Below are 143,657 nucleotides of genomic sequence, written 5' to 3'. Positions count from 1 at the left end.
TTTTTGTTCAATTTATATTGTTTTCCATATTATATACAGATATTATTGAAGATTTACTCTTTCTTTTCTTATGATATAAATTAAGACTTAATAAGTGTCAAATTTGCTTAAACATACTAACTTTGTTTGTAAATTTTATATTAATAATATATTATCGAGTTGCTCACGAGCTTATCGAGTCGAGTTTAAGCTTGCTCAACTCGTGCTCGTTAACATCTCGAGTCGAGCTAACTCGAGTCGAGTTTTGACCATACCGAGCGTTGACCGAGTCGAGTACGAGTAACTCACGGCTCAACTCAATTAGCACCCCTAAGTGAAACGTTTATCACTTCATCTCCTTTCAAAAAAAATGAAATGTTTATCTTGTAATGGGGCCGCCTATGCGCGCATAAGGGCTTGCTCTTGTAGTCTTGTGTAAAGTTATATTGGCCTGTATAAATGCCTGTTCACTTCAGCTTATTTTTAGTTCAATTCAGTTTAGTTTAGTTATTTTTAATTTTCTTCTCTCATAAAATATTCATTTCAGCTCTATTCAGTTTAGTTTAGTTTAGTTCCAATCAGTTCAGTTCAATTTAATTCAGCTCAGTTTAGTAAATGTGAATAGAGCCTAAGTGTTTATACCGGGCGATTGTTAGTTTAGAATTCTAAATTGATGTTCGTGATTCAATCAACAATACTTCGTATAATATTTCTAGTGTGGTGTTCTTCATATGATTTATTATTATTATTATTATTATTATTATTATTATTATTATTATTATTATTATTATTATTATTATTATTATTATTTTTTTATGTTTTATTTTTTTGTGAGCTTAGGTCATATAGAGTAATAATATGTGAAATATTGGACCTAAATACTTAACGATGTAAGTTCTTTAATGTATTGACCATCTAATACCTATATCTAATATTAAAGCAACAACCAGTTAGTCAAATTTTTCTTATTAAATTTCTTCATTTTCCTTATAATTAATACCAATTTTTTTAAATTTTTTTTTCATATTATAGATTTCCCTTAAATTTAGGAATTTTCATTAGTATTCAAAAATCCATCAAATATTACCCTAACCTATTCAAGGCTTTAAAAATGAACTATTTAAAAAAAAAAAAAAAATCATTCATCCGATGGGTTTTCAGAATCACTGAACAATAAACACATCCTTCGCATCAAATAGCATGATGAAAAATACTAACTACAAGGTCTATAACTAATGATTCGAGTGTCCCTTTCCACACACACACACACACAAAAAAAAAAAAAAAAAAAAAAAAAAAAAAAAAAAAAAAAACCTAATGATTTGAGTTTGCATTTTTTTTGACGGGGAGTTTGCATATGTTAAAGAGAAATACTTCCTCCGTTTTTGTTTTTATAAGCGAGAGGCCTGGAGTTACTATTTTCGTCTGTTTTTTTTATTATTTATTATTTTTATAAGTTAGAGTTTTTTTTTTTTTTTTTTTTTTTTTTTTTTTTTTTTTTTAACACAAGAGTTTCATTTTTAGAATTCCTTTACAATTTAATAATATATCTTTACCCACTTATATCCTTACTTTTTCTTATTTTATCATTTCTCACTCCTCCAATGTTTTCCACTCCCTCTCTCACCACCTTACTATTTAATAAAATACTCCCTCCATTTTTAAATACTTGCTCCACTTTTCTTTTCTGGCCGTTTTTAAATACTTGCTCCATTTCTTTTTTTAGAAAGATTTTACAATATTTAATTTATTTCTCACGCTTAGTGGACCCAACATAATGCTCTCACTCCTCCTATTCTTCCACTACTTTTGCTTTTTATAATTTTTTATTTTCTCAACTACCCCACTACCTCCATTTTATTACTTTCTCCAATTTCTCCTAAAACTCTGCGCATGAAAAAATGGAGCAAGTATGTAAAAACGGAGGGAGTAATAATCTTATCTACCCCACTAACATTTTACTGTATTTTATTTAGCCTCCTAAAATTCCGTGCAATATCATCTCTAGTTTATACTCCGTAAATAAAACGAAGGGAGTATAACAAAAATAAATTACAAAAATCTTGCTCAGTGTTTTTTTTTTTTTTTTTTGGGGGGGGGGGGGAGGGGGAAGACCAATGTTTTTTTTATTTGGTGTAGGGTAATACTAAGTAGAACTATTATTAAGCACAAAAATTAAATATTTAAAAAATAGAAAAAAAAAAAAAAGATGTTGGACAAGAGAATTGAACCCATAACCGTTGGTAGAAAAATTAGTGTTCCAACCGCTTTGGTGTTGGTAAGTTAAAATATCTTTATACGCTTCATATTCTACTTCCTCCGTTCTTTTTTACTTGACCCACTTTGACTTTTACACTATTTACTAACCCACCTTTGACCGTCTTTTGTGAATTATAAGTAAAGAAAAACATATTCATGTAGGATCTTGTTAGAATCGTCTAAATAAGTAATATCACAATATATAACTTTTATAATTTTTACTTATAGAGTATTAAAATTATTGATGGTTAAACTTGTGACAAGCGTGATAAAAGAAACAGGTCAAGTAAAAAAAAAACAGAGGAAATATATAACTAAAAAAAAAACCTGATTTTTTTTTTGTTTTTTGTTTGTTTGTTTTTTTTTTTTACTATACGCCTTATCATTATACACTTTGCGGGTGGTAGGGCACTAGGACTCCCGTCTATAAATAGAATCCTTTTCTTGATCATCAAACACATACACAAAATAACATAAAACAAGCAACTCAAGTAAATTAAAAATAAGAGAAAATTGTGAAAATGACCTTTTAAGTGATCGACTTTTTGAAAAAGGACCTTTTAAGTGAAAACTTGTGAAAAAAGACCTTTTAAGTTGCATTTTGTTTGTATGGGGTACTTGGGTGACCTTACATGGTTGTCAATGTTGGTGCTCCGGCGTTGACTATCACGTGTTAGTCACGTGACTTTTTTAAAAAAAAACAAAAAAAAACCCCAAATTTCCCTCCTTTCCCGACCTAACTCTTTCATTGGTTAGGTCGGGAAAGGAGGGAAATTTGGGGTTTTTTTTAAAAAAAAAAAAACAAAGCCACGTGACTAACACGTGATAGTCAACGCCGGAGCTCCGACATTGACCACCACGTAAGGTCCCAAGCTCGCCCAAGTACCCCATATAAACAAAATGCAACTTAAAAAATTCTTTTTCACAAGTTTTGGCCATGTTTGGTAATTGGCTTTTTAATGGCTTTTTGGTTAGCTTTTGGCTTTTGGCTTTTTAAAGTGGTCAAACAGCCAAAAAATGTGTTTGGTAATTGGCTTTTTAGTCAGCAAAAAAGCCGACTTTTAAGCCAAAATGAAAAAGCTGCTTTGAGTAGCTTTTGTATTGGCTTTTGGCTTGTTGGCCCACAAATTATCTAATAAACAGCCAACAACCACCAATTAATTTACCAAACACTTTTGTAAACAACCAACTTAAACAGCCAATTTCAAAAGCCATTATAAACAGCCAAACATTCCAGCTGGTCAAACAAGCCAAGTGAACCAGCCAACAGCCAACCGCCAACAGCCATTTGCCAAACAAGACCTTTAACTTAAAAGATCTTTTTTTAAAAAAGTCGACCACTGAAAAATTAAAATGTCCTTTTTCACAATTTTCTCTTAAAAATAATGGAGATGAAGAGGGTTGTGAGTATGGTGGTTTTGGTAGCCATTTTAATGGTTGCTACGAAACCACAACTCATCACGGGTGTTCGCCAATTCCCTGATCCTCTCGCAAGCATCTTGGTTCAAGAGTTTACTCATAATAATCCTCATTTAACTTGTAGAAATAAGGACGAATTTTGCTTCCCGTACTCTGAGTACAGCTGTTGTGATCCCTATCACTGCTATCCTGCTAGTTTTGTGCCTCCTATATTCCAATGTAAACAACGCCGTCATCTCGAGTAAACTCGATCTTATCAGTGATACCACGTATGTCTATGTCCTCGATCGATATACATATACATATATATGTATACATGTATCCATGAAATAAATGAAAGCAATCATCTCTAATCTTTACATTGTTTGTCGTAGCTAGGGAGATTGCGAGTAGTATTACTATCACCAAAGTGTGCGTTTCTCTGTACCATTGTATATGTGTAATGTGTTGTTGTACCACTGCTAAAATATAGAGAGAGTATGATAAATTGAATAAACTCAAATGCTTGCCTTACAATAATGATGGCTATGGTCAATAAATAATACATCATTCCTAAGCCTGATAGAATTAGGAAATAATCAAAGATATCAAAAAGATATTATGCTAGGCATACAATATATACTAAGCATAAAATATGAAAACTAAATATATCCTAATAATTTTCCAAAATATATCCTCCAATACCCTCCCTCAAGTTGGAGCATGGGGATTGTAAATGCCCAACTTGGAAAGAAGATGATCAAACTGAGACTTCCCAAGCGTCTTAGTGAAAATATCTGCAAGTTGCTCCTTAGTGGAAACATAGGAAGGAGCAATTAAGCCCTCTGTAATAGCATTACAAACAATGTGACAATCAATCTCAATGTGTTTTGTACATTCATGAAAAACTGGATTTCGAGCTATATGTAAAGCAGATTGATTATCACAAAACAACTTGATCGCCTTAGGGTGTTGGACACCCAAACTCAAAAGCAATGCCTTCAACCATTTTAACTCATGTGTGGTTGAAGCCATGCACCGATACTCAGCCTCAGAAGAAGAGAAAGATACCGTGGGTTGCTTCTTGGTTTTCCACGAAATAGGAGATTTACCAAGAAAAACGAGCCAACCACTCAATGAACGACGAGTAAGAGGACACGCCGCTCAATCTGAATCACACCAACCCTGTAAAGTCAGGTCACTATCTGCACTCAACAAAATACCCTGTCCTAGAGTACCCTTTAAATAACGAACCATCCTGAGAGCTGCTTCCCAATGCTCAATCCGAGGTTCGTGCATAAACTAAGAAAGAATATGAACCGAATATGCCACCGAGAGATAAATCAACCGCCCTACTAGTCTACGATAAGACTCAGGATCCTCAAGTAACTCACCACTAGCAAGACTAAGCTTGTGGTTTTGCTCAATCGGAAAACCACTTGGTTTCGCACCCAATAGCCCCGCTTCAGAAACAATATTCAAGGTGTACTTTCGTTGACACAAAAACAAACCTGATTTACTACGAGCAACTTCAATCCAAAAAATATTTCGATAGTAAAGGAGTTATAGCTTTTGGCTACCTAAGTTACTAATAACATCCAACAACCAGTTTTTCCAAACATGTTTTTACACTAATAAAAAGTTAAACAGCCAACAAAAAAACCAATTAAAACAGTCAGTCAAACCAGCCAATTAAAACAATCGACAACCAACAACTAGCAGCCAATTGGCAAACAAGGTCATAATATTTTAACGTAGCTTTTTGTCAAAAAAAAAGTGTAACACTTATTAAAACACGGACGGATTTGGTAAGTGTAACACTTATTAAACACACAGAGGGAGTATCAAATTAAACACAAAATTAGAAGTAGCAAGATTACTACGAGTATAAGAAAATTACAATAAAAACCTATGTAAGGGCATGTTGTGATTTACTTAACCGAGCTAAAACAAGCTAAAGTGAATTGAATTGTTTACTAGAGAAAGATATTAGAAAGTAAACTGAATTGAAAATTTGAAATTGAAAGGAAGAGAACAAATCTTAAATGCCAAAAAAGATCGGAGGAGACAAGGGCAAATGTGATCATGTTTCACGAGTGGGTATGCTACAGTGCTTGTCATTGACGAGTGGATGTCGGTATGTCAGCTTTTTAAATCTCTACAGGCTTTAACCATACTTTCCTACTTGTATGAGTTGTATCCATCATGCAAGTCTTCTAGAGGAAACTTTATGAATTATGGCTTGTTTAATTTACCTTATTTATGTTTAATCTGATATATGTAGTAATCTAATTTGATCTGAGTAAAATTTGATCTTATGTGTACGATAATGTATAAAGAAGAAATATATCAAGAAGAATTTTATTAAATTTATATTAATGTATATTTTATAAGTATGTAATTTTTTATAATATAAAATGGAGGTTATAATATTTTTCACTACGTAATTAAAGATATTTAGCAATAAAAACGTATATAAAACGATGATCTGATTTGAACTTTTTTTTTTAATCTGATTTAAACTTATATGTTCTGATGTGATCTAATCTTACTAAACAAAATAAGTAAAAATAAGTTAAACTAAACAAAATCTTTCTCTATTTGTATTTAAATAAGTGAAATATTTTTCTTGTGTATGTATATCAATGCAAAATTTTAACTGATAATATCTTTAAATTTTTTTTTAGGAAAAATGATAATATCTTTAATTATTACTCGAAGTAATAATAAAAAATTATAATAGTTACATACTAATAGTATATTCATCAAGTTGATTTCAATGAGTATACACAAGGCTATATTTACTCTTATTAATAAATCACATTCATTAGTTTAAGTGAATTAGATAAATATTGTAGGAAATCAAATCATTTCACTTTTTTAAATACGGAGAAAGTATTTAATTATTTTTACTTGCACTTTTTGTGATTTGTTATACATAACAATGAATGCATATAGAATGCGAAATCTTATCTGAATCGTCTCAATTTTTGTATAAATCATATTATCTAATTGTACAGTATATTTTACTTATACAAAAATTGAAGATAATAATGCCTAAATTAATGCATCAGCATACAAGTACCTCATAATAATAATAAAACAGGTCAAGTAAAAAAAATATAAAAAGTATATATATGGATCGGAGTTTTGACAAGTATGGAGTAAAAAAGAAAGGAAAAAGTATACTCCCTCCATTTTATAATAATCACAATACTATGACTAGCACACATGCATGTCAATGCACAATTTTGATCATTGATAATTATAATTATACAAAATATATTACTACGTATTAAGAAATAAAAAAGTTTAATATAATGAAAATATACATAAAAATTAACCCAAAAATATTTTACATCCTAACATATGTTATTTTATATATTAGTAAAAAATATAGTTAAAATAAGGTTATAAATAGTGCAAAAGTCAAACTGTTAAAATTATTACAAAACGAAGAGAATATGTAAGAAATTACTGCGTCTTTCAAAAACATAATAAAACAAAAACAAGTTACTACGGGCCTGTTCTCTTCCGTTGAAATTCAGCTCAGTTCAGTTCAGCTCTTAATTTACGTCTAATGATATTGCTAATGATATAAAGCCAAATTTCATTCTTTTAAGCTCTTATTACGACGACGACGACGACGACGACGACAACAACAACAACAACAACAACAACAACAACAATAATAATAATAATAATCAATAAATAATAATAATAATAACAATAATAATAATTGAAATAATAATAATAATAATAATAATAATAATAATAATCAATAAATAATAATAATAATCATCAATAAATAATAATAATAACAATAATAATAATAATACTAATAATAATAATCAATAAATAATAATAATAATAATAATCATCAATAATTAATAATAATATTAATAATAATAATAATATTAATAATATGTACATTTGTATATATACATATGTATAGTAATAAATAATCAATAAATAATCAAAGATCATTAATCCGTAGTTAAAAATCACTAATTAATAAGTTCAGTTCAGCTCAGCTCACTTTAGTTCAGTTCAATTCAGTTCAGCTGAGTTCAGTCAATCGGAACAGGCCCTACATACAATCTACGATGTACTCCCTCCATCCATTATTTTTTGCCTTAATTGCATTTTTAGTCCGTCTCTTAATTTTACCTCATTTTATTTTTAATCATCATATACTTTCCCCGCTTTTTTTTATTTTTTTTATTTTTTACTTTTATTTTTATTTTTTTTATTATTATTTTATTTTATTTTTATAGTTATAATGATTTTTTTAAATATAAATGTCACGATAGTTGCAACATACTATAAAAAAAAGGTTTTAATGTGAAAATTGTATTATTATAGTTATTTAAACCATATGGCCCACTTGATTATGCTCCTTACAACTTATTAACCCCATTTTAGTATATTATATCATGTGAGATCCACTTTTCTTAAATACCATAATAAAGTGTGTTGCAACTATAAAGAAACGGAGGAAGTATATGAGACTACGCTTTTACTCTCGTAACCACTCCATTAATCCTACTAGTTTTCTATCTCATAATTTTTTCCAACCATTTTTTTTAATAAAGTAACATTTCTTTATGAGTAAAAAACAGTAGACGGTTTTTACTTTTTAGTGTTCAAGCCATAATAGTTGGGACCTATTCTCTTCAGCTTAATTTTACTCCAGTTCATCTCCAATATGATCTGATCAGTTCATTTCCTAATTTCCTTCTCTCATGAACAGTTCAATACAACTCAATTCAGTTTGATTTAGTTAAGTTCAATTCAATTTAGGTAAGTTGTTTTCAGTAAATCGGAATAGACTCTTATTACTCTCATCATCTTATCTAACACATACACATGAGTATGTGACATGGTGACATGCCAACCACCACATATATCTATAAATAGAATCCCTTTCTTGATCATCATCAAACACACCATAACATAAAACGAAAAATGGAGATGAAAAGGGTTGTGAGTATGGTGGTTTTGGTAGCCATTTTAATGGTTGCTACGAAACCTGAGCCCATCTCGGGTGCTGGCGAATTCCCTCATTTCCCTGATCCTGTTCTTGCAAGCATCTTGCTTCAAGAGCTTACTACTCAAAATGCCAATAATTATAAGCTCAATTAACTTGTAGAAATAAACTAGCTTATGGCCCTGTGCAATGCACGGATTTACCAAAATTTATAAATATTTTTATTTCAACAACTTTTTTATAATTTTTTTTTTATAATAAGTATGAAAAAATTCGATATTCTTCTAATAATATTAAAAATTATAAAAAAAAATTAAAAATTATGCATATCTTTTTAAATAATATTATTTTGCTTAAATTTTTTATAAGTTGTTACAGAAATGTTTTATTGAATTTGGGACGGAAAGATTGCGTTTAAGTAGGAAAGAAAATATTATAGTGTATTAAAATTGCCTAAGATAATTTGACAAAAAAAAAAGAAAAAAAAAGTGGAGGGAAATTATTAAACCAGATTTTGCCACGTGTCATTTTTTATTCGCCTTTAGTATATAGTTATTGATTGATTCCAATCTTGCATCCCGTACACTGAGAACGGCTGTTGTGCTCCCTATCACTGCACTCCGGATGGGTTTTTTACATTCATTTGTATACCTATACCTATATGATCAGTTCGTCCTCGATCGTATACGAAAAAAGAAAGCAGTCGATCATCTATTCATCTCTAATGTAGCGGCTATGGAGACTGCGAGTAGTACGATTGTCCATGTTGTAACGTACCACCTTTATTATGCTGTATGAGTTTATCTCTAATAATTGTCCACTTTATTTACGTTGTATGAGTGTTGCATGAGTTTTATCTGTATTAGTTTTTCATGTCTTATTAATATAATTATGTTGAGTGTTTGAGGATCATGGACTTGAGGGCCGGTTTGTACCTCCATCTCCATCAGGAGTGACTTGGGTTCAACACTTATACAACCTACACTTCTTATAACCTGTTTTTAAATTCAGTATTTATCAGTCTGTTGTTATAACCTGTAATTAATCAACCCGCAAAAAACATGAAAGTGTTTTCACCAATACGGTTATAACCTATTGATATTATGAGAAGATGTTAGATGACAAATCTTGAAAGTTTTTTTGAGAAACACAAATCTTGAAAGTTAAAAAGCAATTATATATGCCAAAAACTTGCTAAATAATTCGGAATAAGCATGTATCATCTACAACAGCAGCTTAATAAAATTCAATTGGAAGCATGAAATTGTCTAGATGGACCAATATATTTTATTGGGCTAGTCTACAGGCCCACTGATACAGCCCATCTTCATACACTTAGTGCAATTAGTATTATGTGCATCATGGTGCAACTAGAAATAGGTGCACCACGACTATACTTTTGAACATTTAGTAAAAAAAATTGAACATTTTACAAAAAATGAACATTTAGTAAAAAGAATATGAACACGTCACAAAATTTGAACATAAACATGCAATTTTATGTTCATATTTTATGAGGAAATGTTCATTTTGTATACATTAAATGTTCAGTTTATATTACAAAACTATTGAATTATTACGAGTTATTTCAAAATTTGTCTGACTCGTAATAATTCAAAATTTGCGATTGTTCAGATTTTTTTACTAAATGTTCAAAAAAATTTATTGTTCAATTTTTTTACTAAAAGTTCAAAATTATAGGCGTGGTGTATTGCGATTGTTCAAATTTTTTTTACTAAATGTTCAAAATTGTGATGTTCAGATTTTTTAACTAAATGTTCAAAATACTTGATTTTTCAGATTTCTTTTACTAAATGTTCAAAAGTATAGGCATGATGCATTGCAATTGTTCAGATTTTTTAACTAAATGTTCAAAATTTGCGATGTTCAAATGTTTTTACTACATGTTCAAAATTTGCAATTGTTCAGATTTTTTTACTGATTATTCAAAAGTATAGGCGTGGTGCACCTAGAAATAGGTGCACCATGGTGCATCTTAAAATTTGCGCACTTTGTGACTTAAATCACTCTGAAGTCTCAACTTTCAATAGGCCCAAAAAAAAAAAAGAAAATTAAAGAGGTGACTAAGTTAAAAAAATTCACTATAACAAGTACGATCTTGCTAACGAGCGCCCCGGAGAGTTAGCTAAGGATAAATTTGTTGAAATGGTATTAAGTTAGGAATTCACGACAAAATCACGTGTCGTTCGGTGTAATTAATGTTAATTTTACTCTAATATTTGCATTTTAATTCTCTTATCTAACGTCCCGGGAGCGCCCATTAGCTTTTGCCTAATAAGTAAGTGAATATAAAAGTATAAACTTGAGGCATAGTCCCTAGAAATCATGAGATAAGAGCTAGTTATTACACCGCCTAGCAAGAGTAATAACTTCAGATCCCCTAAATTTCATCATTATTCAAAGATGATGATTTCTAGTTTCCTGCATTTTCTGGAGAAACAACTGAAGTATATCTACTTGCAACCCTTAACACTTCTACCATGCATTCTGTTCTTGTTATTCCTATACAAATGGCTTAAGTTTACAACTGTTTCTAGGAAAAACCTGCCACCTACTCCACCAAAGCTACCAATTCTAGGCAATATACATCAGCTTGGCACACAACCTCACCGTTCTCTCCGATCAATGTCCGAGAAATATGGGGACATCATGATGATTCAACTCGGAAGTATGCCAACCATTGTTGTTTCCTCAACAAGAGCAGCTCGCGAGATCATGGTAAACCATGATATTGTTTTTGCTAACAGACCAATGTCTAAGAAAGGAGAGCGGCTTTTGTATAATTACAAGGACATTGTTGGATCACCTTATGGAGAATATTGGAGGCAGATGAAGAGTATATGTGTGGTTCATCTATTAAGCAACAAAATGGTTCGGTCTTTTAGCATTGTCAGAGAAGAAGAAACAGCTCTTCTGATGGAAAAAATCAGACAAGCAGAGTCATCACCGGTGAATCTGAGTGAGATGTTTGTAGAGTTCACGAATGATTTGATATGCAGGGTTGCATTTGGAAGGAAGTACATTGGAACAGAAGGCGGTATCAACTTTAAGAAGGTTATGAAAGAGTTTAGCAGGTTGCTAGCTGAATTCAATGTTGAGGACTATATTCCTTGGCTTGCTTGGATTGATAAACTTAATGGATGGAATGCAAAAGTTGACAGGGTTGCCAAAGAGTTGGATCGATTCCTCGAAAAGGTGGTTAAAGAGCACCAGGATCGTTTGAATGATTGCAGAAAAACTGAAAAGGGTGACAGTACTGATGAAAAAGTAAAGGATTTTGTGGATGTTCTGCTTGATGTTCAGAAGGATCAAACAGGTCACTTTCCTATAGACCGAGACAGTATAAAAGCTCTCATTTTGGTAAGCGATTTTTTAAATTAATTTGCAAAATACTAAGTTGCTAATATTCTTTTTCATTTCAGAAAACTTCATTAGCTTTTTTCTGTAACATCTATACAAAACAGAACAGTAGAAACTGTACACTAATTGTACAAATATAGGCCAATTTTAGAGTATAGATTGAAATACGAATACATGATTGTCTTTTAGTACCCTTATATTGCACCTTAACGACGGTGTGATTTAAATTCATGTAATTGTTTAACACAGGATATGTTTATTGCTGGAACTGATACAACTTCCACCTTATTAGAATGGGCGATGACAGAACTATCGAGGCATCCAAAAATTCTTAAAAAACTTCAAGAAGAGGTGAAAGAAATTACCGGAGATGGTGTAGATGTAAAAGAAGACGACTTAGAGCATATGAAGTACCTGAAAGCAGTAGTCAAGGAGACTTTAAGGCTACATCTCTCAGTACCTTTGTTAATACCTCGACAATCAACCCAAGATATCGAAATATGTGGCTATAACATTCCTGCAAGAACAGGAGTTATTATAAACGGTTGGACAATCCACAGAGATCCTGCTTCTTGGGATGAACCCGAAAAGTTCAATCCAGAAAGGTTCTTGAATTCCACGACAGACTTCAGAGGACATGACCTGCAGTTCATTCCATTCGGAGCTGGTAGAAGGATGTGCCCCGGAATATCATTTGCTATAGCAAGCAGTCAGCTATTGTTAGGAAATCTGATGCTTAAGTTCGACTGGAAGTTACCTGGTGAAGCAGATGGTGAGAGCTTGGACATGAGTGAGAGCTTTGGGATCACAATGTGCAGGAATACTCCGCTTTTTGTTGTAGCAAAAGCTTGTACACCAGCTGCAGGAAGCTGAAGGCTCTGAGTTTTTGGCACAAATAGAAGGGTTATGAAAAAAAGCATGAATTTATGCAAAATAGAAATCCATCAATTACTATGTGTTTTATGTAATCAAAAGCTTTTAATCCCAAAAGGGTGGAGATGACTGAATGAATGAATAATTTATCTCCTATGTTCGTCGACAAATTAGGATCATTTTCATCCATTCATTGCAATATGCTCTTGCCAACCCATATTCTTTATATCATAACTTTCTATAGCCTAATAATAAGCTAAGCTAAGGTATTGTTCTTATTGAATTAATATCCAATAAAAATCATATTTTTGAGTAATAATCAGTCTAATTCATCATCAAACAACAAATTCAATATCTTCGTAGTAAAAATCAGTAATTACATAAAAAAATTTACAGTATACTTAACCTTAAGAGTAAGTTGTAATAAAAAATTTCAATTTCAGTCCATATATTGAGTTTTAGTTTATAAAAACTAATTATAAGTCAAAATAAATCTAGTTCACTAGAAATCAAGTAATTATAGGACTTAGCTTCTAAATGTTTGAATGTTCCTTTACTTTGGCACTCTTTTAGTACTAAAAGGACAACTTTAAAAAGCAAATTTATTTCTTTCTTTACGTGAGGCAGAGTTAGTAGTTTCTTACAAGTTATTCTTAAGTATAACTCTATACTCAATAAGTACTACATATGTAAGAAAGAGATGAAAAAAATGGCCAAATGGGTTGGAATGAAGAGTTTTTTCTCATGTAAATGACAATTAGCATTATTTTGATGATATGGTACGAGGTCAATTGTTTAGTTGAACCATAAATGCATATGATACGATTGCACGAGGCAGTCGAATGCATCGATGCATGGGATTGGCTACAAAAGGGGATTGCCATCTCCTCCTTTTATCATCAATCAAAAAACCAAATCAAAATTACACACACATACACTGATACACATACATTACACACATAGGTATATCACACATATGGCAGAGATGAAAATGATTGGTTTTCTTATGCTTATAATAAGCGTTGTACTGATGGTAAGCAGTAGCGCAGTTGCAGGTGAAATCGACGATGAGCAGCCACTTATTTCAAACATCATGTTAGCCCAAGCACCAGCCCCGAGCAGTTGCACACCGATGGGCCGAGCTTGTATCCGTCCTAATCAGTGTTGCCCGGGCAGTGTTTGCAACATGGTCAGATACAAATGTGTAAAGTGCCTGGCTGCTGGTGATCATTGCGATGCTACTTCACGTTGTTGCCCTGGATCATTCTGCACTTTTCCCATCGGGGGTAGATGCAAAAAATATATATCATAAATGAAGCTTAAGGAAGCCACAATAATACTGCATGCATTGCATAATTTTATCACTCTGTAATTAATTAAATAAATAATGTGCCAATTGTTTAGATAATAAAATAGCCGCTATGATAGTGTATAATAAAGCTGGTTATTAAAAAGACGAGCATATACTACTGATACCATCTACTGTATTGTGTTATGTTGCTATTGGAGTTGCAATGCAAACTATTTCTAAATAAAACAATGTTATGTTAAAGCATGCATATATGATACTCCATAGAGTATGCCTGTCTCTGATACCATGTTAAATAACCAACTCAAACAAAAGCTAATTGAGACCCAAGACAAAATAAAAATGTGAAGTTTCCAGCGATCCAGTGTTGTTCTTCGGCACCACGTACTTAATTAGTACATTGTACTACATAAATATGTCACGTGCACGTTTATCTTGGTTATTAACTTGTATTTGCTCACAGGAAACTATAATTAAAACCACCATCACCAAATACTTGTAACACAGATGACAATTTTATTTTATTTTTTTTAAAAAATGTTATTTTGTACTAATCATGGTCCCAAATTGCTAACATATGTGGTTCCTATTCACTAATCATACGGAGTAAATTGACATGTGCTGATATTTATTTGGTAAATCAAATAAATAAAGGTCAAGAAATTCTAAAAAAACATCCCTTCATTTCCTTAGCACAAACATTCAGTAAAATAAGTAATCAATCTGCACACAAAAGGATGCTGCCCAGTATAGAACAATTCTTCACAATTCTTCCACTCATCTTGTTCTTATACTTCCTATACAAATGGCTTCACACAAAATCTTCTCTCGGAAAAAGCCTACCTCCTTCTCCGCCAAGGATTCCGATTATAGGCAACCTTCATCAGCTAGGAAATTACCCCTACCGCTCTCTTAAACCACTATCTGAAAGATATGGGGAGCTCATGGTTGTTTATATGGGGAAAGCTCCAGTCCTTATTGTCTCCTCTGCCAAAGCAGCTCGCGAGATCATGAAAACCCAAGATTCAACATTTTGCAATAGGCCAATATCTAAGTTCCGTAACAAGCTTCTCTACAATGGCAAGGACGTGGCAGCAGCTCAGTATGGTGAGAATTGGAGGCTGATGAAGAGTATATGTGTGCTTCAGCTATTAAGTAACACAAGGGTGCGATCTTTTCGAAGAGTTAGGGAGGAAGAGATGGCACTTCTAATGGAAAAGATTGAGAAATCATCATCTTCAGTAGTGAATTTGAGTGAGATGTTTATGACTTTAACAAATGATGTGGTATGCAGGGTAGCCTTTGGAAGGAAATACAGTAAAGATATTAACTTCATGAAACTCTTAAGGGAGTATCTAGAATTGCTGGGTAGTTTTAGAGTTGGAGATTTTATTCCGTGTTTGGCTTGGACTAATTGGCTTAGTGGGTCGGATGCAAAGGTGGACAGAGTTGTTAAAGAGTTTGATAACTTTCTTGAGCAGGTTGTTAAAGAGCACCAGGATCGTCAAGGAGACAGCAGAAAGGGTGAAGATAGCCAAAATGATGAAATGGCTAAGGACTTTGTAGATGTTTTACTTGATGTTCAGAAAGAAAACACAGCTGGGTTTGCCATTGACAGAGATAGCATCAAAGGTGTTATACTGGTAACAACTAATTTTTCGTTTAAATTTATCCATTTTACTAATTTATCTTTTAGGCTTAAATTCTTTCATCTTCCTGTTCTAATTTCTCTGAATCGAGTCCCTAAAAACACATGCCAGTGATTTGTGTTCATTATATTGAAATGGATTTGATATTGAATCTCATACTAGAGAAGTACAGACTCTAAAACCCATACTAGTCTAAAGTTGTTTGGTTTTATTGTTAGCATGGATTATATACTGCACTAATAGAATGGATTGTGAATTAGGGGGAGAGGTGGGCATGATTCAATAGGTATGGGGTAAAGTTAAAATCCTTGGGGTATGAGATTCCATTATTAAAAAACTCAACCAAACAAAAAAATAGATGGAATGGAGTTCTCCAACCCATTCCAAATGATCCAACCAAACGACTGTGAAATTCCTTTTCTTCAAGTATCTAGGTTTGACTATAATAATTAGTCTAAGTCCAGTTTTCACATATAAGAACAACAGTATCACATCCTGCCAATAGATATTAAGAGGATATTTGTGGCATTAATGCATTATCCCATCTAAACTTCCTTTGAAGACTGAACTTTTGATGAGGTTGCTGTTAACTAGACCTGATCAAATACCAAATAAGCCTCAAAAAGACCAAATTATTTGACTTTTTGCTGGTATAACCCCCCCTCCCTTCTCCCAACAATACCCTTTAAGGATGAAAAGTGCAATCTATATACACACATTGACACATACATGTTTATAACACCTTTTAAGCCAAAATTATACGGAACAAACATAAAATTTCATCATATGGCACAATAAACCAGTTATTAGTATTCTGTGAATTCGGTTAATGTGGAGTTATTGTCTGACTGATACAGGATATATTTTCTGGTGGAACTGATACAACAGCCACAGTCCTAGAATGGGCAATGACAGAGTTACTAAGGCATCCCTTAGAAATAAGTAAACTGCAAAGAGAAGTCAGAGGAATTACCGGAGAAAAAGCATATGTTAATGAAGATGATTTGGGGCAGATGAAATACTTAAAAGCAGTGATCAAGGAGACCCTTCGACTACATCCTCCGATTCCTTTCCTGTCAAAAAGAAGATCAATACACGACACAAAGATTAACGGGTATGATATTCCAGCAGGTATCACAGTCTTGACCAATGCTTGGGTAATCCACAGAGATCCCGCTTCTTGGGATGAACCTGAAAGGTTCAATCCAGAGAGGTTCTTAGATTCCACAACAGATTTTAAAGGGCAAGACTTCGACTTGATTCCATTTGGATCAGGAAGAAGGATTTGCCCAGGAATTACGTTTTCCATTGCTAATAATGAACTTGTATTAGCAAACCTCATGCATAAATTCAACTGGATTCTACCTGGTGGAGCAGATGGTGAAACTTTAGACATGAGTGAATGCATAGGCCTAACCGCCCATCAGAAGATTCCTCTACTTGCTACTGCAACACCTGTGATTGAAGGTAACTGAAGGTCTTATTGGTGCTTTACTTATAGAAATAAAACAACTATAAATAGCAGCCAGAAGATGCTTCATGGCTCATCAGTACTAATAACCTTGACTAAGACGAGCATGTACTACCTGTCTACTACTCTACTGGTACTATCTACTGTATGGACTATGCAATTTTTATTGTTATTAGAGTTGCAATGCAAATACTTTGTAAATAAACAATATATAGAAGGTATAAAAGTGTCTCAAATATACACGAAGGGAATGACTCTATAGAAGAAGACTTGGAGCATGTGAAATACCTGAAACTCTGAAAGCAGTGGTCATGGAGACTTTACAGCTACATCTTCCAGTTCCTTTGTCAATACATCGACAATTAACCCAAGCTACCAAAGTACTTGAATACAACATTCCTGCAAGGACAGGAGTTATTATAAACGGTTGGGCAATCCACAGAGATCCTGCTTCTTGGGATGAACCTGACAAGTTCAATCCAGAAAGTTTCTTGAATTCCCAAACAGACATCATGGCAAGCAGTCAGCTTTTAATAGCAAATCTGTTAAGATATGAGACATCGGAAAATATTGTGTGATATATTTTCCGTAGATATCATTAAAGGAATAATATATTTAGGTTTATTTTATGTTAAGATATGATTTAGTGAATATATCATTAGGATATATGGTATATCTTATGGGAAGATTGTTTCCTATCTTATGAGCATAGATTTTGTATAAATACTCAACCTATGATCAATAATAATCAAGCAATACAAAAAGCTATTCTATTCTCTCATAAATAATTTGTCATGGTATCAAGAGCAGGTTAAATCTTGGGACCGTTCATAAAAAATTTCCCCCCTACCGGTAGGTTAGAAATTAAACCCACCGGTGGGATGATCCTTTAGCAAAAATTACCAAATTTTTTTTTTAGTTTATTCCGTTGTGCAAGTTAGTGTTGGTGCAGAGTTTGAGTTGATGACTTGATGTATACATTACATCATGCGTGGCTTTTCTAAGCATTGAGATCAAAATAAAGTTGTTGGTGTGTCTTTGACTCTCACAAGTTTTCGGCTCTCTTGTGTCGTGAGACAAGATATATTTGGTTCTCCTTGTGCCGTGAGACAAGGTTTGTGAGTTGATTCGAGCATGATTTTGCTCCTTTGGATATGAGTGTGGTTTACTCTGAAAAACCAGTAAAAGATTTGAGTGTGGTTTACTCTGAAAGACCAAAAGATTTGAGTGTGGTTTACTCGAAAAGACCAAAAGATTTGAGTGTGGTTTACTCTAAAAAAACCAATATTTGATTGGAGCTCAGTTTTGCTCTAGAAAAACCAAAAATTGTTATATTTACAGGTTCGAAAAGAATGACGTTCCTCTTTGATTGATGACAGATGAGTTCGAAAAGATGAACGTTCTCATCATTGAAGTTTTTTTTTTTTTTTTTGTGAAGGCGACATCACAAGAGTGTGCATCTCGGCTTCTAACAAATTGAAGAATTTCCAATCGCAACGTTCGTATTACTGCCGTTACGATTGCGGGAGGGTGTTAAGATATGAGATATCGGAAAATATTGTGTGATATATTTTCCGTAGATATCATTAAAGGAATAATATATTTAGGTTTATTTTATGTTAAGATATGATTTAGTGAATATATCATTAGGATATATGGTATATCTTATGGGAAGATTGTTTCCTATCTTATGAGCATAGGTTTTGTATAAATACTCAACCTATTGATCAATAATAATCAAGCAATACAAATAGCTATTCTATTCTCTCATAAATAATTAGCCATATGGTTTTGAGGTGGAACCTCCTTGGTCTTGTAAAAGTGGTGGACTTGCACTCTCCCGTGACGGGTGCGGCCCAGACCCGTATTTAACAAAATCTCATGGGTGAGTTTAATTAGGTGTTGCCTGGTGAAGCAAAAGGTGAGAACTTGGACATGAGTGAGAGCTTTGGGATCACTTTGTGCAGGAATACTACAGCTGTATCAAAAGCTTGTATACCAGCTGCAGGAAACTGAAGGCTCTGCACGACTGCACCCCTGTATTTGATACACTGAGTTATTGGCAGCAAATAGATGGGTCACGAACAGCATATCTGTATTTATGCAAATCATTGCTACATGTTTTATGTAATCAGATTCTGATTTCCTTATATCTTTCTGCTTTTCCTAGTTCCTTTACTTTTTCGTTAATTGACTTTGAGTCATATATTCATGTACTAGAGTACTAAAGTGATAAAATGAACTTGGTACCTGACCATGAATTTGTTTTTTGCTAGATTATCCTTGAAATGTGTGCGTGTGTGTGTTTTTTTCCTCAAGCAAAGTATTTCACAGGTTTCAGGAATCCAGGATTAGTCTCAATAAATAAAAATAGAAATTTAAGATTCAATATGATAAGGTTCTGCCACAAAAATATTATCACGATGATGATAAAATCCAGTCATATAGTTTTGTACATTAAGGCCATTATACAAGATATGCTTAAAGAATGAAGCCATACAAGACAAAATATAAATGTAAATTTCCAGTGTTATCCTTCAGGCATACTTATTTAGTATTCTTCGTTTAAACATAAATCTATTTTCAAATAGTTTACTTCATATAGTCAAGACAAAACTATGATTAAAGAAAGCATCTATCCCTTTCTTCTAAAAAGTTATAAAACCATAACCACTGCCACCAACCACCAGTAACACAAATCTATCTTTAAATATTAAAAGACAATATTTTTTTTATAAAATCTACCTTCCTATTTTCAGTCTCCACCAAATAATTGCTAACATGGTCCAAAGTTCACTATCTAATAAATTAACATATCATGATGATATTAAATATTGGTAAGTCAAATAAAAACAGTTCAAGAAATTCTAACAAAGAATTTCCCTTCATTTCCTAAGCACAAACATTCAGTAAAATCAGTGTGCAAAGTTGCAAACAGAAGGATGCTGCCCAGCATAGAACAGTCCTTTACAGTTCTTCCACTCATCCTGTTCTTATTCTTCCTATACAAGTGGCTTCACAAAAAATCTTCTCCCGGAAAAAGCCTACCTCCTTCTCCGCCAAGGCTTCCGATTTTAGGCAACATTCATCAGCTAGGAGCTTTCCCCTACCGCTCTCTCCAATCACTATCGGAAAGATATGGGGAGCTCATGGTAATCAATCTGGGGAAAGCTCCAGTACTTATTGTCTCCTCTGCCAAAGCAGCTCGCGAGATCATGAAAACCCAAGATTCAACATTTTGCAATAGGCCAACATCAAAGGTTGCCAACAGGCTTCTCTATAATGGTAAGGATGTGGCAGCAGCTCAGTATGGAGAGTATTGGAGGCAGATGAAGAGTATATGTGTGCTTCAGCTTTTAAGTAACACAAGGGTGCGATCTTTTCAAAGTATTAGGGAAGAAGAGATGGCACTTCTCATGGAAAAAATTGAGAACTCATCATCTTCAGTTGTGAATTTGAGTGAGATGTTTATGACTATAACAAATGATGTGATATGCAGGGTGGCCTTTGGAAGGAAATATACTGGTAATAAAGGACAAGATATTGACTTCAAGAAGCTCTTGAGGGAGTTTCTAGATTTGCTAGGCTGATTTAGAGTTGGAGATTTTATTCCGTGTTTGGCTTGGACTAATTGGCTTGGTGGGTCGGATGCAATGGTGGAAAGAGTTTCTAAAGAGTTTGATAACTTTCTTGAGCAGGTTGTTAAAGAGCACCAGGATCGTCAAGGAGACAGCAGAAAGGGTGAAGATAGCCAAAATGATGAAATGGCTAAGGACTTTGTAGATGTTTTACTATATGTTCAGAAAGAAAAGACAGCTGGGTTCACCATTGACAGAGATAGCATCAAAGCTCTCATACTGGTAATTACTAATTTGTTGAAAAAATTATCCATTTCACTAAATTCATCTTTTAGGCTTAAATTCTGTTATCTTCCTGTTTTATTTTCCCTGAATCGAGTCCTTAAATAGCAATTCTACACCCTTAAATTCAACGTCAACTACCCTGCCATAGAGAAGGCAGGACTTTAGTCCCAGAAATCCAGGATCCAGATTGATTGAGTGGGCACACGATATGCCAGTGAATTGTGCTGCTTATCAGACTATCAGTAAATTCCTTTTCTACCAAAGAACCAAGGTTTTAGCCATCATTAAGTCCAAGTTCAGTTTTCACATATGAGAGCAATAATAGTATCACATCCTGCCAAAAGAAATTAAGAGTATATTGGTGGCAATATCCCATCTAAACTTCTTTTGAAGACTGAGCTTTAGACAAGGTTGCTACTAAGGACCAAATAAGCCTCAAACAGACACATAATTGACCTTTCGCTGGTAAACACATACAGGAAAAACAATATAATCCCCCTCCCTTCCCTTAACCCCCACCAAAATAAAAGAATAAGAAGAATAAATTATCCTAGAAGGATGACAAGAGCAATATACGCACTTACATACATGTCTATAACACCTTTTTAGCCTAAATTACACAGAAAAAACATAATATTTCATCATATGGCACAATACACCAGTTATGAGTATTCTGTGAATTCTTTTAATGTGAAGTTATTGTCTGATACAGGATATGTTTTCTGGTGGAACTGATACAACACACACAGTCCTAGAATGGGCAATAGCAGAGTTATTAAGGCATCCCTTAGTAATGAGTAAACTGCAAAGAGAAGTCAGAGGAATTACCGGAGAAAAATCATATGTTAATGAAGATGATTTGGATCAGATGAAATACTTAAAAGCAGTGATCAAGGAGACCCTTCGTCTACATCCTCCGATTCCTTTGCTGGCTCCAAGAAAATCAATGCACGACACCAAGATTAACGGGTATGATATTCCAGCAGGTATCACAGTTATAACTAATGCATGGGCTATCCACAGAGATCCTGCTTCTTGGGATGAACCTGAAAGGTTCAATCCAGAGAGGTTCATAAATTCTACAACAGATTTTAAAGGGCAAGACTTCGAATTGATTCCATTTGGATCAGGAAGAAGGATCTGCCCAGGAATTACATTTTCCATGGCTAATAATGAACTTGTATTAGCAAACCTCATGTATAAGTTCAACTGGATGCTACCCGGAGGAGCAGATGGTGAGACTTTAGATATGAGTGAATGCATTGGCCTAACCGCCCATAGGAAGCTCCCTCTATTTGCTACTGCAATACCTGTGATTGAAGGTAACTGAAGGTCTTATTGGTGCTTTACTTACTGAATAAAACAACAATAACCAGTAACTAGAAGATGCTTTATGGCTCATGCACTTCTAACATGATCTTATAAGTTATGCTGTTATTTCATATTTTGCCCTTGTCTTTTCATTACAATGTAATACGAATCAGATAATCCAGAAATATGGTAACTTTAACTAAATTGTCAGGTTTTCACAAGTCAGAGCACTAATGCACATCAAATTCATTTCACTCACTAGCTCACAACAATCAGTGATCAACTATATTCCGAGAAGCTGGTCCCTTAAATTTTATGAAGTAGTTGTCATAGTCATTGAGTCATGTCACATTATATTTTGTATGTTATTTCTAGTTTTTTACAAAATAGAACCATAAACTAATTTTTTTTAACCCAAGCGATAATTTGGACCAGTATTACTCATAAATTTCATGATTGAATCTCTTAGTTATGTTTTTCTTTATTGTTCTATTTTGTAAAAATAACATATGAAATATAACACTCCAAATGACATAATCCTATAGCATAAAAAAAAAAAAAAAACTTATTGTATACTACGTACTCCTTCCGCCCTTTTATTAAAAATATTTTTAATATTTATTACTCACATAATAAAGAGAAAGAGGCTTCCAATTTAGGGACAAAGGGAATTTAATTAGGCTGAGATTATTCAAAGTAGTGGCAATGTGGCATGACATTTCACTTGGATGCAACCCGTTGGACCAAAATCATTTAGTGGGCTAGTCGCTAGGCCCAATGTTACAGCTTATTACTTCATATCCAATTGGTAAAAGGCAACACTTAATTGACCCCCTTCACAGCTGATTTATCCTCTCTATTCCATTTCTCCATTCTTATAAAGTTTTACAGCTACAGTCTAACGGATAAGAGGACTTTAGTTCTAACTTATTATTATGTTTGTCCTTTAGCTTTTTTGAACATTGGATCTCGAGGACTAGAGGTGTCACATTTAGGTAATGTGGTTGGGTTCATTTAGGTCTAGTGTGTATCAAATTTGAGTCATACTAAATTATTATGTCTATAAGAATCGAAATCTAAAACAGATTTAGTCGGTTTTTGATCTCTCTAATTGGATTGGTGAGTATAGTACACTAGTGACCAGCTAAAAAAATGGATGGAGGTGAGTACCATTTCTATTCCCCCCCCCCCCCCCCCCCCAAAAAAAAAATAAAAATAAATAATAAATAAATAAATAAAAAGGATGGTTATGGGCCTGTGGCTAACTAACTAAACAGATATATAAATTAAATTGAACTAAATTGTGTCCTGGACTGTAGTCCCTACTCCCCACAAATCATGAATCATGGGGTTATCTCTTGGTTACCTCTATAGGCATCATATCCACACAATTCTACAGTAAAATTTACAGATGAATTCCAGAATTCTGCAGTTGCTGCAAAATCAACTAAAGTACATCTACTTACAACCTTTAACACTTGTATCGTTCATCCTCTTCCTGTTATTCCTCTACAAATGGCTTCAATTAACAACTATTTCCAGGAAAAACCTGCCTCCATCTCCACCAAAGCTACCAATTCTAGGCAATATACATCAGCTAGGTACTCAACCTCACCGTTCTCTCCGATCGATGTCCGAGAAATATGGAGACCTCATGATGATTCAACTAGGCAGTGTTCCTACCATCGTCATCTCCTCAGCAAGAGCAGCCCGCGAGATCATGGTAACCCATGATATTGTTTTTGCTAACAGACCAATGTCTAAGAAAGGAGAAAGGCTCCTATATAACTACAAGGATCTTGTAGGAGCACCTTATGGAGAATATTGGAGGCAGATGAAGAGTATATGTGTGCTCCATCTCTTGAGTAACAGAAGGGTTCGGTCATTTCGCAGTATCAGAGAAGAAGAAACAGCTCTACTGATTGAGAAAATAAGAAAAGCAGGATCATCACCTGTGAATTTGAGCGAGATGTTTATTGAATTCACGAACGATACGATATGCAGGGTTGCCTTTGGAAGGAAGTACATTGGAACAGAAGATGGTATCAACTTTAATAAGGTCATGAAAGAGTTTAACAGGTTGCTAGCTGAATTTAATGTTGGAGATATGATTCCCTGGCTTGCTTGGATTGATAAACTTAATGGATGGGATGCAAAAGTTGATAAAATTGCCAAAGAATTTGATCGATTTCTTGAAAAAGTAGTTCAAGAACACCAGAATCGTTTAGATGATTGCAGGAAAAATGAAGAGGGTGACAGTGATGAAAAAGTGAAGGACATTGTCGATGTTTTGCTTGATGTTCAGAAGGATCAAACACCTCACTTTCCCATAGACCGAGATAGTATAAAAGCTCTCATATTGGTAAGTGTTTACTCAATTGTTCGAAAATTATTAACTGCTAAAATTCATTTTCATTATTTCTTATGCATTTTTCTGTAACGTCTATATAAAACAGAACTGTAGAAATTGTAATGTACATGTTATAGGTATGTCACTACTTCAACTCACTAGTATAGTCACTCCAACAGCAAAATTTGCCTAATGTAACATACTCCGTTCTCAGCATCATTGAATTCCTTAGCTATTTTTAGGGAGCCAAGTATTAGATAAGCATAGTGTGGTCTGTTGAACCTATTCATATATTCTATTCATAAATCTTCGATATCTTGCAACTAAGGAATATCTTTTGAATTGTGCCTATCACTCACTCTTGGTTGAGGCTTGACAAGATTGGGTTTAAGGTGTAGACATAACAGCAAAAGACACCTAATAGTCACCTATGAGTCTATGACAAAAGCTAAACCTACAGGACAAACAGAATCAGATTACAAGTAACAAGTTGGACTCTACCAACAGTCAAGTGAATATTCTATTTGTTTTAATTATTCTAAACCAAGATTGTGACTGTTGAAGTGTACACTGACTGTGAAGATAGTGCATAACTCAATAATAATATAGGACAATTGTAGAGAATAGAGTGATAAACAAACAAAGATTATCTTTATTACCCTTTTATTCTTTCTTTAGTACTTTACCACGTTACCTAACTGTATAAAGTAATTGTCTAACAGGATATGTTTTCCGCTGGAACTGATACAACTTCCACCCTATTAGAATGGACAATGACAGAACTATTGAGGCATCCTAGAATTATGATAAAACTGCAAGAAGAGGTGAAGGCAATTACCGGAGAAATAGTAGATGTAAAAGAAGACGACTTGGAGCATATGAAGTACCTGAAAGCAGTGGTCAAGGAGACTTTAAGGCTACATCTTCCAGTTCCTTTGTTAATACCCCGACAATCAACCCAAGATACCAAAATATTTGGCTACAACATTCCTGCAAGGACAGGAGTTATAATAAACGGTTGGGCAATCCACAGAGACCCTGCTTCTTGGGATGAGCCTGAGAAGTTCAATCCAGAAAGGTTCTTGAATTCCTCAATGGATTTCAGAGGCCATGACCTCCAGTTCATTCCATTCGGAGCTGGCAGAAGGATGTGCCCTGGAATATCATTTGCCATGGCAAGCAGTCAGCTTTTATTGGCAAATCTCATGCGTAAGTTTGATTGGATGTTGCCTGGTGAAGCAGATGTTGAAACCTTGGACATGACTGAGAGCTTTGGGATCAATATGCACAAAAATACTTCACTTCTTGCAGTAGCAAAATCTTATATTGCATCTGCAGGAAACTGAAGGCTCCGCACCCTTGCATATGATTACCCTGAGTTGTTGGCAGCAAATAGATGGGCAATAAACAATAAAAACTTGTATATAATCAAGGAAGAGATCTTACGATTCCGGCATGTTCTATGTTGTCAGATTTTCATACTCCTAATCCTTGCTCTTGCTTTTCCTTGTCGCTCTGATTCCCTATTTTAAAATAATAATCCATGTTTGACTTCGCTAACTAAATCCCATAAAATGACATTAATTCATCAAACACGTGTATAAAATACTAATATGAAATTAGTGCCTTACAACGAATGTATGCTATGTATCCTTGCAAGATTACCCTAGATTTTTTTTCCCCCCAGGTAAAGCATTTTGTAACTTTCATCAGGAATTCAGATCAGTAAAATTAAGCTAAAAAAAATATGATTAAATTTGGTAAGAATTGACTGCAAGAATTAGTATCCAACTATCCGTGGTGTCAAATGTTTTTTATTGTCAGGATGATGCAAACCAAATAAGTATGTTCCAATTTATGATTAATTATGGAACTAATTTTCAGCTTCAAGCTTTGCAAAAGCAGAGCATAATGATAACAAGAAGTGCTTAAAGATTGAGAGCATTAGAGTTCCAAAATTCTCCTTCTTTGATCGACGTCAATCCTAAATGGCATTTATTTTATACTTAATGTTTTTCCATATAGTACTGTTTCATATAACTGCTCTATAAAGTCAGAACTTCAGATTATTTTCAGAACTAATTAAAAAAAATTCACTTTTTTTATGCTTAAGCAAAAACATAACCACGGCTATGTTATAGACCCACATGTGCAATCAGCCCAGTCAGCTAGGATGGCCCAAACACCAATTCGGGTCTATCAAAGGAGGCCCAAGCTGAGTGGACTTCACTTCAATTCCAACGGTAAAGAAAGGGGAGCAAATAAAGTCAACAACAAAGCTGAAACAGGAAGGAGACATGAAGAACAGAGCATTTGGGTGGCAAAGCCGAATCGGGAAATAAGACAAGGAGCTCTAGCTATGGAAGAGGGACACTTTTGTGTTATGTCTATTTTGCTTTCTACTAGATGAAAATCTTAATTAATATTAGGGCTTGTAATTGAGAGAAGAGCTGGAGTATTTAAACTAGTTTGTAATAGAGTAGCAACCATCCAGAAAATTGTGAGAAAACACTTGAGAGTAGTAGCCTCAAGCTACCAATGAGATTTATGGCCTCAAGCCATTGACTATCTTTTGTAACAGCTAATTCCTCAAATTAATCAATCAAGAATATAAGCCTTCCTCTAAATTGTGTCACTGAGATTACATATAATTGTGTGCGAAAAATAAGTCCTTGACAGGCTACTAACTCCTAGTAACTAAATTCTTTCTCTAAATAGTAAAAGATTAGCATTGAATTGTACACCCTCCTATCTCCGGTCAATAATCTTTACCCACACATTCGTACAAAAGATTAGTAAACAAATTGCTGCCATAGTCCCATAAGCACTCAAAAATTTGTGCACAGTGACGTTAATTAACATATTAAGCAGACTTTTATTTGGTCAGTCAAATGAATACACTTACAAGAATATTCTAACAAAGAACATATCTTCATTTCCTAAGCACACATTCAGAACGAAAGTAATCACAGTCTGCACACAGAAGGATGCAGCCCAGCATAGAACAGTTGAAGATAATCTTGCTGCAGTCCTTCACATTTTCTCCACTTATTTTGTTCTTATTCTTCCTAAAATGGCTTCACTCAAAATCTTCTCCTGGAAAAAGCCTTCCACCTTCTCCGCCAAGGCTTCCGATTTTAGGCAACCTTCATCAGCTAGGAGCTTACCCCTACCGCTCTCTCCAATCACTGTCTGAAAGATATGGGGAGCTCATGCTAATTAATCTAGGGAAGGCACCAGTCCTTATCATCTCCTCTGCCAAAGCAGCTCGCGAGATTATGAAAATCCAAGATTCAACATTTTGCACTAGGCCACCTTTAAAAACAATTAACAAGCTTCTCTACAATGGTAAGGACGTGGCAGCAGCTCAGTATGGTGAGTATTGGAGGCAGATGAAGAGTATATGTGTGCTTCAGCTCTTAAGTAACACAAGGGTGCGGTCTTTTCAAAGTGTTAGGGAAGAGGAGGTTACTCTTCTAATGGAAAAGATTGAGAACTCGTCATCTTCAGTTGTGAATTTGAGCGAGATGTTTATGACTTTAACAAATGATGTGATATGCAGGGTGGCCTTTGGAAGGAAATACAGTGGTAATGAAGGACATGGTATTAACTTTAAGAGGCTCTTGAAGGAGTTTCTAGAGTTGCTAGGCCGTTTTAGGGTTGGGGATTTTATTCCGTGTTTGGCTTGGACTAATTGGCTTGATGGGTCAGATGCAAAGGTGGACAAAGTTTTTAAAGAATTCGACAACTTTCTTGAGCAGGTTGTTAAAGAGCACCAGGATGGTCAAGATGACAGCAGAAAGGGTGAAGAGAGCAAAAATGATGAAATCGCTAAGAACTTTGTAGATGTTTTACTTGAAGTTCAGAAAGAAAAGACAGCTGGGTTCGCCATTGACAGAGACAGCATCAAAGCTCTTATACTGGTAACAATCTCGTTTTAATCAATCCATTTTGCTATTTTCATCTTTAAGGCTTAAACTCTTTCATCTTCTTGTTCTGTTTTCCTTGTATCATGTCCCTAACTCGAAAATTCTACTCCCTTTATTCTTCACCAAGGCAGGATATATAGCAATGTTCTAGTTCCAGGATCCCTAAATACCAAGTAGGCACATGATATGCTAGTAGTTTGTAGTGAATCAATCCGTAGTTTCCTTTTCTAGTTTTCTACAAGTACTAAGATTTTATAACAGTCAACATTGCTCCTAGTTCAGTTTTCACAAATAAGAATAACCATAATGCTTCCAATGGAAATTGATAGGATATTGGTAGCAATATCCTGTCAAAGGTGTTTTTTTTAAAGGCTGAGCTTATGAGGTACACAAAATCTACAAGGTAGCAATTAACAACTACACATGACTAAAAACGAAACCAATTCTTTGACCTTTTGCCAGTATACACATACAGGCAGAACTAAATTATTTTGTAACCCCCCCCCCCCCCCAAAAAAAAAAAAAAAAAAAAAAAACTTCTGCCAATATAAAAATCTGAAAGAACAATACTAACTACCATTACAGTATGATGCAGTGTCCTTGATGGATAACAAGTGCTCAAAATACATACATACATGATACATGTTTATAACACCTTTTAAATCAAATTTGATTATAGATGTAGACAATATGCATTGAGTGTTGAGCTTAATACACAAGAACATCCATAATATTTCAGATTTTGGCACAATATTTCAATTATGAGTCTTTTGTGAATTCAGTTAATGTGAATATTGACTGATGCAGGATATATTTTCTGGTGGGACTGATACAACATACACAGTCCTAGAATGGGCAATGACAGAGCTATTAAGGCATCCCTTAAAAATGAGTAAACTACAAAGAGAAGTCAGAGAAATTACCGGAGAGAAATTATATGTGAATGAAGATGACTTGGAGCAGATGAAGTACTTGAAAGCAGTGATCAAGGAGACCCTTCGGCTACATCCTCCAATTCCCTTGCTGGTTCCAAGACAATCAATACAAGACACCAAGATTAACGGTTATGATATTCCAGCAGGTACCATAGTTATAACCAATGCTTGGGCAATCCACAGAGATCCCGCTTCTTGGGATGAACCTGAAAAGTTCAATCCTGAGCGGTTCATAAATTCTCCTACAGACTTCAAAGGGCAGGACTTCGAATTGATTCCATTCGGATCAGGAAGAAGGATCTGCCCAGGAATTACATTTGCTATTGCTAATAATGAGCTTGTATTAGCAAACCTCATGCACAAGTTCGACTGGATGCTGCCTGGTGGAGCAGACGGTGAGACTTTAGATATGACTGAATGCATTGGCCTAACCGCCCATCGGGAAATTCCTCTACTTGCAACAGCAACACCCGCGATTGCAGGCAACTGAAGGTCTTATTGATGCTTTACTTGAAAAAATAAAACAGCAATAACTAGCAACTCCAAAATACTTCATGGGTTATGCACTACTATCATTATCCTATGCTTTATTTTTGCACCTCTTTCGTCTTCTTTTCATTGCAATGAATAATACAAATAAAAAAACCCATCAATATATTAAGTAATAAGTTCAGCTATGTTGTCACAATTTCACAAACCAAAGTCATAGCACAATGCACATAAAATTCATTGACACTCACTGGCTCACATAAGTCAGTGTGATCAACAACGTTTCGAGAAACCGATCCGATAAGAGGTAATCAGATAATACAAATGTGAGTATGTACAAATATATATCTGCCTTCATTTAGTGCATCTAGTTACTCACACAGAATACGTAAGAACTAAATTCAATTAGAAGAGTATTCCTTCAGAAACCAAACGAACTTCACTGAGGCATTTTATCAAACAGTTGGTATGCACAAAAACTGAAAAACAAACCTCGTAATACCATGAATCTTCCAGGGTGCGCGCAATTGAGCACAAAGAAGATAGAGAATGCACAGAATTGTAGGTAAGCAAACTTCATCCAACTAACCCCCATTGACAGCAAATTGTCATGAAATCACCACGTAAGTATTATGCAAAATTCAGTTCAATTTTGCTGTTTGAATCTTTCTAGACCAACTACACCATTTTTCATCACTTACCTATTTTTCATGTTGTAAACAATGGTTATTTTCTTTAGTGCAATTTTATTTATTTATTTTTTTTACCTACTACTACTTTTCAAATTTTCATATCCTAATACAAAGTCTCGTTTCTTTTTGGGTAAATCAAAATACACATATTTTGATTTACCCAAAAAGAAACGAGACTTTGTATTAGGATATGAAAATTTGAAAAGTAGTAATAGGTAAAAAAAATAATAAAATAAAAAAATAATACTGCTCTTTTTAAGTTTAGTGAGTATAGAGTTTGGCTTGAAGATACTCTTGCTGAGATACAGGGTGCTATTTGTAATGATACTGATCTTTTGATAGTTTAATAATATTGCTAAGCTGATGTTTTGTAAAAAAAAAATCAAAATATAATGTCTTTTTTCTACATGTATTTTTTTTTAACATTATTACCAGGGGCGAAGCCAAGGGGGGTTGGCGGGGGCCTTGGCCTCCCACTTGGCTCAAAATATTAATTAAATTTGCTTTTAATTGTCATTAATTTTGGTGTGGAGGAGCTAGTTTTTTCCATGTGATAGTATGCAAGATGTCAAGGGATCAAGTCTTGTAGCTAACACAATTTGTGTTTTTTTTTTTTTTGTAAAGTAAATGTAATCAATTCAATAGTTGCAAAATTATACAAAGTAGGTATAATTTTGGCCCCCTTAGTCAGAAATTCTGGCTCCGCCACTGATTATTACCTTCTTTTTTATGAGTTATCATTTTTTTTCCTTTACTCTTATTTGTACTTTTAACAATAAACTAGTTTGAGGCCCGGGCGATGCCCCGGGTCATTTTTTTTAATAAAAAACTATAGTAAATTGTTTTAAAAAATAAATTTAATAAATTAAAGGGAAATCTATTGATGGTTTTATAATTTTATAAAAAATTATTTTTATTATAAATTTTATTGAACATTAACAAAACTCATTATGAAATATGCAGTAACCTAACTTTTATACTTCATATTAGTTTGTTTTATCTGGTAAATGAATTTTTATCTACCATTATAAATTTCTTCAAAGTATAGATGAGCAAACGAAAGAATGATGATTAAAAAATTAGGATTTATGAACATTAATTTTTTGTGAGTAAAAATTGATGATTAGTTTTAAAAATTGTGTGCGAGGGGCTGGGTGCGAGTGCTGGTGCCATTGTTCGTGATTCAGGAGGTGCTCCTTTGCTTGCTGCTGCCTGGAAAACGGAGGAGAGGTTGGTGCCCTGCATTGCTGAAGCCAAAGCAATTTTATTGGGGCTTCGGGCTATTATAGAGGCTGGGTATTCTCGGGTCGAGGTGGAGGGTGATTGTTTAGCTAGCTGCTATCAACACAATTGTAACTCGTGAAAGAGGGAGAAGTTGTCTCCATATGATTTTAGATGATATTCATCATGTGTGCTCGTTCTTAAGTAGTGTGTCTTGGAAGTTCGTTCGTAGGGAAGGTAATAAAGTCGCTCATGGTTTAGCTCATTGCTTGCCTTGGGAGGTCGGTAGTAGAGTTTGGATGACGGATTTCCCGTCTTGTATTGTTTCTCTTTTGAACAATGATCTCCCTATGAATGAAAGCTAGTCGCTCCTTTGGAGCTTCTTCTCAAAAAAAAAAAAAAAAAAAAAATATATATGACATGAATCACATGACCCCACATCATTTATCAATTCATGACGACACGTGGCAAATATGATGACACGTGGCATGATTACAATTCTTGCCTTGAGTTTTAATATATATATATAGATTCCCGTAAAAAAAAACATCAAATTTCCAACCTATTCTCTCTATCTCTTCGGTTATTCCCAATTACTTATTTTTTCTATCTCTCTTTAACCCCACAAGCACATATGTACATTAAATTATTAATTTTAGAATTTACAACATTCTTAATTTCCGCATAAAAACCAAAAAGATTTTATATTAGGGAACGGAGGGAGTAATAAATTTGGGATCACTAGTAAATTAATTTTGTATTTTACTCCCCCGTTCCCAACACTTCGACCCCCTTTTGTCCTAATTTTAATCCTAAAATGATCAACTCATTTGCATTAAAATACCCACCAATTTACAACAACATTTGTGCAAAATTAGTTTCTCCATATAATTTTTTTTAATGTATTTTTTAATATTTTATCACTCTATTTTTTAACAAACCCGTATAAATTTATCTTTCCAATATATTTTTATTTCTTTTCATTTAACTTTCTTAATAACCGCGAAATCAAGTTTTAGGGACGGAGGGAATATTACTTTTGGAATAACTCGATTTTCATGTCCCCTTATAAATAAACAAGCCTGAAAACACACAAATAAAAGACGAACAAAGAATAAGAACGCAGCACAGCAGCAGTCCGACGAAGCCCGAGTTTCTGAGCGGTCTGTATACATATTCTATACCACATGCTTTTGAAGTTAGTTGTTGTTTCACAATCTAGGGTTTATCTTTGATCTAATTTTATTTAATTATAATAAGTTTAGGGTTGAAAATTTCAATTATTGATTCTAATTACTACTCCATATAATTATAACCAGTGATGTTGCTAGAAAACAAATTTATGAGCTTAATTTGATAATTGAATCTAATATCCCTAAAATTACGTGATTTTTTTAGCCTTATATGATAATTGAATCAAATTTGGTATTTTTACATGCTATTAAAAATATTAAAACCCTAGATGTTATTCATACAGGTATGGAGGAGATTGAGATAAGTGATTTGGATTATGTAGAGAGGGGCTCCTCTACTTATGAAGCGTGGGGTGATAATGAGCCTAACTCTGGTCTAACAACAACACCATTACTTGAGGTATTCTCCGTTAGCGTCCGGCCATTCGATTCCGAATCCGATTCATTTGGATGTCAAGTCTATGGCACCATTAAGGTCACTAATGGGTTAGGTCATGCTTTTGATGTCTACAACCGCGATCGCGACAACCCCGAGTTAATCGACCTTGATACACACAACTAATTCTTGACCTTAACCGGACCGAAAGATGGGCGTGTCATTCTTAAGAAACAAAACCCAAGACGATGTTGTGATTGCTCAAGGGAAATTGAATTTAGATTACAAGAATAGCTTCTACACAGAACACGGGGCGGAGAATGTTGGTTTTGTGACATTGCATTATGCCACTTTCCCTTATGCTGTGGTAGCTACTGTGGAGGTGGTGTTCTTCAGCAAATATGATGGTTATGATACGATAGACTATAATCGTGATGATTATTATGGTGATTATGCTGTTTATGATACTTCTGCATATAGGAATGGCATGGATGAATCTGCTGATGTTTATGGGACTGTTGCTGCACATACCAGTTTTCCTGGCAGTGGCTCAAATGATGGAGATAATTCGAGTATACTTCTAAATTTGTCGCGTGATCAATGTGTACCGGTCAAGTCTAGGAGTTTTATTGAGCTATCAAGATCCGTGGTGGCTGTGCCAGTTCACTCGAAGAGTTGCCCCCTCAATATTCTTGTAAATTTCGCATACAGCAGTTATGGAAGCAAACTAGCTGAGGGGGTTTTACAATTTTCTGCTCATGAAAGTGGAGTGGATAAGAAGGATGTAGTAGGAGAAAATGGGCGTATACGAGTACGAGTCAATTGGGGTGATGCATATCAGCAACGTTACAGAGGAAGTGATCTGAAACCAATCACTGAGACAGAAGCAGAAGAGCTAATCAAAAAGACAGAAAACAAGGTAATTTTTCTTTTGGAGTGCTGTTGAGTTAATCATCTTTACATGATTTTTTCTGTTAAACTACTAAATCAAGTAGCCATTTTAATTCAAATAGTCGTTTTACCATAAAATATTTCATTTTTGCCTTGATGATCATAATTAACTTGTATTTTTTTTTTGGCCTTGTTTTTTCTGTGGATACCCCAGTTTCTCATGGTGAAAAAAAAAAATAAAATAAAATTTGTTTCTCACATGGCATTTTCGTAATAAACCAACAATTTTATTCAACTGTGGAGCCCACAATAATGAAAAAATTATTGATTTATTTACGAAAATGCCCCATGAGAAACAAATTGCGTTTCTCACCGTGAGAGACAGAATTTCCCGTTTTTTCTAGGAAAATTTGATTATATTAATAGTTATAAAAATAAGAATATTATCATACAAATTTCATTAGATATTTATATTAATGTAATTTTATTTTAAAATCGTATAAAATCAATAACCAAATCATATAGCGATATTATCAGCTCTACATTGATTTGCTTGTCTTATAGTATAATATATTAAGTATAATATATTGATGATTGATTATTATACGTGATGTTTGGTTTATTTTTGTGACATGAGTTTTGATGTCTGTGTATCTCTTACAGTTACCACAAAGTCCAACTAGTTCCTGGCTTGCAAGACCAATTCATATTTTGGAGGTGTTTTCATTTGGTATAGGTAGAAATGATTTGCAGCCTCCCTTTAAAATCTGTGGCACTATCAGACTTCCTTTTTATCCTCTTTTTCACAAAGATGAGAGCTCCCCTCAGATCTGTAATGACAATAAACTTGAGGTCAGATATTGTGATGACCAAGCAATGTGGGCGTTTGATGATTTTGGCTTTTATGTTGACATAAGAGATGTTGAGACTGATTTTCGCGTTAAAGGACAATGTGCATGGCCATCCCGCTATCTTGAGTCATGGTTTGACAAGCGTGTATGCTCCTTTATTCGAGGGGATCATGGATATGTTGCAGTGCATTTCACTGTTATTTACGAGGGATTACAAGCTCAATTCAACATTTTTCTCAAAAGGATTAATATTAATAATGACACTTTGGACTTGTCATCCAGCAAACTATATGGGAGTATTGTGGCTCAGTATAGCAACCATGATTACTCAAACGTTTACGATGAGAAATATTATCAGAGTGTTCTCTTTGAAAGCAACACAGATAATCCAGTCAAACTTAATGAAGATGGATTGTTGCCGCTCTCAAAATCTCTAGTTTGTGTTCCAATAAAGTCTTCCCTAATTATCAAAGCAAACTTAACAGTTGATGGTGTTGGTGTTGATGTTTTGCAGGGCATTGTAGAATTTAATGCTGTTGACGGTCCATCTTCTAAGGGGATTTGTGGACACAAGCACTGTGTTAATATATTGGTGAATTGGCCTCCATTTTTCTAGTAACTAGGTCGGGTTCGGTTAGGTAGAGTTGGTTAGATTTATTTAAATTTGAGTCATGCTTATTTATCTGGTTTGGATCAGACTTTTTTTAGTCAAGTCATCAAATTGGTTTTAGTTATTATTATTTATTTATTTGTTTTAGATTAGGAGAATTCCCTTGCTTATTGAGTATGACATTAAACTATAAAAACATACTGGGTGTTAACGTGTAATTATATTTTAAACAACAAAATTAGTATGACGGTACGAGTACTATGATTCTTACCATTATATGTAAAAATGTATAGACCAAAGTAATAACCATTTGTTTAATTATGTGATAGTCTATGAATAATATGGACAATTTAAAGAGTTACGAGCGTATGCATGATCATTTTTTGTGTATTTGTGTTGTGCACAATATTTTGTGCATGCCACCTTATTAGTTTTGTGATATAACCATCAATATTCAATATACAGTACTTGGACCCTTTTTTTTTTTTTTTTAAACGGGCGAATGTACTAAGGAGTTTAATAAGGGGGAAGTGAAAATTGGTAAAAGCTAAAACTCTATATAAGCTAATTGAAAAAAAGTTCATTTAGTGGAATAAGAAATTAATTGGGGTATAAGTATCATTTCACCATAAGAATTGTATAAGCTAATTGAAAAAAGTTCATTTAGCAGAATAAGCTCTTAAAATAAAATTCACATCAAACACCTTGAATTAACTTACTACATATATAATAGTCAATAAGCTAATATTAGTCAAATAAGCTAATTACCAAACACAACCATAGTCCCAAAGAGCTTAATCACAATCATAATCATGATAAAACAAAACATCAAAACACATTAGTGACGCATTCAAATTTGGAATCTGAAAGAATCAAAAACATTGGCGAAAGAGCGGGTATTAGGTAGTGCCGTAGTGGTAATGTTCATGGATATTGACACAATTATTTGACTTAGGCCCTTTAACTGCTTATGATTTATTAAACGCTAATACAACTACACTTGCAAATCCTTAGCACAACAAAGAGAAAAATATCTACTAATCAAATTCAATCCTATGCAAGCAAGTGGGAGTATATAATTTGATAGAGACACTGAACACTTCATGATCGCTACCAACCCGGTTCGAAAGGCGGTTTTAGATACATTCATATAGAGATAGGGACCCTGCAGTAGTGGCTCTATGATCCAATGGATCTTGTAAGAAAAATCAAAAGAGACTAGCAACTCAAGAAAAATGGTGACAGATAATAATAATTTAACTAAGACCAAATCTGAGTCAGACCATTATCCTAGGATTATCACTCTATTATATTGTGCAAATACGTATCTTCAACGCTAACGAATTAAAAATAACAGGTACGGCAAGGAAATGATATGCAACTTGGTTTTCATTAAGAGTACAGTAGATAATTTATAGCAATTTGAAGGAAAAAAAAACGAGGTCACTACAATATGCTGTACTTTTAATTAAAAAGGCGGTGTGTAATGGCACGATGTCAACGCTAATCACATGTAGACTAGCTCTATAAAACATGGGATACAAAGAAAGAAGAAGCAAGCAAATAAATCTTACCAAAAGTGGAACAAGCAATGTCTACCATTGTTGGAAAGTTTGAGGCACATGTTTCAAACCTGTAGTGAAACTATGCATACCATGATACCAATACCATGCAGGACAGCAAGAATATCAGAGTTTAGCAGAAGTTTCATATTCTTCAGCTAACTAAAGTTCTACAATATCCCTACATTTCATTCTTCATCAACCTCAAAATTAAAGTCTTCTCCTCCCTATGCCTTCATATTGCTTTGGCATAATAAAGCGAGTCTGCGAGTGATAGACAACTCCTACTTCAGTCTTCTAGGTACATTGAAGACGAGATCAATCCGTAACATGTTTTGATTTCCAATGAATGTCAGCATGATAAAGGAACAAATGGGCTTGCTATTTTTTCACCCATTATTAATCCTTCTCTTTTTCACATCTTTATTCTTCCTCTATAAATGGCTCGGTTTCAATGCATCCATGAGAAGAAACTTACCCCCATCTCCCCCAAAGCTGCCAATACTGGGGAACCTTCACCAACTCGGCATGTACCCTCACTGTACACTTCAATCCCTGTCTCGGCAATATGGCGAGCTTATGTTGCTTCACCTTGGAAGCAAGCCAACTCTTGTTGTATCATCTGCAAATGCTGCTCGAGAAATCATAAAAATAAATGACATCAAATTCTCTAACAGACCTCAGTCAATAATCAGCAAAAGGCTAATATATAACAGACAAAATGTGGCTGGAGCTCCTTATGGAGAATACTGGAGACAGATGAAAAGTATATGCGTGCTCCAGCTTTTGAGTAACAAAAGAGTTCGATCCTTCCAGAATGTGAGAGCAGAAGAAGTTGCCCTAACAATAGAAAAGATCAAAAAGTCGACATCAGCTGTGAATTTGAGTGAAATATTTATGACATTTACAAATGACGTGATATGCAGGGTGGCCTTCGGGAGAAAATACAGTGGAGAGGAAGATGGTGCCAAGTTCAAGGAATTGTTGAAAGAGTTTGTGAAGCTTCTAGGTACATTTACGGTGAGTAATTTTATACCCTGGCTGGCTTGGATTGATCAACTGAATGGGTTGCACAGTAAGGTGAACAAACTTGCCATAGAGTTCGATGAGTTTCTTGAGGTAATAGTTGAAGAGCATATGGATCGACAAGACAAGGAAAGAAATGGTGCAGCAAGTGAGAAAGAAAGGGTGAAAGATTTTGTGGACGTTCTACTCCAGGTTCAAATGGACAACACAGCTGGTTTTCCTATCAATAAAGACAGCATCAAAGCTCTCATATTGGTATGTCTTCCTTGTCCCTAACTACTGAATCTGTCTACTGAATACTGATATCCAAATTTGCTTCGGTGAGCTTTCAAACAAATATGAAACATTACCTACTCTTGGATTATAGCAACATATCAAATAGCACAACACAATACTTGCATTAATCTAGAAAACAACCAGACAATTTTGGCCATGCACAAACAAACAAATCCTCAAAATTTACTAATTTCATCATCTGCAATTCAGTAAACTAATTTTAATTAACCATGGAAACTTAAACATATACACAGCTCCCTGGTAATAGAGAATTTCGTTTTAATCTTATCGTCCAGGCAGTTCATAGTAGACTTCGTATAGAATTTCTAGATGGAAAGAGTCAACAAAAATGTTTTCAATCCAAAGGTTACACAGCTTTAATAGCTAAGTCAAACCTCACAATAGCCCTAGTTTCTTACCGTGTCTCATATTATGGTTCAATGATCAAGATTCAGCACATAAAATCATGCAGTCCACCAACTTCCACTTAAATATTTTAAATAAAATTTGAAAGCATCAACACTTCCTACAGCTGGAAGGTTTTGACAAACTGTCATATCAAATCCAGAAGATGCCAAGTTAATTGGCTGTACATAACCATCAATCATATGAATAGACATCTTTGGACTTGAGTACTGCATATTTATTCTACTTAATGCAGGACATGTTTGCTGGTGGAACTGATACAACATATACTGTCTTAGAATGGGCAATGACAGAGCTTCTAAGGCATCCTACAGTAATGAAAAGACTGCAAGAAGAAGTGAGAGATATTACCAGGGAACACGCAGATGTATCTGAAAAAGATCTGGGAAAAATGCAGTACTTGAAAACAGTGATCAAGGAGACACTTCGACTACATCCACCAATTCCATTGCTGGTGCCTCGTGAATCAACTCAAGATGTCAAAATTAATGGCTATGACATTGCTGCTGGGACAAGAGTCATAACCAATGCTTGGGCAATTCATCGCGATCCAGCAACATGGGAAGATCCTGAGGAGTTCCATCCAGAAAGGTTCTTGAATTCTTCAATAGATTTCAAAGGGCAAGACTATGAACTAATTCCATTTGGGTCCGGCAGGAGAGGCTGTCCAGGGATCTTATATGCCATTGCCAACATTGAGCTCATTCTAGCAAGTCTCTTAAGTAAGTTCAACTGGGCTTTGCCTAGGGAAGAAAACATTGAGACTTTGAATATGAGACAACGTACTGGACTCACAATCCACAGGGAAGTTCCTCTTTTTGCTGTTGCAACTTCTCATACTTGGCAATCTGAGAAATTAGGATGATAAATTGGTGGAAAAGCAAATAGATTCATTTGACACGGTATAAATAATAATAGAAGACATCTCACATCAGCACATGTCTTGTTATTATTGTTAAATGAAGTAATAAACTAATAACTATAAAAGAATGAGCTATGCTGCCTATAAGCCTATTAGACACCAGTGTGTGATGGGAAGGCTCACTGAAGTCATTTCTGTGTAAAACTAAAGACTAATATTGAACCTTGTGAAGATGTTAAATTTTCAAAAACAAATTAGAAAAGAAAAAAGGAAAAAAAAAAAAAAAAAGGCTGCTAGCACAAGGGAAAAGCAGTCGACTGTTGACTGATAATGATAAGGGACAGACAATCATTTCCCAGCAAACTCTAGGCTGTGAATTAATTGGTGCTGAATACCATTTACCCCCTTAAGTTCACACAGTCTATACATACCCCCTCTTATCATCGAGTCCTTAGCTGATTATGTTAAGTTAGTTATTAGTCCGTTAGTCATCTCGCCTAGTCTATTTTATTTAACAGCATAACCCCCAAATCCAAAGTTTCTCCAAGCTAATTTACTATTGGATTTCATTTAAGGTGTCTAGCAAGCCATTCTCTGGGATTTCAACCTTTACTAGCCCCTATACTTGCTATTTGGTTAAGGTTAAGTAATTGATAAAGGAGCTTGCTAATGACCATACTTCTTGTCACTAAATGATGTTGAAATGCGTTGTTGAAGACAGAGAAAGTTCCTTGGTTTATAATGCAATATAAAGATTAAATATAAACAAACACATAAGTAGTATTATTCAACAGCGACATTTTGTGAAATGCATGAGATGGAATCAAACATAAAATAAGTTACAGACAGAAAATGACCCTGGTGACACAGAAAGACCAAATTTCACAAGTTAGTAATGAGTGAAATGGATGACAACTACAGATGAATTGGTGATAGAGTGATAGACTAAGTACCTCAACCGAACCACTTCAGGAAATACTTGTCACTCTAAAGTTTTAACAAACAGCATTCAAGTGCTCCGTAATATCTTGCCTTTCTAATAACATCAACGTATAATACTTGATTAATTATTTGCTTATCACTTCAGGATACCACCGGTCACTTTAAACTTACAAGTATATATTGTTCCATAGTACTTGCCATTTTTAACGCAATAATACTCTACATGGTTCCTTCATCGGTTCATCCATGTACATCAACCTCAAATTACAAGTATCTAAGAAGAGATGGAGTTACCCAATCAGATCTTCCATCAATTTCTTTCTCCTATTTTTTTTTTTTTTTTTCTCTATCTCACACCACACCAATAATAAGCCTAGTAAAGGAATAGCCTTTAAATACAGGGCACCACCTTAATGCATTATGCAAACCCTACTGACTGAAAATTCCAACAACAGATATAAATCCACTAATGACGGGAGGTTTAAAATGTACAGTCATAACCCTAAATCCCCCATTAGTCGAGGTTGATTGAAAATAGTGCAAAAGGTCCCTAGTAAACAAACTTCCAAAAGGGGTAACAAGGGATGTTGTAACAGTAATACTAATGATGCACAGCAGCCAGACATTTTCAAAACTCCAAAAGGGAGTTTACTGGACAACAATTGAACAGCCATTAGTATGTAGGTCAGAATAAAATAAGGAACATTTTGCTTTTTGCTGATTAGTATGAATGTATGATCAAGTGTTTCCTGAATATTGTTGCAAATACCCACAAGTTCCCTACTTCCCTGAACAATATACTTATGCTTATGCCTGAAGGAATTGCAAATTGGCAGCCTACATCAGGACGACAACAAAACCAAAACCTTATTCCAAATTGGATAGGATTGGCTAATTTTAACACAAAACAAACTATCTCTTGTCAACCCAATTGAACAACCGTATATTCTCTTCCTCCATTTGCTTCTATCCATTGCTACTTGCACTTGCAAACCCAATTTTTCCACATCATTGTTAACTCCCTCCATCTAAACTATCTAGGGTATCTCTCGGCGTCTTGTGAAAATTCCATCACCGCAACCCTCCACCATACATACATGATGCATTTTCAAGCCAATGCCACACATTCCGATACCAACGTAGTCGATTCACCCTTATCTTATTTCCAATATCCTCAACACCTACTTTCCTCCGAATATATACATTCTTAATTCTATCCCTCAAGGTGTTCCTAGACATTCATCTCAACATTTTGCTACACTCATCTTCTTTAAAGAAAAGTGGAAAACAATGATATTAGAGTAGATAGCCAAAGTGTGTTATCAAACACCCAACATCCAAAAGCCAATAATACATCTAAGCGATCCAATTGACGAGACCCAACAATTCCAAATTTAAAAGACGGAGAAACCCCAGTTGTAATTAGGCATCAAAGATACCAAATTATGACAAAATGCACCAAAATAAACAGAATATCAATAAAATTCAACAGTATACAAAATACCCAATAATCAAAATACAATAAAATGCACAGCAATTGAAATCCCATAACAAAAAATTCAGATTTCATTATATATACTAAGATAAGAACAAACCTTGATATTGAGCAAAAATTGGAGCGAGATGAAGAGATAAGTGGGCGCTCAAGAAAAGAAATGAAGATAACTGCAATTTGATTAACACCCTTCAAATGCAACGTTTTTGGTGAATTGTCTGAATTAGCATCCGTTCAATTTAAAGTTGAAGATTATGAAAAACACCAACCTCCCCTAAAATGCTCTTCATTTCCTTCTCTTCTTGTATGTTTTCCTTTTGTTCTTCACTTTGGGTAATTTTTCTTGGGATTGTTTTTGAGTTTTACGTTTTACAGGTTCTTTGAGCTTTTGCTTTGTAAAAGCTGTTGAGTAGTGGAGTTTTACGCTTTTGGTGCGGTTGTTTTGGTATTTCTGCTCTTAGGCTAATGGTTCACATATATGGAATAATTGAACTAAATTGATTGAAGCTGAATTGAACAAAATTGAATTGAACTGAACTTATTAGAGCTGAACTGAACTTATTAGAGCTAAACTGAACTAAACTTATTAGAGCTGAACTGAATTGAGCTAAAATGAATATTTTATGAGAGGGGGAAATTAAGAACTGGACTGAACTAATTGGAGCTGAGGTCAACTGAAATGAAATGAAATTAAGTAAATGTGAACAGATCTTTAATTTCTTTTTGGGGTTGTAAGGTGGGTTTTTTTCACCTTATTTTCATTTAATAAGTTCAATTACATTCAAATAAGTTGAGTTTAAGAAAAAATAAATTTAGATAAATTCAATTCATGAAAAATAAATTTGGAAAAGGGTGGCCTAAGTGTAAATTACAACTAAAAATAAGTTTTAATAAGTTCAGATAAGTCAAAAATAAATGACAATCAAGTGAATAAAGTATAGAACACAACCTTATTATGGAATTATTTTGTCTTTCATTCTTTTCATCTTTGGGATGATTTTAATGGTGGTAGTATTTCGCCTTCATGCTTGTATAAAGACTTAAACCCAAGCCTTTTTACACAAACTCAATATATTACCCACTATTCAAAGCTAATCTAATGTTATTAATTGCGTTAAAATTGTATTCAACAAATAAAATTACAACTTTATCTACATAAATCATTTTTTTAAAAAAATTAATTTTTGGTTGGGCCGATACCACCCAAGTCCCTTAATAATCCACTCCTATAAGGAAACATGAGGAAATTTGTAAAGGAACGGCCCCACCATCAGATTTTGCCTCATGCACCTCTCTAAACAACAAGATTTTGGGGTTTATATTATTGTCCGCACTTCAATCGTCGTTTTGGAGGTGCGCCGAGCAAAAAAAATAATTACATATGGCGCATTAGCAAGCCTAGTTAGGCGCTGACACACGCCCTTGTCAGAGCTGTGACAAATAATTAAATAGCATTGTTTTTGCAACTGCTAATTTAAAAAAAAAAAAAAAAAAAAAAAAACGCAACGGCTAATTGTTTTAAACCTAATTTTTTTTGTTTTTAATTTTTTTTAGGTCATAATTTTTATTTCTTTATAAATAGACTTCCCTTTTGATATACGTTGGTATACTCCTTAGCCAACAGATGAACTTAATTTGCCAATTCTCATAGCATGTCCTGCTAAATGTGTGTTTTGGGTTGCAAGACTTCACTCTAAATGACTTATGTGTGGCTCACTGGCTCATCCAAAAAAACCATACAACTTTCATGAGCAACAAAACTTGCATGGTGCCTCCATTTTATTCGATCTAGTCTAATCCACCTAATACTATATCCAGTATAAATTGTGTGTTTGTTCGCCATCTCTTTGAACATTTCTGGAGAAAGAAATTTAAGCCATTATATTCCAGCTAGATAACTTCTTGAAGTTGCAATTCACGTCAACTAATGACATTTCTGCCTAAGGATTGAGTTGTAGTTTTTTTTTTTGGAGCAAATAGTTCATGGGAGGAAGATGGCGGAAACTTAAAATAAGTTTTTCAAATTCTACACCATTTTTCACTTTTTCATGGGTTGTTCTTTTGGGCTTGTCTAGAAAGGGTGTCATTTTAAGCTATGGGTTCATTTTGGGTGGTGGGGTGTGACTGGGGTCACAAGTATTATGGACCGAACTTGCAAGTTCATAAATGACTTTATTAGGTTCAATTCATCTACACCATGAACTAAATACGACTCAATCATTCTATAATTAATTCCATTATCTGAACCTACTTTACTCTGATACTTCTTTATCCTTAAATACCATTAGGTGGTCACTCTTCAAGTCCATCTAGGCAAAAGATAGTAAAAAGACTAAAAACTACATTGATTATTATATTTAATTCTTACTTCTTTAACCCTTTCATCAATGAGCTCAATGTAAATCATGTAGTCAATGTCAACATTATCCTAATAATGTGTACAACCACCAACATACTCCCAATTTTCAAAAGTGGGCCACCAATGTATAATTTGTCTAAACAACACATCAATTTCAACAAATAATCAGATTGCATTTATTCAAAGGTAAAAATCGGGTTTCAAAATTTACGAAAAGTAAAATTTAAAGAATGTCTTATGTTGATCGATTGTAGTATTAGTCTTCATCTTCTTCTTGTTTACCCTGGTGCTCTTCAAGTAGTATTACAGAGTATTAATTTTACTAATGGGGAGAGTGTAATGGGTGTAAAATAATAAAGGGGGCTCCTGCTCCTTTATAATTCTAAAATAATCCTAGGTTTGTCATAATCTTCTCAAAATTGAGACAGGGGAGTGAAGTATCGAGTGAGAAATAGGAAATGGGATGGAAGGTATTATGTTGGGCTCACATGACGTCATAAGGTGATTGAGAGCAAATTAGGTGGGAATTTTTGGTGTTTAAGAAAATAGTAGGTGGTAATTTTCAAAAAAAAAAAAAAAATGTTGGTGATAATTGCTAAAATGGAAGAATAGTAGGTGGTAATTGTCAAAAATTTCTTAATTTTATTTTTTTTTTAGTTTTAACTAATTAATTTTCCTCTTCTGATCTCCTCACAAGTTACAACCTCTCATTCTCACACCATTGCTATCGACTCTAATGCACGGAAACGTGAAATTTTATTGATGTATCGTTTTCGAAACGTTTTGAAACGCGTTTGAAAGTTTCCTGGCTTTGCGAAACGTCTCACACCATTTGAAAGTTTGGAAACCTTGGGGAAACTTAATTGGGGTATAAAAAGCGATTCCCCTTTAAAAAAAAGCAATTAATAAACCTTGGTGGTTTGTATTTTTTTTGTTTTAATTTGAGAAAAAAAGGAAATTATCTTACAAATTATCTTTATTTATTTTTATTTTTTCGTTTCCCCGTTTCTCATAATTTAATAATTTTCGTTTCCCCGATTCATGTTTCCTCGTTTCCATTTCCCGTTTCCGTGCAACCTAGGCTATCAACTCCTCCATCATCATCTCACATTCTCACGCATCAACAACAGCAACAATGTCATCACCTAAATAATCAGCCAAATTATCTCATCGAAGAAATTGAGCGGCTATAAGCCTATTATCAAACAATTGATCAAATTCTAGAAATAACAACTAAGTACACCAAATCCAGAAATTTCACATACATGCAAAATATAATCTAGTTCTTGGATTACTTCTGCAACATTCACATCTTAAATAAATAAAATCAATACTCAATTGTTCCAAAACAACAAAATTTAATCAAAACAAAAGAATTAGGGTGGACAACAAATCAAGAAACCAAAACACGAAAAAAAACAAAAAAAATCTCGAAATTCAAATTCAAGAGCCACAGAAAAACGTGAGGGAGTGTGGTGTGCGTTCGACTTGTGAGATGGTGGTTGTGATGGGGTGGAGGATAAGGTGGTTACGTTATGACGGGAGGAGTAACAAGAGGGAGCATTAAGGAGTCTTAACCAATCGAGAAAAAAAAAAACGTGTCAACTTCACCTATTAAATGGGTTACTTTTAGATTATGCAAAGGTGATATTATTTTAAGCGGATAGTTGAAAAGTAGGATTATTAGTTTTGAATTTTTCATATCTTTAATTAATAAGCAATGAGTATAGATTAAAAAAAAATTATATTCAGAAATCGATATATATATTAAGACGAATCTAACATTTATAAAATACCATTCTTCTAAATTTTTTTGACAAGAGCAACTAAAATAAAATTACACCGAGAATGAAACTAAATTTCTTCTACAACTACCTGCTATGAAGTGTGCTTGGGAGATTTGATCCCTCCCGACTTTCCATAAAGTGCACATGTCGAAAGAACCTCCCACTTTGAGAAGTTCTTCTAAAGTCCATAAGAGTCTCACTTCCCTTCTATTAGGCGACCTTAGCATTTGGACAATAGAAAACGAATCTGTATAAATTGTAATGCATTGCAATTGGTAGGCTTTCGTCTTTGCCCAATTGATGGATTTTAAGCAAGCCATCAGTTTCGCATGCAAGGCCGACATAGCCGTGTCGTACTCCCCTCCCGCATCCCAAAAGTTGACCGCATCAAGAGAATAAGCCCATCCAAAACCAGCATGTCCCGTGGTTTTGTTCCATGACCCATCCACCTTAAGTACCACTGCATTATCGCCTTGCATTGGTGTAGTAGGGAGGTCCCCTCTCCTACCAATGTTCACCATACAGTAACCCGGCGGTTGGTCCCCATTACTAGCTAAATGTCAAGAGTGCTCCTTAGGGCGACTATCTGGCTTAAGAAAAGACTATTCATAGTTTGACTTGAGTGTCTGAAGTAGTGATGTATTAATAATTAACATTGGTTAAATTGATATACATGAATATTCCAAAAGTCTATATGTGTACATAAAAGAAAATGAAATGTTATTGAAAAGACACTCTGGTTTTGTGGTTAAAGATCTTACTAGGCATCATTATAATTTTAAACACGCATCATTACTAGGCAGGCATCATTATAATTTTAAACCATACATTATGTTCAAAGATCTTTATTTTTGTAAGATTTGTGACCACCTTGGCCATTATTAAAATCTAATATTGGCCATTATTAAAATCTAACTAGTGTGTGGCCCAGGCGATGCCCCGAGTTAGTTTGTACTTGTTGATTTCGAGTTTAATTCTTGCTATAAACATTTTTTAGTTGTCAAACTCAATCATTACATAATGGAAACAAATTGTATAATAAAACACCAATTAACTTATCTAAGTTAATTATAATTTTGTTGGATAAAAAGACACAATTAATAAATGGCTAAGATGGTAAGACTTACTTCCTCCGTTCTTTTTTACTTGACCCGCTTTGACTTTTACACTATTCACCACCTCTCCTTTGACCGTCTTTTGTGAATGATAAGTAAGGAAAAATATACTCATATGATATCTTTTTTAATTCGTCTCAATAAGTACTATCGTAATATACAACTTTTATAATTTTTACTTATGAAGAATTAAAGTTATTGATCGCTAAAGTTTTGCATTGGCAAGCGTGATAAAATAAACAGGTCAAGTAAAAAAGAACAGAGGAAGTATAACTTAAGACATGTTGGTCTTGAGTTCAAGTCTTGTTAACATGTCGAACTTAAAAAATGAATTTCATTTTCCAAAATAAACTTTTTTTTTTTTTTTTTTTTGAAAATACAACTACTATCCTATCCTTTTCACTTTCCAAAATTAGAGTGCACCCGTGGGGGAAAACAAAAAACCAAATCCCCCCTAATTTAAGCGATTTCGGTCCAACCAACCGCCTAATTCCTGGCTAAAAGCTTACGCTATTATCGGTACAGAGAGAATGGACTTGATCCCTGATTAGGCCTTAAAGCAGTCTGGTGTGGACAAGACTTCGAACCCTGCAGTTTAAAAGCACGTATAAATCAATGTAATTATGGAAGTTATTGAATTTGTTTAGTGGAAGTTATAGAATATGAAGTTATAATGGAAATTCATTGTTTTTAAAAAAAAGATAAAGTTAACAAAAATTGAGGATTAAGATAAAGTTAACAAAAAAAAGATAAAGTGATGTGGTTAAGTGTTGAAAAAACGACTCTTAAATTATGTATAAGATTACCTCTTCTTAACCTTTTTTTTATTATTTTTATTATTATTCAATAAATAAAAACTTCACGACTTTTCTTAAAAAAAAAATAAATAAAAAAATAACCCTTCATGACTTCATCAATTTATTTTTTTTGGTTTCTTACATTGCACACATACGCATTGGGTGTAGTTTTAAGCTTTTAGCTTGTATTATAAAATGTCCAACTGCTAGTAGGGGTGAACATGATCTGGTTTGGTGCGGTTTGAGTCTAAACCAAACCAAACCGCAAAATACGGTTTGGTCAATTTTCCAAACCAAACCAAACCATATTAGTATTGAAACCAAACCAAACCAAACCAAACCGTAATAATGCGGTTTGGTGCGGTTTGGTTTGCGGTTTATGATGAGACGACATTTTTTCCGAAAAAATTGTCAAATATTAATAAATTTATAATAAAGTTTAAATAATTAGCCCAAAGGGATTAAATTTTACTACAAAGATTTAATAAAAATAACAACCAACTAATCAAGTGCTAACACAATAAGAGCAATATGAGTTATATGACCTATTGAATTTTAAGTATTGATATTTGAGAATGAGTATAGAGTATAGTAGTATACTGACCGTATAGTCTTCTAATGATTTTTCATGTTTTTTTTTTTTTTAATTTTTTATAATATATAATAACTATTTTAATTTAATTAAAAACTATATAAATATTAAAATGCGGTTTACTGGTTTACAGTTTGATTTGGTTTATAATTTTCGAAAAACCAAACCAAACCACAAACCATATTTCCTCAAAAATCGAAACCAAACCATATTTTTCCAAACCATAAACCAAACCAAATTGCTAAAATGCGGTTTGGTCTATTTTGGTTACGGTCCAGACCAAACTGTGTACAGCCCTAACTGCTAGTAACAACAAATCAACAATTAAGGACTTGTTTGGCATCAGTTTTGGTTTTCAGTTTCATGTTTTTTTAAAAAACAAAAACCAAAAACCAAAAACTAGAAACAAGAAAAAGGTGTTTTCACTTTTCTGTTGTCAGTTTTCAAATTTATCATAATTTTAATAAGTTAACATAATTTTTGATTCATTATTGGACTCATATCATATACTTTTAGAAAACAAAAAACCAAAAAACAGAAAACCACAGCAATGTCAAAAACGAACCCTAAGTTTATTGTATCACTATACCGACATGTTTTTTTTTAATTTATTTATTATTATTGATAAGAACCACACCACATGTTCCTTTACACAAAGATATTTATTGTGAGATTAGTGATTTTTCCATAATTAAAAACCACAATTGAAAAATTCGCCAAGGTGGATCGGTGGGAATATAAATTCTCTGTCCCACTTTTCATGTCGCATTTATGATCCAACCACCTTGATTAGTTGTCCTAATATTTTCTTTATGTTTTATATACGTACCACCAAAAGTTCTTCAAAACATCAAAAACTATCACCTCTTTTCCTAAACCGATTAAAATGACGTCATGGTTGACCCCACTAACAATTTTCCCTTTCTCCCTTTGATTATTACCTTTGTTAGTTTTTCCCTAGCTATTCTTCCTATCTCTTTGCTAACCCTCGTTACTAATATATCACCCATCCAAATTGAGTGTCAAATGATACATTGGTCACTATTCTCTCTACTCTTCCCAGATCCTTGCAAACACTACTACAAAAAACACCTAATAAGTCGGACTTTTAGAGTCACCTATACATAAGGTGCGACTTATAAACCTATCGAGTCGCCTCATATTTATTAGGCGACTTGTTAAGTTGGGGTTAAAATCAACTAAGCACCTAACGAGTCGCCTAATATATATGAGGTGACTTGATAAGTTAACAAGTCGCCCCATATATGCATGCGACTCTATAATCCGACTTATTTGGTGGTTTAAATTAATTAGATTTTCAAAGTCACATGTACATAAGGTGCGACTCGAAAGCTTGTCGAGTCGCCTTATACATATTAGGCGACTCAATAGGTGAGTTTTCTTATCTATGACTCTCACCTAATGAGTTGCCTGATATTTATAAGGCGACTCTATAGGTTAAAAAGTCGCACCTAATATACAGGTGACTTTAAAAATCTAATTTAAGCCACCTAATAAGTCGGGTTATAGAGTCACATGCATATATGGTGCGACTTGTAAACCTATCAAGTCACCTCATGTATATTAGGCGACTCATTAGGTGCTTTGTTGATTTTAACCCCAACATAACAAGTCGCCTAATAAGTATGAGGCGACTCGATATGTTTACAAGTCACACATTATATATAGGTGACTCTAAAAGTTCGACTTGTTAGGTGCTTTATTATATGACAACTATATAATAAGTCGCCTAATACGTAAGACGCGACTCAATAGGTTAATTCTAAAAATGTATATAAAATAGTTACAATATCATATATATATATATATGAAAAGTAACTTTGGTATAATGGCAAGAACTTCAACCTTCCAGGCAAAGAACCAGAGATCAAGCATGTTGAGTGTCATAAACACTGACATTATATGAGCTAATAAAAATAGTTGAAAAAAAGGTTGATTTTTTACGTGTCGCCTCTTTCAACTCAAGCGACACAATAAATTAACCTATGGAGTCACATCTTTCAACACAAGCGACACAATAGATTACCAAATAGAGTCGCCTAAAAACTAATAGGCGACTTATATAAAAGCTATCAATTCGCCTCAGAGGTGACTTCTAAAGTTGGAAGCTATTGTGTCGGTGGCTGTGGAGTCGCCTTTAAAGCGACTCATTAGGTCATTTACTGGCGACTCGATATGAGTTTTTTGTAGTAGTGAAACAAACCAAAAAAAAATAAAATAAAATAAAAAAAAAAGATAATAAATAAATTGCAACCTTACTTAGCAGTAAATCGCGAAAATAAGAACCAATTTGCAACCCTAGGACAATTCTTCCCCCAAACACATGTCTAATTCTCGCGTAAATTGAGTTTTTTTTTAATATTCATTTTAACTCAATAATTCTACTTTTAGTTATCTTATCCAATACCCCTAATCGTTTACTAGTTTTTGAAACATCAAGTTTTTATCAAATATCACAAAGTATTCTATAATATATATATATATATATATATATATATATATATATATATATATATATATATATATATATAAAATGATGGCTGAAGTTGAGAAAAAAGGAAAAAAAAATTAAATAGCCACTCTACTCGTGGGTCATATTAATAAGTGATAAACGGGTCTAGGTCACACCTGATACAACTGTCCACTTTATACGATCAAGGAGGTTCCACCTCAAAACCATATGACAATGAGGGGGAGTAGAGCCCCTTAGCCTTATAAAGTGGACACAACTTTCTTATTTCTTCAATGTGGGATACACATCCCAATACAAACTTTAACTTATAAACTCAACTAATGTGAGACAACACACCCCTCACATGTGGGTTTTCTGATGGGCTCAACAATAAGCACCTCTAGCTTGTCCTCCTCTATAAAAGGGTCCTCCTCCTCATCCCTTGCTCATCATCAAAAACACATTACATCCAAAAAGTAAAGAAAAGAAAAGAAGAATGGTTTCGAAAAAAGTGATAAGTTTGTTAGTTTTAGTAGCCATTAATTACAATGGTTGCTACAATGCCTGAACCCATCTTGGGTGTCCGTCAAAACCCTAACTCATTAGAAATGATAATCAAAGAAGTTGTTGGCGATAATAATATTAAGAATCCTCTCCATGAGTGCAAGAAGCGAGGGCAAGTTTGTGGTGGTTACTTCGGCCAGTGTTGCAGCGACGCTGGTGGCTGCACCCCGTTGATGGGTCCGACTATCGGAGTGTGTGGTTATGTTGCTCCGGATAGTATTAACAATCCTCTCCATTTCATTCCAATTGGGTATCTTTGTGACAGCTATCTAGGCACTAACTGTTGCGGCCGCAGTGCCTGCTTGTCCCAGCGTGGAGATTCTGGAATATGCATTGCTTATTGATGCATGCTCAACGTAACCATCTATATATCTGTTGTGTGAGACTCGGATAGATGTATATATATTGTTCCGGGTAAGTTCTGATGTCGTTATGTCTTGGGGCCAGTAAAGGTTTACCGTCCAATTCCGTGCCTGCATAGTCAACACAGATTAACTAGCCCGGGGGGTTATCCGGGAATAACCGCTCTGATGCTAAAGTTAGTGACCTGGAGAAGAGGAAATGAAGAGAGAGAAAGTAATTATGTAGAGAGAGAGAGAGAAAAAAGATTGTCCCTCAATATGAGAATAAACTTGGGTATATATAGGGAAGGAACCAAGCAGGTGCCACCTTATGACGTTAGGTGGCAAACTGACTTTAAACGTAGCAGGTGCCAACGTGGCCGGGAGCAGCTCTCCACGTGGCCGAGGGGAGAGCCGTTAAGGATTATTGAGTTCAACAGAATAGGCATGGGCAAGATTTTAACTTTCGGCCTATTTACCTTTCTATCGGCATTATCTCGTACAACTAGCCCCCCAAGTGAGGACATTGGGAACACCGATGTTCTCACTCCTGTATATAAAAAACGAGATGAAGCATATAAATTAAAGAAATCTCCAATTTGCCCCCAAAGTGAGCGAAGTACCGATAGTACTTTGGTCAATTGAAGCAAATGTAACATAAAAAAGATGGAAATTAAAAAATCTCCGATTTGCCCCCAAAGTGAGCGAAGTACCGATAGTACTTTGCTCAATTGAAGCAAATGTAACATAAAAAAGATGGAAATTAAAAAATCTCCGATTTGCCCCCAAAGTGAGCGAAGTGCCGATAGTACTTTGCTCAATTGAAGCAAATGTAACATAAAAAAGATGGAAATTAAAAAATCTCCGATTTGCCCCTAAACTTTGGATGTAATAAAAATATATGATAAAATATTATTATTATAGTGTGTATAAATTTTTATTTACTCACTTAAAAACGTATCACCTCACAAGTGATGGTACAAGTGGAAATTGGAGGGAAATTTCTCAAAGGTTTAGTGGGACACGTGTTGTGAATATAGAGAGGTGAGTGGTGACGCGTCCGAATTAGATCCGTAAGATGTCATGCAACCATGTCACATCAAAGGGCGCATGTTTTCGGGCATATATATATATATGAATAAAAAGAAAACGAACGGTTTCTTTTTTACTTCGCTTTGGTTTTTCAAAAAATTTCAAAAAATTTCAAAAAATTGCAAAGTAGCACAATTTCAGTGTGTATAATCTTTGTTCTTGATTCTCCTCAAAGTGGATTGCTCTCGAATTTGCAGAAGCGCTTAGCAAATTTAACGCGTGAAGGGCTGCAGTAGTTGATATCTCGCGCTTTCTTTAGAGGTAATGAATTTTAACTATTGTCCTGCGTATTTTGTTTTCATTGTTGGAGTGCTTTGTGTGCGTGTATAGCGTTGTTTATTTGTTTTTCTTCTTCTTTTCTTTTTTTCTTTTTTTTTATTTTTTTCTTTTTGTTTTATTTTGGTGTTGTGTGTGTTATAAATAATTATGTTTGAATCTGTAGAGGGCTATATTACGGGCAAAGCCATTGTGGCTGACCCGTTTATGCACTTGTCCTCAGCGCCAGAAAAGCAGGCTGAGAAGTTATCTCGGCGCATTAGTACGTGTTTGTTAGAAGAGTTGATATTATCGAGGTTGAATCCATCAGCGTTGTCAGTCAGAGCAGTTCAGAGTTTGCCATTAACGAGTACGGTACCAATTTCGGCAAAATAAGCATTAACAAACTTGAAATGCCGAGATCTAAGTTCCCCAACATCAGTTCTGATCAAGCCGAGAGCTCCCTTAGACGTCCTGGTAAAGATCCAGTTGAAGATCCGGACACTCAAGAGTCCGATATCCGGGAAGAAGACATTGAGTCTGTTGAACGGAGTCTTGAGTCGGGTAGAGAAGAAGACGAGGAGGAAGTCGATGGAGAAGAAGAGCAAGAGGGTGAAGAAGTAGAAGAAGAAGAGGAAGAGCAGGAACTTAGCCTTAGCAGTGAGGACACTGAAAATCATCAAGGATATTAAAATCGGTGAACAAGTAATTGCTGAAGAGCGTGCTGATGAAGGTTACAATTCTGAAGACGACAATGCTATCTACCGACAACCGCTGCAGCTTTCTGACGCAACCAAGGTTGTGAAGGTCAAAGTCGATTCTGTTTGGCTGAAAACCGCTGTCGAGAAGAACTACTGCAATGTTGGCAGACGATTCTATCGGCTTCCTGATGATTATGCTTTAACCCTTCCTAAATCTGGTGATACTGTTATTGATTGCCCTGAGGGGCATATTGCTGTGTATGCCAAGCATTTTGAGTTTGGTCTTCGTTTTCTACTTCATCCTTTTGTTGAAAAAATATTTAAAGCTTGGAATGTATGTATTGCTCAATTGACACCGACAACAATTCGTAATGTCATATCATTAGTGTGGGTTATGATATATATGGATTTTCCTCTAACTTTGAATCTGATCCGCAAACTCCACTGGCTGAAAAAAGACAGTCAGTCTTTAGGTTGGTGGTCTTTATACACTGTTAACGGCAAGGTCACAGTGTGGCCAAAACTGACTAGCTGCAAAAAGTGGCAGGGACAATTTTATTTTGTGAAAGTTCCTGATACCTTCTCTGTAAGAAGGACTTTTCATCTGCCTCATACTAGATTTGACAGTATTAAAGATAGGAAATTAGGCCCACTTGAGCGAAAAGCTTTTCGGTTTTTTGATTGCTTGTATGTAAATGATGGTAAGAAGGTTAAAGCTGTACCTAGGGAGTGGTTGCCCAACTGTAATTATATCCTGGGCAACGCTCCCCTTTCTCATATCGGTCTCTGCTATACTGATGAATATGGTATGATTTAAGCAGTCATTTCATTTACTTCTACCTTTAACTCTTTATATGTTACTTAGCTTTTTGTTGTTGTTTTTTTTATATATTTTTATATTTTATTTAGGGTGTATCCGTTACCCTGAATTGCTGTGATTTTATTCTTTATGTATATGTATATTTCTTTCAATTATTAGTTGTATATCGGCTGATACAATTATTGCGTTTTCTAGGACCTGATAAGTTGGACAACGAGAAATTGGGACTGTATCCTGACGGCCGCGTCAAACGGCAGTGCCCACCAAACCCCAAAGACAAACTTGATACCCTTCCCAAGTTCGCTACCAGAGCCCAAAAAGGGAGGCAGAGGAGCAGGCAAGACATGACTGCACTATCTAGGCCGAGATCTGCTAGGGCTGATGTTCTCCCTCTTAGAAGGGGCGGGGGTGTTGTTAGGTCGAAGAGAAGTAGTTCTGCCTCTGACCATGATCAATCCAAAAAACAAAAGACCACTCCTGTTACCGGCCGAGAGCAAGATCAGACTAAAGAAGCTGCTGAGCTTGTTAATTTGGATGATGATGACGCTACCATTGTACCCGAGACGGGCCATCACGGTAGCGAGGACCCAGTTCAACAGCCACCTCGAGCTCAAGTTGAAAGGATCATTTCTGTCTTCCAGGAGGTACCATACACCTCTACCGGCCATAAAGGTGCTTTGAATGCTTTCACGCCTGCGTCGGTACCAGATTTTATAGAGGTTCCGCATGTTAGGGTTCCTCAAGAGGTTGCTGACGAGCTCTTGAATTTTCCTATCGGCAACGCTAGTAAGGCTTGGCTGCCTCAACTGAATGTCAACAGAGGGGAGTCTGTGTACACTGATGATCCGTCATCAGGAGGGAGTCTAGGCTGGAGGATGCTAAAAGATCTACCTACTCCAGCCGACAGGACTTCTACCCGATTTACTGCTCCCTGCAGTCAAATGATGAATAGCATACTCAGAGTATGTTTCCGTTTATATATCTGTTTAAAATTTACTATTATTTTTTATTATTGTTATATATATATTTCAACTGTTTCGCAGACTGTCAATTCGGCCGTTGAGGTCGTTCATATGTACAAGCACTATCAGAGGCAAGCAGACAAGGCCGAAATGGTGTTGCAAAAAGCTGATGAGGAGCAGAGGATTCATAAAGCCGAGGTGGATGGCTATAAGAGCAAAATCCAACAAATGGAGAGCAAGGTTGCCGATTACGATGCGTTGTCCCAGCAGTTGGAAGATCAGGCTCAGCTCAAGTCTCGTATCAGTGATCTTGAGCAGAAATTACAGGCCGAGGAGGAATTGATTCAGAAGGCCGAGAATGATCTTGAGTTGGCTCGCTCAGAATTGCCTGCTGTCAAGCGGCGGGCAGTTAATCAATTCCTCAAATCCGACTTTTACTGCCACAAGCTAATTGACCGATATACTGGCGGCTGGGTTGCTGCGCACCGATGCATATGCAAGGCAGATGAGTGGGATGAGGATAGATAGCAGGCCGTGGAAGATGCTTATGGTTCCGACCGACATCTCTCCCTTACCAGCTATGAGGAGTCATACTTTGCCGACCCCCCAGCCTGGATACGATAAAGAATGCTGACCCTCGCGGCCTTCCTGATGAGCAATTTGATGACATGGTTTTTACTACCCCACCTCATGACGGTGGTTTGGAGAAGGAGGCCGAGAAATCATAGGGTCTGAAGTGCTTTTGGCCGTCTTTTGCTGACTTTACTTTTGTTCAGAAAAACAATTTGATCTTGTTTCTGTAATAACTTTACATTATCTTTTCTTCTTATGTTTGATAATGTTAAACAATTTTTTGCTATGGACGAGAACTACTGATTTTGATGTGTAGTTCTTTTTATTGTCGGCAAGTATTTGCTGTATATTAACTATAATTTTTGACAAGTTTTGTTTCGCTTATCTTTTTAAGTCTTTAGCACTGCTTATTGTATGGTTTTTATCACTATTCCTTATGTACCGTATTTCCCCACTTTCGCCGAGTTAACCGTGATGCCATGGTAACTCGGGTGAAATTGATACCGTCACCAGACTTGCCAAATTTATGAGAATTTAACTAAGCCTCCCACCGTGTGAGAGCTTTTCACAATTAGCGACCTTAAATGGGCCGAGTAGCGGAAGTGGATCAGACAATCCGTTCAACTCGCCCAAAGTGCTTTAGTTATCCAACCATTCTGTTACTTGAATGAGTGTAACAGGTAACTAGTCTGCTTACACTTACATATCGAAAGTAGACAGGTGGTTCCATATCGTTCCGCAAAATATCATATATATATATATATATATATATATATATATATATATATATATATATATATATATATATTCGATGGCTGACATCAGTGATGTACCATATTATAGTAGATAATGTTGAAATACTAAAACTTACAATTATTATAACTAAAAGTAGAAGCATTTAAACAAAGTACTTTTTAAGCACAGCCGCATTCCTGTAGGGAATAATTCAAGCCTTTAAAATCCCACTAGCTTGAACCCCACTGTGATCATACACTAAAGTACGGTGGCGTCCAAAAGGGAAGAAGATAGAGCAAAAGAGTCGCCAACAAGTTTTTAAGGAACTTGTAAACCGTTCACGAGGTGAAGGTTACACCCCTTAACGATCTAAGAGATCGTCAACTCCATAAGGTCATGAACCAAATAAGGGTTCGGGGATGATGGTACAAATCCAACCTAAAAGAGATTGAACCTGCCCTAATAATAGGCCTCTACTTTATTCTGCTCGTATTCATGTGCGCTTTCTGACTAACATACAATCAATAGGATTAACCCTAAACCTGTTTAATCTATGTTGGTTGAATTTAATGCACAAATAAACTATTATTGGCGATCACTTGAATTATAATCACAATTAACCTAACAAGATTATTAATTATCTTATTAAGCGTGATTGCAAGTACCAATTCCCTTTAACATGCAATAAAAGGTGATCAATAAAATAATATGCATATCAAGAAACATAATAAATAACATCATTAATAATAATAATATCAATCATAATCATAATCATGTTAAAGCATAACAAGATCCTAGGCATGATACTAACAAGATTAATAACAAACCCTAGCATGTCACTAAGCAATAAAAATCAAATCTTTAGCCCTAACATGATACTAACAATCATAAATATTAGGAAGAGAATAAAAGGCATCATAGCAATCATATTTAATATTAAAATTAACCTAGACATGATACTAGGAATATCATAATAATAATATAAACATGATTTCTACATCATAATATCAATTAATCAATTAAAGTACTTACTTGGATGCCTCGTACCTCTTTCTAATAACAAAATACACACGTTAGTAACTTCAAGGAAAAATAATAATCAAAGCAATTAAATTAAATAATTGAAAGAGAGATTTGGGACCAAACCCTCAGAAATTAAAACCTTTCACGTCTAGGGCGAAGGCAACTTCGAATATGGCTAGGTGTTTCTAGATCTTGTGAATGCGGAATTTTGTATGAAAAAGTAAAGTTTTAAAAAAGAATGAAGAGAATTAATATATTGAAGATTGATGAATGAGATGAATGAATTCAAAGAATTTGATGAATGATTGAGAGTTGATGAAGACTTAAGAATAAAGAGAATTGGTGAACGATAGATGTAGAGGATGAAGATAGTTGGTGAATGAAAACGGAGTTTTGATACGATATTTATAGAGAAAATCATCCAAAAAAGATAATTTATCAAAACAGAGTCTGAAGACCGCAAAACCATCTTGGCGCCAGCCCTGGCTAATTGGCGCCAGGACCAGTGGCTAGCGCCAGGTGCCAATGCTGGCGTCTGGCGCCAATCCCGATTCCAGGCGCCAAGGCCTGGGGTTGGACGCCAAAGTGGTTTTCCACGCGTTTTCGAAAATCGGATAAATTTCCTGTACTGGAAGATAAAATAATATAATTTCAGTCGAAAATGCTATTTGATCTTGATTAAAACTCTGAAGAGTCCTAACTGAATTAGGAATGAAAAGAACCTTCTAGAATGTTCTAGAAGACTAAAACCATTCCTAATTGCATTAGGAATGATAAATTATATTAGGCCCTCCCCTAGATCATTAGGCCGTACTTAAAGCTCAAACCGGGCCCAGTTTAGTAAATTGGCCATAACTTCCTCAATATTCATCGGAATTGGGCTTATAATATATCGTTGGAAAGGTCTTTGCAAGCCCTATCCAACTATACCACCATTGGACCCATATCATGGACCAACCAAACTGGATTGGCTGTTTTCTTAAAATAAAGTTTTCAAAATCAGGGAGAAGAGAAAAGAAATAAAACTTTCCGCAACACTAGACCTTTCCACACTTTCGTTTCATTCGATTATGATTCGACGTGAAAGGCACTCATCACTGGGTTTGGTTTTGGGGAGACACAAATGGGTGTCTACAATTCCATACATTTTTTAATGGTCTTCCTTCGAGTGTCATAAACCGGTAAGAACCTTGTCTCAAAGTTTCGTATACTTGATATGGCCCTTCCCAATTTGCAGTGAGTTTGCCGTCAGCGTTTCCTTTACCGGTTGCCGTTGTCCTTCGCAGCACAAGATCTCCATCTTCTAACGGCCTATAGTTGACACGCTTATTGTACGCCTTACACATTCGGTCTTTGTATGATGCTGACCTGATCTCGGCCATAAGCCTTACCTCCGGTAAAAAATCTAGCTGCTGTCGTAACAACATGTCATTTTTTTCCTCGCAGAAGTGCTGGACTCGAAATGTGGGGAGTCCTACTTCTGCCGGGATAACCGCCTCGGAACCGAATGCAAGGTTATAGGGTGATTCTCCAGTTGTTTCCTTTGTCGTCGTTCTGTTTGCCCATAGCACTTCAGGTACAAGGTCCGCCCACAAGCCTTTGGCGTCCTCTATTTTCTTTTTCAAAGCGTTTAAAATTTGTTTGTTAGCGGCCTCGGCTTGACCGTTAGACTGAGGATGACAAACTGCAGCATAGGCAAATTTTACTTTGTATATGGCTAAAAAAAATTTAACAGGAGCGCAGTCGAACTGCGAACCGTGATAAAAAATCATTGCCCTTGGCAATCCAAACCTAGTAAAGATGTTTTTCCAGATAAACTTCTTCACTTCATTTGCCGTTATTTTTGCCAACGGCTCGGCTTCTATCCACTTTGTGAAGTAGTCTATTCCTACTATCAGAAACTTACGTCTTCCTGTAGCCGAGGTGAATGGGCCGACAATATCCATTCCCCATTGTGCAAATGGAACAGGGTTGAGGATAGGTGTTAAATCATTGGGGGGTTGATTTATTGTCGGGCCATACTTCTGACACTTATCACATTTTTTGGCATAGGCCATTGCGTCTGCATTCATTGTCGGCCAGTAGTACCCCCTCTTCATTGCTTCTAACGACAATGATCGGCCTCCAGAGTGATTTCCGCAATCGCCCTCGTGTATTTCTTCTATTAACCTCTCAGATTCATATGTCGTTAGGCATCTTCGTAAAGGTAGGGAAAAACCTCTTTTGTTTAACATGCCTTGAAACATAACGAACCAGACACTATCTTTTCTGACCTTGTGCGCACCGTTTCTATCCGTCAGAAGTATGTTTAGTAACTTGTAAGCTAAAATGTCATCATACCATTCACGGCTTCTTGTTACACAATTCACCTTTTTGATTACTCCTTTATCTATGCTTTTTTGATGCATGGTTTCTATCATTACCGTGTGCTGTAAGTCGTTAAGGCTTAAACTCGCCAGTTTCGCTAATGCATCTGCCTGGGTATTTTTAGCACAGGATATTAGATTGATTTTGAAGTGATCTAGGGCCGTCACTATACTTTGTAGCTGAGCCAAGTAGGCTATCATCGTTGGTTCTCGGGCTTCATATTCGCCACTAAAATGACTGGCTACTAACTGCGAATCTGTGAATACCTCTATCTTCTTTGCCCCTGCTGCTATACATAGCTGAACCCCCGACAGCGCCGCTTCATATTCGGCTTCATTATTAGAGGCCCTGAACTTGAACCTTATTGCGTATTCAAATACATCCCCAAGTGGAGACGTCATGATGATACCTTCCCCTGATCCATTTGAGGCCGAAGAACCATCAACTGATACTTTCCATGTGCCGACTGCATCTTCTTCTTCGGTGTAGGAAGTTTCAACTATGAAGTCCGATAAGGCTTGGGCCTTGATTGACACTCTGGGTTTATAAATCAGCACATATTTTGACAGCTCAACTGCCCATTTCAGCAGACGACCTGAAGTTTCCATTTTCTGAAGAGAGATTCGTCAAAACTTCGATGGTATGTGCGTCAAAATAGGGTCGCAATTTTCTTGCCGCTATGACCACTGCATACGCAGTCTTTTCGATCAGTGGGTATCTTCATTCTGCGGCATTCAGCACATGGCTAACAAAGCATATAAGCTTCTGTGTTTTCTGTCGTTCCACCAACAATACTGTCGCTACCGTCTTCGGGGAAGCCGAGATGTAAAGCTGTAATGTCTCTCCTGTTTCTGGTCTAGCGATCGTTGGCAGTGATCGCAGATGGTTTTTAACGGCCTCCAGCGCCTTAACTTGCTTTTTCCCCCAGACAAAAGTCTTGTTTTGACGGAGGATAACAAAGAACGGTATGCTTTATCGGCCGACTTGCTAATGAACCTCGTCAACGCTGCCATTCGACCGATTAACTTTTGTATATCCTTAATGCACTTAGGCTGTGGGAGACTGAGGATAGCTTCAATTTTGTCGGGATTTGCATCTATTCCCCTTTCACTGACCATGAACCCTAAGAATTTTCCAGACCTGACGCCAAATACGCACTTTTCGGGGTTTAACTTCATTCGATATCGTCGCAGGGTGTCAAAGGTTTCCCTCAAGTCTGCTATATGCTCCGTAGCTAAACGACTTTTTACGATTGAGTCATCCACGTACACTTCGACATTTCTTCCCTTTTGATTCGCAAAAACCTTGTCCACCAATTTCTGGTAAGTTGCCCCAGCATTTCGCAACCCAAAAGGCATTGCCTTGTAACAAAAAACTCCGGCATCGGTGATGAATGCCGCTTTGTTCTGATCCGACGGGTAGAGACTGACTTGGTGATATCCGGAAAAAGCATCCAAAAAACTCAGTAACGCGTGGCCCGAGGTCGAGTCAACCAGGCGATCGATTCTCGGTAGGGGATAACAGTCCTTTGGGCAAGCTTTATTTAAATCTGTAAAATCTACACACATCCTCCACTTTCCTGACGGCTTCTTCACCATAACGACATTGGCCAACCATTCAGGGTATGTGCACGGTTTTATAAATCCTGCCGCTAGCAGTTTGTTAACTTCGGCCTGTATTGCTTCAATTTTTTCGGTAGAGAAGTTCCTTTTTTTCTGTCTTACTGGCCTAGCTCGCCTATCCACGTTTAGCTTGTGTACCATTATTTCTGGGTTAATACCGGGCATTTCATCGGCTGAGAAAGCAAAAACATCCGCATTCTCCCTTAGGAGTTCCACTAGGTGGCATTGCATCTCGGTATCCATATCAGATCCGATTTTTACTGTGCGGTTTAGCACCCGTGGTTGTATATCTATTTCAACAGTTTCCCCTCCTGGCAATGGTCTAGGGACAGTTATGGACCTTGTATTAAAGTTTGTCATTGCCAGGTCATGGGTCGGCGGGGACCGTTCCCTTTTCTGGTTACCTTGATTTCTCGGAGCCTGTCGGGAAGGCTGCTTTAATGCTGTTACATAGCATTCCCTTGCCATTGTCTGACTTCCTCTAATGTGTTCTATCTTGCCGGCATTAGAGACATATACCATCGTAAGGTGATATGTGGAGACAATGGCTTGTATGTCATGAATTAACGGTCGGCCGGCGATGGCATTGTATGCTGACGGCACATCGACAACTAAGAATTCGGTCATCACATCCCGGGCCGCTGATCCTTCTCCGACTCGGGTTTGTAAAACTATGCTACCCTCAGGTCTAACGGTGGAACCGTTAAAGCCAATAACCGGATATGACACCGGTGTAAGGTATTTCCGACCTATCATCATTGCATCAAATGCCCTTGCGAATAGGATATTCGCTGAGCTACCTCCATCTATAAGCACACGCTTGATGTCACACCCGCTTATCGACAATATCAGCACTAACGGGTCATCGTGAGGAAAGACTACGCCTTTGGCGTCAGCTTCGGAGAAAGACACAGAAGGAATATTATTTGGCCGAGGTCGTTCATCTATTCCTAAAGCATTTACTATGTGCTTATACTCCGACAGACTCTTCTTTGCACCATTTACCGACCCTCCGTGCACCGGTCCTCCAGTAATCACCTCAATGGTGATTTTTCGTCCAGGGGGCGCAGAGCCCTGCCGATAAACACTACTATTGTCTTGCCGGTAGACGTCATCTTGCGCTGATGGGTTTTCCGATTTGCGGTATTCGGGCTGTCTTACCGGTTGATATCCCTGTCGGCTTGTACTTGTTTGCGACCGGTATTGGGATAGATGTCCTTTTCTAATAAGATCCTCGATGTTCTCCTTGAGTTGGATACATTCTTCTGTGTAATGACCGACATCCTTGTGAAACATGCAGTACTTCTTCACATCTCGGCCTTTTGTTATCATTGGTGCTGGCCGACTCCAATCCTCCTTGTGCTGGTTTATAGAATAAATTGATGCTATGGGTGTATTCAGCTGAGTATAATTACTGTACCGTCCTAGACCTCTAGTCGGTCTATTTGTTTTTTGCTGATTTTGCCTGTTGATCCCCCCGTAGCTCTCCGGCAATGATTGAGCATTGTGCCTCCGAGAGGGCTCCGCTAACGCTATTTGACTTCCTGCTCTTAGAAGTTCTTCGCTCTTTATGTAATCATGTGCTTTGTTAAAGGCTGCGCCGAGATTGGGAAAAGATTTCCGTGCCATGTACTTCTTGAAATCGCTGTCAGCCAAACCATTCATCAAGGCCATGACGGCTATTTCCTGCTATAACCGAGGTATGGTGTTGGCTTCATTATTGAAACGTCGAACGAAGTCCCTCAGTGACTCGTCCCTTTTCTGCTTGACGGACATAAGCTCTCCTGAAGTTCTCTGCCTCGCGCTATTGCTTATGTACTGACCCGTGAATAACTTGACTAGAGTATCAAAGCCATCTATGGATCCAGGTTCCAAATTAGTAAACCAATCTGACGCTGCTCCGACCAGTGTTGTAGGAAAGACTTTGCACCATACCGCGTCAGTGTCGGTGTACAACAACATATGGCTTTCAAATGCTGCAATGTACCTTTTTGGATCACCCTTGCCGTCATACATGCATGACGGCATTTTGATCTTTTCCATTTGCTGGTCAAGAACCTCCTGCGTGAAGGGTGACGTCCTCGGTCGGACTATAGTGCGGATTACTCGCCTCGACGGCCCGCTACTAGCCTCCTGCCGATGTGACTCAGATTCACCCCTACTCACGGTGGTCGGTACTACTGTTTCAAGGGGTGGTGGTCGTGGGGTGCATTGCGGGTCAACTTATCGGAACTGATCTTCAAGGTTAATGGCTACGGGCTTTGTCTACCTATCCCGGGGTTTTGCGGCCGCTATCTCGGCCTCTTTTCTCTTCCGTGACATTGCTTGCATAACCCTAGCCGTTATCTCCAGCTCTTCTGGAGTGAATTCTCCTAAGGGATCGGGAGTTGTAGCTTGAATCCTTTCCGGCGTCTGTGGTATGCTCATAGCGTCCTTATGCAATAGGTGGGTCTCATCCTCCACTACTATCTCGGGCATATTGGTGTTTGGGGCACCGCTATCATAATTTCAGTTTTCCCTTTCTGGTATCAACGTAGTTTCATTGTCTCCTTCCATGACTGCTAGAGGTCTTTTTGGACGATAGAAATTATTACTATCCCCTCCTTCTAGCGCCAATTGTTCCGGGTAAGTTCTGATGCCGTTATGTCTTGGGGCCAGTAAAGGTTTACCGTCCAATTCCGTGCCTGCACAGTCAACACAGATTAACTAGCCCGGGGGGTTATCCGGGAATAACCGCTCCGATGCTAAAGTTAGTGACCTGGAGAAGAGGAAATGAAGAGAGAGAAAGTAATTATGTAGAGAGAAAGAGAGAAAAAAGATTGTCCCTCAATATGAGAATAAACTTGGGTATATATAGAGAAGGAACCAAGCAGGTGCCACCTTATGACGTTAGGTGGCAAACCGACTTTAAACGTAGCAGGTGCCAACGTGGCCGGGAGAAACTCTCCACGTGGCCGAGGGGAGAGCCGTTAAGGATTATTGAGTTCAACAGAATAGGCATGGGCAAGATTTTAACTTTCGGCCTATTTATCTTTCTATCGGCATTATCCCGTACATATATATATATATATATATATATATATATATATATATATATATATATATATATATATATATATATATATATATCTATCTATCTCCAAGTCGTTATATATGCATTATCAATACAATGCATGCTACTATATGTGTTTGTAATGCAATATAATATAATGGGAGTTCTGGTTTTATTAGCTTCTTCATTTATCTATGAGAAGCTTTATTATTCCCATATCAATGAATAAAAATCAAGTCTACTCTTTGTTTCTTACGGAGTATTTTAAAAGGCTATTGTCATTTCTTTCTCCCAATCAAATATAACTACTTTCGAAGTCTTGATTAATAAACTAAATTATTATTGCTGTTTCGAGTATTACAAGTGTAATACCCTGTATTTTTATATGTATTTTAATTTAAATAAGTAATATTTTGAAGTATTTAAATAACTTAAAATGAATTATTTATGACATTTTAATTATTTATTTTAATAAGTTTAGAAATAATATTTTATAAAAGGAAACTTTTATAAAAGAGAAATTTTTATAAAAGTCAAGTTTGATTAGGAAAAAGATTAGTAAGGATAGAAATGAAATTCAAGGATAGGAGGATTTCTAGAGAAAAAAAAGTTTATAAATATTCACATGGGCAAATTAAACTTTGCCCAGAGTGAAGAATAAGTTTAATTACGAAAATTGTTATGAGATTGATCGAGTAGTGAATATAGGGTGAAAGCTTATTCAGTTATAAATAAGAGAGCGCAAAAACCGTAAATTAAAGAGACTTTGCCCAGAGTGAAGAATAAGTTTAATTACGAAAATTGTTATGAGATTGATCGAGTAGTGAATATAGGGTGAAAGCTTATTCAGTTATAAATAAGAGAGCGCAAAAACCGTAAATTAAAGAGTAAGATATGACGAGGAAAAGGTATAAATATTGTGGAGTAATAAGAGTAAAGTAGTAAAAGAAGGTGGATAAAATGAAATAAAGTAACAGTGTTAACAAAATTATAGTGTTAGAGCATCACTAATAGTTGTAGTTCGGGATTTGCTTGCAATTTGAAAATTCCCTAATTACTAGTTTGACCATTGGAGTAAAAAAATAAAATTAGTTTGGTCAAGAAAATTAGCTTGCTTGAGAAAAAACTTGTCAAAAAAAAAGGATTAATATTAATAAAAAGATCACAACTTTGGAATAAATTAAATTCCAAGTAGAAAAAAAAAATCCAATTACAGATAAGCTGCCCATGTGCATCATGGCATAGAGCAAAAATTTAAAAAGCTAATTAAGAAATTAAGGCTTATTAAAATTACAAGCTATTAAATAACAATCGAGGAATAAATTATTTACAAAAGATATTAGCTTTAAATCTTATGTATAGCATAACAAGCTAATTTGGTTATCATTGAAATTGCTTGAGAATCATTTGGGGATAAACTATCTACAAAAGGGTTTATCACTTATTCAATTGATGAACTGGGTGTGTGTGTGTTAGGAGAGGGGGGGTGGATTGGAGGGTGAGACAACCATGGATGTTGATTTGAAATGCGGGGTATAAATGCCGCTCTTTTTGGGGAGGTGGCTATTGGCCTAGGGACTCGGGAGAGGTAAGGGAGGTAGTGTTGGGTGCAAGGTGGTGGGGTGGAAGTGGCAATGTAAAAAAGTAATTTTTGCAAAACTGAGCAAAGAATGTATTATTCTTTTTTATTTTATTTTTTTTCTTATATTGCACATGTACGCATTGTATATGTTTTTAACTTTTATTTTTGAAATGTCCAACTGCTAGTAACAACAAATCAACAATAAAATTTATTAAATCATCATTCCGAAGTTTTTTTTTTGTTTGACAAGAACCATGCATACATTATGTTTACTCTGTTATTTACACAAAGATCTTTATTATTGTAAGATTTGTTGTGGTTAAAAGAAAAAACCTTTAAAATAACTAAGCATTTTTTAGTTACATATTTTAAATACATATAACCTATATGAATTGTGAATGAGTAATTGAAAGAAATGAAATTAATTTTATAGTCATATTGTTGTTAAATAAGTTGACAATTAAAATTTTAAAAATTTATAAACATGAATAACTCATTTAAATGCAACTTTATTACAAAGTATCATAAGATGTGTCATTGGTGTGCCACATGATTTGCCAAACTATAGTGACACGTGGCAAGATTGGCAACACATGATAAGATTACAATCCTTGTCATTGGTTTTAATATATATATATACTAGATTAGACCCGTACCGTGCGATGCACAAATTGAAAAAATTATTAGAGTGAAATAAATTGTTTCTATTTATTATTTTCCCGTACATATACTTATAAATTAGATCATAGAAACATATGAAGTATCTTTCATCATAAATTACTTAGTAACAAAATGTAAAAATGAAAGTCAATCTGATCTAATCAAACCATATGCTTACGAATTTATATATCTAAGAGTTCGAGATACAAATTAAAAAAACATGTAACATAAATAAGTTGAAGCGATGTAATAAAAAATTAAATGAATAAATTGAAGCACCTTGAAAATACGTGAAACAATGGTAACATTTAACGACGACATTAGTTCATTTTTGCATAACAAACATCCATATTATTATTACATGACTTCATAGCTAAGTTGCTTGCACAATCCTTAGATTAAACACACATAAATAACAGGAAAACCTTAAAAAAAAAAAATTAAAATTGTCGTATTAACTAAAATATTTCTGCTCAATATCAATTTTATTTATTCCAACCAAAAATTTTTTTGATTTATTTATTGACACAGTCAAAGATTGAAATAAAAATGATTAAAAATAACCAATTCTAAAAAAAAAATGATTTATTTATCGTAAGTGCATTAGGCAGGAAAATTTTTTATGAGAGAGCGACACGTATGTAATTTAAGGAGAGCATGATTTCAACAATTTATGTTTTAGTAATAGTTTATAGATATTGATATTGATATTGATATTGATATTGATTTCACTTTCCAAAATTACCTCTTCTTATTTTATATTATTTTAAAAAAAATTACCATGCATCTTGTTTTTTTTTTTTTTTTTTAACATAATACAAGAAGTACTTTATAAACCTTTTTTTTTTAATTATTCAATAAATAAAAACTCCATGCATGACTTCATCAAATTTTATTTAATAACAATTTTTTTTGTTTCTTATATTGCACATACACATTGCATATATGTTTTTTTTTAGCTTTTACTCGTAGCTTATATTTTTGAACTGCCCAACTCTTAGTACTAACAAATCAACAATAAAGTTTTTTGTATGACCATACCGACATTTTTTTTTATATAAAAAAGAACCATACGACTTGTTTAATTTGCACAAAGATCTTTATTCTGAGATTTGTGACCTTGGCCATTATTAAAAAAACGACAACTGAAAAATTCGCCAAGGTGGATAGGTGTGATCAGGCCCGGCTATTAGCCTGTGCATCCTGGCCTACAGCACAGGGCCCCCCAATGAAATGGGGCCTCAAATATAAGATAATACATACCGATATAAAATGAAAGCTGCAAACAAATAATAGTTGATATGTTCTTGTAATTATACAAGAGAAGAGGTTCGAATCCCATTACCGCCTTATCATTTTTTTTACTACAAACTTTGTCTAAGTTGTTTTATATCTAAAACTCAACTATTCATGTAAAAGTGTCATTTTCTCCATTAATCCAATTTGACAATTAACATGTTGCAATTATCACCTCTAATATGTACCAAATATTATTTTGAATCCGTGAAAACTGCAATTATCCCCTCTAAAAATTCCAATAATCAATTATATTCCTGGATGATTTTCTTTATTTTTTCTTTTAATTAATCGATTCAATTGTATTTGAGAGGCCTAATTTTAAAAATTAGCACAGGGCCTCCTAAATAATTGAGACGGCCCTGGGTGTGATACTTGAATGAGTTAACAACCTCAAGCTTCCACTAATTTATTGGACAACATATTCCTTTTTTTTTAACTGTCTTTTTAACTGTCCAAACTTGATCGTCATATTTCTCAATTTTTAACTAAACAAGCGGTAATATCTCTAATTAATTAATAATGAGTATAGATTATACAAAAAAATTATATTCAGAAATCTATATTTCAAGACGAATATGCCATTTAAGAATTATCCAATTTATGTTAAATTTTACATATAGCCATAAACATTAGTCAAATCGATGTATATAAATAGGAAAATGATATACATAGCCCTAAGGGCTACATATAAGCATTTAATTTCCTCTTGAAAATAAGCATATAAATATTGCAAAAGTCCATATGAGACAAATGAAATATTATTGAAAAGAGACTCTTGTTTTGTGGTCCTTCTGAAGTTGTGGATCACATTTACAACATATGTATTCTAATTTTTTTTATGAAAGAGACTCATCCAGTCATCCCCGCGGTTCATCATCAAAAAGACAAAAAACACATTTTACCAATTTTTTTTTTTAAATATAAAATAAAATAATAATAATAATAATAATAATTTATTTATTTATTTTTTAAAAAAGAGGGTTTCGAAGGTGACAAGTTTGTTAATTTTGGTAGCAATTATGATGGTTGCTACAAAGGCTGAAGCCATGCAAAATCCTCTTCATTGCAGGAACCAAGGGGATGTTTGTGGTAATTCTTTTTTTGGCCCCTGTTGTGCCGGCAGTACCTGCATCTCTCCTGTTGGAATATGCGTTTAATGCAGTAACTTATTTTTGCTTAATTTAAATTTTTTTTGATGAACTATATATATTTATAAGATATCATTACACGGTTGTAGAGTATGTTTTTGTGACTTACCGAATTTAGCAAAAATTAGAAAATGGGATAGAGTTATAGGATATTTATCAAAAGTTATAATTAATAGCCAATTGTAAAATGATGTGAATGCAACAACCATACGTCCATACTAGCCAATAGTTTGAGATGTCCAAATTTGGTATTATTGACAATATTTTCGATTGACATTTTAGATTTTTAGTGTTCCAAAATATCTTTTAATCTTGTACAGAATGAAAAATGAATAAAAAAAAAAATGAAGATAATCAAAATTTTCTAGTATACCTTCAGGTGGACCTTTTCGAACTGAAATTCAGGCATCTGGGCTCTAGTATGTATCTTTGATTGGACTCAAATATCTCATCATCCCAAAGGTCAATTATATGAATGTATAGTCATTTTCAATAAAGTTGTCCATTCATTGTTTGATGGTCATGCTTATTTGTTTGTGCATGTCATTTTATTTAAAATTAATGTAGATGATATTTGTTATATGTCTTCAACATTTTTGGATTATTTGTACATGAATTTGTTTGATCATTGTATTTCAGAATTATTTGTACATGAATTTGTTTGACCGTTGTACGATATTTTGTGCATGCCACCTTATTAATCTCGTGAGTTAACTATACTATATACTTCAGACAAAACTTGTCAAGTTTTGGAACTTTTTTTACACGGGCGAATAATTTTACAATGGATGAAATTTATTGAGGGAAAGTGAAAATTAGTAGAAGTTAAATCACTATATAAACTTCCCTTCAAAATAATAATAATAATAATAATCCTCTCTCTATATATATAAGACAGTTTTGCAATGGCTACAATAAAATTGTAGCCACTACAATAACAAAATCTACACCCTTGATCATCATTATGTAAATTAGAACTGTTGATTTAAGTTGACCATAAAAAATACCAAAAAAAAAATTCTTTAACTGTTTTTTCCTTAATCCTCTACACAATAATCTACTCCATTACCTCAAAAAAAATTAAACTACTCCATAGATAAATTCTATAAAGTACGAAGAACAAAACAATGCACTTAACTTGGTTTAAAAAAAAAAAAAAAAAAAAAAAAAAAAAGAGCACTTAACTGCTTCATATGAAATCCATCAATTAGTACAAGAATTATGGAGAGCAATAATTCAATCATTATGAATTGTATAATTGTGCTACGGAGTATCAAATTAGCCATGTAACTGGAATAAAACTATCCAATGTATAAAATCATATTCCTTTTTCCTGGTTAGTTGGTAGTTTTCCATTGATTGTTTTTTGGTTATACTTTGATCCATCCTCCATACCTATCTAATGGAGATTTATGTTGAAGGTGAATACTTGGAAGAGTTGAAATTGCATCAGTGGCAGCGACAAAGAAGTTGCTTTTTGCAGTTTTTTTTTTTTTTTTTTTTTTTGTTGTAAAAAATAAAGTAGTTTTTATAATTAATTATAATTGGAAAGTCAAATATATGAATGGACAAGATTAATCATTAATATTTAAACGGTTGAGATTGAAAATAGTTACAATGACTACATTTTTAATGTAGCCACTGAAAATAAGTCTTCCCTCTATATAAAGTGTCACCTCTTTTCAACATGGCTCATTTGTAAAGAAGACAATATAATAAGGAATACTAACTACTTGTAAAAATATGTAATTGAAATATCAAGTATTGATTTAATTTACATCAAGCAAGATTAATCTAGTGGAAAGGTTTGCATCTTTCCAAACCTTTTATGTGTCATTTAGGGGTTGGAAATTCTGAGACCCTCAATGTTTTATTTTGTTTTACAACTAACTTTCCTAATTTCTTACCTGTTATAGGTAGAGTGAAAAGAACATATTGTTAATTAAATAATGTTCTTTCATGTTCTTTAATTGTCAGTATAATGTACTTTTATTTGTGACATAATTTTATTCATTGTTTATTTTGAATTGTTTTTTGAATTTTGTCTTTAGGTTACGGTGGTTGAATAAAAATAATGTTCATTACATTATATATATTATCATGCTCTTTATAAATATTACGGAGGTTCTTTAGATTTTACAAAACGAAAATTAAGCTGGATGTTATTTTATAACAGTTATGTTCTTTTCAAAACAGCGAGCTATCACTACTAAAATACGGCAAAATTGCGACCGTCTCTGACGGTCGCGGATTATAGTAAAAACGGTCGTAATTATTAATTGCGACCGTCAACGGTCGTAAGGTGGTGGTCGTTATTCACGTGGTCGCAGAAAACCATTATTGTGACCGTTTGACGGTCGCAGATTTTTTGCGACCATTTTTATTATTTTCAACGACTATTTAGAAAACGGTCGCAAAAATTTAAAACTGCGACTGGTTATGTCAGCGGTAGCAATTTTTGGAATTAGCGACCGCCATAAGCCGTCGCTAAAATTTTTAAAAAAAAAAAAATTGCACTACTGTTTTTCGCATCCAGCCTCACCAACCACCGAAACCACCTTTACCCACCACCACTTCCAACCCAAACCCCACCTTTACCCACCACTTCTGCCCACCCTAACCATGAAAACCCACCGCCGCTCACCTGAAACCACCTAACCCACCGCCGCTCACCTGAAACCACCTAACCCACCACCACCGCCAACCCAAACCACCTTTACCCACCACAACTCCTCACCCTAACCAATAAATCAACTACCGCTTACCTGAAACCATCTCAACCCAACGCCGCTCACCTAAAACCACCTCAACCCAACACCGCTCAGTCGAAACCACCTCAACACCACTCACCCGAAACCACCTCAACCCAACGCCGCCCACAAAAATTATAAAAAATTAAGAAAATTACCCACAAAATTAGAAATAAAATTATACATATTACAGAAATTTACCCAAAAATCAGAAATAAAACAATAATATAGATCTTTCAAAAATTATAAACTAAAATTACAATAAACAACACAAATCAGAAATAAAATAATAATATAGATCTTTCAAAATTAAAAACTAAAATTACAATAAAACAATTATACATAATCAGAAATAAGAAACAATAAATCTAGATCAACAATATAACCTAAATTAATTATCAAATCTAGAAAACCTTAGGCTCATTCTTGTAACGGTGGGGGTCTTGTTACAGTGTGTGGTCGTGACGGTGGCAAGCAGCGTGGAGGAGAGGGAAATCGCCGGCGAAGCTTCCGATTTGAGCCAAATCTTGAATGAGCGGCGATTTTCGGTTTCTTATTCTTCAATTCTCAAGTGCTTTGCTTCATTTTCGGAAGTGAAAGAGGAGAATTAGGAGGTGAGAGTGAAAGAGGAGGGGCGTGAGAAGGATAGAGTGGAGATAAGGAAAATGGAGGATGAAAGAGGAGCTAGGGTCGGCTAAGAAGAGAGATAGAGATAGAGAGAGAGAGAGAGAGAGAGAGAGAGAGCGACTGTTAACCAAAAAAAAATTAGGGTTAGTTTGGGTTGGGAAGCTTAAGCCCCTTATAAACCCTATTTTAAAAATTAATAAATAAACAATTACGACTGCTAAAACGGTCGCAAATTGTTATAATCTGCGACTGCCTTATAAACGATCGCAAATATTATAATGGTCGCAAATTGCGACCGTTTCTATAACGGTCGTAATGTTCGCAATTTGCGACCGTTTTTGGCGGTCGTAATAGAATTGTTTTTATTTAGAATTATTTTTAACATGTATATTATTTTAAAGAAATTTTTAAATACCTTTGCAACTGTTAAATAGCCTAAAAACGGTCGCAAATGTGCGACCGCCTTAAAAACGGTCGCAAATCTGCGACCGCCTTAAAAAATATTATAATTTGCGACCGTTTTAATGACGGTCGTAAAAAAAACGGTCGCAATTTGACCGAATTTTAGTAGTGTATATATTCATTACAAACAATTATATGTTGATTTTGCCTCGAAAAAAATTTAAAAAATATGTATGCACCGCCTCCATGAAGAAAATTTCAAAAGAACATGAGCGATTCATTTATATCTTTTTAAATTTTAGTTTGGCTTCATTTCATAAAATACTTCATCCTCTAGCCATAATTTATTAGAACTTTTTTTTTGAATAATAATAATAAAAAAAATAAAAAATTTAGCAAATGGCAATTAATAAATTATAATACGCCTACCTATTCTAACTTTCTAAGAAAAGTATATTTTCATGTACATACTCATCATAACTATCTTTTTAATTTTAAATTAGCTTCATTTGATAAAATACTTCATTCCCTAGCCATAATATATTAGAACTTAGCAAATACTTCATAATAATTAAAAAAAAAAAATACAAAATATGGCCACTTATTCTAAGTAAATTAAAGTACATTTAAAAAAGATTTATATATTTAGAGAAAAAAAAATCTAATTTAATGGATCCAAGTTCAATTCTTAATAAAAGCCAGGACAAGTGAACGGGAGTAGGAAGGATTCATTTAGATTGATTATCCCTAATAGTTGAGGCCATTGTCTCATGCAAAAGTTGGCTAATTGACCAAATTGGTAAATAAAAAAAGACCCTTAGGGCATGTTCTCATTGATTGAACTCAGCTGAATTGAACTGAACTGAGCTGAGCTGAGCTGAGCTGAACTGAAATGAATATTTTATAAGAGAAGGAAATTAGGAGCTGAACTGAACTGAGCTGAGCTGAGCTAAACTGAACTGAACTAATTTCAACTTATGAGAACAGGCCCTTAGTGACAATTTGGTAAAAAAAAATTAACTCAGGCGACAATTTGGTAAAAAAAAGTTAACCTTAAACGACAATTTGGTAAATAAAATTATCTTAGGCGACATTTAAGCCCAAAAATACAAAAATTTCTTACAAATTACTCGCAAATACTTAAATTAGTTTGTTTTCGTGGTTTTTTTTACCAACCCTTTTTATGGAATATAATAATTTCAAGAAAAAAAACTTATTAAGTATCAATTTTCACACCCTTTATTAATGAAATGTTTTTAAAAAGGGGTTGAAATTAAGTTTGGTATCGGAATTTAGCAAAATAAAAAGGAGACGACACATTAGTTTAAAATTTAAAAAGGAAAAATAAATTAAAAACACGAAAATAAATTAAATTAGGATTTTTAAAGAGTTTGTTGGGAAAAAATAATTTTTTTGGTCTACATGTCGTTGGAGTTTATTATTTTAACCAAATTGTAGTATATGGTAAGCTTTTTTTACCAAATTGTCGCCGGAGTAAGTTTTTTTACCGAATTGTCGCTAGGGGTTTTTATTACTTACCAATTTGGTCAATTGACCTACAAAACTTCAGTAAACAAGCCATAGCAAATCTTCATTCTTCTTAGAAACAACTCAATATTTATAACTTATCATAACTTTAAACGAATATGTAAGAAATGTGTGAGTTTTTTTTTCCCAAAGTATTTGTACTTTGACCGAACTTGATTTAATTTAATAAAGCCCTTGCTATCTTTCCCTAAAAAAAATGTAAGAAATGTTTATATAACTAATTATATGGGCTGATTTGAATGTGTATTCTTTTTATATATGGACTTTTGTTCTCCTTTTTAGCCCATTTGATGTCTTCCACACTATGACCTAAAAAGGAGCAATAACTGGGCTATTGACTTGTTGAGATGGGTTAAAGTTATGTCAAAAAGGTTCCAAGTGGACAAGTTTCCAATATCAAGTTTAATTTGTAATGATAAATAAGAATGAAAGTTTAGGGCACCTTATTACTCTTCCTGTTTCTTTTTTGTGTCTCATTTGTCTTTTTTCACATATTTCAATGCAGTTGACGTAAAGGAGTATGAGAAAAATCAATTTAACAAGATCTCATATGCAATCATCAAGATTCATGGTTTAAATTTGTCTCGTAAAAAAAAAAATATTTCAAAAAAGAACGGAATGACTCCAAGAGTTCAAATGGCCAGGAACGATAACATCTTGAGTGCTTCTCAAACAATATTCAGGGAAAACAAACACTAAAATAAGATTAAGGGTCTGTTCACTTTAGCTTACTTTCAGTTCAGTTAAGTTCAATTCAGCTCCTAATTTCCCTCTCTCATAAAATATTCAGTTTAGTTCAATAAATGTGAACATGCCCGCTCATAAATTGCCAACTTGGTAATCAAAATCCTTATTCGAAAGCCAAACAATACCTTGGGAAAACAGAAATTGTACAAAGTGTGTCATCAAAAATTACATTCAGAATTCTAAATTAGTCTAACCAATAAAACCTTACGGAGAAACCCAAGTTCTAATAAGACATTAACATCCCAAGAATACAACAAAATGCACCAAAATCAACATAATACAACAAAAATGAATCACGATCAATACTTCAATAGCATGCAAAAGCTTACCTAGTTATCAAAATTAACTAAAATCAACAAAATACAAAAAAAAGTCATAAAATCAATAGAAATTGCATAAAATCAGTACACCCAGAAATCAAAATGCCAAGAAAAAAACATTACAGAGTAGAATGCAACAAAATGTTGATTACCTGTGATTCATTGTGTATAACAATTTGACATTTGGCATGTATTTTACAATGATTAGTACATATTTCTATGCCTTCATGGTTTAATGTAACGTTTGATTCAGATTTCAATCTTACTAAAATATTAAATTATATTAAATTGTGTTTTGTACCTCGATTATATGGATGTTATATGTATATATTAATATATACTCCATTTTTTTTTTGAAACAATTAATATATACTCCATGATACACTTACAATATTAATTTTTATTGATTTGTTCCAAAAAAAAAACATAGGGAGTACAAAACACGACATTAGCCAAAACAGTGGAACACAACACGACATTAGCCAGCATTAATTTCTTGTACAATGCCTTCAAGGCTTCAAGGGATAATTTTACATGCTCAATCTAAAATTTTGCTTCACGATTAATTGTTAATTGTTACGTTGTTACATCTTTGATTCCGTATAGAAGATAGACATTAATCTGACATATATAGATAAGATACAAATTCTGATGTTGACAAGCATGTTAAGACATTTGCAAAGGCCAACTTCAGAGTTCAGACCACAAACTGACCATCCCCACACTGAATGAGTAACAACAACGTTTGATATATAGTCTGTCCAATCTTCATGGACTTTGAAAAAATCAACAAAACAATGCGAGCCACGAAAACCTCGCTGCATAAAGATAAGCATATGTCACGCCCTTTAGCAGAATAATCCGTTTATATGTAGCTGAGGCGATTATTTTGAACAGACTTTAAACAACTAACATGTTTGATATTTCCGTAGTAAGATAACAAATTTAAATGAAGTAAATGGCCGTATACTACAAAGATATTTTCATGGACAAGGGCTAAAGGATTTTACTTCTTTTCCAAGAATCACCGTTCATAAAATATAGCTAACCTGTCGCAGTGTCGCGTCTTGCCATTACATGTTTTTGCTGTATGCAAGAGTTTCCAGGCTATATGTTATCGTTCTAGAATTATATTTTTGAGCAAATTAGTGTCAAGATTGAAGCGTTCAACCAGCAAACCCGAAAAAATAATCACAAGATGGAATGCATCCTTTTTAGCTTGGTCTGTGCTTTTGTTTTCATACTTATGCCACTCAAGTATCTACTTAGAGATTACCAAACAAGAAAAAAATTCAATCTCCCACCATGTCCTAGAAAACTGCCTATAATTGGGAACCTTCATCAGTTAGGCAAAATGCCCCCTCTCACACTCAGGAAACTAGCACAGGAATTAGGACCTATATTCTTCCTACAGCTTGGCGAGGTTCCAACAGTCGTAGTTTCATCTGCTGCTATGGCCAAGGAAGTGATGAAGACGCATGATTTAGAATTTTGCAGCCGGCCTCAGCTGTATTCTGCCAAATGGCTCTTTTATAACTGCACTAACATTGTTTTCTCTCCTTATGGCGCTTACTGGAGGCATGTTAGAAAGATCTGCATACTAGAGCTTTTAAGCACTAAAAGGGTTCAGTCTTATGACTTTGTAAGAAAGGAAGAAGTGTCTCGCTTAGTTCATAGAATTGCAGATTCTTGTCATCAGGAAATCAGTCTGACAAAGGTACTTGGCTTGTACGCGAATGATGTCCTGTGTAGAGTTGTTCTTGGGCGGAATTTCTCTGAGGGAGGCGAGTATGATTTACATGGTTTCCAAAGTATGCTTGATGAGTACCAAGAGTTGCTTGGGGGTTTTAGCATAGGAGATTTTTTCCCGTCTAAAGAATTTGTGCACACACTAACAGGCCATAAATCAAGGCTAAAGAAGACGTTCAAACGATTTGATAGCTTTTTCAACAAGGTGATTCAAGAACATCTGAGTCCACAGAGGAAAACTGAGGGAGCGAAGGACCTTCTAGATGTTTTACTCGACATACAAAAAGATTATTCAAGTGAAATGCCTTTAACTATGGACAACATCAAGGCTATTCTACTGGTAAGATGTTCAATTCATAATTCTTGCTAATTAAATCAGAAAATACAGAGTTTTACTTTCAAGTAAAGGCTATATACTAAAAATATGATTATCGTGTCCAGGACATGTTTGCAGCAGGTACTGATACAAGCTTCATAACACTAGATTGGGGAATGACAGAAATGATTTTGAACCCGGAAGTGATGAAGAAAGCACAAGCAGAAGTACGAAGCGTTTTAAGAGAAAGAAAAACTGTCTTAGAAAGTGATTTACCTCAGCTGCACTACCTTAAAGCTGTTATAAAAGAGGTCTTCCGCCTGCATCCCCCTGTACCTGTACTTGTACCAAGAGAGTCCATCAAAGATGTTACTATTGAAGGGTACGATATCCCTGCAAAAACACGGGTTTTCATCAATGTCTGGGCTATAGGGAGGGACCCTGAATCCTGGAAAGATCCAGACACATTCAATCCTGACAGATTCCTAAACAGTGCAATTGATTTCAAGGGGCAGGATTTTGAGCTGTTACCATTTGGTGCAGGAAGAAGAGGATGTCCAGGCATCGTGTTCGGAACTGTGACTATAGAGCTCGCTCTTGCTCAACTTCTCCACAGCTTTGACTGGGACCTTCCTCCAGGAGTAGAAGCCAAAGATTTGGATCTTTCAGAAGCTTTTGGTATATCCATGCATAAGACATCTGATCTTATTGTAGTTGCTAAACCACAAGTATCCTGAAGACTGAAGACACTACTTGTATAAGTTCAGGGAAAAAAAAAGGTGGAAGTAAGCCTGTGCTCTATGTTATGTATTGTAATTTTATGTACACAAAGTCGAGTTTTGAATCATCACTACAAATCCAAACTAGAGAGCAAAATTCATCATATTTATGAGTAAATGCTCTGTTCATCGATTGCATGAAAACTAACTAAGAAAACATGACTATTGCAACTAGGCAAATAGTTTGATTCAGAACGAAACATTAGTTCATCAGGGATTTAATTATTCTACTTTCTGGCTTTAGACTTTATTAACATTTATTAGTAATTACTTGTATCAGTTGTATGTTAACTGCGCAGGTTGAACTCTGAAGAAGTAAATTAATACATGACTTTGTTTTGGGCCCCTTTTAATCATGTGGCAAGGCAATACAGACATGAAAAAAGCAAAAGGGACAATTAACAAACCAGATGGAATAACAAGTCAATTATTTCTTTTAATTTCCCCTAAAACTTGGAAAGGTAACAATAAAGCGCAAGAATTAAGACAAATTATAAGAGCGCGCAAAAAAGAGAGTAAATGTGCGAAAAACATAAATAAAAGAGTAAGATATATCGAGTCAAAAGATATAAATATTGTAGAGTAATAGGAGTAAAGTAATAATATAAGGTGGATAAAATGAAATAATTAAAGTAAAAGTGTCAAGAACATTTTAGTGTTAGAACATCTCCAATGGTTGTAGCTAGGGATTTGCTTGCAATTTGAAAAATTTATTAGCTACTAGCTTGACCACTAGAACAAAATAAAATTAGCTTGGTCAAGTAAATATAATTTGCTCGAGAAAAAACTTGTCGAAAAAAGGGGTTGATATAAAATTAAATTTAAAAAGCTAATTAAAAAATTAAGTCTCATATAAACCACAAGCTAGTAGCTTACAACTGGAACACAAACTATCTACAAAAGATATTAGCTTAAAATCTTATGTGGCATAACAAGTTAATTAGCTTACCATTAGAATTTCTGGAGAACATTATGAAACAAAGGTAATATTAATAAATTAATTGACAAATTTGGAAGGAGATCAGAAAGATATCACTAAACAGAAGAAACATTTGATATAAATCAATTGAGATCAACATAAATGGGAAGAAATCACAATATACTTAAAGCTATGATAAGGTATCACTTGTGATTTTATATATATAAAAATAATAATAATAATAATAATAATAAAAATAGAGTTTTAAAGGGAAAAAAACAAATTAATCCTATGGCCATCCCTAAGGTTTGTACTTATTATATATATAGCCCCATTAGCCCTTGATAAACAATGGATTTTAGTACACAAGCTCTCTCACATTCTAGAAAATTAGAGAAAATAGCTCTATCACAATTCACAAGTGAAGCAAAAACATAGAGAAAATGTCTAATATCAAGCAATTGCTAGAGTCTCAAATAAACTTGTTCTTTTTGCACCCTTTCACAGCCTTACCATTCTTATTCTTCTTCATCTTCTCCATTTACAAACTCCTCTTTAACCACAAAACCCGAAATCACCTACCGCCTTCTCCATCAAAACTTCCAATCATAGGAAACTTGCATCAAATTGACAAGAAACTACCACACCGATCATTGCATAGTTTAGCCAAACAACATGGAGATCTCATGTTACTCTACTTTGGCAGAAAACCAGTCCTTGTAGTCTCATCCGCGGAGGCAGCATGCAAGGTTATGAAATCACATGACACCATTTTCGCAAACAGACCAATTCTAAGCATGTTCAAAAGGCTTCTTTACGACTGTAGAGATGTTGCAACAGCACCTTATGGTGACTATTGGAGACGAATGAGAAGCATATGTGTCAACCAACTTCTAAGCTACAACAGGGTCCAGGCATTCCATAATGTCAGAGAAGAAGAAATAGCACAAATCGTGGAAGAGATTAGAAGTTCATCACCGTCAAAAGCAGTAAACTTAAGTAAGATGCTTTCCAATTTTTCAACTGATGTTATATGCAGGGCAGCCTTTGGGATGAAGTTCAATGGACAAAGAGACGGAATCGATTTCAAGGAGTTGCATGAAAAGCACGAAGAACTCATAGGCAGCATTAACATAGGTGATTTTATCCCTTGGCTAGGATGGATTAATCACGTGAATGGTGTGGAGAAGGATGTTAAGCGAGTTTCAAGAAATATGGATAGCTTTCTTGAAAGTTTAGTCCAAGAGCATAAATTAAAGGGCATAAATGAAGGGGAAAAATCAGAAAACAAACAAGATTTTGTAGATGTTTTACTAGAGCTGCAACAAGATCATTCAGCCGAAATGAGCCTTGACAAGGATAGCATCAAAGGCATTATATTGGTATGTTCAATTATTTCATACACCTTTTCTATGTTATTAATCTCCTTATCTAAACCTTATAAATTGGTTTTTTTTAAATGTTAGATACAAAAATTTTAAGCATAATTTTTCATGATTATTTAAGTTGATTTCACTATTGCATGTTAAGTACAACCAATTAATCCACATTTAAAAAAATAAAAAAAAATAAAAAAAAAATAAAAAATCCACATATCTGATCCCAGGAAGAACAGAGTTATTGGAAAGTCAGTCCTTGTAATTAAAAAAGAAAATTTCTTATATACCCTTTTGTTATCAAGTACTGAAGTACATAATCACATACTTTGAAAAAAATAAAATGAATTTGAAATCTATAATTTTGTTATTTAAGTTAGTCCCTATGTTTTTTTTACATTAACGAAAGTCGAAAGCCTTTATTTTTCAAGTTCTTCAATAATACATACTACTATATCTGAGCAAAAAAAATAAAATACATATCTTTTCATATGTATAAGAAAGTTAACATTTTGAATTTTTGAGGCATTTTGAGCAATAACATATCTAAATTTGTTCTTTTCAATTTGTGAGAATAAAATATACAAGTATATAACAGGGTATCACATGATAATACTCGTATTATTTACTTTGTACGGTATGTATTTATCAATAGTGCAGTCAAAGTTCATTAAGTTTGACTACAAAAATAAAACTATTGCATTTATTAAAAAGAAGAGGGAGTACCAAACAAATTATTTGTAACGTAACGTTGTTTAAATTTATTATTGGCACTATTCTCATGGACACCAATATCATCTTTGACCATTAATATTCAATTTCAAATGAGAAAAATATATTGTAGAAATTTGATAGTTTGAAAATGTACATCAAAACGAATCTAATAAATTCTCGCTTAATAAAGTTTTGAAAATATTTGTTTTTCTGATCTAAGTTTTCAAACTTGTGCCAGAATTATATGTGGAGTACTTCGTATTAAGTATAGCACCTTTCAACCTGTTAGGGATTGAATCTCCTTTAAAGACAACTTTGAGGAAAGGATCCCCTTACGGCCTTACCCTCTCCCTCCCCAAGTGTCTATCTAGCCCACTCACATGAGATGGGTTAACACGTGAGGGGTTCTAGCCTAATAGGACCCAGTATTCTAAATACTAGATTTGATCACTAATCCAATGTTTGATGCAGGACATGTTTGTAGCTGGGTCTACAACAACTTATGCAACACTAGAATGGGTCATGTCTGAACTTTTAAGAAATCCAACAATCATGGAATCTCTACAGAAAGAAGTGAGGGAAATAACCAGAGATAAAGCAAACATAACAGAGAATGATCTTGAGAAAATGGAGTACCTGAAAGCAGTAATCAAGGAGACATTTAGGCTACATCCTCCAGTTCCCTTGTTGTTGCCTCGCATTTCGTCTCGAGAAACACAGCTCAATGGCTATGACATACCTGCTAAAACACAAGTCATTATCAATGCATGGACAATCCATAGAGACCCAAGTTTTTGGAAAGAACCTGAACGATTTAATCCCGAGAGGTTTCTGAATTCTTCCATAGACTTTAAGGGGCAGCACTTCAACTTGATTCCATTTGGATCAGGAAGGAGGGGGTGCCCAGGGATATATTTTGGCACCGCGAACTTAGAGCTTGTGTTAGCAAACTTCATGCAGAAGTTTGATTGGGCATTGCCAGAAGGAGCTCAAGGAAAGAATTTGGACATGGAGGAACACCCTGGAGTTACAATTCACAGGGAGACTCCTCTTCGCGCCATTGCAACTCCCCGTTTTACCTGGTGAATAATCAAAGCATCAACATATACCAACAACTCTTATCTGCATCAATCCTAGTCACCCCTGAATAATGCTTTAATTTCTTTGTTTATTAGAATCGTAAGCCAACCTGCAGTAACATTATAACCACCAGTCCACCAGTTTGTTTCTTATTTTTGATCCATTGTGTCTTATTTAACCTTAGTGCATTTTCTTTAAAATTCAAGTATTTTTAGCTCAGAGATGGAAAAAAAAAATTATATACACCCAGGTGCAAAAAAATCCAAGGGTCATTTCTGCTCATTTTTATATTTTTGCTCATTTTAAAATCTTAAAATAAGCAACAAAATATCAAATAATTAAAAAATCACCCTTGGGTGCACCTACCTTTTTATGGAAGCCCAGAAATGTCTTAGGAAGTTATTTGCCTCACCTGCACCCTGCGCCTAAATACTTTTCATGAAATGGATTTTCTGATTACACCCCCTGTACTGTACTCATACTAAGAGAATCCAAAGGATACATTACTTTTGAAGTTGACATCCCTGTAAAATCACATATTTTCATCAATATTTGATCCATAAGACATTCGATCCTGAAATAACTCACAGAAGCACAATTTTTTTGAAAGGCATGTAGTCTCTTCCACCTTATCTCCAAATGTGCAATCCAAACATACACAAGCTTATACTGAAGCTTCTCAAGCAATATTCTGAAGACATGCAAAGTGATCATTGATTGAACTTTAAAAAATCTACATCGTTTCATATTCACAATGACAAGCCACTCTAGACAATCTTATCTCTATACACACAAGCAAGTCCTAACATGAAAGTTTAATTACGATGTCGGCCTGACTTTGTACGCCTCTTCGGATTGGCAGGAGCGGATTGCATTTCAGGCACAGGCAGCAATGTTCCTCCTTTTAAGCCATCTGAATCTGTTATGCTGCCAATTTTCCTTTGTGCTTCCACGTAGATTTTAAGGTCTCGAATCTGTTATGCGAAAATAATTAAAATTATGTTTACACGCCTTTCATCCATGGATGAAGTAATAAATGTGGGGGCTTAAATTGGAAGTTTACGCATTCAAGATGAAAGAGAGAGGGGGGGGAGGGGAAGGGGGAGGTTAGTAGAGATTAGAACACTATTAAAAAAATTCACCTGCTCCTCAAGATCAATGATCTGCTCATCTCTTGATCTTAGAGACTTCATCTCCCTGACCAACAAAAGAAATGAAGATTTGAAAGTAAGCTAAAACACGCAGAACATTCTCACAACCAAATATTAAAAAGAAGAAGAATCAACCACTCCTTTCTTCCCTATATAATAGGTCAAATCATCTTGGTCATTTTAAGAGAATCGAGTTTTAATATCATATCTAATACGAAGTACAATTTAATTATTCACATATCCTTTGTACAGGTGTAACCTTTTCTTTAAAATTCATAGCTCAAGTATCATTAAGGATATCATTGGAATTTTTTAAGTTTAGCGCGCTAACCTTTCCTCAAGTTCCTTCATCTTTTTCTTGTACTCTTCCTGCCCCCTCATTAGAATATGATTCTTCTGAAAAAAGAAGAAAGAGGTAGGGATGTTAAGGAACGAATATATATTCTGTAGAGAATCAGATAGATAACCAAAGACAATGTAGAAAAGTCTTTTTATAAGAACTAGTAGATTTCTCAAGATGTTTACTCACATCCATTACTGCCTTTTTTTCTTCTTCGTATTTTTCCAGTCTGCACTGCAGGTCTTGCATCTTTGTTGTTACAGCCTTCTCAACAGCCACGGCAATACTATTATCCTTTTTACTTCTGGCCTCAACAAGCAGAGATTCATAATACTGACCAAAGAAGAGAGAGAATATTGAAGCTAATCTATCATCTTCACCACTCATTAGATAAGAATATACCTAACAAAAGTTCTTAAATCATTCCACTTAGACCTCAATCAAGCACTTCATCAAAACAACTAAACTATTTCAACAGTTTAAACAAAAACTGAATTCATTATCAAAGCAAAAGTATAGGAAACATAAGGACCTGTCTATGGTTCTCCAGCTGAGTTGCAAGAAGATGATTGTACTCATCTGTAATCTGTGCCCAAAAAGTAAGAATGTAAGCAATTGTTCATCTTTGAAGATAATTTGTTCTAGCATTGAAAAAATTACAAAACAAAACACCTGGAGTTCATAATCATTTAGAAATATCTGGGTGCAACTATTTATAATTGTACTTTCCAGTTCAAATTAAAACTTAAAGAAAACACATGATTCTGGTTCAAAGGTTGAGTGATTTATAATTCTGTTTCAAATGAGTAGTTTAACATCAAACATGATTCATAATAATATGATCGCCATAGGTATTACTATAAGTAAATCATTAAAGGACATACTGCTTCGACTTTGCTGCCATAGAGAACACCAGTCATTTCAGAATCCTCATCGTGGACACAATCTCCATCATAGGACATGCAATGTGAGTCAACCGCCACTGACTTTTCACCAGCTTTGGAATGGTTTAATCGATGAACATAACTGTCACCTTCATAATCCCAAACCCTCTGCGTCTCTAAATTGAGTGAATAGCAATGCTGTGTATCTTTCCAATGCCTAAAAGTGTGTCCTTCTTTATACCTTAAAGCAACAACCAAAAGCTTGAGACAGCTAATGCCAGAAATGTGAATGCTTTGAGATACTTACTCAAGCAAAATGATGGCCATTTTACCTTCCACATCCAACAAAGCCACATATGATGCAAACCCAGAGGTTCTCTGATGTATCACAAACAGAACAGTTAGGCCTATCATCCGGCTGCTGGCATAATCGACAAACCTGATGACATGCATAGCAAAATTAATTTATACTGCATTATTGATCAATGCTTGTGTAGCCAAGACCACAAAATTTTACAAGCTTCCAAATTGTAGCCCAGCAAATAGCAATGGTTACTTTCATTCTTCAGGATCTAGAAAAACTGTGAGCAGAAGACAAGTTTTTTCGTATAAGCCACTCCTTAAGCAGGTGCCAAGGTTTCAGATATAGCCATATGGGGGTATTGGCATGAATATATACATATTTACAAATTGAATGAAAGTTGTGGGAATTAAACCTTTTCATTCCAACCACCTGAACCCATCCTACTCCTACTCAAACCAACAAACGCATGTTAATGGGATAACCACTTTCATTTCCACTTATACTGCGTTTTAGCATCACAATTCTAACCATATTTCTTCCAATTACGCAGAAAAAAGTTTTTCCAGTAAACATAAGTCACTATCGCGTCTAATATGATCACCATCTTCAAACAAACTAGCATCAAACAATTGATGTCAAAATTTTTTATCAAATATTTAACATTTCCAGAAAATTGCAAGCTACATTAACGACTTATTAGTAAATACTGACCTGGCAAGACAAATAGGTCCATTTAGAAATGCAAGAACAATCAAACGAATGATCACAAAGTGTACTCTGAATTCCACTAGTATCTTGGTCCAGTCTCTCTACAAGCGAAAACAACTCGTTAAGAAACTAAATCAACAAACATTATCAATCAACAATTACAGATAATACTCTACTACTCAATGCAGAATCAACCTAGACAAATGGGGCAAGTAGGCAGCTCGACATAATCAGAAGGCGAAGTGCTGGCGATTTCTCCAAATTCAGTAAACTCTATTGAAAGAACAAATAAAATGTGGCATATCTCAACCTAATCACAAAACACAACTGCATCAGTACATGATCATACACATCAATTAACAACTCACTCAATCAAATCAGAAATTGCTAACCTCGGGTGGCGAAAACCGCTTTCCATTAAAACTACGATAAAACGCATCAGCTGTAACCTGATTCCAAGTTCGAATCAACACACTGTACCTATCCTCCATACCATCATTTCTATCACCCAAAAAAAAAATCAAAATCAACCAAATACAAAATTACTCAAAACCAACAAAAATTAAACTCGAAATGAAAAAACCCAGATAATAAATTTACCTAATGATGATAAATTCGGATATATCCGCAACATGGGACCCGAAGAATCGAAGCAAATCATCAGAGGAGAAATAATTGGGAACAGCTACAATAAAGAGGAGAGTAGATCGCGAAGTGGATGCAGATGAATCGGAAGTTGAAGGATGGCGGATTAGGGCTCGGAAGAGATGAATTATGCCTCTGCGCTCGACGAATTTAGGGTTAGGGTTAAGATTATGGCTGGGGTTTGAGTTCGAAGGAAGAGAGAGAAAAAGGGGGTGTTCTGTGTCAACTGAATGAATTCGAATCGCGAACATTTTCAGATTGCTTCACCGGAGTTTGATCGGGAAAAATGGTGAGAAAGTGAAGTGATTTGCAGAGTTTGTTGGGTCTTTGCTCTCGCGGGAAAATGGCGGTTATGAGCTGAATTCTAACACCTTCCAAAATTTAAACAATATACTCCATACTATTTTTTATTTTTTTATTTTTTTTTAAGAAAATTTAGTTTTACACATTCATAAACTTTTTATTTTTATTTTTATTTCTAGTATAAAAAAAACAATCAAACCTATTGGTAAGTTGTATGTTCGGATAAGGAAATCCACACCCTCCAAGACTCAAAGTAATTTTACATAAAACGTACTTGTACTCCATATTGGTAAAAATTAACACTAGTGGCGTTGGCATAACTTTTCACCTCGGATTATTCTTCGAGGCTGAATTAGTTTGTGCAACCGTGCAAGATTCCAACTCGGTAAGCAAAAAGTCGAGTCATAAACATCAAGCCTCAAAAACCTTTACAATTTCATAAATAATGTTTTACATTGGAGTATTTTGTTATTTTTCTAGTAATTCGATAGTCTCCTTGGAGTAGGAAGTATGCCAACACTGTATAAATTCTCAATTTTTGCTGATTCTGCATTGTTCTGTATTTCAGATTTTCAGATATTTCAGTGCCTGTTGCCAATTCTTAGGACTATGAATAACAGGATCCAAGAGTAAACGAAGGCATAATAACTTTGAAATATAATATACATATAATTCATACATAGAATATCATACAACATTCACGAGGATCTTCATCAAAATTTCATAAAAAATTGCCCTCAAGCTACAAAATTTTGGTGAACAAATAAAACTCGTTTACACTAAGAGAATAAGAGATGATGGATTTGGCAAGTTCATACATATATACAAACCAAAACATCTTCTTACATGCAAATAGTGAATGACTTCAGATTTGCAATGGCAGAAAGACATTTACTACGAGCGTATTTCTTGTAGATAACGACCCACTTGCTGAGCAGCAATGTACAATGCATCTGCAGCAAGAAACAGTCCAACCTACAAAAAAATTCAGAGTATAAGCTATACATCCAAAAGAAACATACACATATTGATCAGCAGTTGCTGCCTGAAATCATACCATACGCGCAGAGAAAACTAATCGATATTGCCATCCTTCTTTAGCTGCAGCAGCTCTTTGCTGATCTGTCCAACTGAAAGAGACATCCAGGAAGATGTTGGAGTAAGAATCGATAATTTCAGAACCGTGAGTTGGGTTAGCCAGATTCACATAACCAGGTGACAATAATTCTATTGAGCAAACTACTCACCCGAGAAACTCAGAAAGGCCTCCAATTCCAGCAAATTTAAAAGGTTGTGAACCTTCCCTCTGAAGATCCTGTACAGGTACAGCACAGCATTGAGCCTTAAGTTCCCTCCATTAAAAGACCACACAAAAAAACTGAACATTTGAAAAAAAAAAAATATTGAATAAAATACCTCTTCTTCTGCCGCTTCTAGGCCTCCTTGAACCCAGAAGACATTTTGGTAGCCAGCATTACAAAGAAGCTCACAAGCAGCTAAAGATCTGCCAGCCAAATGTGCTCAGAGTGTTAGAATACACTTCATACAAATGAAATATACAGATTTGGATATGATTCTAACATCAGAATAAAACCCTGCCAAAGGGTGTCTTTCATTAGCTAAAGTGCATTTCAGGATGATAGGACAGCTTATCAAATGCATGTTGAGGAGGAACAACACGACCTAGTTATTCCAGAAAATGACCTTACTTACAATTTCGTTACATGTATTTTGCAAATAATCTATAATGCTCTATACAGTTGCTCTTCCACTTCTGTTGCCTATCACATATTGTATCACTCTTTTTCCACTTCCCATGGATCACATGGAAAAAGGTGCAAAAAATATCATTGACCACAGAATTCGTGCAGTTCAATTATTTCAGAGGCTCAGAGCAGACCTACTTTTCCTAAAATATTGAACCCTCCAAATTCCCTAAAACATAAAACACAGTTCTTTTGGAGTTAGTCAAGAGGAATTGCAAAAAATCGTAGATGATACAGATAACTAACAGTAATGGTGAATTTCATGATGAAACTGAGGCAGCACCGCAGTAATGATGATGATATCATACTACTAATAGAGGGAAGGGAATCCATATTTCAACAGTAATGGTGAATTATCTCATCCGGAAGATTGCACATATACTATTAGTATCATAGTACTAGAAAACAGTCATAGCCAAAAAGAAACTTCACACAGCAAATTTGTTGGCTTGTTTAGTCTTTGATTTACAAGAATTTGATACTAAGAAAATCACCTTAGTCCCTTCTGGCACGCAACAATAAGATCTGTATCTTTTGGGAATTTCTCTTGAACTTTGGATAAGAACTGGCTGCAAGAAAAATATGATAACAGAGATTTCCTCTTCATATAAGAAAGTGTAATTAGATTTTAGGTTGAAATTTGATGATGGTTAGGCAGGTTAGCAAACATACCTATTATAGGAAAGTGTAGGCACACCGCTCCACCATCCTCCTACATAAATTCAAAAAGATTCTGAGATATAAAGGAGCTTATCAAGATCCTTAAGATGAGTTATTTCTCTCATTCAATCTAATAGTGCACAGAAAGGTCTTGCTAATCTTATTCTGAGTAACACTTGGATGGATTATGCAATTGTCTATTTGAGGTACTGATGTACCAAAATCTCTATCTTTATAATCGAACTTTATATCAGGACAGGAAAGTATGATAGGCATCAAGAAGTACCCATCATGAAATTTGTTGCCTTTTTTGAGAGAGTCCCGGCATCAAATTTGTCATCAACGTCAAATATGGGTATCCAGACTGAACCCTTAACCCATGCCTGCAACACCGAAAAACCCATTCAATTGAAGGCTAGAAGATGATATAGGATCATAACTAACATAAAATAAAAATAAATAAACAAATAAAAAAGAAAAAAGTTGCTGCCTTTGTCAGAACTCAGAAGATGAGATTAAGGCTCATTAACAGACACTACAAAAAGTGATCAAGAAGTGTCAAGCACAAAATTTGATAACCTGTAACAACAATTATAGAGAGCAGAAAAGAGCAGAAAATTTATGTAGCCACATCACATATGTTTTGTTCTTTGAAACCATAACGTAATGCAGATATGCAATTACCATTGATAATTAATAACCAAAATTCAGATAATCCAAAAGCATATTTAATGAAGCCATGTTCTATGATAAGTAACTCTAATAACAGCAAAAAAGTAGGAAAAGCATACATGTATTCTCAAGCAAAGCAGATGGGTGTACAACGTAGATCAAGTATTCACCTTGTTCCGCTCTGATGTTGGGCGAACATCAAGTAGAGTCTTGCCGCTGAGTTGGATAGCATACCCAGCTTCCCTTGGTGTCAAAGGTTTGACTTTTCCCTCCCTCACCTATGCAAAAGAGTTTGAAAGCCTGAGGCACAATATATGGAATTCTCACTCACAACAAGAAATTTTTTCCACATCCACGACAAGAAATTGTGTACTTAGATGTGCTTACAGTGACAATTACCACAAGTTAAAACAAAATGTGGCCTCCGTATCAAAAGCACTATGAGATATTCTCAATTCAACCATACACAATCTACCAGATTACCACAAAGCTACAACTAAAAATCCCAAAATACAGTTGAAATTGCAATTTGTAGCCTTAAAGCCAAGTCACTACTAGAGATTAGAAAAACACTTCACCACCTTTAAACTATGATATCAAAATCCTATAAAAATGAGTAGCCATTTCCTTTGTTCATTTTCCTTATTTGAAGTTTACATTAATATAATGGCAACGATTACCCGGTTCGCCCGCAGCTAGATGTAACAAATGTCCAAATCAATCCTATCAGAGTATCATCTACAACATAATTCGATACTTTCCTACCATCAATCCACAATTTCAATCATTAAGCATAGATTTCTACCAGAATTTAGTAAGATTCTAATTCCCTATTATGATTTCCAATGTCCATTACAAATACCCTAAATTACTCAATGCTGTCCTAGTTAGAACAAGTTCTACCCTAACATAAAATGAAGCAAAGAAACTCAAATTTTAAACAGAAAATGAAATAAAGTATAATTAATTAATAAAAGAGAATTATACCAAAGCTTCCCATCTTTTTCTAGCAGCCGCCATATCCTTCATTTGCCTCAATTCATACTCTTCTCCCACTACTTGCATTCTGGTTACTTTCCAATTCTATCAAAAAATCAGAAAAATCAAACACCCATTTCAGAAATTTTAAACAAATCCAAATGAAAAAGAAAACCCATGAATTTGGATAGAATTTAACAGGAAATTTACAAGCTTTTTACATACCATAGTTTTGCGAAGCGGAATGAGTTGCCCAGAACTAGGCCCACTGAACTTGATAGTTTGTGTACTTCTGTAAAATTTTGTGCTGCATTTTTTGTCAAAATTTGAGGGTGGGATTTTGGGAGAGCAAAGAGGAAGAACTCCAAGAACTTCCATAGTTAATTGAATTATCTTGTACGGAGTAGAGGAATTTGCAAATTGCAATTACCAGAATTAGAATTAGGAGCGAATTTTAGAGGGAATCATCTAGATGGTTGGGGGCCTGGGCGGGTCAAAGAGGGCCAATTGACCATATTAGTATATAAGTTAACACCCTTATGACATATTGGTATATAAATTATTGTCGGCGATACATTAGTATAAAAATTAACATGTGGCAACATATTGGTATATAAATTAACAAATTGCACAAATTTTTTATTTGGTTGGCCACACCAGCCACACGGTGTGGCCAGCCACAATTTCTATTATTTTTCTTTTTAAATACCACAACTCTTCTCTCTCCTCTTTTCTTATCTTCTTTTCCAAGCCAAACCACACATCACCAACAACCATATCTCTACTTTACCCATTTTCTCTCTCCTCTTTTCTTAGCTTCATCTACAAACCAAACCACACATCACCAACAATCATATCTCTACTCCACCCATTTTCTCTCTCCTCTTTGCCAAATTGCTGCAATTAAAGCCCAAAATTGTAGAAATTGTATGTCAATTTGCTGTGAAAAATTGTGATTAATTATCCTTAAGATCATCAATAACATTTGAAGTAGAGAAATCAATGAAAACCAAAGAAATGTGAGCTCGTTTTCTTCGTGGAATCTTAAAACGAATATTCTACGTCAAAAATTGTAGGGTGTTACTAGTTTGGTCAAGAGTACTTGTAGGGTGTTACTGGTTTGGTCAGGGGTTATATGTAAGGTGTTACTGGTTTTGGCCAGGGGTTACTTGTAGGGTGTTACTGGTTTTAGTCAGAGGTTACTTGTAGGGTGTTACTGGTTTTGATCAAGGGTTACTTGTAGGGTGTTACTGGTTTGATTAGAAGTTACTTGTAGGGTGTTACTAGTTTTTCTCAAGGGTTACTTGTAGGGTGTTACCAATTTGGTTAGGGGTTACTTGTAGGGTGTTACTAGTTTTGCTCAAGGGTTACTTGTAGGGTGTTACTGGTTTGGTATGGGGCTTACAAGCAACCCTTGAGTAAGTGACAAGTAACCCTTGAATAAGTAATTCATACAAGTAACCTTTGAAGTAACTCATACAAATAACCCTTGAATAAGTAACCCATACAAGTAACCCTTGAATAAGTAACCTATACAAGTAACCCTTGAATAAGTAACTCATACAAGTAACCCATGAAAAAAAAAATACAGGTAACCCTGAAAAAAAAATACAAGTAACTCTTGAAAAAAAAAAAATAATACAAGTAACCCCTAATAAGTAATTTATACAAGTAACCCCTGAAAAAAAAAATACAAGTAACCCTTGAATAAATAAACTATACAAGTAACCCCTGAATAATACAAGTAACATCTGAATAAGTAATCCATACAAGTAACCCTTGAAAAAAATACAAGTAACCTCTGACAAAAAAAAAAAATACAAGTAACATCTGGAAAAAAAAATACAAGTAACCCTGACAAAACCAGTAACCCCGTTATACGAGTGAACATTAACCCCGTTATACGAGCATAATCCGTTATTTTTACTCACTTGGCAGCAGGCCACACCGTGTGGCCTGCTGCACCAAAAAAAAAGCTCTAAACAAATTGTGGTATTTACCCCCTATTTTTTCTTCGGATGAAAGAGCGTGTTGTATACTTCAAAAATTTGTTTTAATTACTTTTGCAATCTTATTTATTATCATAATATACTTATTCAGCACCAAATAATAATTTTTCCCTCTTCCCTTCCAATACAATAACTTTGATAAACCAATCAAACGATAAAACCCCAAAGAACTAGCTAACTTTTATTATCACTTCATTTGTATTATACCCACAACTTTGTAAATCACCAATATAATAAGAAAAAATATATATATGAGTGTTAAAAAAAAAAAAAGAAGAATCTACCCTTGTGATGCTTCAATGACCAACGCCCTCAATACATTCAAGCTTATATCCCTTTGCTCAAGCTTTCCTATTCGTTTTCCCCTAGCTTCTTCCTCATCACTTTCGGGCTTTCAACTTTTTTTTTTTTTTTTTTTGGATTTTTACTTCATAATTTTTTTAAATTAATATAAAAAGTAGAGAAAAGTACAAAAAAAATGTCAAATAAAAGTTATTAGCACTAAAATTAATCGCGTGCATCATATGCATATCCTCCGACGAGAAAATAGGGGTAAATGTCGCAATTTGTTGACTTATATACCAATATGTCGCCACATGTTAATTTTTATACCAATATGTCGCCGGCAATAACTTTTATACCAATCTGTCATAAGGGTGTTAACTTTTATACCAATATGGTCAATTGGCCGTCAAAAGAGGCATGCTTTTCGAGCTAGTGTGGGTTATTGAAGGCTAAAATGCCCAAGCTAGGGATGACAATCCAGTTCGGATCTGACCCTACTCCGCCCCGATCTGAGGAAAATAATCCACTTTGAGTCCGCATCCATTAAAATAATTCTATTTTAAGTCGGATGAGGGCCAGAGTCGAATCCTACAAAAAATCCGAGAAAAAAATTTGGCTTCGACGAGTTATTCGACTCCGACTCCGATGGCTCGTGAATTTGGGTGTGGGTAATGGTGGCGGTTGGTGTGGGTTGCAACGGCCCAAATAGCCCAAATTCTCGAATTGTATTAAATAATCGAAAAAAATAAAATCAGAGTCGAGTCGGAGGCTGGATATTGAAGTTGGATCACCGCATTCGGATGACATAGTCAAATTCGGAGTTAAATTTGCCTCCGACTTCTTGTAGGGTCGGATTCAGATTTAGCATTTTCTGCTCTGAGTTCGACCTGTTGCCATCCCTAGCCCTAGTCGTATCAGGCAGGATCGACGAAAAAGTTTCTATTCATAATGACTTGTGCTCTATTATTACAACATTTCCCTATTTGTACATGTTATCTTTCTTTCGCTCTTCTCATCACACGAGCCCTTATCTTTATTTCTCTCTTTTTCCTCTCCTTATCACATGAATCCTTATCTTTATTCACTTTATCTCCTCTCTTCTTAAAATCCGTCTTTCTCACCTATGTGCTATGTTGCAAAATTAGGAAAGCGGAAGAAGTATGAGATATTATATATAAAAATTATAGGAATTGAAATGAGAACTTATGGTTAATCAAAATGAGAATCGGAGCTTGTTGTAACAAGTTTTTGGAAATAAAGAACGAAGTGATTATGATAATAATAAACGGATAAAGCCATACAAGATACGGAGTATAACATACTGTAGACACGGAAATTTTATGAGTGTCATACATTAAATTAAATAAATTAATTTGGGTTAAATTCATATGAATAATCCATTTTAATTATTTTTGGCCCACCCAAATAAATAATTCGAATTAATCAAATACAATTCAGATTATAAAATAAATTAAATGGACCAGGTCAAAAAGGCTTCTAAATCATAAAATGGGTCAGGCCCCAAACCTACTAAGTCCACTCAAGGGGTTCTTATCTCCTATAAATACACCATTCCTCCATCAGTTGAGGGGATCCAGAAATCATTATTCCAAGAACTCATAAAACTCAAACGGAATTCTCTCTGAAGTAAGTCAACAAGCATATCAAACTCGTGTCGACTTGTTCAGATACACTCAAACACATTTGAACGGGACTAAGCTTCAAAGCCCTCGTTCAGGTGTATTCAAACAAAACCCTTAAATACAGGTTGACATCATCAAATGTCACCCTGCATTCAAACTCAAGTCGACGTCATCAAACGTCAACCTACAGGTGTCACACACGTGTCATCATCAAGCTGCGGAACATAATCAGAGGACTTAGTTTATTTTATTATAAACTATTATACAGAAATTGTACCCAAAATTCATATATTAATATAAATTCATTTGTTACTTTATTTTCCGTCTTTATTTATTTAGACTCGAAATTTGTGTAAAGACAATGAAGTATTACCCATACTAAAGTCAAAGGCCGGGTTGATTGTACATAAAAACTAAATGTCAAGTCATATCCGATCCATTATTGTGATTGATTCATGGAGCCTACAAAGATTTAGTTTATCTTAACATTTAATTAATACATCACAAAAAAAAAAAAGGAAAAAAAGAATTAACTTGATCAGTAACAATAAGTTCCAATCATTTTTTTTTTTGAAATAAATAAATAAGGTGTAATAAGTTTTAATAAGTTCAATCAAGTTTAATAAGTTCAATAATCTATTCAAATAAGTTCCTATCAAATTCAATAAATTCGAGTAAGTTTAGGTTTAATTAGGTGAAGTGAATACGTTACTAATTGACTTTCAAATATAAGATTACGCTAGGTTTCAATTGGAGTTGTAATTGTAATTGGTTAGTTAAATACTCAACAAAATCACCTGTTTGTTCCACTTGCAATATTCCAAGTAATGCATTTATTTTGGTATTCCATTAATCCATGTAATACAAATAGAATTTCTTTCCCTTTGTCAATAAAATAAAATTAAATAAAATTTTCTTAAAATTTCTCACAATTTCAATTTATACATTTTTTTTTTTGGAATGAATAGATGAACTATCACCTTCAAACAATAAATTGGTTGTATACTTGTATGGTTGCATGTTCAATACTTCCAAAGTTAGTTAACGATTTTCGAAACGATAAGAGATTTATTTATCCATGACACGTTGACACATAGGATACGTGGATATAAAGAGAAGGTTTTGCGTAGAACGGATTTACGTGAGATCGGACTCAGCAACAAAAAGGCGTGAGTATGAGAAACCCGATGATAAAAACTATCTTATTTCTGACTAAAATAGCCTTATTCCTGACTAACATTTTTATTTTGTTTTATGATAATCCTGATAAAAAAATTCTTATTTCTGACTAAAATTTTCTAAATCTTGACAAATATTTAACCAATTAATATTAATCTAATACCAAACAATAACAATCAAATGCCAAACAATAAACATCTAATACCTGACATTATTTTCTCCTTCACCAATAACCTCCTTCTTCTTCCATGACTACAATATTTTCTCTCTCCTCAACCTTGCACCAACTGAACTGAAACCACCACCCCATCACCCTACCTTAACTGCGACCACCACCCACCTTAATTAAAATAGCTAGATTTTCAGCGACCAAGATTCAACGCATTTCTGGGTCAAGTCGAAGTGGGGGACGAGGTGAGCGATTATGGTCAAGGTCGAGGTCAAGGTCGGGTGGGTGTTTCTAGTTAGAGCCGAGGTCAAAGTCGGGTGGGTATTTTTGGTCAAGGGCGAGGTGGGTGTTTGTGAGTTGGTGTCGAGGTGTGAGTTTCTGGGTTAAGGTCGGGGTAGGTTGGCTGCGGGAGATCATGGTGGCGGCAGACTCACGGTGAGTCCGTCTCACCCAAAACTTTACCGGATATGAATAAAGTATTTAACACGAGAAACTTAATACTCCCTCCGTCCCCTTTTGATATTCCCTTATGGACAACTTTTAGTCCCAAAATATTTATCCCATTTGCTTTTTTCAACAACTATTAATATTAATTTTTTTACCAAAATTCCGTCCAATTTGGAACAATATTTGTGCAAATTGAAATTTTTCATGTAAATTTTGTTTTCCCACTTTTATTACTTTCTCTCTCTGCTTTTTTTGCATAACTTATGTCAATTTATTTTTTCAATGTACTAACTATTCTTTTTTGTGTTTATTAATTCCCCTGAAAAATGCCCATAAGGGATTAACAAAAGGGGACGGAGGGAGTAGTAGACTTATTTCTAAACTACTAGTTTGTTGCCGGGCGTTACTATGGGTGTTATTTTGAATACGAGTTTAGTTTTATTTAGTTTTATTTTATTTTATTTATTCAAGAGCTTGAAATAAAGACTTGTTAATTTATTAATTTATTGTCATTAAATTATAATAATACAACAATAAATTATTTTGGATCACTTATACATTTATATAAGATTCTAATGTCAATCAATCAATTAATATATATATTAAAACTCATGGCAAGACATGATGTTTTGCCATGTGTCAACAATTTGCCATTTGGCATATGAATATATGATGTGTCGTCGCCAAATCATACCATAACATTAATTACTGAAAAACTCTATGCATTAACTTTCATGTATTAATATTAAGCTTAATTGATAAACTCTTCATATGCATGACAATTTCCCTTATACTGTAAGTCCTTAATAATTACATAATAATAAAGTTAGTAAGGAATTAAACATTACTCCATTTTTATTTTGTGCATTAACTCATAAAATTGTAATCATAGATTAAAAGATTTTTGTGCATTATGGAGTAGTATATATTTTGACATCAAATTTATAAAGATTTGATTTATAATATTTTTATGATTTTAATGTAAAAAAATTATTCTTATAATCGAACCAACTCATACAAGCAACAAACTATTTAAGCTATATATATACATATATATATATATATATATATATATATATATATATATATATATAAACCACTTAAGCTCTCAATGACAAACAAGTCAAAATATATATAGTTCGATTAAAGTATAAAATTTATAATGACCCGGGGCATCGCTCGGGCCAGTAACTAGTTTATTTATATATTTATGTAGATGTATAGAACATGATTTGGTTGTATCTAAGATGATAATAAATGTGGTATTTATTCATTGAGATTTAGGATATGTTCTCCTCAACTTATTTTCAGTTCAGTTCAGTTCAGGTCTAATTTATCTCAGTTTAGAACTAGCCCTTAGTGTTCAAACCTCATTTGCATATTTTAGTACAGAGGTCAAACCAAAATAAAGGCAAGGAAATTTCCAATAACTTCAAGCTTCAACGTTTTTTTTTGTATTGAGATAGGAACATATATTGTGATATGATATTATGAGAATAATATCATACGAGATATTATTGTGAAAAGATATATGTGAGTTATTGTGATAGATTTAGGAAGTTAAGATATATTGCAATATTAGGGTTAAATATCCATGTTGTCTATATATATTGTAATGTGACCGAATATAATAGATGAAAAAATACAAATAACTACTGTATTTTCATAATTTGCCTCTAATTTAACTTATTGCGTTTTTCTTTCCTGCTCACAAGTTATCTTTGACTTTACATTCCATTATTTCCATATCTGCCAACTTCAAGTTGTCAACCTGTCAAGTTGTGTTCCAAAAGACATTTCATTTGGTGAAAAGCGATAATAAGTAAATAACACTATTCTACCATAGTACCAGACCACCACCTTATTAACCTACATATAGTATAATACGAAGTATCTATAATTGCATCATGATATGTGCGTAAATTTCTCATGTTAATTATTTGCCAAAACAAACAAAAAAAAAATATATAAATAAAAGTAAATGATAGATCTATGATTGCACCATGACAAATTTATAACATACTATTCCAAATTTATTTTGCTACACCATACCGTTGTCCTTATACAAAATAAAGTTATATACAGTCTATACAGACGTACACGTATTCAATTTTGTTCCTTCCATTAGTTACAACTTTATATACATATTTCACTAGTTAGAAATTTCCACACACATATATATTGATCTGCCTTAGCTTTAAAGGGTTATATAAATCCATCTACTACTATTGCTAACATTATTGATAGAAAACATGGATTTTAGGCTATTATTTTGGTATACACTCATGTTTACCATGCCCATAATATTGTTGATATCATTGTATAAACCCCAAAAAAGAAGAATGAACCAACAAAAAAAGATCCCTAGCCCAAGAAAGCTACCAATTTTAGGGAACCTTCACCAATTATTTGGTGATTTACCTCATTATTCTCTTCACAATCTTGCCAAAGAACATGGCCCTCTTATGCTCCTACAATTAGGCTCAATCCCAACTCTAGTGATTTCCTCCGCGAACATAGCTAGAGAAATCTTCAAGCCACACGATCTAATTTTCTCCGGTAGGCCAGAGCTATACACCGCGAAAAGACTAAGTTACGAATTAAATGACATCTCATTTGCTCCGTATGGTGAGTATTGGAGAGAAGTTCGGAAGATAGCCATCCTGGAGCTACTTAGTGCTAAACGAGTGAACTCGTTTAGCACAATACGAAATGAGGAGGTAAACATCGTGATTAATACAATTATTCGATCCTTTTCGAGTAATACAACTATTAATCTTAGCGAGTTGATGCTATCTCTAGCGAATAATGTTATATGTCGCGTAGCATACGGTAAGAAATTCGATGGTGAGGCTAAAAGTTATGAGATATTGAAGGAAACACAAACATTATTAGGAGAGCTAAATGTAGCGGATTTTTATCCTTGGTTTGGTTGGTTGCTAAATAAAGTAAATGGGGTTGATACTAGATTAGAGAAGAATTTTAAGGAGATGGATGAGTTTTATGATGAAGTTATCCAAGAACATATTAATGGTAGTAAAACGACGCGTAGAGAAGGTGAACATCATGAAGATTTTGTTGATGTACTTCTTCAACTTCAAAAAGATCCAAATCAAACAGTCAAACTCAGTGATATTCAAATCAAGGGTATTATTACGGTACGTCACTTAGCTACTACTCCGTTGTCTATTTATGCATATTGATTTTGGTTTAATTTTATACTTTTATTAGCTTAATTTTTGTTTTTTTTTTAAAAAAAAATATATTTAGTAAAGACTTTAATTAAGCCTCTAATTTAAAAAAGAGTTTAGCTTATTACTTTAATTATCTTCTTAATTGTAGATATTTAGTTTTACAAGCTCATAGAAGATTTCATATTAAAGCTAATGACAATAAAACGTAATTTAGTTCAGCTTAAGTTCAGTTTAGTTCTGTTCAACTCCTAATTTCTTTCTCTCATTAATATTCATTTCATCTCTATTCAGTTCAGTTCAACTCAATTAATTTAGTTCAGTCTAGTTTAACTCAGTTCAGTAAATATGAACAAGCTCTTCCTGTTCTTTTTTTTTTTTTATTATTATTTTTTTTATTATTTTTTTCTAATGTAGAACTATTCATATGTAATTAGTCGTCCGTTAATTATCATGAGTAGTTTGAAAAAAAAAAAAACTTGAAGAAAGATAAGTAGTCTGGCTAATCTATTGCTAGTTTGGTCTCGCCGCCTAACATGAAAGTTGATCGATATAGTAGTAGAAGTGCGACTTTGCCTCTAAACCGAAAATAGAAATAAATAAATAAATAAACACTAGAGCAACTAGCATTGAGAAATTGCGTTTAGTAAACATCATCTCATTGACATTTTGAACATAATTTTGCCCAAAATTGTTAAATTATACGGTTGATTTTAACCAAAACATGTTTACATATAATTTATATTATCAGGTTATCCAGCAACTGCTCGTAATATAGACATATAGTATGTTAAGTTTTTTATGTGAACATTTGCACCAAAACTCCTTGGAAATTGACTACTATACTAGATCCGATTCATATTATTTGCAACAAGTGAATTTGTTTCTCACAAATAATAATAATTCTTTGTTACAAATAATAAGAAACGGATGTAGCTAGTAAAATAGATCAGTTGTTTATACTTTTCGAAAACAAAATGCAGGACATGTTCATAGCAGGGTCAGATACATCTGCGGCAACACTTGTATGGATAATGACAGAGTTAATAAAGAATCCATCAACCATGAAAAAAGCACAAGATGAGTTAAAAGAAGTTGTCAAGGGCAAACAAAGAGTTGAAGAAAGTGATCTACATAAACTTGCATACTTAAAATTGGTCATAAAAGAGACATTAAGGTTACACCCTCCAGTACCACTACTAGTCCCTAGGGAAACAACAGCACCATGCACTATTATAGGAGGGTATGAAATACCAGCAAAAACAAGAGTACTTATCAATGCAAAGGCAATTGCAATGGACCCTAACGTGTGGCACACACCCAATCCAAATGTGTTCGAGCCAGAGAGGTTTTTGAATAGCTCGATTGACTATAAAGGCCTAGATTTCGAGTTGATCCCATTTGGTGTTGGTCGGAGGGGGTGCCCTGGGCTTGGTTTCGCGGTTTTGTTGATTGAGCTTGCACTTGCTAACCTTTTGTATTGTTTTGATTGGAGTTTGCCTAAGGAGATGACAAGAGATGATATTGATATTGTAGAAGCTGTTGGACTTACCACGCATAAGAAGATTCCTCTTTGTTTGTTAGCTGCCCCTAGGTCCTTGTAACACAAAATTTGTTGCTTGATCTTTCAAATTAACAGTTTTTCTGTTATTCAATTTGGATGAAGTGATGATATAAGAGAGGAGGTGAATTGTATTAGAAACTACATGGTATTTCCTCTGTTTATTTATTTATGTTTTTCATAATTACTCGGTTTCTTTAGTTATGTTTGTGATGTGTGTCAATGCATAGTTAATATGAAGTATATTATAAGCATTTGATTGTAATAAAACTTTTGATACAAATCTTACAGATGCTCATAAATATACGTCGGTAAAGGTTGTACATACCATATTATCATATTCTATCACATATAAAATATCTTATTGACTTATTACATCACTAGCTCAAATCTATTTACCTTTAATCATACAAAATTCTTTGTATTTTTATTCAACTAAACTCTACTATCTTGTTTGTTTTATAATCATCTATAGTCAAATAAAGCTTCACATTTAATAATCAATCAAACATCATTATGTTATTTCCAATTCAAAATTTTAGAAACGGGTGTTAAAATAAAAACAAATTTGAGACAAAGTTAAAAAAAAATTAAAACATAGTTACAACTTATGAGCTTCAGTTAATGAACTGAAATATTACATTGACAAGGGTGAAATGAGATATGTTGCAATTGAAAAACAAACTTTATAAGTATAAAATAATATATATTTTCTTAGATGATTAGAGTGCCCTAAGGGCAGAGATCTGATGAGAATCGACCCAAAATTCCATTGAATCTAGATAGACAAGAGCTCTAACCAATTGACTGAATTGAGCTATCCCCTCTAATAATGTTGTTATGGAAAAATGTATTTGTACCTTTGATTTTAGATGTTCTTCCTATATACGAAGTATATATAATGTGAATGCATTATAAGAGTTAGTGTAATAAATTGAGCGATTGGGTAATGTGTACTAAGCTGTACTGTGTGGATTAAAGGTCATAAATTAAATTCACCAAAGCATTATGTATCATACGCTCATTGTTCAAGCCATAGTCTCAAATAGGTCTATGAAGTTGAACTTGTACGTTTGAAATTATATCTCTGTACATATGTGTTTATTTTATAATTTGTGTGTATCATAACGATTGTATGATTGATCGTATCTTTTTAACTTGTGCAAAACAGTGTATTGAAAGTAATTTAAATAAAGGAAGAAAGCAACATACGAGCGTTGCTACAATGCTACTATGTACTCGTATATATAATTATATATATTAATATTGACTCCAAATCCAAGATAGTAGCAAAAACCAAAATTACGTTGTCCCATTTTTTTTTTTTTTTTATGTTGTTTACTTGTATATATATTCATGTACCCGAGTAGTCACAAACTCACAATATAAATGCTACCAACTTTGTTTCACTTGTATGTGCAAAAAGATGTCATTCCTTGGTTATTTAATCACCAATTTGTCACCCTTAATCGCTGGCACTCATAATTAATAAAGATTATGCATGCGATCGATCTTTTAGGATAATACACATGAGCATGTGTTTTGCGTCGCAACATTTCAGCAATACTTCTTCCTCATTTAAAGAAAACAAGCCTAATCAATTGGCCCCTCTTGATTGCATGACCTCCTAAAAATTATGCATAGTTTTCTAAGTATATAAACACTGCTAACGAATTCAGTATACTTAACTTTCTACTCACACTTCAAACACGCACTCAAGTCTGTTTGTCACTGACTCTTTCATTTCTCATGGCACAAAAATTTATAACATTCTTAGCAATAATTTTTATTACATTATTTTCCCTTTCAATTCACCCATGTATTAGCATTAGAGTTACCAATCCAATAGGAAAACAAGGAGAATGGCAACTTCTAAGGGACAATGTTGGGGTGGTAGCCATGCACATGGCTTTAACCCATATGAACACCATCTTAATATTCGATCAAACCGGGACCGGACCCTCGGCGTACCTCCTTAGCCACCGATCACACGGTGGAGAATGCCACCAAAACCATGCCAATGACTTAAGGGACTCCTCATGCTTTGCTCACTCAGTAGAGTATCACATAGATACCAACTCATTAAGACCATTGAAAATCGAGTCCGACCCGTTTTGCTCCTCGGGCTCGTTCCTAAGCAACGGGACTCTCCTTCAAACGGGTGGGTACGCAAACGGGTACAAGAAGATCCGACAGTTTGAGCCTTGTGGTGATGGTAGATGCGATTGGAGGCTTTCGAAGGCGAAGCTAGCAAAGAATCGATGGTATGCTTCAAATCAATTATTACCTGGTGAAAAGGAAAGAGTTATAGTAGTAGGAGGTAAAAATGTTTTCTCCTATGAATTTGTTCCAAGAAAATCTTCTGGATTAGCTTCATATACTCTACCTTTTCTACACAATACTTATAATAGATCTGAAGGAGGTAATAATCTCTACCCTTTCCTTCATCTTTCCTCGGATGGTCATCTATTTATCTTTGCAAATCGAGACTCGATTTTGTTCAACTATAGGCTTGATCGTGTGGTCAAGACCTACCCGCGGATGCCTGGTGGAGGATCCAGGAGCTACCCTAGCTCCGGATCCTCGGTCATCCTACCACTAGACCACCGCGATGGGTTTCAAAAAGTCGTGGTTATGATCTGTGGGGGTGCAGCCGAGGGAGCCTACACTGCAGCACGCGGAGGGCAGTACTTGGAAGGGTTAAAGAGTTGTGGAAGAATGGAAATAACAGGACATAAAAATAAGTGGTTTATGGAGGATATGCCTCATCCTCGGCTTTTAATGGACATGGTGATCCTCCCTACCGGACATGTCTTATTGATTAATGGCGCGCAAGCCGGGGCTGGAGGGTGGAACAATGCTGACCGCCCTGCACACAACCCGTTCCTCTATAGGCCTAAGAAGCCTTTAGGCAAGAGGTTTTTGGTTCTCCAAGAAACAAATGTAGCGCGAATGTATCATTCTTCGGCCATTCTTTTGCCTGATGGGAGGGTACTAATTGGAGGGAGTAACCCTAATGAAAGGTATGTGTACCACAATGTACGGTACCCTACGGAGCTTAAGTTACAAGCCTTTGCTCCACAATATACCGATCATAGGTTTCACTCGGTAAGGCCTAGTAACATTTCTATAGCGAGTAGGAATCAATTTCATCGCGGTAATAACAATTTCAAGGAGAGTAAGAGTGGTAAAAATCAACACTTAAGGCCTAGTAACACATCTAAAAAACATAGCAACATTGGAGTACACCACGTAAGTAGACCGCCTAGTAACACTAATCTTGGAGGACGCATCATAAGTACGCGTCCTAGAAGCATGTCTAGAGAGAAAGGCCACGGGTTCCACCCTACAAAGTCTCGTACGAGTTCCATAAATAATAATGTGTATAATGGTAATGAGACTGTTAACATAAGGTACGGAGAGAAGTTTCATGTAACGTTTTGGCTAGGGAGAAAGTTGAATGATAAGGTGGAATTTAACGCGTATGCACCTCCTTTTACAACACATTCAGTTTCAATGAACCAAAGGCTTTTAAAGTTAAAAAGCTCGAAAGTTTTGGAAGATGACGGTGGGTGGGTTGATGCCGTGGTTGAAGCACCCCCTTCGGCGAATGTTGCACCATCCGGGTATTACATGCTCTTTCTTGTCAATGGAGGGATTCCTAGCACAGCTCAATGGATTAGGTTTGTACATGCTTGATAGGATTATATGAAGCAATACAAATAAGAAAATTATTAATAGTTGTAGTATTGTATTGAAATTTAATTTGTTAGAATAAAAAGTTTTAACACAAAGGACTGATTATCTCTATTTTGTACTTAATAAAAAGAAGGTAACTTGGCTTATTTGATGCATTATTATAAAATCATGACATGCCATATATACATTTATGGTAAAGAAAAATCAAAGCCTACATAATTTCAATAGATATAGATATTACAACGTACCAAAAAGTTCAATAGCCTTAAAATGGCTGTTATAAAAAAAACATAATTGACAAATCACTCGGCTTACTTGAAATTTTTCAAGTCTTCTTCCAATGTACACTGGTACCCTGTGCAAGCGCGACACAAGCACCCCGTGTAACACTCCATGGAAAGGCGATAATTTGGTATCAGCCATAGCTGGAGAGGGTGTAGAACCAACTACTAGACCAACGCGGACTACTGTATGTATAACTTATGTAATTCAATATTATTATTGATCCGCAAAAAAATGGTAGCTTCTAACATTGTTTATTATTAATCTGAATGAAGATATTGTAGTTGCCACTGCAACTAAAGAAAATATGAAAATGATAGTCCAATGCCATGCCTTTTGTCCAATCCTAGCCGATTTTCCCTTAACCTGTACCATTAATTTAGAGTACAATAACATTTAATTTATCAAAGAAATAAAAATAATGTGTTAACATTATGAACACAATTTACATTATAAGGGCCTAAAATTTAAATAATTACCTTGATGAAGATCATACTCGGAAATATAAATGTTAATGTAACAAGTGTGAATGATCCCAAGAGGTTTATGAAATATCCCATGAAAGGTAATGCTGCTGCCACCACAGTAGTTCCGGTGAAGAGAATTGCTCGTAGGAGGAACCGCCTTTTCAAATTCTCTTTCGAGTATACACCCTCCTCTGCTTTCAAAAATCTGGTATCTAAGGCCTCATGAACTGGTTGGAAAAACATCTGAAAATGTATGTATGCAATAATAATATAAAGTTTGTTATGACTTAATTTAGATTATTAGCTTAAGTGAATTCTTATAGATAGACGCGATAATATAAATTGTACATACATGTTGTGAGATGACATTAGTAAGAAATACAGCAGAGTTGATCAGGATTTTCGCCCATTTAGGCCCGCTTAGTGCCTTAGGGAGATAATCCGGCACATCCGAACCGTAAGCCCAATATCCAACTAGAGCAACACCATTATATCCCATGACACCTAGAGTAAATTGTGCATACACTGCTTTTCTCATGTTTTTGACAACCGGCTTCCGTAGGGTAGACTGCACCGTGTACAAATAAACACCAAAATGATCATTATTTTAGCTATTTTAAATAACGTTTTCGTCGTCTAGGACTTCATTTGATTTGTATGATTAGTAAATATTATGATTGTCCCTTTAAAAATTATGAGGAGAAGTTTAGACCTGTAATTCAGGTAACAAGCCCGAATTGTTGCTTAGTACGATGGTTGATATCGCACCTACGGCATTGAACACCTTATTGATTGTGCTTCCCTTCACTTCGTAGTCTCTATGTTTATTAGATTTTCCTATAAGAGTGTATACATTAATAACTTGTCTTGAAATACGCATTTAGGGAGTAAATTAAAATTAGTCACGTGTGTACGTGTGCACAAACACATTCCTTGCTAGGTCAAGTAACAAGTAAGACACAAAACGCGCACCTTTTTGGTATGTTAATGTTATATATTAATATATGCACATAGAGTTGTGACAATTTTTACGTGTTTATGCAGATGCAATTTTACAAATTTGACAGCATACCATCACAGACTGCTGCTACGAGAATGACTCCGATGTAAGTGAAAGTGAGGATTGTTGCGGCTCCTAACCAAATTCTCAGGGCAGAGAGGTTTGGTACGGTAAAAGAAAAGAGGAAGTAAACTATTGCTGTGATTATGATGAAACACTGGAGCCTCATTGTTGTGTCACTAAACACCAAATTTATTTCCTGTTGAATGAAAAACCATTGTTAGAGAATTCAATAATGGATAAATTGAAAAAAAGAATTCATCATGATTAACATATAATAATATTGGTGATAACTATTGTCTTGCATCAACAAACTAAAAAGATACATCGAGATGTTTGGTTGGAAAGTGAATATTAAAAAAAGATGAATACTGGGATTTCATTAATCAAAAGTAATCCCTATAACACTCACCCAGTGACCCCTTTAATACTGACCAAGTAACTCCTAAGTAACACCTATAAAGCTGAACAAGTAACGCCCTTGGACCTTTTGCTAAAATATAACAATACTTAACCACTATACCATAACTTTTTAAGTGTAATTATTATTCATTATATTAGTTAAAACCAATAACTTAGAAAAATTAAGGGGGTCGTGCCCCGACCAGCCACAAAGAAGGTCCGCCCCTGAAAGTAATCATTATGAATTTATGATGGATGGTCACACCGTGTGGCCAGCCACATATAAGACTTTGTGATAAATCTAGCCCGGCCTTGAGCGTAGGTAGGGAGTGCAATGGCCTACGCCGATGACCGGAAGGAGGGGGGGGGGATGTGATCTAGTTTTCAGTTGAGTAAAAAATTAATTCATGTCGTTTTCCGTGGGAAGTAATGCGTAGCTTTTTGAATTTTCGTTCTCCAACAATCGTTCAATTTCAGGGTACAACAACTCATACAAGCATTAATCAAGACGCCAATGACATGTCATTAACACAAAGAGCCAATTGATGAACAAATACAAGCTTTACTTTTCTGATAATAAACAATAACTACGAGTATCTACTACTTGAAGCTTTTAATAATCAAATTGATGAGCAGAACACTATGCTTGCTAGCATACCCCACCTCAATTTTTTTTTTTTTTTTTTTTTTTTTTTTTTTTTTTTTGTGATGAGCAATTGTAAATTTTGTTGTTAAACCATAAAATAAATAAATGTTTTTCAAAAATGGTTATCATGAAATAATTTTTATTAATCAATTAAAAATTTATATTACTAAAAGAATATACACAAAGTTTCATATGTGGTTGGGATAAGGGGTTTTTTAGTCAGTCAGGAGTTACTCGGTCAATATTTTAGTGTGTGTGTTAGACGGCTACACGGTTTGGTCAGCTGCATAAAAAACACGCCGAAGAAAATATACCGTGCAGTGATATATTTTTATGTAGTATAAAAAATCTTAAGGTCCCAAATCTATTGTTTTTCCTATGGCTCATATAATCTTAAGATGGGCCTTGATTAAGTAATAGTGTATAAAAAAGAATAGTAAGGGACTAAGGGCCTATTTTCTTTAGATTATTTTCACTTCAGTTCAGTTCTTAATTTCATTCTCTCATAAAATATTCAGTTCAGCTCAGCTCCAATATCAATTCAATCAATTAGAATAGGCCCTAAGGGTTAAATGATAATTAAAAAGTTAATATTTATTTTGAAATAAAGATTTTGAGTGAAAATAAGATTTTTTTATTTAGGGACAGATAACCCATAAGTTGCCAGAAATGCATCACAGCCAAAGAGGAGTGATTCTTCATAAATCCCGTGGTTAATGGTGGATAGTTATTAGCATCTGCAATGCATGTGTTTTCTTAATTCATTGTAGTAGGTCATGACCCCATGTTCTCTACTCACACGCTACTCTTAAATCTTAATTGTAAGGTGACCTAATAAATACGGAGTATATATTACATTACTACTACAAAGAGAACTGGTGTAGACCTGTCTATTCGGGTTAACGGGTAGGGTTCTGGTTAAATTTCGGGTTGTTTGGGTCATTTGGTTCAACTAGTTTGGACTACTTGGATCATTATTAATCATGATAAATGGGCTAAATTGGGTCAATTTTGGGTCATTTGGGTCGGGTCGGGTTTTTTCTCAATAAAGTGGACTTGGAATTGGGACGTTCAGAAATTGACAGGTCTAGGACTAGGTGCAGTAGCTTAATTATTTATAAATTTAAAGCAACACAAAGATATGCAATTAGCAACAAATCGTATAAGGATCTTATCTACGCATTAATCTGCTAACTTTTAGTTTTTTATATTTTTAAAACATTTAGTTAGATCAGAGCCGCCAACTATATACTTTGTCAATCAATAATTAATATTAAAAATCATAAAAAATGCTTCATATTTTCTAGAATGTCCGGAAATAAATTGTTCGCTACATTCTCTAGACAACACAGAGGTTAGATGTAAGTAATAAAATTGTACCTTAAGTGATCTGCCTCCTAGCAGGATGAAACCCATGTTTGCCAAAATAAAGGTTGAAAATTGGAGAAAACATGTAACATAGTACATATGTTTCCCTGCACAACTAACCAAATATAAATAAAACACTTGAAAAATACAGTTTATACTTATAGTTTTTTTGAGCAAACTAACCAAATAGATGCCCCATGATGTCTCTGTATCTAATGAATCTTTGGCCTTGTATGAAATGAAACCCTGCCAATAGCCAGTTCGCATAGCCACTGGCTAACCCGATCAGAACTAACACGACGATACCCCATGTCCAACCTAGGGGTACCATCATAAGATTTGAAAAGGATAGTATCCATCCACAATTGAACCCCGTTATGAGCAACAAACTAACTTGTTGCCATGAATCTGCATTTTTTTGCATGACAAAATTGTCTTAGAAAAAAACAGAGGAATTTTTACCTAGTGATGCAAGTCTAAGCATTAATTAGGAGTAGATTTGTAAAAATATCGAAGGGGAGAATTTGCACGACGAATATAAGAAATGGGATGACAAACAACTAACCTAAAAGTTTAAAGTCGATTTTTAAAGGTGATTTTTCACAAATTTTCCTTTGCTTATATTTGAAGCTACAGTTTTTTGTATGTACTAACATAGAGCTTAAATAAAAGTATAATAGAGCAATGGTAGATTTCCCTTAGACATTACCTCTCAACTACCATAACCACCTTAGATATACCATAACCACCTTAGATGTATACAAGTATTACGTATTTACATACGACGACAACCACAAGGTCCAAAATCACGTCTTGTAGTGGTTGTGCCACCATAAACAACACATATTACCATAACCATCCTTAGTTAATAACTTAATACTCGTACTTGTATAATATATGGAAACGCCACGTACGTTCATCATCCTTAGTTAATTACGTATATTATTATTAACCATGCATGATCGATATAGTCTATGATAATTAACTAAGAAGAGTAAAACTAACCATTGCCAATAGCATGAGCCGAAGTTGGATCAGCTTCTTTCAAGACTTGTTCATCTTTAACGGAGCTTGTTTCTATATTTAAACCTTGTAAATAATTAACTCTGCCTTCTGTTATAATTGTGGACTCCATGTATTTTTGTTTGTTTACAAAGCAAATGCTACTATTCTACTATTTTCTTGCTTCTTTATAAGATTTTATTTTATTTTTTATTTTTTTATTTTTTTTTGGTTTTTTGGTATAATGATTTATAAGAACGGTACGTTATCTATAGCTATTGCTTCTTTGAGCATATTTCAACTTTATAATTATTATTTAATGCTTACAAGGACATGTAGTGTGAATTAGTGGTCATGCGCATTAAACATATCATGAAATTTCAGAATATTTAATTGGTCTGATATGATCCTAGCTACTAGTTGGGAACATTGAGGTCCATTTGATAAAATCCTTTTATCCTGACAAAGTATTAAATCAATTAAAAGATTAAGCTAATAATTCGAGTCACATAATTGATTGATTTTATAATTTATCACGTCTCCTCATATAAAATTTTGGGTCAATATATTATGTCAAAGATTCAACTCAAGTTTAAGTATATAAGCTAATTAATGTAATGGTTAGATTCTTAGAATTGGTTTTATGCTCTATTTTTCTCTACCCTCTAATATCTCTAAGGTTTATGTAAATTATTAACTTTTTAAAAAAAGATTTGAATATTCTGACCCTCAAACTTTTATGTTATAGATTTTTATGATTTTGTTATTGAAACTACGTCGTTTGTTGAGTAAAATGAGTGTGTCCGATTGGTAGAATTAGTTTTAGTTAAGTTGTTTAATTTGAGTTTCGTCCAATATAAATTATTAGAAGATTTATTACGAATAAAATATATGTAAATTTATCAACTACACTGAAATGAGAATCATTTCTACGACTGTAAGGCCTACAATAGATTTATACAGTCCCTCGTGAAACTAGGAATGATGTATATATTACTGTGATATGAAAAAGGGCCGCATAAGATATGTTCGAATTGCAATGAAAGAAGTTTTGCTCAAAATTATATACAAGATTACAAGTATCACTAAATTCAATTCGATATGTATGTTTGATTATTATAACAGTTAATCAATCTTGCAACAACTAATTGTTTTTCTTAGGAAAAGGAATTGCTAGATGGTGGATCACATGCATACATTGTTTTCCATGTAGGTCCATCTTTGAATTCCTAATCTAATTATCAATTTTTAGGTGGGGAACTAGACCATGTATGTTGTATGTATGTTGACAAGTTGATGCTCTTGGTTAAGATCTTATATTACGAATAACACTTGAGGCATATTCATCGAAGATATTTAATACTGGTTACACCACATCGTTGGACCAAGCGATTTGGTCTATTAATCTAATACAAACTCTTAAATATACATGGTTTACATTAGTTTATGGTGAACCACTTATATTAGAGTCACCACGGTCATTTTCTTAGTAAAAATAAAGGATACCATGTTAAAATAAAAGTTACTCTGTTAAATAAAATAAAAGTTGCTATGTTAAAATAAATGAAAATTAAATTCTACCGTGGTCGTTTGAAATATGACTGTCATAATTATGTACTAGATGTAAGCCCGTGCGATGCACGGTTCTAGTATATCATTCTATTTAATTAAAAATTTGTATATTTATGAAGATCATTCATTAGATATATGGATAAAATTCCTAATATCATAAGATAATTTTAATTTTAACACTAAAGTTATCTTTTGTTGTTTTATTTATTTTACGTGACGCTTGAATTTAAAATTCCAAATCTTATTCACTAATTTGCTTATGTGACAATATAAATTTTTAATTCAAAAAAAGAAATGACAAATCTCGTTTTTTATTGATCAAAATAAGTCTTTTGCCTATGCGTTTAATTAATATGCTCGTTCTGTTTAAAATGTTAGTCTCATTTATAATCGGTTAACTATTAAAAATTATGGGAAATCAGTCATATAAGATTTAGTTTTATTCATCTTGATGAGTACATTATTAAAATTGAACTTTTATAATATTTGTTAGAGAGGGATTAAAGATACGTAGAATTTTCCGTCAAAAATTTGCATCCATATGTGTAAAAAGATATTACTTAGTTTTTAATTATTCTCTATTCGTAAAATCAAACTTTTACAATATTTTCTAGAGAGAGATTAAAGATATTTGCGATTAAAAATTTGCATGTAAAAAAAGATAATTATTAATAGAAAGAGTTTCAAGTTGTTTAGGTAGTAATTAGGATACTAAATAATAATTTCCCTCATACTCGTAAAAAATAAAAATTAAATTAAAACACTACCCTTAACCTTTTTTTATTTTTAATTTTATTTTAATATTACAAGAAGAAAAGGGGTTTCATTAATAAAATATAGCCAAACGACACATACATATGATTCCTAGAAAAAACAAGAATTCCAACATAAGTATACACCTTAAAACTAAATACATCGTAGATTTGATTAACAATCGCCTTAATAAAAAAACTTCATTTCGGCTTGAAATCCACTGATGTGTAGTTGTTTGAGTGAAAATACTCATGTGGTCCTCTGTATTCTCGTAGAGATTATGAAACCCTAGATCTTCAATTTTCACCAAACAAACACAAAAAGAAAATAAACTCAGGAGAAAAATCATCATCACAAGGATGAGATCTATTTATAGAAAGCAATTGAAAGGTTTTTTGGGCTTACCATCGGTAAAAATACCAGTGGAAGCCCCTACGAAGATTCACAACTGAGACCAAGAGGAAAAGAGATGGTAGAGATGGAGAGAAAAGGGAGAAGGTAGAAGGAAAACCTTCAAAGAAATTGAAAATACCTAGCAATGGAGGTTAGGGAAACCCTCCCAAGGGAAAAACCCTAGAGGGAACCAAAAAAATCTCGTGACGACATATACAAAATATACAACGCATTTTCTATGCGACTAGCACACCGTGTGGCCGCTTGTAAAAAGAAATGGTAACGCCTATGACACCGACAAGTTAACTCCTATTTTACTAACAGATTAGAGTAGCCCCTTGTTATATTTATTGAGTTGCTCCTAAATAATTAACAAATAAAGTATCCCCTACAACACTCACAGACTAACCATTATAACGTACACTTACTAATAAGTAAGCCCAATATTTTCCTACAAAAAATAAAAAAATAGTAAGCTCTATATCACTAATTGAGTGACCCATATAACACTAAGTGAGTAATCCTATGGTGGCTTGCCACATTGATGAATAACTAACACAATCAAACTTTGCATACATGTCGACGCAATAGTTTGACTTAGTTTTTATGTAGTTAAATATCAATACAAAATTATATTCTTTTTAATTATAAAACCTTACGTCAATATCTATTTAACAACTTAAAATGATAAAATATAAAAAAATATAAATTTAGTGTGTATATATATATATATATATATATATATATATATATATATATATATAAGTAAAATAAATAAACTACAATCAATGTTAATATTATAGATAGTGAAACAAAAAAAAAAAGTCTAATGTGTCAGTTTTAATACAAAGAAAGGAGTAAAAATTAGTGTCGAACTCTGTATTTAAAAATGAGAATTATACTTTAGGAAAATTTGCAAATTGCAGCCATTGAAAGTTCGTATTTTGCAAATTGCAGCCATTTAATTTTTTTTTGTAAATTGCAGCCCAAAAGTTCGTATAAATTGTAAATTGCAGCCCGATTCAATTTTTTCATTGATTTACATGTTGAAAAATCTTCGGTTAAGGTTTTAGGGGTCATTTTAGCCCTTAAGGGCCCGAATTGAGCTCGGAATTAGCAAAAAAATAACGTAAGTGTCTCATATTTACAGTTTTCCACAAATCGATACACTTTTGTTACGCAAAACGAGATACTTGCGTTATTTTTTTTTGCTAATTCCGAGCTCAATTCGGTCCCATAAGAACTAAAATGGCCCCTAAAACCTTAATCGAAAATTTTTCAACTTGTAAACCAATGAAAAAGTTGAATCGGGCTGCAATTTATAATTTATATGAACTTTTGGGCTGCAATTTGCAAAAAAAAATTTAAATGGCTGCAATTTGCAAAATACGAACTTTAAATGGCTACAATTTGCAAATTTTCCTATACTTTATATAGAATTATATATTTTATATATCAATCAACTTTTTTACAATTTGTAAATGTTATGCATGAGTGTGTTGTGACTTTTGTTGTCGTCGAATAAATGGTTTGTTTATATGTTTAGCAAAAGTTTAAAATCTTGTTATAATAATTAAAAGATTTTGTGTTTAGGAGTTTTGTAACAAAATATTATAACAAATGAATTATATAGCATGTATAATTTTTTGTTAAAAATTAAGTCTGCTATACCTAAAATCATATGGTAGAAAATTAGTAAAGTCATTATAATTGTATCACAATTCACATATATTTTTTGTAGAGAAAACACACACATATATTTATAAGCTATTTACAATTCACAACATGTCTAAATGTTTAAATATAAGCTAGAAAGCACATTATTATCAAGTTTGATCTTATTAGATTAAAATTTTATAAATTTTCAATATATCAACTTTGTATAATTTAAATTAATGCACGCACAACTATATATATATATATATATATATATATATATATATATATATATATATATATATATATATATATATATATATAATGGTTAAAATAGTGAATCGGGGATCATTTAAATGTTACACATAACAAAGTGGAGGTAGTAATCCATATTATATTTTTTAAAATAAGATATATAATTTATACACATTAATATATATGAGTGATAATCTACATTTAATATATAAACAATTATATCTTTTACTAATCCATAATATAAACTTGACTTAAATATAAAAGATATGGATGGAGGAGGCCAGGGTGAGATCCATGAAGAAAGTTGAAAAGGTCATATCCACAAGTATAGTCTCATCAAGTTGAATTTTTCAGGATAAATAATTGGTTGAATTGAGTTTGATAATATTAGTGAGGTTGATAACATAGCACAATTAACTTCAACATCATTAGGAATGGTGTTAGTAGCCATAGGAATAATGTGGGGATGAAAAATAATAAAAATAAAAAAACCTAAAACAAGGACACGTGGCAGCCATGGAGCTAGTGTGCCCTGTTTTTGTATAGTACTACCTCCGTTAACCATTATTATCTGCAACTTTTACCAAAAATGGACGCTAAAGATTATGTGCAACATTTCCAAACCTTTCCATATTTAGTAAAAAAATTAATAAAATTACAAAAATACCCTTACTTAAAACTTTATAACATCAATTATATTCTTAAAGACATGATTAATTATCTAATAATCTAACCTAATTAATCTTACTGCTCCTATCAAATTTAATTCATCTCCCCCAATAACTCATTGAAATCAACCAAACTAATTCAAAATCATCCAATTTCTCCTCATTCATACCCTAATTTTTCACCTTCTTCATCTTCCCCATTACCTTTCTCCCTCCTCCTTCAAACTCATTCCAGATCTGGTACGACGAAGAAGAAGACGACGTAGGCTGTTGTCAGTGGGTTGGATGGGTATTCGGTGGGTGTGGCGATTTCTTAGGTGGTTTTGGGTTCGAATTGGGGTGGGTTGTGATTCTGGGTTCGAGTTAGGGGTTTAGTTTCTGGTGGGTTGGTCATTTTCGGTGGGTGGATTTCAGTGGGTGGTCGTTCTCGGTGGGTGGTTTTCATAGGTGGTCGTTTTCGGTGGGTGGGTAGGTTTCGTAGGTTCTGGGTTCTGGTGGGTTGGTGGGTTTCGTAGGTGGGTGGGGGGGTTTCGTAGGTGGGTGGGTGGGTCATTTTCGCAGGTTCTGGGTTTTGTGGGTGGGTTTTGGTGGTTCCGTCGGTGGGTTTTGGAGGGTGGTCGCCGATCTGGGTTTTGGTGTGTGTTCGTGGAGGTTGTCGGTGGTTTCGGTGGCTGGGACGCTGGATGGTTCTTTCATTTTTTTTTAGGATTTGGATTGATTAAATATTAATGACATACCCTTACTTTTTGTTAAGCACCATTAAGAAGTTTTGCATTGGAGTCCGTTCCTCTCCCCAAAATTGCAAATAATGGTTAACGGAGGTAGTATATAGATTTTAGAATGGTAACCTTTAATAAAATTTGTGTGACTTTTAATATTATTGTAAAATTGAAGTACGATGTTATGTTAAATATAGTGACCCTAATTTTATTTAACATAGTGACCTTTAATATTTATATTAACCAGTATTGTTGAGGGTAAAAATACCTCGTATACGTGGACCAATCCTATAGTGACACGTGGCCCAGTTATAGGGTGACACGTGTCCCCATGGGAAGATGCCACGCAATTCAGAGCCCTTAAGGTCTCAGGCCAATCTTGTAGCGACACGTGGCCCAGTCAGAGGGTGACACGTGTCGTCATGAGAAGATGACATGTGTTTAGGGCATGTGTTCCCTCTTTAATCAGCACACCAAAAAGCCCTAACAACGTCAGGGCCTAAATCCCGAGAGAAACCAATGAAAGCCGTAAAACGGCGCCCCCAAGGCAACACGTGGCATTCACTGATTGAAGCCAATCACGCCACGCCAATCTAGGGTACAAACCCTAAAAGGGGCACGAGCCCCACCCCTATAAATACCCCAATCATTTATGATGGGAGGGGGATTTTTTCAAGTCATTGGTATACACAACAGAGCATTAATTAGCTCCAACTTCTCTCTACTTTCTCTCTCTAGCCTTTTCCGTTCTGATTACTAACTTGATCGTCGGAGGCGAATATTCCGTTTACCGGAATATTCGTTATTTTGCAGGTGGGACCGTCTCGTTGCCAGGAGAGCGTGACCAGTATCCTAGGAAATCCAAAAAACACCCGAAACAAGTATATTAATAATTTTAGTAAACAAAATACTACCTGCACTGCATTAACAGTTATTTGCAACATTTTCCATTTTTGGTTGCTATCTATTAGGTGCGACAATTTTTTTCTTTCCATTCTTAGTAACTTTTTTCCAACAAAATGACCATATTACCCTTACTTAAACAACTTAGACATCTAATTAAATTACTAACCTAATTTAACTCTTTACCTAATGAATCTGATTATTGTAATAATTTTCACAAAAAAATCATACATCTTCATCAAAACCATTCAACTCCCTAACTCTTCTTCAATTGAGATCTCCAGACACTAATCCTACATTTTTGTTCATCTTCCCCCTTCTCTCTCCTCTTGCGATTTGGGTTTGGGTTTGGGTTCGTCTGGTCGTGGGTCCAAGTTCGTGGGTTTGGGTCCAAGTTTGTGGGTCTGATTGTGGGTCCGAATTCATGGGTTTGGGTTTAGGTTTTGGTCGTAGGTTTGTGAGGGTTGCGTGAGTTTTGTGGGGATGGGTTTCAGATCTGGTTCGTTGGGGTGGCATGATTTTGTGGGGGGTGGTTTTAGGGGTTTCAAATATGGTTTTGTTGTGGTGGCTTAATTGGGAGTAATTCAATTCGTGGTGGTTTTGATTTAATTGGGTTTCGTGGTGGTTTGATGGGTTTGTGTTGGTTAATTTATTGGGTTTGGGGTGGTTTTGTCTGGTTAGTGGTGATTTTGGGTAAGTTCTTGGTGATTTGCTGGGTTTGTGGGTGGTTTGTTGGGTTCGTGGTTGGATGTTGGGGGCTTTGGTTGGGTTCGTGGTTGGGTTTTGGTAGTTTTGGAGGTGGTTTTGGGTTTTAAGTGTCAGTAGGTTGGGTGGTTCTGGTGGTTGTCGGTGGGTTTTGGTGGTGGTTCTGGTTTTGGGTTTCAGTGGTTATAGGTTTTGTTTTTTTTTGTTTTTTTTTGTTAAGTAGAATTAATATATACTTAACCAAGGGTCCTTATTTTTCAATAATCATGCTTTAAAAGTATTGCCTAGGAGTCTGTGCTACCTCCCTTTGTCGCAAATAACTGTTAACGGAGGTAGTAATTAAAAAAATTAACCTCTTATGACTTTTATATAATTAAACAATGATTTTTATTTTAGGATGTTTCTACAACGGTCGTTTGAAATATGACTACCTTATTATTTTCATGATAAATTAATATGAGCGATCCATTTTTTCACACTATAAGTTAAACACAACTAGTATTCTAATTTCTACAATGCAAATATAATTTTTGAAAATTTTAATCCAATATAAAATAAATATTTTTCGAAAAACTGTAAAATAAGAGTACAAATTACATAAATAAAACTTAAAATTTGATAAATTAAAAAAAATGTTGACAATAATATTTTATAGCAAAAATAGAGTAATATAATTAATTACTTGGATAAAAATCTAATATATATAAATAAAGTAGGCATTTTTCGGGAGAATTTGGCGCGCCACATAAAAAAGGTATTATTTCGACCAATAAAAAATTAGATTAATAATTTATTTTAGAATTAAAAAATTTACTCGCCACCTAAGCAAAAGTGACGAATAGGATTTAAGAATTTTGACACATAGGTATTGAATAATTAAAATTTAAATTACTTTTAAAAACCAATAATTATCTTTTCTAAAAATAAAAAAAAAACAAAAAAATAACATATTATTGAAATATATTTACACTTTTTTATATATACAAAGCACATACTTAAGTTCGGTTATTTTTTAGAATCTCAATAAAACTTCGGAAGACATGAAGAATATCAGTATGATTGTAGCTCTACTCTTTGTTGCCCTTGTGGTTTGTTCAGGTTTGTACCTTACTTATTTATTAATTTCGGTAGAATAATAAATTGTATGTACGTGTTGATTATTTTATTTGGTCTATGTAACTAATTTATGTAATCACGTTGCATTTAACAACTATAGTATAGATTATTTTGTTATACAATAATATGATATTGGCATGCAGCTGATGATTTTGGAGATTCAAAAGTAACATGTTGTCAAGACAATCATATAGGAGAATGTATTCCAGGATCTGCAAGTGAAACCAAATGTAACAGTTTATGTAGCAGTTCTTGTGCTAAAGGAGGCTTCTGCAAAGTTCTATCACACCCTCCTCCTAACCATTTTTGCCATTGTTACTGTTGATCTATATATTCTATATAGTTTCGCAAATAATTATAAAAATAAGAAACTTCCATGAACATTCATCTTATGTAATGGCTTATCCTAAAAGAAAGCCTTGACATTCAATTTATAATTACATAAAAATATTATTATATTAAATATTAATCTAACATCATTTTGATTATATTGTCATAGAAAATCTGCCTTTTAAGGAGGCTTTTGCAAATTTTCATCACACCCGCCCCACTAATCATTATTGCCATGCATTGTTATTGTTGATCAATTTTCTATATATTTGCAAGTAATTTTTTTTTAACCTACTTTTATTATCCATTTATCAAAAGAAATTTTTATGCAACATTCAACCTAAGTCCAAGTTTTATTGGACTTACATTAATTTAAAACATAAATTAAAAAAAAATGGAATACAATTAGCTTACAATTACATTAATTCAAAACATAATTAAAAAAAAATGGAATCCTATGAGCAGGGCCGTAGCATTGATTTTGGGGGCCCTGTTCCAAATCGAAAAAGGGGCCCTTAATAATGTTAAAATTATACATTTTTTTTAATCTATAATTTTGGCAATGCACAATTTTCCTATATATACATTGCAAAATAAAAATGCTTTCATATAACAATGATATATTCAATTACGCAAAATTAAATTCGGATATTTTATTCATGTTGATAATAGTAACTAAATACAACTCAAGGCTCATATCAACTTAAGCTATATTAACTTCTATTTATTTGAAAAGTGATATTCTTCTAACGCTCTTTGCGGCAAAATCATCAATCAAGTCTTCATATTCCACTTTCTCTAGAAGATCATTCTCAATTGCTATCATCGCCAATCCATTAAGTCTTTCTTGTAGCATCGTAGAACGAAGATATGACTTCAATAGCTTTAACTTTGAAAAACTCCTTTCTGCAGTTACAACTGTCACAGGAATAGTCAACAAAATTCAATAGTCAACAAAATTCTATATGCAATAGTAGCATTAGGAAAACAACCCACATCATTCAAAAATATCAAAAGGTCCTTTTATGTCATTGTGCAAAATTTCTTTAAGCAACTTCAACTCCACAAATAATTCATTCCCATCAATATCTGATTTTTCATTAGACATAAGTGCATTTTCAAAATTCAAACAAGAGGATTTCAAACTTAAATCATCCAATGACTTCATCCTTTGAGGAGTGAATAAGAAACCAAAAATATTTTCATATTCCTCAAATTGCTCAAATCTTTTATAAAGAGAACTAATAGCTTGATCAACAATATAAAGAAAGTAATCAACTCTAAATGATTCTTCTGGAGATAGAGGAGCATTTGATGAAGTGCTTGGATTCTCATCAAAATGTTTTTTTCTTTTAATTTCACGCTTTTGGGGAAACATAGGATCAATATCCATTTCAATAGCAATGTCCTTAGCCTTACTCAAAGCATCATAAAAACCAGTTTCTCTATACCCCTCAAAAAAAGAAATCAACCCTCTTATTTTTTTAATAGCCACATCAATAAGCATATCCTTTGATTGTAATAGCTTGCTTACTAAATTAATTGCAAATAATATTTCATACCAAATTACTATTGCAATTAAAAACTCAAAATCACCAAGCTCATTATTTGCTAAGGATTTAGCTTCACTCTTTATATTGTAATCCTTATCATTGCTATCGGCTACTTGAAGTAAAGCTTCTCGTATATCTGACATTTGAAATCTAATAGCCTTAACACTTTCAACTCGACTTTCCCAACGAGTAGATGACAAAGACTTAACAGTTAGTCCTTTTACATTGTCTTTCAAGATTTGCCATCTCTTAGTAGAAGCTGTAAAAATTGTATATATACGTTGGATGACTCCAAAAAAGTCTCTAGCTTTACTACATGTGTTAGCCATATCACATAATGTCAAGTTTAAACTATGACAACCACAAGGAGTATAAAAATCATTAGAATTTAAATCCAAAAATTTCTTTTAAACTCCTTGATGTTTTCCTTTCATATTAGATCCATTATCATAGCCTTGTCCTCGCACATCCATTATATCAAGATCAAGATTTTTCAATTCATTTTGTAAAACATCAAAAAGCCCTTGGCCAGTTGTATCATTTACATTCAAAAATCCTGAGAAAGATTCCTCAATGCAAACATTACAATAAGAGACATTCACATATCTTAATATCAATGACATTTGCTCTTGATGGCTAACATCGGGAGTACAATCAAGAATTACCGAGAAATACTTTGCTTGCTTTATCTTTCTAATGATTTCATTTTTTATTGCAGAACCAAGCAAAAGTATTAACTCGTTTTTGATTGTATGACCTAAATAATGAAAGTGAATATTATTAGTAATACGGTTGACATGTTCTTGAATGATTGGGTCAAACTCGGCCAACATTTCAATCAAGCCCAAAAAATTACCATTACTTTTTTGGTATAATTTCCCATTTGAACCACGAAAGGCTAGATTATGTTTGGCAAGAAATTTGACAATTGCAATTAAAAATTCTTTGCATTACTTTCTTCCAATGGTCTTTTTCTTTTTCAATTAGCATTTGAGTCGTCTTATCAATAGTTTGATTCTTTTGAAACCTAAGACGCAACTCTTACCAAGTAGTCATATTCTTAACATGATATATGCTTGTCTCATGCTCTTTAAGTCTAAAGCCTACATGCCCCCAATCTGAAAATCCTTCATTTGTCAATTGTCCTCTTCCCATCCCTTTTTTTAAATATTTTACAGCAAAAACAATAGACTCTATCAAGCTCTTTGGAATAAACAAGCCAATCCCTATCACATTTCTCACCGTTTGATAAAACTCTAGTATACAAGTTAGCTGTAAATCGTCTTGAAGATTTATCTTTAGGACCTTTCACAATAGAATTATCTCTTTTAGGACCATTTTTCACTAATAAAACAATCATTTTAGAATCAAGACCATCCCAAACTCTAGGATCATATATATTAGGCACATAACTAGTTTCACGGTGATCAACATTATCATTATCAGAAGGCATATCATCAATATTTCCAGCATTATTATCATTCTCAATAGGCACATCGTCAACATTGCAATTAACACTAGGCACATCATCAAAAATATTATCCACATCATCAACATTCTCCGCAATAGGCATATCACTAACAAGATCAACATTAACATTATTAATATCATCAACATCAACATTATTATTCTCAACAGGGACATCATCAACGGGCTCAACAAGAGGAACTTGAGGTTCTTTTGTAACGAATTTATCAAGAGAACCTTTTTGAGAATTAATTAACACTTCTAATTTTCTCTTTTTGTTACGCTTTTGAGACCCAGATTCATACTTTCTAGGAGGCATAATCTCAAAATCTCAAAAAATAAAATAAAATTACAGTATCATATATATGGATTGAAAAAACCTGGAAAGCAGAAGCTTTATTTCAATCAATTGGACGAATTGGCGAATTACTCGATAACGTTGATTCTCAATCTTTGTTCAAAAGAATACGACCAATTTGGACCTTCAAAATTTAAAATTGTTAGATACAAAACTAGTCTCCCATCTGCTGTATATCAATCAAATCTGCTATATATGTTTACGAATCTTAGAGCATCCATTCCTTTAATTTTGATGTCAGATGGTTGTATAATTTTAATTCATTAATTCATTCGTATATAATTATTGATTGAATTTGTTTTATGATTGATTAGCTGTGCATTGGTTCTGATTTGAATGTCATTCATCTAAACAACCACAATATGTATTTGTAGGATGTTAGATTAATTGTACGATACAGCTAATTAGATTAATAGCGTGCAATAGTCTAGAATTTCCACTTTTCCAGATATTATTAGCCAAAATAAAATATTAATGTCTCTGTTAATGTCTCTGTTGCAACATGATTACACGAGCAGGGCCGAAAAATTAAAAAAAAAATGAAATAAAAATTGCTTCAATTCATCAATTGAAATTATCAAACCCAGAATTAATTAAAAACAAAAATAAAAAATTTACCAGAAGACACAGACACGAAGCATTCAAACTTCAAAGCAGGGCCGAAAAAAAAAATGAAATAAAAATTGCTTCAATTGAAATTATCAAACCCAGAAATAATTAAAAACAAAGATAAAAAATTTACCTAAAATCGATTGCTTCAATTCGTTCCCCTCAAAAAGAAAAAAAAAATTGCTTCAACCCTTCAATTCGTTTTTGATTTTGTATAAAGTATAATTGTATCAATTGGGAATAGATAGATGAAGATGATTGAATGGAAGATAACCCATATATATGGGAAAATAATTACCGTTTGATAACAAGAAATTCGGAAGATTGCAATTGATTTCTTGACTGAGTTTTTTTTTTTTTTTTTTTTTTCCGTTGAAATTCTGGGAAAATATGCAATACAATTTTCCATGATTGATGTAATTAGGGAGGAATTTGGAAACATGGAGAAATTAATATGGAAGGTTGAATTGATTGAATGGGATTATGAGATAATGGGAATTGGGAAAGTTGAATGCTTGAATGCGTGAATGTTGCTTCTCCTTCCTCTTTGCTGTCTTCTGGCAATAAAAACAACATTTATTAATTTATTTTATTATTTTTTCAAATAATAAGTGGAAAAAAAATTGGGCCTTTTAAATTGGGAGCCCTGTGCTAAGGGGCACCTTGCACATGGCCTTCTACGGGCCTGCCTATGAGTGGTTGGTTGGTGGGGGTGGTGGTTTTTTTTTTTAATTTTTTTTTATGTATAAATTGAATCTAATTATTAAGTAATTGGGTGGGTTAAAGGTTAATTAGAAGAAATGAGTGGAAATTAGAGTCTAATTAAATTAATTAGAGGATAATTAAGAAAATAGGTTTATCTCGCAAAAAATAAAATAAAATAAAAAGACTTTTTTTTTAACATATTTCCTTAAATAAACAATTATGTTTCAAAAAAATAACCGCTACGATCGATCTCGTTAAAAAAATAATAAAAATAAAAACAGTGCGATGAAATGAGCCCTTTTCCTAAATAATGTTGGGAAAACATGCAATTCCCAATATACAACCAATCTTTTTTTTAATTCTCACCGTACCATCCATATCACCTAAGGAAAACAAACCGGTTTTTTTTTTCTTGGTCCAGCAACAAACCGCTACTTCAAGTAGCGGGGTTAAGAGAATAAACTGCTACTTGAATTAGCGGTTTTAATTTCATACACCACTACTTGAAGTGGCGGTTTTCCATAAAATACCGCTACTGATCATGATTTTGTTGAATTATTTTACTAGGGAAAAGGAGAAAGTGATTTTGTTAAAAAAAATACTTAGTAAATACAAACCGCCACTTCAAGTAGCGGTTTCTAATAAGTAAATCGCTATTTGAAGTAGCGGGTTTTAGTAGCACACCGCTACTTTAGCGGTTTTCTAATGAACCTGTTAAAAAAAAAAAAAAAAATTCTCACTGAACTGTGACGTAGACGGTACAGTAAGAATTAAAAAAAGATTGGCTGTATTTTGGGAATTGCATGTTTTGCCAACATTATTCAGAGAAAGGGCTCCGATGAAACACGAAACCATCTTGGTTTTTTTTTTTTTTTTTTTTTTTTTTTTGGTGGACAAAGACGAAACCATCTTGTTACTCAATACTCACTCAGTCTTTTGCACTCTATTTCAAACATGAAAGTAGCAGATCAATCGATTCAATCTCTATTAAGAAACTGCAATTCAATCATTCACCTTAAACAAATTCACGCCCAAATTCTACGCCACAATTTCCATGAGCAATACTCAATAACTTCCTCCATTGTTACTCTGTACACCTCTCTCTCTCCTCGTCACACCCATCTCCTCTTCTCTTCTCTCTCTCACCATGTCACTGCATTTCTCTTCAATCACTCAATCAGAGTTTTCTCTAAAACCCCATTTCTCTGCTATGAATCCTTGCAATTATACCTTCAAATGGTTCGTTGTAATGTAAAACCTGATAATTACACTTACCCTTTTCTACTTAACTCGTGTGCTGCTCTTTGTGACCTTAATCATGGATGTGAGGTTCATGGGCGTGTTGTGAAATCTGGGTTTTGTTCAATTGTTGAAGTTTTTAATGCTTTGATTGATATGTATGGGAAATGTGGTAAGTTGGGTTGTGCACGCAAAGTGTTCGACGAAATGCCTCAAAGAGATGTAGTTTCTTATAATGCTATTTTGGGTGCTTATGCTAGAATTGGGGATGAAATGGGAGATGCCCAGATGATTTTTGATGAAATGCCTGTTAGAAATTTGATTTCTTGGAATGCTATGGTTGTAGGGTATGTGAATAATGGTGATTTGGATTCGGCTCGAGCTACATTTGATTTGATGATTGAGAAGAATGTTGTAACTTGGACAACAATGCTAGTTGGTTATACTAAAAGTAAGATGATGGATATGGCTAAAATCCTTTTTGAGGCTATGCCTGAGAAGACTTTAGTTTGTTGGACTGCCATGATTTCCGGGTATGCTCAAAATGGACAACCGAATGATGCATTGACGTATTTTCGTAGAATGCAAGGAGTACATGTTAAGCCTGATGCTTTTGCAATGACTTCTGTAATATCTGCATTGGCGCAGTTAGGACGTCCTGATTTAGCTAATTGGATCATGATATTAGTGAATCAAGAAGGCATTGAGCGAAATGTAAAAGTTCTTACTTCATTGGTTGATATGCACGCTAAATGTGGGAACATTGAAGAAGCGTGTCGGTTGTTTGAGGAGATTCCTCAGCCGGATGTATATCCTTATAGTGCACTTATAACAGGCCTTGCTTCACATGGGCATGGCATCAGAGCGCTTGAGGTGTTTCAAAAAATGTTGATGGCAAAGGTTGAACCTGATTATATAACTTTTGTTGGAGTGTTAAATGCGTGTAGCCATACGGGACTTGTTGATGATGGTTTAGCATATTGGGAGAGCATGATAAATGATTACAAGATTGAGCCAGATGCAGATCATTATGCTTGCGTAGTTGATATGCTTGGGCGTGCTGGGAGACTTGAGCAAGCGTATAAGATGCTCAAGAGTATGCCAATGGATCCTCGCCCTGCTGCTTTTGGTGCTCTTCTTGCTGCCTGTCGAACTTATAGCAATGTTGAAATAGCAGAACTTGTTGCTCAAGAACTATTTATATTAGAACCTAATAATACTGGTAACTATGTGCTTCTCTCTGGTATCTATGCTGAAAGAGAGCAATGGGATGAGGCTGAAAGAGTTCGAAAAGCTATGAAGAAAAAGATCACAGCTAAATTACCTGGTCATAGTTGGGTTGAATCTAACAAATACGGAAAAGTTTATCGTGGCCCAGTGTGAGTGAAATGGGTAGATGATCGTGACAAAGGGAAAACAGACTATGTAACGATGAATTCTGATTTTGAGGTGGAATGAAGGTGCATTGTTCTGTTTTCTGGAGTCCAAGTACAGGAATATCAGCCTTCCTTTTGATTTTATAATATGTAGAGTTATGATCTTTCATTGATCGCTTTATCAATATAAGATATCTTATCAGTTTCCTAATGCGCCTCTAGTTTGATCGAGGTAATGTGATTGCTGGCTTGTACATTTTAAACAGGACAAACGTATTTGCAGTCAATGTCTGATGGCACTAATCTTGGAATATGTGCAGAATATAGAGTGCAGGTGAGACTGCCAAACATGCTTGAACTAAGGTATACCTTTCTTTAATTTGCTACATTTTTCTGCAATTTTTTTTTTGAAAGACATTTTTCTATAATTTCTTTTGTTGTATTTGGCATAAAAATTTTGGTCTAAGTCTGCATTGAAGCAAGTCAGACAATTTTGCATTGTACGACTTTAATGCTGTTTGTTAAAGCACCTGAAAGCTTCTGCTGTTTTTTTCTTTTTTCTTCCATTATTTTGCTGTAGTTTACCTTTACTCTGCTACATACACATTGATTATGCTGCCATTAGATTGACCTTTCTAATATATGTCCGAAGCTCCAAATGTATCATGCTAGATAGTTTGAATTACTGCTTTACCAATGTGAAAAGGTTGGATACACTTGATGGTCTATAATTACAGGAATTGATTTTATCTTCTAAGACCTTAATCTGGGAAATTTACACATGCAATTCATTTAATCTCTATCTACTTGGTTATGTTTTAGGTATAAAGGAGAGTGAATGGAGGGAAGCTGTAATCTCCACATGCTCTTGGTAGTAGTTGAACCTCTATCTCAGGGGAAAGAAACTGGGTTGGGAGCTACTACTCCCCACCCTAACTCCATTTGCATGCCCATTCATTCCTTTCTGTTGTATGCATGGCTAAATTGGTCTCCACTGTTTTTCAACTTTTCCTGCTCCCTCGCTTGTTCACCGACATTGCTTATTCGACGTTCTCCTTGGACAGTTTCTCTGTTTCCGTCTGACAGTCCTGCCATCTTTCGAGTCCAACACTTGAAGAAAGGTAACTTTTTCCCAGAAAATTTCTTTTTCCCCGGAGAGTTACCTCTGTAAAGATGATGTCTAAACTCCCCCAGCATGTCCTTGCCCATAGCAGTTGCAATTTTTTTTGGCCCTTTTCTTTTATATCTTTTGTTAATAAAACCTTCATCTGCTTTGCTTTGCAAATCCATAGTTATATAATATTCTAATTTAAGGAGTGCTGGTTGTGTCACATTTTGCTTAACAATTCCCCAGCAATGCAGCCAGGGGTATTCTTGCACTTTTATTTTGGAGCACTGCTGTAGAAGCTACTGTTAGGAACACTAATGACCTTGATTAGAGCCTATTGCTGCCTGTATGTACTTCAATATTATTGATTGGCAAATAATTCATAGTTTCTAACATTATTGATGATTAATCTGACTGCTGAGATTGTAGTTGCCACTGCTAGTATGGAAAATACAATGATGAGAATCCAATGCCATGCCTTCATCCCAGTCCTAGCAGTCTTCCCCTTAACCTATGGCATAAAATAAGAGTCAAAACTTATAACTGATTTTTGTGTTGTTACTTTTATTGAAACTGCTTAGCCTTAGTATAAGTTACCTTGATGTAGATCATGCTTGGAAAGATAAAAGTTAATGTAACAAGTGTAAATGATCCCAAGAGGTTCATGAAATCTCCCATGAAAGGTATGGCCGCTGTCACCAAAGTATTGCCTGTAAATACAAGTACCCGTAGCAAAATTCGCCTTTTTATATTTCTTCTTGAGTATGTACTCTCGTCAACTTTCAGAAACTTGGTATCTAGCGCCTCATGAACTGGTTGGAAGAACATCTGACATTGTATGAAATATTTGAAGGTAAGCGATACTGTTGTGAGTCACAATTATTAGCTTAAGATACTTCCCATGCAAATTCCTTCTTTAATTATGAGCTCAATTGGAAACATTGACCAAACAGTTTTTCATAATTTGTTGTATGAAGATATCATGATCATGTCTTTGTATTATAGTAATCTTGGTTGGTTACAATTAAAGCATATTTAGGAAGTTCAATATAAGATTATCTAGAAATATCCTAGTAAAGTAGTAGTGAAACCTTTAACCCTTCTCATTTTCTCCCGCCAAACCTAAAAAATATAGCTCATGTGCCTACTACTACACAATAAATAGCACTTGGATCATTGATCTACTACTTTACTACGAGGTAATATATTCAATATGTTTGTTGGTCATTGGAGACTCTTTCAAGTTTCAACGATTTACCCTTGTTGATTCTGTAACTCCTCGTTTATCAGTCCTTTCTCTAATCACTCCTTTATCCTATTACCCTCTCACTTCTTCTTCCATGTCAAAATTACTTGCTTATAGTGCCACTACATGATTTTAAACTGACTTGTGATGGTGAAATAATTTTTAGTTACTAATTTGAATTAATGTATATGCAGTATGTCCAGTCTGTACTCTGTAGAGACTTAAGTAACTTATTTGATTTGTCTAATATAATATGTTTTTAATCTGGAATTTATGTGAAGCAGAAGCATGAAAAGGGGGAGATGGGGAGTAATTTAAGTAAGAAGAAGCAAAATAACACATACATGTTGAGAGATGACATTTTGTAGAAAGACCGCTAAGTTGATCAGGATCTTCGCCCATTTTGGGCCGCTTAGTGCCATAGGGAGATAATCTGGAACATCTGAACCATAAAGCCAATATCCGTAGATACTAACACCATAATATACCATGAGGCCAACAGTATATTGTGTACACAAGGCAATTCTCATGTTCCTGACAACTGGCTTCTGGAGAGTTGACTGCACGATTCAAAATTAAATTTGGTCATTGTCTCATTGAAGCTAGTTTGAATATTGCTCTCTGTTTCTGCATAACTATATACTTTCTATGGTGTCAAAGCTCATATTAAGTAGTAATTTTCACCTGTATTTCTGGTACCATCCCTGAATTGTTGCTTACGATCATGGCTGATACTGCACCTAAGGCATTAAACACCTTACCCACTGTGCTACCCCTAACTTCATAGTTTCTGTGTCTGTTAGAATTTCCTGCAAAGTGAATGGATGAATAAGTTGGGTTGAAATATGCATTTGATGGAGTAGAAATGTTAAATTAAAGAAACAATTGTTATATACTGTATATAAATTTTACTGTGCGTAGTGCTTACATTCACTCACACGTGTGCATTTAAATATATTACACACACAATCACATTACTTGCATTATTTATGCATTGAGCGGGCATTGTAGGGATGCAACATTCAGTTCAGCTTCTAATTAACATAAATTTTGAAAGATCTATCCGTTTTAAGTTACGAAATTCAAGTTACCTTTTTCAGCCTTAAGACAAGGTAGTTTAAAGGCAATTAATGCTATTCTGTTTTTGCTTTCTGATTTAGGGTGATTGTTGCTCCGTGTTTTACCTCAAGTTGGGGGGATGGAATAGTGTTGTTGAGGAGGAATGGGAAAATTGTGTTAGCCTGTTAGGCAAAAGGCTAAAGACCTAACAAAACCGATTAGGGACAGACCTATCTGCTGAATTCTGGTGAGGGGAAATAAGCCACAAACCTTTGAAGCTCTATCAAATTAAGTACACTACATAATTCTTTGGCATCTGTACATGTTATTGCAGGTTGAGGTTATAAACATTAACAACATTGAGCTTACCATCTTTTGCTGATACCGCAAGAAGAACTCCAATAAAACCGAAGGTGAGAAATGTAGAAGCTCCTACCCACACTCTCATGGCAGACATGTTTGGGACGACAAAAGCAAATATGCAGTATACTACTCCTGTGATAATGATGTAATACTGGAGCCTCAAGGCTGTCTCACTGAACACCAGATTTATCTCCTGCAAGAAGACCATTACAAGTTTAGCTGGTATTAAGATCTTTCTCTATATTTGCTTATATGTTGTTTCTTTTGGGTGGAGCTGCTGATTATAATCAAACTGTATCTAAGAGAAGGAAGCTTCTTTCAAAATTATTTGAAATTACCCTTAACTATTTAATTTTCACACAGCCAAACATAGCCATTTCTTCTTGATTAACTCACTAGATTAAAAGTATTCATAATCAATTATGGCGGATTTTGCCTACTGATTTCTAAGACTGCATAATAATTTTTTTTTAATTTTTATTTTTAATGTTTTTAGTTTGAAGGAGGTTAAATGAACAATATACCTTCAGTGCTCTGCCTCCTAGAAGGATGAAACCCATATTTGATAAAATAAAGGTTGAAAATTGGAGCATATATGTTACATAGTACAATTTCTTTCCTGCACAGTTAGATGTTTGGTATTAGGTGTCTACTTCATCGAAATAATACAGTTGAAACTTTATATTGTAGTTTTTTTTAGCATACTAACCAAATAGATACCCCATGACGTCTCTGTATCTGATGAATCTCTGACCTTGGATGAAGTGAAAGCCTGCTAATACACAGCTTGAGTAGCAACTGAAGAACCCAACAAGAACTAAGCAGACAATACCCCATACCCAACCCAGGGGCACCAACATAAGGTTTGAAAAGCTTAGTATCCATCCACAGTTGAAGCTTGTTATGAGCATCAAACTAACCTGCTGCCATGAATCTGTATATAAACCATAACAAAATTATCGCGTCAAAACATTCTGTTTCATCAGGCTTATAGATAGATGAATCTAAGAAGACACACATTTAAATTGTAAATAAGTGTAGGATAACACATTTTCCTCTTTTTTGTACACTTCACTGATCTAGTGCTAAGAGATATTGCACTATGGTAGAGGGAACCGCCACCTTAGGCTTAATATGAGAAGTAATCTTCAGTCCTCCCTCAAAAACAAACTAAGGACATAGTAACTGTACTAAGATTCTAATGTTGCAGTCGAAATCTTGCATATAAGACAAGAAGCTGGACCTGTTATATCAAGAAGACAAAAAATGACTCGGTGGTCACTTATCTCATCACTTGAGACTCAAGGATAAGGGAGAGGGGAACAAAATGGGATAGGAATTAGGTGTCTCAGCCCATAAGCTCATTACCCCTGTATATGTGATTCAGTGTCTTTGGCTAGTGAGAGCCAGAGAGGTCACCCGAAGTTTATACATTACTAGATAGTGCTCGAGTCATGCTCGGATAAAATCAAATAGACAAAACTCCGGACGTTACCAAATTGTTTGCTGGTTAGCTGTGGGATGTTATTTAAAATTTTGCATACTTTTGGTTAGTGTCTTTTTTTTTTTTTTTTTTTTTTTTTCTCTCTAGGTTGGTTGTAGGCTGTTATATAAATCTTGCATGAATTATTAAGGTAATTACGTCGATGACTTGATAGCTAAACATAACCTAAACTTAAAGTAATCTTGCTTGTTTTAAGGTCTTCTTGTTCACCTCACACTGCTGAAATTTTAAGGAAACAAAGGAAGTACGAAGTACTTATGTTTCTTTGGAAAGATATGTCAGTGCATGGCGGGGTGATTGACACCATTGGCCTAAAGCCAAGAGATATTGTCCTCTCTCCTTCCCACTATCAGAAAGTGTTTCTTTCTAATATTCTGCTCCCTTTGTTCATAATTAATTGTCACACATACTATTTATAATATCTATATAGGACAGACGGACTGACTTAGGCGTGGAGATGGAATAAGACTTATACTAGCACTTACAACTTTGTGACATATAGTGTTAATAAACAGAATTGTCAGAGCAATAATTCAAAAGCTTAGATGATGACATGAAAAAAAATATACAAGTAATAGTATTCAAAGGCTTAGATTATAATAAAAAAAAAAACTCACCATTTCCTATAGTGTGAGCAGAAGTAGGACACTCTTCTTGGTTTTGATCATCTCTAATTGATCCAGATTCAATGTTAAGTGTTTCTTGCTGTCTAATTTTGCTTTCTGTTATCTCCATTTATTTAAACTTTTGAGAGTGATATTGTTACATTTGCCAATTGTTACTTCTTTATAAGGAAAACATCTGATGAGTAATAAGGACCATCAATTTGCGTCAATCAATGACCCTAATATTACAACTTTTGCCTGCTGGCTGCTGCTGCTTCTTCATTATTTTCCATGTGTACTTGGCCACTACTTCCTCTTTCATTTGTCTCTCTTTTTCCCAACTTTTTGGTGAGGATCTCTATCATGGTTGGTAATGTATGCATGTTGGCAGGTTGTGGTCTATTCACGTAGTAGGCTAGGGACGGCATCCGGAGTGGTCGGCAAGGGATTGTACGTTACTTTCTTTATTCGGAATTAATTTAACTGACAATCAGATTTAACTCCTATCATCAAATAAAGAGTAAAAAGGATGTGACATAGTTTTACGATGCATTCTTTTCTATCACTCCATTTAATTTAGTTAAGTAGCAAAACAATACCAAATGCAAAATTTGCCAACACCACTCATTGAAGAGGAAAGTAGATGGGATCCACACCACTTCCAAGCTCCATCAATCATAAGTATATATACAAGTTGATAGAGTAAGTAGGGTATTATGATTTATGAATGGGTAAGATGAATTGTCATTTATTTCAGGGACGATATTTGGCTGCCTATTTCATGTCGGTAATTTCATATTTTGTAACCTTGTGATCTCTATTATTGCCGGATTCAGGGACTGGATTGTAATATTAAAATATTATCTTTCACATTTACAAGCTTTAAAAATAAAAAATGAATAATGACAAAAGTCATTTTCTTAGCAATTTATATCTATCTATACATTTTATTTTATTTTATTTTATTTTTTTTTTGTTTCGCTTAACATCCTTATTGTCTTTACTCCATATACCGATATACAAATAATTTTTACTCTCTATATAGTCCCTATTTGACAAAACCTACTACTACCTCCATTTTTTTAGATGGCGGCGTTTTATTATCACGATTGCCAACGCATGTTGTTTACGCTTAATATTTTTAATTATCAACATTGTAAAATTATAAAAAGTGCATATTAATAAAACATATATTGAGATAATTCAAACAAGATCTCACGTGATAATATTTTATCGTATTTATAAATTACAAAAGCGAATCAAAATGCAGTTTGTGAATAGTGTAAAAGTCAAAAGGTGTCAAAAAAAAATACGGAGATAGTCTTGTCAAAAAAAAATTATGTTTGTCATTTTAAGCGTTTTCATTTAATGATTACGCTAAAAATATTTTATAGATTAATGTATTTTTTTAAACACTTTCCCCTCACTAGGGTGGCTAACTTGCGCAATGCGCGCTATAGCTAGCCACGTTCAGAAGATCTTTCGGTAATTGTCAACATAATGAGAAAATATGTAAACAAATATTTTTAAGTATAAATGTTCACTAAGTATTCTTAAGAGTAAATAAAATAAAATAAAGACAATTAACATTAATGAGGGCAAATGAAAAAATTAACATTTGAGAGTATAATTGTCCAAACACTATTTTATAGAGTTAAATCATAAAGTTATACAAGAAAAAGCTTAGAAGTAATTAATATTACTCCGTATATCAATTGAGGCATATAGGTAAACAAACATTTTAAGGGTGTAATAGTCTTTCACTCTATTTATAAGTGTTTTTTTCATTTTAAGGGTGTGATAGTCTTTCACTCTATTCATAAGAGTTTTATTATGTGAATAATAAATTATAGAAAGAGGCTTTGTATTAAGGGACGAAAAGAGTACTTTTTAAAAGGTAAAGATACACCTACTTCCAATGTAATTAAACCAATTTACTAAAATAATTGTGTACTCTCAATGCAACTATTCATATTTACTTACTCTCTCTGTCCCTATTTATTTGCCATATTTGACTTTTATGGTCTCAAAGACGTGTTTTAAAACGAATATAACTTCATTTCTATACGCGTAAAAATTATAAACAATTGATATTAATAAAATATACAATGAGACAAATCTAACAAGATCACAATACACATGATTATATTATCGCTTGTTGATTAATGGAGATTTATTGTCAAAATTTTTAATATTTGACCCATTTATTTGCAATGGGGCAAAAAAAAATAGGGTTAGAGGAAGTATATATCTACCCATTTTCAATGCAAATATTCTCATTTTCAACGTTAAATTAATGTCTTAATACATGATATATGTAATATCTTATCATTGTTTTGTACTATCTTATTTTCCTTATTAACTGCATAAAATAAACAAATGTTACCTTTCCTTTAAATCATTATTTTAATGTATAATATCTAATAAATTGTATATTTTATTAATATCAATTGTTTATAATTTTAATGTATTAATATAATATCTCCTTTTTGTGACCATCCTTTTATGTTTTTTTGTTTTTTTGTTTTTTTTTTTTTAAATAATGACCATCCTTTTAAGTAAGACTATATATCCTTCATCTAAAAAAATTAATCATATTTAAATAAGGAAAATTTGCAAATTGCAGCCATTTAAAGTTTGTATTTTGCAAATTGCAACCATTTAAAAAAAAAATTGCAAATTGCAGCCCAAAAGTTCATATTAATTGTAAATTGCAGTCCGATTTAACTTTTTCATCGGTTTACTAGTTGAAAAATCTTCGATTAAGGTTTTAGGAGCCTTTTTAGCCCTTAGGATCCGAATTGAGCTCGAAATTAGCAAAAAAAAAACGCAAGTATCTCGTTTTGCGTAACAAAAATGTATCAATTTGTGGGAAACTGTAAATATGAGACACTTTCGTTATTTTTTTTTGCTAATTTCGTGCTCAATTCGGGCCCCTAAGAACTAAAATGACCCCTAAAACCTTAACCGAAGATTTTTCAATATGTAAACCGATGAAAAAATTATATCGGGCTGCAATTTACAATTTATACGAACTTTTGGGCTGCAATTTGCAAAAAAAAAAAAATTAAATGGCTGCAATTTGCAAAATACGAACTTTAAATAGCTGCAGTTTGCAAATTTTCCTTTAAATAATGTTGCTTAATTTTTTTTCTTACAATTTATTAGATATTATACATTAAAATAATGATTTAAAGAATATATTCAGTAAAAAAAAAAATTTGTATGAGTAAATCTTTCTTAAATTAAAACTGTAAATCCATTTTATTATTCAAATATTATAATACCATAATTAATTAAGATGTGGGGAGGGGAGGGGAGGGGAGGGGGGAGGAATGACTTTTTTTTGGCATAAATTTGGACAAGGTTTAGCAAATACATCAAAGTGGAGCTAAAACAAGTTAAACCATTAAGGCCTATTAAAACCCTAGGGACAAATCATTTAAAGCACATGAAGTTTACATTGCTTTTAGCTTTAGTTAATGTAGGATTGTAGGTTGTTTGATTAGTTTGGTTTTTCTTTCTATTTTGTTTCAAGGTGTAAAAGTGTTGTATGATAGGCTATTAATGTTTTGATAAATAAAACACATGCAACATTAATTCATTATGATGGTATAATTGTATAAATGTATAATATGTGTTGCTTGCATTATTGGATTTATATGTCACGTGATATTATCACACACACTTATGGAGTATTTTTCTACATCACATGGATGTTTTTTTCCCTCCATCCATAAATAAAACGCCATATATTTTTTTTTCCCAAAAAAATCATTTTTAAATAAAAGGCTCCTCCTATAGGTGTGCTTTATTGTTTACTAATTTAATAACTTTTTCTAATTAATTTAAATTTAAATTTAAATTTAAATTTAATTTACAATAGTCACAGTACCCTTCTTATATCATTATATATTGCATTTTCTGTGTGGTTGGACACACCGTATGGCCAGGGTTACTCAGTCCATCAGTAGTGTTACTTATTCTGGGGTTAGTTACTCAGTCAGTCAAGTGTTACTTATTCTAGGGTTACTCTGTCGGTTAGCACGTTTTCTGTGTGGTTGGACACATCGTGGTCGGTTGACACACACCAATACACTTAATGGATAACCCTTGACCGATTGAGTAACTCTTAATCAAGTAACCCCTGACCGACCGAGTAACCCTGCTTGACCGCACGACCAAGTAATTCCCGACCAACTTAGTAAACCCTGAACACGTAATCCTTAAATACCTCTAAATGGGTAACGACAACCACATAATGCGACAAACCAGATATAAAAAATTTGTGATCATTATATTCGCTCTTACTTTCCTTAAACCACCTTTTTCCTTTTTTATTTGAATTGAATCCACAATACCTCATTTTAAACTAAAAATAGTTGTGTGTCTGGAAGAAATGGACTTTTTTTTATTATTATTATTTTTAGGGTTGGAAATAGTAATAAGATCAACGTGTTTTGTGTGCTGCTAGTCACATCATGTGGCCGCCTGTAATAGAAGAAAGCAATCCTTTTAACGAACATTAATTGAGTAACCCATATAGCACTAATGAAATAAACGCTTTAATACTGACCAAATAACCCATATAACACATACGGATTACGAGGTCATGGTGACTAGCCAAGCCACATATAATTAAGAATTTGTGGAATAAGATTTGGTGTGTTTATTCTCTCAAACAAATAATATTAAGATAGGTTTATAATTGGTGCATAAAGACAAACGATATGGGAAACATTTACTATTGAAAAAAGTATCAAAATTTGTTAGAGATATGATATATCGGAAAATATATGTGATATATTTTCCGTATAGATATTGTTATGATAATAATATATTTAGTATTATCTTATGTTAAGATATTATTTAGAGAATATATCATTAGGTTATATGGTATATCTTTTAGGAATATTGGCCTCTTTATTATTCATCAATAGGTGAGTATTTATACAAAACCTACGAACATAAAATAGAAAACAATATTCCTAAAAGATATACCATATAACCTAATGATATATTCTCTAAATAATATCTTAACATAAGATAATAATAAATATATTATTATCATAACAATATCTATACGGAAAATATATCACATATATTTTCCGATATATCATATCTCTAACACCCTCCCGCAATCGTAACGGCAGTAACACAAACGTTGCGATTGGAAATTCTTCAATTTGTTGAAGTCGAGATGCACTCTTGTGATGTCGCCTTCAATTTTTTTTTCATTCTTAAATGATGAGAACGTTCATCTTTTTCGAACTCATCAGTCATCAATCTAACAGGAACGTCATTCTTTTCGAACCTGCAAATATAACAATTTTGGTTTTTCCAGAGCAAAACCGAGCTCCAATCAAATATTGGTTTGTTAGAGTAAACCACACTCAAATTTCTTATTGGTCTTTCAGCGCAAACCACACTCAAATTTCTTATTGGTCTTTCAGAGTAAACCACACTCAAATTTCTTATTGGTCTTTCAGAGTAAACCACACTCAAATTTCTTATTGGTCTTTTAGAGTAAACCACACTCAAATTGGTCTTTTAGAGTAAACCACACTCAAATTTTCTTATTGATCTTTCAGAGTAAACCACACTCAAATCCAAAGGAGCAAAATTATGCTCGAATCAACTCACAAACCTTGTCTCACGGCACAAGGAGAACCAATTTCTTGTCTCACGACACAAGAGAGCCGAAAACTTTTTTTTTTTTTTTAGAGTCAAAGACACACCAACAATTTTATTTTGATCTCAATGCTTAGAAAAGTCATGCATGATGTAATGTATACATCAAGTCATCAACTCAAACTCTGCACCAACACTAACTTGCACAGCGGAATAAACTAAAAAAAAATTGGTAATTTTTGCTAAAGGATCATCCCACCGGTGGGTTTAATTTCTAACCCACCGGTAGGGGGGAAATTTTTTATGAATGGTCCCAAGATTTAACCTGCTCTTGATACCATGACAAATTAGAGAGAAACTAGAGAATAGAATGGCCTCTTTATTATTTATCAATAGGTGAGTATTTATACAAAACCTACGAACATAAAATAGGAAACAATATTCCTAAAAGATATACCATATAACCTAATGATATATTCTCTAAATAATATCTTAACATAACATAATACTAAATATATTATTATCATAACAATATCTATACGGAAAATATATCACATATATTTTTCGATATATCATATCTCTAACAAAATTTGAAAGTGTTTGAGAATATTTTCCTTGACTATTGCCATTCATCAAACGTCAATATATACAATGTAATGCCTTAACAGAAGGCTTGATACTAGGGTAACTATGAAGCTAAATACAAGGCAACTATATATATACGTTGACTACAAAAGATATGCACAATATTTATCCTATATTTAACAAAATTAAAGTATGATTCTAAATGTAAATTCCTTGCAATGATTTAAGAGATTGGAAATATGTAAACTCTTGTACCTATCATATAAATCTAAAGAGAAAAAGTGAATCTCCTCATCATTATCTTCTCTTATAACCAGAACATTTTTGGTAAGAGAATATCACTCTCTTTTGAATTTTTGATAGCATATATTAAAACAAGAAGATTTTCTCTTTAAGGCCATGTTAACATTATTCTAGGTCTCGTTCACTTCACCTTATTTGAAATTATTTTTATTGAATTGAAATTATTTTTGATGAACTTAAATTATTTTTACTGAACTGAAATTAATTTTACTGAACTGAAATTATTTTACTGAATATTTTTTTTTAAGGTGACGTGAATAGGGTCTTAGGGCCTGTTCATATTTACTTATTTTCAGTTCAGTTCAGTTTAGCTCCAATCAGTTCAGTTCAGTTCAGCTCCAATCAGTTCAGTTCAGTTCAGCTCTTAATTTAATTTCCCTCTCTCATAAAATATCATTTCAGCTTAGTTCAGTTCAGTTCAACTCCAATCAGTTCAGTTCAGTAAATATGAACATGCCCTTATTCTAAATTTATTTTTACCGATTTTCAATTATATTTCTTCTGTAGGTTTACTAATTTTTTACTACATTGAAATCATTTTTACTAAATATTTTTTTTAAGGTTAAGTCAACAGGGCTTAGTTCTTCATCAAGTTTTTGTTACCACATTTTGAATCGAGTTGTTAGGAAAATGGAATTCTTCATTCTTGTATTTTCAAAGTTATTATGCTTACATACTCTAGTTGATTTTAAGGACGTTACAATTTTATGATATTTTCATCTATGGCTTACCTTTTTTTTTTTTTTTTTTTTTTTTGACAGGATCTATGGCTTACTTGAGACAAAGAACATTGACTATCTATGTTCTTCAAAATTATCTTTTTTCTCCTTTATTTTATAAATACCGATAAATCAGTAACAACCACCAAGATAAAAACAAAATTAATAATACGAAAAATATTTGAATTAACCCATTCCTAATAAAGGATAATAATAGTATAATCGAACTCGAACACTTGTCCCTAATTTTTTAAAAAATTATTGGATCAAAGTAGCTATCTTCCATTGATACCTACTTATCTTAACAAAAATAACAATGCATTAACTTTATAACTATAAAATCTTGTCTGTCAGTAGAGATGACAATTCTAAATTAATATCCGCAAATCCGATCCACCCGATATAAATAAATGGATGAAAATCCGCGTTAAACGGATGAAGCGGGTGACGATTCGGGTCGGATTCGGGTGGAGCTCCGTTACATCCATCACCCATTCCGTCATCCGTTTATCACCCGATCCGTCATCCACCCGAACATATATAATATAATTTTTTTATTTTTTTATTTATTTTAAACTCAAACGAGTTCTATACTACAGACTACGTTTACATTTTTTCAAATTATTTCTAAAATGTCGTTTTTAAAATAATAAAAAAGCCCTCCTAATTTCACAAACCCTAACTGAAGACTGTATCCAAGTCTAAAACTCTCAACGCCACCCCTCTCTCTCTCCTAACATAAACTCCATTGAAATTAAACTCACTCTCCCTCAGTCCCTCACTCTCTCTCCTCACTGAAATTGTACGCCTCATCATTCCTCACTGAATTTGCACGCCTCACGGCCTCAGACAGTCAGACCTCACCGGCGAGAGTTCGCGAAACTCCGATCTTCACTTGCAGCGGCGACACTTCTCATCTCCCCCTTTAATTTATTTTGTTCATGATTTTGTATTCTAATTGTTGCCGTAATTCATGATTTTGAATTGTATATATTGCTAATTGCTATAGTTTGTGATTATTGCTATAGCTTGTAAAGAAAACGCAAGTTTGTAATTTGGTTTTGTGATTATTTTGAAATTTTAGAAGCTAATTAATGGTTTAATAGTGATGTTTAAAATTAGCTAATTTTTTTTTTATATAAAATAATGGGTAAATACTTTGAATAGGGATAATGATCATCACCCGCTAAGCATCCGATCCACCCGTTTCACCCGTGGATGACGGATGGATCGGATACGGGTGATGAGTTTTGCGGGTGACGAGTGGAGCGAATGGGGTGAGCGGGTGGATGCGGGTGAAGCTCCATCCGACCCGAATCCGATCGTTGCCACTCCTATCTGTCAGCTCAAAACTTTTTGCATAAAAGTCGGTCTAATTATACGCATATTCTCGTTATTTTTGTCCTATGCTCTTCCATGCACCACTCTTTCTGCTACAAGTGCTCCTCATTCTTTGTTGAGGTCAAACTATAAAACCTTTTTCCCATAAAAAATTAAAATAATTATGAAAATTAGGGAATATTAAGAACTCTTATCACGAAAGGATAATCCCTAATAATATCCTCCTAATCTAGTTTAATATGAAAATCCAACTCTTGATAACTATGAACAAACACATCTACTACAAATCAAGATTTTTATCATTATATAATTTTTGTTTAATAGGTTTTTCAGTGTGGCAGACCACATGATGCGACAGGGGTTACATGTAGGGTGTTACACTGTTACTGGTTTTGTCAAAGGTTACTTGTAGGTGCTACATGTATTTTGAGGTTACTTGTATTTTGGGGTTACTTGTAGGTGTTACTCAAGTAACCTCTACAAGTCACCCCAGACCAAACCCCCATACTAATCCGGTAACACCTAACTAAAACCACTAACACCGTACAAGTAACCCCAGAATACAAGTAACACCCTGATCAAAACCAATAACACCCTACAAGTAACGCCAGAATACAACACCCTACAAGTAACCACTGCCATATCATGTGGCCAGCCACATACAAAAATTTGTATTTTTGTTTTAGCATGAATTTTGTTCTTTTCATTTCATTTTGTTGAAATTAACTCTTTTTTTATTTTTATGGATATAAAAAAAAATACCTTTTATTTATTATTATTATTATTATTATTATTATTATTTTGAATAGACCTTTTATTATTATTTTATTACTATGAAAAATACATTTTTTTTTGTTTGAATGAAATGCAGTTGATGGATCATTATTTTTTTTTTCAAAAATAAAAAAATTAACATAGATACTAAGTTAGAACCCGTGCGATGCACAGTGTATATAAAACCTATTTTTAATTTGTAGATTTTAAAAATAAACCGATATAATACTTAAATATAAATAAGAATTACGTATATTTTGTAATTTTAAATTTTTTTATTTTCATCAAAATTATGATATAGTATCCGTTCAACGTTGTCTAATTCATAGTTTAATGTATGACGTCATTCATTTTAGTGTGTTATTT

The 143,657-nt window shown here is 34.1% G+C and overlaps 16 protein-coding genes, 3 long non-coding RNA genes and 1 pseudogene across 22 annotated transcripts; 13 read left to right on the top strand and 7 right to left on the bottom strand.

Annotated features, from left to right (window-relative positions):
* The first annotated feature begins 10,979 nt into the window (after window positions 1–10,979).
* On the top strand, window positions 10,980–13,125 carry LOC110715534 (cytochrome P450 71A26-like). The gene is made up of 2 exons (XM_021894117.1): window positions 10,980–12,007; window positions 12,257–13,125. The coding sequence occupies exons 1-2, from the start codon at window positions 11,051–11,053 to the stop codon at window positions 12,878–12,880; spliced, it is 1,581 nt and encodes a 526-aa protein (XP_021749809.1). The 5' UTR covers window positions 10,980–11,050; the 3' UTR covers window positions 12,881–13,125.
* Window positions 13,126–14,707: 1,582 nt separating this feature from the next.
* Window positions 14,708–17,604, top strand: LOC110715508 (cytochrome P450 71A25-like). The gene is made up of 2 exons (XM_021894088.1): window positions 14,708–15,832; window positions 16,696–17,604. The coding sequence occupies exons 1-2, from the start codon at window positions 14,927–14,929 to the stop codon at window positions 17,311–17,313; spliced, it is 1,524 nt and encodes a 507-aa protein (XP_021749780.1). The 5' UTR covers window positions 14,708–14,926; the 3' UTR covers window positions 17,314–17,604.
* Window positions 17,605–18,523: 919 nt separating this feature from the next.
* On the bottom strand, window positions 18,524–25,826 carry LOC110715600. The gene is made up of 4 exons (XR_002510329.1): window positions 25,721–25,826; window positions 22,365–22,482; window positions 22,001–22,218; window positions 18,524–19,346 (listed from the first exon to the last, which is right to left on the bottom strand). It is a non-coding gene; the product is annotated as an uncharacterized LOC110715600 (long non-coding RNA).
* Window positions 19,969–23,676, top strand: LOC110715599 (annotated as a pseudogene).
* LOC110715597 (cytochrome P450 71A3-like) lies at window positions 23,678–26,345 on the top strand. The gene is made up of 2 exons (XM_021894189.1): window positions 23,678–24,845; window positions 25,556–26,345. Exons 1-2 carry the CDS (start codon window positions 23,895–23,897, stop codon window positions 26,177–26,179), a joined length of 1,575 nt encoding a protein of 524 aa, XP_021749881.1. The 5' UTR covers window positions 23,678–23,894; the 3' UTR covers window positions 26,180–26,345.
* A 773-nt stretch (window positions 26,346–27,118) lies between these two features.
* Window positions 27,119–30,374, top strand: LOC110715598 (cytochrome P450 71A25-like). Its single transcript, XM_021894190.1, has 2 exons — window positions 27,119–28,756; window positions 29,570–30,374. The coding sequence occupies exons 1-2, from the start codon at window positions 27,821–27,823 to the stop codon at window positions 30,185–30,187; spliced, it is 1,554 nt and encodes a 517-aa protein (XP_021749882.1). The 5' UTR covers window positions 27,119–27,820; the 3' UTR covers window positions 30,188–30,374.
* Window positions 30,375–33,078: 2,704 nt separating this feature from the next.
* Window positions 33,079–36,026, top strand: LOC110715429. The gene is made up of 3 exons (XM_021894012.1): window positions 33,079–33,262; window positions 33,577–34,587; window positions 35,223–36,026. Exons 2-3 carry the CDS (start codon window positions 33,880–33,882, stop codon window positions 36,024–36,026), a joined length of 1,512 nt encoding a protein of 503 aa, XP_021749704.1. The 5' UTR covers window positions 33,079–33,262; window positions 33,577–33,879.
* Window positions 36,027–37,954: 1,928 nt separating this feature from the next.
* Window positions 37,955–40,175, top strand: LOC110715428 (cytochrome P450 71A26-like). The gene is made up of 2 exons (XM_021894011.1): window positions 37,955–38,863; window positions 39,546–40,175. Exons 1-2 carry the CDS (start codon window positions 37,955–37,957, stop codon window positions 40,173–40,175), a joined length of 1,539 nt encoding a protein of 512 aa, XP_021749703.1.
* Window positions 40,176–77,335: 37,160 nt separating this feature from the next.
* On the bottom strand, window positions 77,336–79,619 carry LOC110715546. The gene is made up of 3 exons (XR_002510317.1): window positions 79,519–79,619; window positions 79,264–79,380; window positions 77,336–77,740 (listed from the first exon to the last, which is right to left on the bottom strand). It is a non-coding gene; the product is annotated as an uncharacterized LOC110715546 (long non-coding RNA).
* Window positions 77,761–79,996, top strand: LOC110715543 (cytochrome P450 71A1-like). The gene is made up of 2 exons (XM_021894129.1): window positions 77,761–79,011; window positions 79,113–79,996. The coding sequence occupies exons 1-2, from the start codon at window positions 78,121–78,123 to the stop codon at window positions 79,722–79,724; spliced, it is 1,503 nt and encodes a 500-aa protein (XP_021749821.1). The 5' UTR covers window positions 77,761–78,120; the 3' UTR covers window positions 79,725–79,996.
* A 1,024-nt stretch (window positions 79,997–81,020) lies between these two features.
* On the top strand, window positions 81,021–84,454 carry LOC110715542 ((+)-menthofuran synthase-like). The gene is made up of 2 exons (XM_021894127.1): window positions 81,021–82,067; window positions 83,247–84,454. The coding sequence occupies exons 1-2, from the start codon at window positions 81,129–81,131 to the stop codon at window positions 83,859–83,861; spliced, it is 1,554 nt and encodes a 517-aa protein (XP_021749819.1). The 5' UTR covers window positions 81,021–81,128; the 3' UTR covers window positions 83,862–84,454.
* A 93-nt stretch (window positions 84,455–84,547) lies between these two features.
* On the bottom strand, window positions 84,548–88,531 carry LOC110715544 (BRCA1-associated protein-like). Of its 2 annotated transcripts, XM_021894130.1 has the most exons (11): window positions 87,843–88,138; window positions 87,635–87,743; window positions 87,438–87,552; window positions 87,246–87,343; window positions 86,563–86,669; window positions 86,231–86,471; window positions 85,879–85,932; window positions 85,536–85,679; window positions 85,338–85,402; window positions 84,998–85,052; window positions 84,548–84,829 (listed from the first exon to the last, which is right to left on the bottom strand). In XM_021894130.1, exons 1-11 carry the CDS (start codon window positions 88,136–88,138, stop codon window positions 84,671–84,673), a joined length of 1,443 nt encoding a protein of 480 aa, XP_021749822.1. In that variant the 3' UTR covers window positions 84,548–84,670. The 2 variants fall into 2 exon arrangements, with proteins under 2 accessions (XP_021749822.1, XP_021749823.1); XM_021894131.1 differs by lacking the exon at window positions 85,879–85,932 and having other exon boundaries at window positions 87,843–88,531.
* Window positions 88,532–88,820: 289 nt separating this feature from the next.
* Window positions 88,821–92,753, bottom strand: LOC110715545 (rhodanese-like domain-containing protein 11, chloroplastic). Its single transcript, XM_021894132.1, has 10 exons — window positions 92,492–92,753; window positions 92,276–92,371; window positions 91,459–91,566; window positions 90,903–90,999; window positions 90,629–90,668; window positions 90,451–90,525; window positions 89,607–89,694; window positions 89,438–89,505; window positions 89,248–89,320; window positions 88,821–89,165 (listed from the first exon to the last, which is right to left on the bottom strand). Exons 1-10 carry the CDS (start codon window positions 92,642–92,644, stop codon window positions 89,085–89,087), a joined length of 879 nt encoding a protein of 292 aa, XP_021749824.1. The 5' UTR covers window positions 92,645–92,753; the 3' UTR covers window positions 88,821–89,084.
* Window positions 92,754–99,691: 6,938 nt separating this feature from the next.
* On the top strand, window positions 99,692–103,089 carry LOC110715567 (cytochrome P450 71A9-like). Its single transcript, XM_021894153.1, has 2 exons — window positions 99,692–101,156; window positions 102,173–103,089. Exons 1-2 carry the CDS (start codon window positions 100,251–100,253, stop codon window positions 102,791–102,793), a joined length of 1,527 nt encoding a protein of 508 aa, XP_021749845.1. The 5' UTR covers window positions 99,692–100,250; the 3' UTR covers window positions 102,794–103,089.
* Window positions 103,090–104,380: 1,291 nt separating this feature from the next.
* LOC110715679 (aldehyde oxidase GLOX-like) lies at window positions 104,381–106,729 on the top strand. Its single transcript, XM_021894283.1, has one exon. It carries the CDS (start codon window positions 104,500–104,502, stop codon window positions 106,447–106,449), a length of 1,950 nt encoding a protein of 649 aa, XP_021749975.1. The 5' UTR covers window positions 104,381–104,499; the 3' UTR covers window positions 106,450–106,729.
* On the bottom strand, window positions 106,644–111,936 carry LOC110715680 (proline transporter 2-like). The gene is made up of 8 exons (XM_021894284.1): window positions 111,680–111,936; window positions 110,858–111,082; window positions 110,687–110,781; window positions 108,271–108,457; window positions 107,911–108,035; window positions 107,551–107,766; window positions 107,211–107,441; window positions 106,644–107,097 (listed from the first exon to the last, which is right to left on the bottom strand). The coding sequence occupies exons 1-8, from the start codon at window positions 111,807–111,809 to the stop codon at window positions 106,948–106,950; spliced, it is 1,359 nt and encodes a 452-aa protein (XP_021749976.1). The 5' UTR covers window positions 111,810–111,936; the 3' UTR covers window positions 106,644–106,947.
* Window positions 111,937–121,346: 9,410 nt separating this feature from the next.
* Window positions 121,347–125,344, bottom strand: LOC110715675 (zinc finger MYM-type protein 5-like). Of its 2 annotated transcripts, none has more exons than XM_021894276.1 (2): window positions 124,867–125,344; window positions 121,347–124,248 (listed from the first exon to the last, which is right to left on the bottom strand). In XM_021894276.1, exon 2 carries the CDS (start codon window positions 124,083–124,085, stop codon window positions 123,429–123,431), a length of 657 nt encoding a protein of 218 aa, XP_021749968.1. In that variant the 5' UTR covers window positions 124,086–124,248; window positions 124,867–125,344; the 3' UTR covers window positions 121,347–123,428. The 2 variants fall into 2 exon arrangements, with proteins under 2 accessions (XP_021749968.1, XP_021749967.1); XM_021894275.1 differs by having other exon boundaries at window positions 124,867–125,342.
* An 845-nt stretch (window positions 125,345–126,189) lies between these two features.
* LOC110715332 (putative pentatricopeptide repeat-containing protein At5g37570) lies at window positions 126,190–128,963 on the top strand. Its single transcript, XM_021893897.1, has 3 exons — window positions 126,190–128,285; window positions 128,374–128,416; window positions 128,876–128,963. The coding sequence occupies exon 1, from the start codon at window positions 126,393–126,395 to the stop codon at window positions 128,058–128,060; it is 1,668 nt and encodes a 555-aa protein (XP_021749589.1). The 5' UTR covers window positions 126,190–126,392; the 3' UTR covers window positions 128,061–128,285; window positions 128,374–128,416; window positions 128,876–128,963.
* Window positions 128,727–134,331, bottom strand: LOC110715333 (proline transporter 2-like). 2 transcript variants are annotated; one of them, XM_021893898.1, is made up of 8 exons: window positions 133,951–134,331; window positions 132,539–132,763; window positions 132,354–132,448; window positions 131,836–132,022; window positions 131,092–131,216; window positions 130,752–130,967; window positions 129,759–129,989; window positions 128,727–129,672 (listed from the first exon to the last, which is right to left on the bottom strand). In XM_021893898.1, exons 1-8 carry the CDS (start codon window positions 134,066–134,068, stop codon window positions 129,523–129,525), a joined length of 1,347 nt encoding a protein of 448 aa, XP_021749590.1. In that variant the 5' UTR covers window positions 134,069–134,331; the 3' UTR covers window positions 128,727–129,522. The 2 variants fall into 2 exon arrangements, with proteins under 2 accessions (XP_021749590.1, XP_021749591.1); XM_021893899.1 differs by lacking the exon at window positions 133,951–134,331 and adding an exon at window positions 132,848–133,926.
* Window positions 129,929–131,913, top strand: LOC110715335. The gene is made up of 3 exons (XR_002510284.1): window positions 129,929–130,014; window positions 131,568–131,713; window positions 131,801–131,913. It is a non-coding gene; the product is annotated as an uncharacterized LOC110715335 (long non-coding RNA).
* Window positions 134,332–143,657: the final 9,326 nt, after the last annotated feature.

The sequence above is a fragment of the Chenopodium quinoa genome, unplaced genomic scaffold (assembly GCF_001683475.1).
Source record: "Chenopodium quinoa cultivar QQ74 unplaced genomic scaffold, ASM168347v1, whole genome shotgun sequence".
Lineage (NCBI taxonomy): Eukaryota > Viridiplantae > Streptophyta > Magnoliopsida > Caryophyllales > Amaranthaceae > Chenopodium > Chenopodium quinoa.
This window is presented reverse-complemented; position numbering and strand designations above follow the sequence as displayed.

Coding starts and splice junctions, on each gene's coding strand:
- LOC110715675 (XM_021894275.1), bottom strand. CDS start 122,628: ATGGCTAACACATGTAGTAAAGCTAGAGACTTTTTTGGAGTCATCCAA.
- LOC110715429 (XM_021894012.1), top strand. CDS start 33,880: ATGGGCGTGTCATTCTTAAGAAACAAAACCCAAGACGATGTTGTGATT. Junction 34,588..35,222: donor TCAAAAAGACAGAAAACAAG/GTAATTTTTCTT, acceptor TATCTCTTACAG/TTACCACAAAGTCCAACTAG.
- LOC110715680 (XM_021894284.1), bottom strand. CDS start 111,809: ATGGAGTCCACAATTATAACAGAAGGCAGAGTTAATTATTTACAAGGT. Junction 108,458..110,686: donor TAGGAGGCAGATCACTTAAG/GTACAATTTTAT, acceptor TTCATTCAACAG/GAAATAAATTTGGTGTTTAG. Junction 107,098..107,210: donor CGAGTATGATCTTCATCAAG/GTAATTATTTAA, acceptor TTAATGGTACAG/GTTAAGGGAAAATCGGCTAG.
- LOC110715545 (XM_021894132.1), bottom strand. CDS start 92,644: ATGGAAGTTCTTGGAGTTCTTCCTCTTTGCTCTCCCAAAATCCCACCC. Junction 89,695..90,450: donor GCGTGCCAGAAGGGACTAAG/GTGATTTTCTTA, acceptor TTTGGCTGGCAG/ATCTTTAGCTGCTTGTGAGC. Junction 89,321..89,437: donor GGCCTTTCTGAGTTTCTCGG/GTGAGTAGTTTG, acceptor TGTCTCTTTCAG/TTGGACAGATCAGCAAAGAG.
- LOC110715679 (XM_021894283.1), top strand. CDS start 104,500: ATGGCACAAAAATTTATAACATTCTTAGCAATAATTTTTATTACATTA.
- LOC110715544 (XM_021894130.1), bottom strand. CDS start 88,138: ATGTTCGCGATTCGAATTCATTCAGTTGACACAGAACACCCCCTTTTT. Junction 87,553..87,634: donor AGCGGTTTTCGCCACCCGAG/GTTAGCAATTTC, acceptor TTTTGTGATTAG/GTTGAGATATGCCACATTTT. Junction 85,933..86,230: donor ATGGCAGCAAAGTCGAAGCA/GTATGTCCTTTA, acceptor TTTTGGGCACAG/ATTACAGATGAGTACAATCA.
- LOC110715598 (XM_021894190.1), top strand. CDS start 27,821: ATGCAGCCCAGCATAGAACAGTTGAAGATAATCTTGCTGCAGTCCTTC. Junction 28,757..29,569: donor GCATCAAAGCTCTTATACTG/GTAACAATCTCG, acceptor TGACTGATGCAG/GATATATTTTCTGGTGGGAC.
- LOC110715597 (XM_021894189.1), top strand. CDS start 23,895: ATGAATTCCAGAATTCTGCAGTTGCTGCAAAATCAACTAAAGTACATC. Junction 24,846..25,555: donor GTATAAAAGCTCTCATATTG/GTAAGTGTTTAC, acceptor ATTGTCTAACAG/GATATGTTTTCCGCTGGAAC.
- LOC110715332 (XM_021893897.1), top strand. CDS start 126,393: ATGAAAGTAGCAGATCAATCGATTCAATCTCTATTAAGAAACTGCAAT.
- LOC110715543 (XM_021894129.1), top strand. CDS start 78,121: ATGGAATGCATCCTTTTTAGCTTGGTCTGTGCTTTTGTTTTCATACTT. Junction 79,012..79,112: donor ACATCAAGGCTATTCTACTG/GTAAGATGTTCA, acceptor TATCGTGTCCAG/GACATGTTTGCAGCAGGTAC.
- LOC110715534 (XM_021894117.1), top strand. CDS start 11,051: ATGATGATTTCTAGTTTCCTGCATTTTCTGGAGAAACAACTGAAGTAT. Junction 12,008..12,256: donor GTATAAAAGCTCTCATTTTG/GTAAGCGATTTT, acceptor TGTTTAACACAG/GATATGTTTATTGCTGGAAC.
- LOC110715567 (XM_021894153.1), top strand. CDS start 100,251: ATGGATTTTAGGCTATTATTTTGGTATACACTCATGTTTACCATGCCC. Junction 101,157..102,172: donor AAATCAAGGGTATTATTACG/GTACGTCACTTA, acceptor AACAAAATGCAG/GACATGTTCATAGCAGGGTC.
- LOC110715542 (XM_021894127.1), top strand. CDS start 81,129: ATGTCTAATATCAAGCAATTGCTAGAGTCTCAAATAAACTTGTTCTTT. Junction 82,068..83,246: donor GCATCAAAGGCATTATATTG/GTATGTTCAATT, acceptor TGTTTGATGCAG/GACATGTTTGTAGCTGGGTC.
- LOC110715333 (XM_021893898.1), bottom strand. CDS start 134,068: ATGGAGATAACAGAAAGCAAAATTAGACAGCAAGAAACACTTAACATT. Junction 132,449..132,538: donor CGTCATGGGGTATCTATTTG/GTTAGTATGCTA, acceptor CTAACTGTGCAG/GAAAGAAATTGTACTATGTA. Junction 132,023..132,353: donor TAGGAGGCAGAGCACTGAAG/GTATATTGTTCA, acceptor GTCTTCTTGCAG/GAGATAAATCTGGTGTTCAG.
- LOC110715508 (XM_021894088.1), top strand. CDS start 14,927: ATGCTGCCCAGTATAGAACAATTCTTCACAATTCTTCCACTCATCTTG. Junction 15,833..16,695: donor GCATCAAAGGTGTTATACTG/GTAACAACTAAT, acceptor TGACTGATACAG/GATATATTTTCTGGTGGAAC.
- LOC110715428 (XM_021894011.1), top strand. CDS start 37,955: ATGGGCTTGCTATTTTTTCACCCATTATTAATCCTTCTCTTTTTCACA. Junction 38,864..39,545: donor GCATCAAAGCTCTCATATTG/GTATGTCTTCCT, acceptor TACTTAATGCAG/GACATGTTTGCTGGTGGAAC.